The 107,923-nt window shown below is 45.1% G+C and overlaps 6 protein-coding genes across 8 annotated transcripts; all 6 read right to left on the reverse strand.

Moving 5' to 3' along the window:
* Nucleotides 1-1,446: 1,446 nt before the first annotated feature.
* Nucleotides 1,447-6,691, reverse strand: crybb3 (crystallin, beta B3). The gene is made up of 6 exons (XM_061263507.1): nt 6,482-6,691; nt 4,041-4,131; nt 3,257-3,375; nt 2,692-2,824; nt 2,040-2,182; nt 1,447-1,672 (listed from the first exon to the last, which is right to left on the reverse strand). The coding sequence occupies exons 2-6, from the start codon at nt 4,113-4,115 to the stop codon at nt 1,447-1,449; spliced, it is 696 nt and encodes a 231-aa protein (XP_061119491.1). The 5' UTR covers nt 4,116-4,131; nt 6,482-6,691.
* A 775-nt stretch (nt 6,692-7,466) lies between these two features.
* Nucleotides 7,467-36,959, reverse strand: tnks1bp1 (tankyrase 1 binding protein 1). Its single transcript, XM_061263766.1, has 11 exons — nt 36,350-36,959; nt 21,860-23,343; nt 21,045-21,147; nt 18,247-20,673; nt 15,354-15,412; nt 14,253-14,451; nt 13,715-13,853; nt 12,848-12,963; nt 10,709-10,896; nt 9,588-9,679; nt 7,467-8,567 (listed from the first exon to the last, which is right to left on the reverse strand). The coding sequence occupies exons 2-10, from the start codon at nt 23,320-23,322 to the stop codon at nt 9,604-9,606; spliced, it is 4,770 nt and encodes a 1,589-aa protein (XP_061119750.1). The 5' UTR covers nt 23,323-23,343; nt 36,350-36,959; the 3' UTR covers nt 7,467-8,567; nt 9,588-9,603.
* Nucleotides 36,960-40,002: 3,043 nt separating this feature from the next.
* Nucleotides 40,003-44,192, reverse strand: LOC133141544 (phospholipase A2-like). Its single transcript, XM_061262113.1, has 4 exons — nt 44,144-44,192; nt 41,636-41,786; nt 40,819-40,952; nt 40,003-40,121 (listed from the first exon to the last, which is right to left on the reverse strand). The coding sequence occupies exons 1-4, from the start codon at nt 44,190-44,192 to the stop codon at nt 40,003-40,005; spliced, it is 453 nt and encodes a 150-aa protein (XP_061118097.1).
* Nucleotides 44,193-51,037: 6,845 nt separating this feature from the next.
* Nucleotides 51,038-57,111, reverse strand: LOC133141961 (5'-AMP-activated protein kinase subunit beta-1-like). Of its 3 annotated transcripts, none has more exons than XM_061262811.1 (8): nt 56,988-57,111; nt 55,893-56,071; nt 55,196-55,362; nt 54,639-54,732; nt 54,000-54,114; nt 53,431-53,564; nt 53,046-53,114; nt 51,038-52,915 (listed from the first exon to the last, which is right to left on the reverse strand). In XM_061262811.1, exons 2-8 carry the CDS (start codon nt 56,040-56,042, stop codon nt 52,838-52,840), a joined length of 807 nt encoding a protein of 268 aa, XP_061118795.1. In that variant the 5' UTR covers nt 56,043-56,071; nt 56,988-57,111; the 3' UTR covers nt 51,038-52,837. The 3 variants fall into 3 exon arrangements, with proteins under 3 accessions (XP_061118795.1, XP_061118794.1, XP_061118797.1); XM_061262810.1 differs by having other exon boundaries at nt 56,879-57,008; XM_061262813.1 differs by lacking the exon at nt 56,988-57,111 and adding an exon at nt 56,528-56,812.
* Nucleotides 57,112-60,389: 3,278 nt separating this feature from the next.
* LOC133105628 (transmembrane protein 233) lies at nt 60,390-73,530 on the reverse strand. Its single transcript, XM_061215844.1, has 3 exons — nt 73,135-73,530; nt 64,630-64,764; nt 60,390-63,152 (listed from the first exon to the last, which is right to left on the reverse strand). The coding sequence occupies exons 1-3, from the start codon at nt 73,333-73,335 to the stop codon at nt 63,141-63,143; spliced, it is 348 nt and encodes a 115-aa protein (XP_061071828.1). The 5' UTR covers nt 73,336-73,530; the 3' UTR covers nt 60,390-63,140.
* A 2,875-nt stretch (nt 73,531-76,405) lies between these two features.
* LOC133141887 (RNA-binding protein Musashi homolog 1) lies at nt 76,406-101,792 on the reverse strand. The gene is made up of 15 exons (XM_061262696.1): nt 101,665-101,792; nt 101,146-101,186; nt 100,007-100,088; nt 99,756-99,840; nt 91,456-91,497; nt 90,716-90,808; nt 84,079-84,127; nt 82,685-82,767; nt 82,449-82,566; nt 81,753-81,833; nt 81,612-81,668; nt 79,892-79,954; nt 79,185-79,339; nt 78,541-78,586; nt 76,406-78,165 (listed from the first exon to the last, which is right to left on the reverse strand). Exons 1-14 carry the CDS (start codon nt 101,721-101,723, stop codon nt 78,545-78,547), a joined length of 1,050 nt encoding a protein of 349 aa, XP_061118680.1. The 5' UTR covers nt 101,724-101,792; the 3' UTR covers nt 76,406-78,165; nt 78,541-78,544.
* Nucleotides 101,793-107,923: the final 6,131 nt, after the last annotated feature.

The raw sequence follows: 107,923 nt of genomic DNA on the forward strand, positions 1-107,923 counted from the left end.
TAAATCACAGTGTGCATTCCCCCACTGGAAACGGCGTCGCCGTTAGTGATTTATTGGGTGAAACGATATGTAAGACCCTAGAATTAGTTACGTCCTGAAAATAGAAACAGACGTATGTACCATCGCCACTTAGCCTACAGAAAAAGAACGCGTCACGTATCGACCCTTTAAACGAGAGAACATATTGTTGCTGAACCATTTAATGTATATATGGGCTAACCATTATTGTAATGCACATTTGTGTGTGCGTATGGAGTAAACAAATAGACTATACGAATAGGTAGGGTATAGAAGTAGGGTGTCTTAACATCATATTGCGTGCGGCTGTTTCTTCCGTGCGTGTGTCTACAAGTCTACAGTCCCTAGGGCCAGCATATGCCAAGTTCATTTCGGTTCCAACTATATGTCAGAGCTGTTAATTAATAATTTTCACCATCGCTTACGTATGGCGACTACATTGTATTCTCGGCTATAGTTGCAGTGTGATGGGAGAAACAACCATTACGCGCGCACACGGACGTCTACAAATCTTTGATATGACCACCTTGTATGATGGGCCTGTGTATGTGTTCGTGCGTGCGTGTGTGGGTGCTTCATGCATTCCTATCACAGTAGCTGTCTTTTATCATGTATATGCAATATTGCAGATTTCCTGGAAACAGCAGTCTGCCTTAACAAGCGTTTATGATCTTTTCTAGCCTAAAGGTCATACGTAACTCCATTCCCTTTGTATACAGCCCATGGCTGGGGTTATTTCAGACAGGACACCACATAGAAAAAAAAAATCTTATATATAGACAGACTGACTGACAAACAGCCAGGCAGCCAGGCGGATCGGAATAGTGGTAATGAGACCTCCAGACCAGACTCATGTTCCATAGGAAGTCACAGATAGGGATGAGGCAACAGAGACTTGACTACAGTTGGGGGAACCTATAGGAGTTTGTGGCGGTTATCGAGACAGGAAGACATGCAAAGTATTATGCGGTATTTCTGGGCGAAAGCAGGTGTAAAAATGTTTTCGCCCGACCCACATGCCTAAAGGGCTTTTTATGGCAGGGTGAGAGGTGCCAATGTCTTGGATCTCTCAGTCCCCCGGACGTGTTAAAAAAAAAACAGATTTAAAAAAAGGAGCTGCAGGAGAGGTCCTCGAGTTCATGGGGTGAAAGAGGAGTGTGCGGTCTCATTGTCAGGCCCCCGACCTCACCCGACCCAAACCCCACCTCAACCCTGCCAAAACCGACCCGAACCCTATTCAACCCAGCACAAACCCTCTCATTCCAATCCCAGACTCAAAAACCAACAGCCGTTTGACTCAGAGCCAGATCTTTATTGCCAGCGGAGACACAGATAGCACCGATCTCACTTTCTAACCCGCCGCTTCTTCACTCCCCTGGGAGAGGCGTGGCGGGGCGTGGCCCTGGGGGCGGGGCCGGCTGTCCTCCTTCAGCTGGAGCCGGTGGCGGTGGCCGGGGCGGGCGGTGGGGGTGTGGGGGTGGGTGCGGGGGCGGCGGCCTGAAAGCAGCCCTTCGTGTGCCACTGCATGTCCCGGATGCGACGCACGGACTGGATCTCCGGCCGCGCCGAGCCCCAGTCGTTGCAGTGCTTGAAGTCTCCCTTCTCAAACACGAACTGGTGCCCCCTATAGCCGGGGTACACATATCCCACCCACCTAAACGGGAGGGAGAGAGAGAGGGAGAGAGAGAGAGGGACGGGAGAGAGAGAGGGAGGGAGAGAGAGAGAGAGAAGGAGAGGGAGAGAGCAAATACATAAGTATATACAGTAGGCTCCAGAACTATTGGATAAAATAACAAGGGTGCAAGCAATAACAGATGCAAGGGTACAGATACAAGTTTTAAGCTCTTCTTCTAGCACAGCATTTTCAATTTCTATAATTTGTACCAGTACTCTGTATCATATTTTACTGAGTATTATATTTTGTTCCATTTTCGTTCTTATTTGTATTCTATGTTATTGAAAGGTGTCGAAAGTTCTGTCTCCCAACACTGAAGCTAGAATATTCAAATTTGGGGACTCACGTTCCGCTGAGTGACTTCACGCTGCCGACACGGTCCTGGAAGCCGTGGGCCCAGAGGCTGGGCACATCGTCGTCCACAATCTCCATCTTCCTTCCCGCGAATCCCTCTGCCTCAAACAAGTGCAGCTTGTGTTCCGCACTGTCCTGCAGGGGGCGACAAACTCACGTGAACGTCACAAACGCATTTCTGTCCAAGGAGGCTTATTTAGACGATCCAAAAAATCCTCTCAGCTTTTCGAAGCTAGTGAATTATGACTGGGAAATGTACTGATTTATAAGAAAATTAACAGCGGAAAGAGCCATGTTTTTTCACTATAAACCCAGTTGTAGTGCTTGCTTTATGTGCAGATGTCAGCATTCCCCATACCTCTCCTAGGAAACCTGCTCTGAACATATCACTTTGCTTTACGCCATTCGGTTAGGCCAAGCTTGTTTGTGAAGAATGTTTGCACAGAGCCCTTTTGTTGTTTATTAAAAAATGAGAAATATCTCATTTTAAAAACCACTTTAAAAGGGGCCTGCTTGGGTGTGAGGGAATCAGTCAGTGCTGTGGTCAGACTGTCTGTAAGTGACTGCCCCAGTTGAGTCCAGGGACCCGTTAGGTTCTGGGTAATGCAGTCTGCGTGTGCACCAGTGGGCCGGTCAGTGCATACCACTTTGAGTGGACGTAGAGACATCAGGCTGTAGTTGTTCTGGCTGTTGGTCCAGGTGGCCCAGCGTGGATATTCGCCCTTCTCCAGAACAAACTGTTCCCCTTTGAAGGCCTGCTGGGCAAACCCAACCCATCTGGGGGCAAGAAGGGGGTGGTGGGGGGGTGGTGGGGTAATTAACTCTTCACATCACTGACCCATTTACCCATTTCATTCGCATTTCATTATTCCATTCATACATTCAGCCATTGACATGTTCATTACTTTCATCTTTGCTGATTTATTTGTGATTCGTTCATTAAGGCGTTACTTCATTCAATCACGCATTCCTTCCCAGAAAATATGAACTATTTTCTTTATAATTCAAACAGGAACGGGGAAGACAGAAAGGCAAGCGTGGCACGACTCAACTTTTGTCCAGGAGGTGGAAGAAAAGGGGAGACAGAGAGAAGTAAAGATGGACGGAAGAGGAGGAGGAGGAAGAAGAGGGGGAGGAGGAGGAAGAGGGGGAGGAGGAGGAAGAGATGGAGGGAAGAGGAGCTCAGGAGAAAGAGAGAGCAGTACTCACGGCCCACACTCCACCAGCACAGAGGCGACTTTCTCCAGACCTTTCTCCGTCACATCCTTGGATGCTGCAGAGAGCTCCACCTTTCTGCCCTGGAAATTCTCAAACTCGAACAGCACCACCTGCAAGGAGACCACTGCTAAATCTGTGCCAATGCCAAAATCACTGGTGGAGAGAGCAGCTAATGTGATCAATCTTCAATGGGGAGGATAGGGATGACTATTTCATTGGTCAGGAGGATGACTTGTGTGACATCATAACTGGGGAGGATGGCTAGAAGGTACGTCCAGAGGGTCTGCAGCTTCTATCTCTATTTTAGGGTTTGAAAACAAGGCGTGAGGATATGTTGGCTAGTCATTCATGCTGAAACACATGTTAAACCAGCTGACAGTGTGGGACTCTGAACTGGAATCTCTGACTGGTATCTGAAAGCGTGTGCAGAATATTAACATGCATCTGCGCTCCACAGACTCAGGGTCGATGGCGAAGAGGAAACCATGCTTTTATAGAGAGGCCATTGAATCAGTCCTGTATTTCAGAAGAATTCTGTAAATGTATGAAAACTGAAAACTGAAGCTGATTCTGTGTTGTCATCTACTAAAGGTGATGGTCTATGGGACTGATAAAGCAAACCTGTCCTTGAGCTGTGGCTTAGTGTATACCTTTTGGAATAACATTTTTGGGAGAGGATGGCTTGTGTGATATGATTGGAGGAGAAGATAGCTTGTGTGATATGATTGGTGGAGAGGATAGCTTGTGTGATATGATTGGAGGAGAAGATAGTTACCTTGTAAGTGCCACCCACCCCTCCCTGGCCTTTTCCTGCTGCCAGCTGCTCTGGTGCCCCCTGCTGTTCTGACATTGCCCTTGCGTTTGTCCTGGGGAGGGTGACATGGTGCCTCTGCTTGAATATTTGACGTTGGGATCATTAGCGTATTCACTATTCTAATGGTCAAGAGAGGAATTGCAGCAACAAACACGCTCAAACCACAATACTGTTCATCCCATCCCTTCTCTGTGAATGCGCTGACGCTGAAATACAATTGGCTGCGGCAATTAGAACTAATTTTCAACCAATGAGCTTGAATTTTTGTACAGCTATAAAACGTTTTGGTATAGAGAGCCAGCCCATCAACTGCAAATTTTGAAACCCAAATTTAAGGACTATAAACACAGGCAGAGGGTGAGTCAATATGTTAGTGAGACCTTTTCAATGATAGGAAGGGATTTACAATGGTCTTGTAACAACATTTTAACCTAAACATTTACCTATTGTACCTTTAAAATAGGGGTGGGCAATTCCAGTCCTGGCTGGTGTGTATGCAGGTTTTTGTTTCCACCAATTACCCTGGCTAAATGAGCTAGAATTGGCTGTAACACCAACACTGGTTGACTCGTAGATTAGATCATAATAAAACATTTTAATGTTGGGACACAAGAAAAAATTTTGGCTGTCATTCATGCGCTTTTCATTAAATGTAGCTAAAATTTGAGATGGCATAAGGTTAGGGCTAATTAAGTAATTAAAGCCGGCAGTTGGTATGAAAAGCAGAAGCAGACACCACCCTCATTGCCATAGACCGTAAACCTCTGGTCTAAATAATTGAGACATCGCTGAAACTGGCCACAGTTCAGTATTCTTCAGCAACACCGAAAAGATGGGAAACTTTGTTATTATTTGATATTAGATTGTATGATTAGATATCCAAAAAGCATTTTGAATTTGAACTTCAGCTGTAGGCCTTTGCATTCTAGACTGCAGGCCTGATGAACCTGCAGAATAACATGACTCCAACACATAAATAGGCCTCACAACAGTCTCTTAAAGGTTGCCATGTTATATTGCTTTTGACAGCACGTAAATATAACATCATGGCCCGGAGAAGATTCATCTGCGGGAGATCTCCTAGAAAGCTGTTTTGGCAGTAACTTGGAGCAGGGGGTTCTTCACTCTCCTGGCTCTCCTATAGGCCTGCACTGAACCCTGACTGGATCTCTGATCCAACTGATCCCAATCTCTGTCAATCAGCAGATCTAGGATCAGCCAATGCAGTATGTGCACCAGTGGCACACATTTCAGCAGCCCTTCCTCATTAATGGCCCCCTTGTCATGCCTCCTCTGCCCTAATTAAATATTGGCTGCATCTGAAATCGCATACTACATACTACTGTATATATGTATACTCATTCAGCATACTTAATTATCTTAGTAAAACGTAGGATAGCTTTTTGCACATGCTACTTCCTCATTGAAATGTGGCACTTTGTTTCAGTATTTTTTGCGCTGACGACAGCTATGGTGATGAGATATAAGGAAAATAAGGAAAACATAAAACTATTTAAAAGGCTAAAAGTGTCCATAATTTGCACATTTCACTGAATGCAGTCATTTACACCTGAGCAGAGGCTCTTTAGAATAACAGCTTTTTAAACATGTTTCAGTTGTGCCTGAACAATCCTGGGCATCTTTCATATACCATTTGATGTAAATGGTAAATGGCAGGCATTTATATAGCGCCTTTATCCAAAGTGCTGTACAATTGATGCTTCTCCATTCACCCATTTATACACACACTCACACGCCGACGGCGATTGGCTGCCATGCAAGGCGCCGACCAGCTCGTCAGGAGCATTTGGGGGTTAGGTGTCTTGCTCAGGGACACTTCGACACTGCCCGGGCGGGGGATCGAACCAGCAACCCTCCGACTGCTAGACGACTGCTCTTACTGCCTGAGCCATGTCGCCCCCATGTTGATGTATACTATGGTTTGTTCACATACTATTTTGGCATACTTACTGTACTAGCATGTGATTTCTGATGCAAGAGGCTCACAAGTAGTGCAATGCCAATATTCTTCCCCACTCATTTTAATCTTACTTTGTGCTCGCCAGGCAAAGAGCACCTCTTCACTGGGCGATACACCACAAAAACCAAACCAAAATAAACTGTGGCAAGCATGAGAAACCATGGCAACCACAAGAAATGGGACAGGCAGGCAATAGCATTGCAGTGCCATTCACACACAACGACACAGGACAGACAGGAGGGCATGGGGTGGGGCAGAGTTTAGCAATGAACAGCTGGAGAAAGAGGAGGAGGTGCAAGGAGCAGCCACAGAGGAGGTAGAATCAGCCATAGAGAGGAGCAGATGGAAAGAGCAATCACATACAGCAGATAGAGAGAGCACCCATAGGAACAGGAAGGCTGGGATGTTACCTGGTCCTTACCTGGCTTTGGTGGGTGTATCTGGGGTGTATTGGTGCAGGCAGAGTGTGTGTGGGTCTTGTGGCGGTGGTAGTCTGGGGCTCAGGGGGGTATTTATGGTTTATTTCTGGCGAGGGCAGCAGAAAACGGCGAGCTGTTGATACAGCAGGTCTGTCGCTCGCATTGTGTCCGTCACACTGCCTCTCAATAGAGCCCTGGAGCTGGCACGCCAAGCCCCGCCAAGCTCGGCTGCCAGCCCACACTGCCAGAGCGCAGTCTGGGCACGAGCCCACCATCGCCCAGGGGGGTTCAGCAGTCTGCCGGACTCAGCACAAAATGGCACCCTGACCCCCCCTCTCTGACCACACCCCATCCGCCCAAACGCACAATGCGCCCACGAAGGATCGAGGACTCTACCCTGGGGTCTGTCATATTTAGGTTCCTCCCGTGCAGATTGGCGAGACATCAGGAACGGTTAAAAAGGGCTGTTGTGTCCCTTGATGTTACATGGCACACAGAGAACATCTTAATGTCAGTTCTCCGTTTTCTCCTTCACAGGATTTATTCTTCTTGACAGTGAAACAGGCTGGAGGAATTGAATGCTGGGAATTTGGCTCACGTAGCAGTGCACAACCAGCCAGCAGTGAGCTCATTTCTCAACCTCAAATCCGCCATAAAACGTCAGCTGCAAAGTAACATAGCAAAAGTCTAAACGCACGTTTTTCACCTTTGATTGGCTGGTGATGAACTATTTCAGGGGGAACTCCTAAATGCTGAGGGAAATATTGCATTGAAATATAAAAGAATCTAGTGGCATGTTTTTTTTCTGAATGTAACCAGTCTTTATCCTAAGTGTAGAGGGATACTGCAGTGAGGTCATATACAGAAATTCAAGAATTTCAACATACACAAATACAAAAATCATCCCATATCTTTTTTTTTGTTGTTGCAGTGAATCTACTTTTGTGCCGTTGAACCCACTCGAGATAAGACACAAAAGGCCATCCATCCATTTCATAGCAAATTTTATTTCCACTTTGACAGTGGCCTCATACAAGCCTGCAGCCTTCTCGTTGAAATTAAGAAAGAAACAAAACAAAAAAAGCCCTGATAAAATAATTATTTCACAGAAGACATCATTCAAACACACATGCTCACACCCACAAATATACAGGTAACAGCCTGATGACTCCAGACACAGATCAAACAAAACATTCCCTTTCATTCACCTACAGGAGGAATCACTACGAAGCAGGATGAAGATTCAGAGTCTGCTATCGGGGGCAGTCACTGTTCACACATTGCGTGCTGGACGGTTCCAGCCATGAGACCAACTGAAGATAGCATGTCCTGGGTGGAGTCAGAGGGCATCTGGGCCAATCAGAATCACAATCTCGGAATATTAGATTAATTAATTAAAAAAACTTTGATTCCAAAGGACCCAGCCATACAAAAACAGATAACTGTGTGCAATATGCAGTTTCATAGCACCTCGTACTCCCAACAATACACAGGGCAGGAGCGATTCAGACCTGGGAGGGGCAGCGTGGGACAAAGGCAAAGGCTCTGGGTGCATTGATTGTATTGTCCTCGAGAGGGTTGATGCCGTAAACTCGTTGCTGGGCTAAGAGCCAGTTCAACAAAGAAAACATAATAAGACAAAATACAAGGAAAAGGGAGAAACTGATTTTTGGAAACAGCGAACAGGCAGACAGAGACAAACTGCATCAATTGCTTTAAAAAATTACAAGTAAAAAAAAAGCATTAAAAAAATAACTTCCTCCCCTGAGCGTGTTGTGCAACAGGCTGAGAAGGGCTTGTTCCGGCAGGCTAACCTTCTGCTTGCGCTACAAGTGCAGGGACAGCATTAGGCTTCCGTCCCCTCTGTGCAGATAGAGAGCAAAGTGACTGTATGCAAAGACTCGTTTGGCAGAAAAGACTCTTTTCTCCACTCTTTCTGGATTAGAAGATTATATCTAATCTTACTGCAGCCGTGAGATTCACAAGCAAGATTCATGGAAAAAATATGGAATTAGAGAGAAAAAGACGATTTTCTGAAGCGTTTTTCTGTTCATTTCAATGCTTCTGCCATTTCCTCCTCTTGTACACCTGTAAGATGACATAAAAGTGAGTGACAACACAAAAAAAAACGATGGCAGCTGAAAATAACCAGTTTACTAACCATTCATTCATTGAATTGATTTAAAAAGTACACATCTAGCACACATCTAAATTGGGTGTGAGACAGAAATCTTAAGAGTTAAGAAATGATAGCAAATGAACAGGCAATAGCCCTCCACCAAGAAAAACTAAATTAACCCCTAAAATAAGCTATGGTTATTCGAGGGCTGAGTCAAATGGGCTCCAATCTGCCCTTAAAGGCACAATAGGTAATATTTTTGCGTTAAAACATTGTTAGAAGACCATTGTAAATCCCTTCCTTATCATTCCTCTGCTGGTGTTTATAGTCCTGAAATTCATGTTTCAAAATATACAGTTGATGACCCGACACTCTGTACCAAAAGACTGTATAATTCGCATTGGTTGAAAATTGGTTCTAAATGCCACAGCCAATGGCATTTAAACAGGCATGTCAGCCTGTTTACAGAGAAAGGGGAGGGATAAACAGTGTTGTGGTTTGAAGGTGTTTGTTGCTACAATTCCTCTCTTGACCGTTAGAAGTCCAAAATTACCTATTGTACCTTTAAGGGCATTTTCTTTTTTTTCTTTTTTCTGTAGAAAAAGCACATTCTACAAAAAGGAGCTCACGGTGAACAAACCAACAAGATCATATCAGAGGTGAGATGATATCAGAGGTGAGGTGATATCAGAGGTGAGATGATGTCAGAGGTGAGATGATATCAGAGGTGAGGTGATATCAGAGGTGAGGTGATATCAGAGGTGAGATGATGTCAGAGGTGAGGTGATATCAGAGGTGAGATGATGTCAGAGGTGAGATGATATCAGAGGTGAGGGATGGAAATGGGCAAAAGAGTAGCAGAGGGGAGAGAAACGGGGAGAGAGAGAGAGAAAAGGCAAGATATTGAGAAAGAGAAGAGTAAAAGAAGAAACTGAGACAGAGAGAAGAGGAGCGATGGCCAAGAAGAGAAAGGAGAGCAGTGCACTCACCCCTTTCCCTTGGGGTCTATGTGTCCGCTCCAGGCTGAGTGAACCGCTTCTTAGACTTCAGCTCCTGAAGCCAGGAAGGCACAGACTCCCCCCTAAAAGGAGTAAATAATTACACCATTATGATAGTAGTAGTGATTGTGTTAGTATATTACATTACATAAATGGCATTTGGCAGATGCTGTTATCGAGAGTGATGTACAGTTGATTAGACTAAGCAGGAGACAATCCTCCCCTGGAGTAATGGAGGGTTTAGGGCCTTGCTCAAGGGCCGAACAGCTGTGCATCTTATTGTGGCTACACTGGGGATCGAAAGTGTCTCAGTCATGTACCTTAACCACTACGCTACAGGCCGCCTGTAATTGTAATTGCCTTTCAGGGTGTTAATAATTATGTAATTACCATAAAGGGTATCAATAACTACGTAGTTGCCCTAAATGGTGTTAATAACCATGTAATTACCTGAAGGGGGGTGAGTAACTACACTGCGAACAGTTCAGTAATATTAATAACATGAAATGGCCATGAAGAAAATAAATATATTTGTCAAGAAAAAGAAAAATGGTCGTTGTCAGTTTTTGAAAGTCTTGTCATGTGGACTGGTTTCATGATCATGTACTACCTGCGGTGAAGCGGGTACACGTGATGCATGTGGTATTGTGTGTTTTACTGATGTGTGGTAATGTGTGTATTGTGTGTTTTAGTAATGTGTGGTATTGTGTGTTTTAGTGATGTGTGGTATTGTGTGTTTTAGTGATGTGTGGTATTGTGTGTTTTAGTGATGTGTGGTGATGTGCGGTGATGTGTGGTGATGTGTGGTGATGTGTGGTGATGTGTTGTGATGTGTGGTGATGTGTTGTGATGTGTGGTGATGTGTGGTGATGTGTGGTGATGTGTGGTGATGTGTTGTGATGTGTGGTGATGTGTTGTGATGTGTGGTGATGTGTGGTGATGTGTGGTGATGTGTTGTGATGTGTGGTGATGTGTGGTGATGTGTTGTGATGTGTGGTGATGTGTTGTGATGTGTGGTGATGTGTGGTGATGTGTGGTGATGTGTTGTGATGTGCGGAGATGTGTGGTGATGTGTGGTAATGTGTTGTGATGTGCTGTCAGCCTTTACTTGCCTGTCCTCTGCCCCAGCAGCAGGGGGCAGCACCCTGGATGCTCCTGGAAGGGGTGATTTGGCAGGGCGGGAGCGCTGAGGGGAGGGAGGCTGGGGCAGCTGTGGAGCGCGACGCAAAACATCCAGTGGAGACGCACCGGGGCTGCTCGCCCGTCCATCAGAATCCCCCCCTCGCTTCTGCAGTACGGCCTGTTAGAGGGAGAGAGGGAGGGAGAGAGAGGGAGGGAGGGAGAGAGGGACGGAGAGAGGGAGGGAGGGAGGGAGGGAGAGAGAGAGGGACGGAGAGAGGGAGGGAGGGAGGGAGGGAGAGAGAGAGAGAGAGGGAGAGAGAGGGAGACAGAGAGAGAGAGAGGGAGGGAGGGAGAGAGAGAGAGAGAGGGAGGGAGGGAGGGAGAGAGAGAGAGAGAGAGAGAGAGGGAGAGAGGGAGAGAGAGGGAGAGAGAGGGAGAGAGTGGGAGAGAGTGAGAGATAGTGGGAGAGAAGGAGATGGAGAGAGAGATGGAGAGAGAAGGAGAGAGAGATAGGGGAGGGGGAGGGAGAGGGGGAAGAGAGATAGGGAGAGAGATAGGGAGTGAGGGAAAGAGAGAGGGAGAGATATGGAGAGAGAGACATTGGGAGAGAGATAGGGAGTGAGGAAGAGAGAGAGGGAGAAAGGGAGAGATATGGAGAGAGATAGATTGGGAGAGAGATAGGGAGGGAGAGAGAGAGGGCGAGAGGGAGATATATGGAGAGAGAGAGAGAGAGATTGGGAGAGAGATAGGGAAGGAGAGAGAGAGGGAGAGATATGGAGAGAGAGACATTGGGAGAGAGATAGGGAGTGAGGGAGAGAGAGGGAGAAAGGGAGAGATATGGAGAGAGAGATTGGGAGAGAGATAGGGAGGGAGAGAGAGGGAGAGAGGGAGTGATATGGAGAGAGAGAGATTGGGAGAGATAGGGAGTGAGGGAGAGAGAGAGAGGGAGATTGGGAAAGAGAGGTATGAGGTCAAGTATTTGGCATCATGAAATCTGTGCATACAGGAAATGAATGTTTTCTACATTGCCAAGAACATAACATCTCTCATGGGCTCAGAGTGAAGCAGTACTCTAGTTTGGGTCCAGCTCCAACACTTACATCAGTGACCTGGCAACAGTAGGTATGTTACATGGAGCGTCATAATAATCAGAATAATAGCATAATTGTAATATAAATGTCTTACGTAAACACTCAGAATAAACTGCTCCATTCCAACTGAAATTTCCTTCGGGTTGAAAGGGGAGGTGCAAGTCATTGATAATCTGTGAGATATGATGGCCATATAACATTCTGTTTGGATTCATTTCGGATTTTCAATTCTGCACGTGTTCTCCCGTGGGGTAAGTGACGTGTTTGAGTTTACAGGGGATTTGGGAGATTGCTCTGATCTGTATCTGATTCAGTAAAAATCCATCTTTGAAAAAGGTGGAAAAGTGGAAAACCTACTCAGCATTCATGTAAACAGTCCATTTGGAATCATTCATTGGAATAATTACAATTACAAATAGGAAAAATATGCATGAAAACACAGAAATTGCTGCAACAGTCTGAAGCCACTGGTATTACTCTGAACAATACAAAGTTCAAGATGGCTGATTGGTTTGGTTCAATTGAAGCACAGGACTTTGATCTGCTACATCAGTACTGCCAAACATGGGCCCCCGGCAGTTAAGCAAGAAAAAGCCGTATTTCATTAGGCACTTCCTTCTGATTGCATTCTATTACGCTTTCTCCCTTTTGAGTTTGGAGTGGTCAATCATGCTTATCAATGCTCACTGCTGCAACCTCCCCTAGTGATAACAGGGCACACAGGCATGGTGCCCAACTGCCCAGCAGAGGGTGCTCCTGAGCACTATAACACTGTAACACTGTGCTGCCTTGTGGGGTCGCCAGTCACTCTGCATTGACACGGCCCAGATTCAATACAAAATAGTGTGGGGCCTTTAACAAGACGGCACACCCAGCAGCCGTGCCTAAATACTTTTTTTAGGAAAGCTGATATAACATGTTATATAAATTCATCTGTAAGACACGGAAACAGCCAATGAGGAGACGAGTGGGCAGAAGGGTCTGCACTGCCATTGGCTGGAATGGACTCTCCTCAGACGGCAGTGGGAGGTTCCTCACCTTGAGGGCAGAATGGTCCATTCCAGGGAACATGGCGACTCTCTGCGGTTGGCTGGGGAGTGGGCCAGGCTCGGCCTCAGATGGTGAATCATCTCCACAAGAGGGCTCAGCCATGACTTGGGTGGAGAGAGACACAGACTTAAGCCCTGTTTACACTCACAGACAAAACCGATCTCATATACAGTATATATATAATGCAGTCCGTAAGTATTTGGACAGTGCGACAATCCCTGTTCTTTTGTTGGCTCTGTACACAGGGCGGCCTGTAGAGTAGTGGTTAAGGTACATGACTGGGACCCGCAAGGTCGGTGGTTCGATCCCTGGTGTAGCCACTATAAGATCCACACAGCTGTTGGGCCCATGAGCAAGGCCCTTAACCCTGCATTGCTCCAGGGGAGGATTGTCTCCTGCTTAGTCTAATCAACTGTAAGTCGCTTTGGATAAAAGCGTCACCAAGACTCATTCTGGACTCATATGTACTCTGTTAGAGCTGAATTAACACTGGACATTTCACTGTGCACTCATAACATCACTAGAAGAAGATACCACAGATTACACAAACACACAACCCAGATACTTCCACATTCCTTACATCCTATCTGCTTCGTTCAGGCCAGTAACAGGAAGGGCTGGCAGGACAGCACCCTAAAGAATGCCCATTGCCACAGCACCACACTTTGCCTTACCCTTTAGGGTATTTTCACAAAATTAATCAAACTGGAATTTTGTGCAATAGCAGAGAGACTAGAACTCTGAGTATGGAGTCACTACTGATCTTGGATCTCTGCGGTCCATATCCGCGGGCACACCTGTGCAGGAGCTGAACAGAGCTTGGGCACCAGGTGAGTGTCCGGGGGGCAGGGATACCTGTGGAATCGCTGAACATCCAGACATTTGGCTCCTCTGCGGCAGACCTCAAATTCATTGGCAGTCGTTTCCGATTCCGGCCCCGGCCGAGCTGGGCCTTCGAGAGCTGAGCGGCGGAGTCCAGCAGCGATGTGGAGAACTGCCAAACATACACACCATACACACACACACACATACACATACACACACACACACACATACACATACACATACCACACACACATACACATACCGTACACACACACATACACATACCGTACACACACGCACACGCACACACACACACACACATACACATACACATACCACACACACACACATACACATACCGTACACACATGCACACACACACCGTACACACACACACACACACACATACACACACACATACCGTACACACACGCACACACACACACACACACACAAACATACATGCATACAAACATAGTTATAAAAAATGTATTTGTTGTCACATTGCACTTAAGTGTGTACAAAGCATGTTTTGAAACCCAGCAGAGGGTTGGAGTCCATGACTGACCTCAGGAAGGGGTTCTGGCTCAGGTTCTGGCTCAGGTTCTGGCTCAGGTTCTGGCTCAGGTTCTGGCTCAGGTTCCATGTAGGGAGTGGAGTGGTTAGTGTCATCATCCAGGCCACTAGGGGTGCCAGGCTCTTCTGGCAGAGGTTCATCTTGGAAAAAGCTTATGAGGTCATCTAGTCTTGGGCCGACAGGAGTCAGGCTGGGCACAGGGTTCACAGTAAATATTAGAATACAGATCTCATTATTCACTATTCCACCAAACTACAGTGTGTCGATGGGGACGCACTGTGACTGTAACTCTTGGGTTTGACTGGGATTGTACAGTGTACTATATTTCAGCCAGGACCACTCTCGTCTGGTACAATAGCAATTTATTGAGTAGGTTACTCAACAATTATCTTTGGCGAAATGGCTTAGTTCTTGGGGCTACATCTCGACATACTGGTAAGTATGAGTATATCAAACAACAAAGAAAAGGCCAGCAGCAGGCATGACATTTTTACAGCAATCACATGGTAGCAAATTAGACATGAAATACATGTAGATATGTATAAAAACATACACAACTTAAATTCCATGAAATGTACACATAATACGTTCATGTAATACGCTTAGATATTACTAACTATAACTACTGACTTTATCAAACATGTAAAATAAAATAAAATAAAAACATGTATCACAAGCAAAGAGAAAAGAAGCGGTAGAGCTAGGGAGGTGGTGGGTGTTCTACAGCGAACTCAGCAGCGTGGAAGAAAGGCGGGGGAACTGCTGAAAAGAACCTCCTTCAATCAGAGAGCAAATGTGGTTGGTGTTGGTGAATCAGCTGATGGCTGAGAAGTGAGCGGACTACCGTGGCCTGCCTGAACTAATGCTACGCTTAATACATGTACAGTGCGGGTATATACTGTCAGGGACGTTAGAATCATCTTGACCTCCGTCCTCCCCCATACTGCACTTCTGTGTATATGTGTGTGTGTGTGTGTGTGTGTGTGTGTGTGTGTGTGTGTGTATGTGTGTGTGTATGTGATGTGTGCGTGTGTGTGTGTGTGTGTGTGTGCGTGTGTGTGTGTGTGTGTGTGTGTGTGTGTGTGAACTCACCGGCCATCTACCAGTGCTTCTGGGTCTGTCTCCACAAGCAGCTCAGCCACATCCTCCTCCTGAGAGAGTGGAAACAGAAGAGACTTATGGAGAGAAGTGCTTGTGTATTCTGATATTACCAGGACTAAATATTTGAGAAACATAATAGAATAACTGGTTGAATATTCAGAAAACTATAGTTCTATGTACATCCATACATTTCACAGAAGAATCCTCAGCGAACTAACCACAGTTCCAGATTCAGAGCAAACAAATAAAACCCAGCTTTCAGCACCGCCTGTTGGTCAAATACAGTAACAGCATAACTTTGTGCAGTGATGCGGGCACTGTAGAAGGTCCTCTTTGGGTGAGATGTTCTGACCCACTGTGGTCACTAAAGATCTCATGCCACTTATCACAAATAGTAAGGGGTTTCCCCAGTGTGCTGGCACATTTCCCACACTGGCTTAATCATCCCTCAGTTTAACTGGCTCAATAATTTCCTCTCCCCTCTCAAGGCCCTTTTCCACACTGCAGGGACATTTTGCGGAATTCAGGAAGTAAAAGGAAGTAAAAGGAAGTAAAACTTCTCCACAAGGCCGATTTTGGGCTTCAATCACCATGGTACCTCTCTCCCCTTGTCTGAATAAAGTAAAATATATGAAAGGACAGTGGACAGTACGCTTGTAATTATTATTATCAATTGCAGGTCTCACTAGATCCAATAAAAACCTTTCCAAGTGCTCTCAATGACAATATACAGAATCCTGAGAGATGGTAAAGGGTACATTTAACTTGTGACTGACTGTTTAGTATGTTCTGTAGTAACACACATGCATCTTTCAGAAGAACAGGAAATGCGCTGCTCTGCATTGCACTTCATAGCGAATAGTGTGTGATGCTCATCACATTCCATATTATTTTAAGACACTTATAGCCAAAGTGACGCACAAAACAATACATAGCAAGATCATACAACAAACAATCGAACACGTCAGATCAGGTACCATTCATTTAGCATGATTGGTTGGAAGGCCATGAACATAGATACAGTACACAGTGTAGATAGGCCAAGTCTATAACTAACATGCCAAGACATCTACAACTTCAGGAACTACAGTAGAGAGACCAATACAAATTCAAGTCCAAGATTAAGGTATAAAACACCAGGGGGTAAAGATAGACAGGTGAAAAACAACTGGCAATAGATTAGGAGACTGTAACAAACCCTTGTCTACGTGCAGCACATTGCTCAATGTTAAACCACAACCAGTGTTCTCCCCTCTCTGAACCCAGAAGATGTACATAACGACCTCCTGATCCCAGTCCTTTCATTTCTATATAAAACTCTGAAGCATATAATCTGCAATACAGGCTCATTCTGGGGGGAAATAGACCCTTTTTATTCCTGATAAATCACACCCATAATGTACCCTTGCAGGAATGATCATTGGTTTTTGGTAAGGTTACATTATGGGTCTCAAATATCAGAAAGACTTGAGATGTTAAAAGGGCCCATTTCCCCCTGGCATGACCCTACTGAGTAGCCTTTCTGACCCCAACCAAACAAGTTTCAATGTGGTTCTTAAAGCTTTAAGGTGAAAGATCACAAATATGTGATTATAATTTTCTTAACTAAACATTTAATGTCAATGAAATTAGTATCTCCCCGGGCGCTGCACTGTGGCTGCCCACTGCTCCTAATAACTAGGATGGGTCAAATGCAGCGGACACATTACCCCACGGGGTTCAATAAAAGTACATAAAAAAATAAAAGAAAAAAAGGAAAGGAATGAAAAAAAAAAAACATTCCAAAAAAAGCCTACTCTTCATAACAGCTCCATCCATCTGGAGGTTACAGAACATGAATGTAAATCATCCTTCTTGACTCCTGATTGCGTAATGAATTTGGCCATTTCTGGAAGCGTCGTAATGAAGTGTCACTTCACTGGCTTCCAGAAACGGCCCACATTCAATTGAAATCACTAACAGAGGCATGGGAACGGCACTGCCCCAGACTGATCACACCATACACTCCAACCAGACCTCTTGGTTCAGCCTCCTCTCACCAACTGGCTGTTCCAGCTGTCTCCTCCAAATGTGGAGGCTACCTACAAACGCTGACATGGAACAATATCTTGCCAGCTGATTTCCCAGTGATTTCAACATAACATTCGTTGCAGACCCCTCTTGTCTGTGGATATTACCAAGGTTACCAAATATAAATACTATTAATCTACGTACATTTATAGCCAAGTTTAAGAGCCAACACCAGAGGCTGAGAGTTCAGTGCTTTAGTGAGGAGGCTGTCCTCTGGAATCAAAAGAAGAGCCTACATCAAAAACAGACACAGCTCTGCTCTCCTCAACAACAACAACATCTAGATAGTTAGCAGACACACTGCAGAATATGTAACTAATATAATTATTGCAAAGGCTGAACATGGCAGATATCACACAGGGATACTTCTCACAGTAGACATTAGGATAATTGATCCATCCTTAAAAGATCCACAACCACATTATGCTTTCCTAGGTACAAACCATTGTATGCATGGCAGCCAAATATGTGATAGGGATTCCGTAACTTGTTCATGACCAAGCTGCAAAAAGTAAGGTAGCTGAGAAACCAGATAGATTGAATAGTAGGACCTCAACAGTAGGACCTGCAATCCTGCTTTAACAGTGAGTCATAATATTTCTAAATTGCAGTACGGTTATATACATAATGTGATACAGAGTGTAAACCAGTCTACACAGACACCAGACCTGTGTCAATTCCTTTATTTTAGATTCAAATACTTTTGTAAACTTATTGAGCTTGTCATGTCTACTGGAACAGGAAAGCATTTGAATCTCGAAGAATGACGTAATTGACCCAGGTCTGACAGACATACACCGGCTCCTTCCCTCACCTCCATCTCTTTGGGGGCCTCTCTCAGTAGCTCCAGGCTGGGGGGAGATGGGGTCGGGGTCAGAGTTTGGGGAAGAGTCTGGTCGGGCTCCTCTTGGGCACTGACGCCATCATTGACAGAGGCTTGATGGGAGCTTGGTCCACCTCCCGACGCTGACCAATCACGAGGGGTCACCACGGCCTCCTCTCTCTCTGGCACACTCTCCTCCTCTGTCACCCGTGGCTCCTCCTCTCTCTCCTTACATGGCTCCTTCACTTTCTCCTGGTATGGCTCATCCCACAGGGTGGTCCCCCGTGAGGATCTCCCCTGGGTCCCCCATCTCCTGGGCTTCACCGAGAAGTCATCGAAGCGAATTTCCTCATTCTCAAGAACTCTCACAGCCTCCTCTTCTTTACTTTTACTCTCTCTTTCCATCATGTCTCTCCTCCTCTTGTCCTCCAACTCCTTCTCCACCCTTTCTTTTTCTCTCTTCTCTTCCAGCTCTCGCTCCACCCTTTCTTTTTCTCTCATTTCTGCCAACTCCCTCCTCACCCTTTCTTTTTCTCTCTTCTCCTCCAACTCTCTCTCCACCCTTTCTTTTTCTCTAATTTCTGCCAACTCCCTCCTCAACCTTTCTTTTTCTCTCTTCTCCTCCAACATCCTCTCCATCCTTTCTTTTTCTCTCATCTCTTCTAACTCTTTCTCCAGCCTTTCTTTTTCTCTCCTCACCTCCAACTCCCGCTCTACCCTTTCTCTTTCGCTCCTCTCCTCCAACATCCTCTCCATCCTCTCTTTTTCTTTCTTCTCCTCCACCTCCTTCTCCATCCTTTCTCGCTCTCTCTTCTTCTCCAACTCCCGCTCCACCCTTTCTCTCTCTCTCCTCTCCTCCAACATCCTCTCCATCCTCTCTTTTTCTTTCTTCTCCTCCACCTCCTTCTCCATCCTTTCTCTCTCTCTCCTCTCCTCTAACTCCCGCTCCACCCTTTCTCTCTCTCTCCTCTCCTCCAACTCCCTCTCCACCCTTTCTCTTTCTCTCCTCTCCTCCAACATCCTCTCCATCCTTTCTTTTTCTTTCTTCTCCTCCACCTCCTTCTCCATCCTTTCTCTCTCTCTCCTCTCCTCCAACTCCTGCTCCACCCTTTCTCTCTGTCTCCTCTCCTCCAACTCCCTCTCAACCCTTTCTCTCTCTCTCCTCTCCTCCAACATCCTCTCTTTTTCTTTTGTCTCCTCCACCTCCTTCTCTAATCTCTCTTTTTCTCTGATCTCTTCTAATTCCCTTTTTACCCTTTCTTGTTTTCTCTTCTCCTCCATCTCCTTCTCAACCCTTTCATTCTCTCTCCTCTCCTCCAACTCCTGCTCCACCCTTTCTCTCTGTCTCCTCTCCTCCAACTCCCTCTCAACCCTTTCTCTCTCTCTCCTCTCCTCCAACATCCTCTCTTTTTCTTTTGTCTCCTCCACCTCCTTCTCTAATCTCTCTTTTTCTCTGATCTCTTCTAATTCCCTTTTTACCCTTTCTTGTTTTCTCTTCTCCTCCATCTCCTTCTCGACCCTTTCATTCTCTCTCCTCTCCTCCAACTCTCTCTCTACCCTTTCTTTTTCTCTGTTCTCTAATTCCCTCTTCACCCTTTCTTTTTCCATCTCGTCCTCTGTCTCCTTCTCCAACCTCTCTTTTTCTCTCATCTCTTCAAACTCCCTCTTCACCCTTTCTCGTTTCCTCTTCTCCTCCATCTCCGTCTCCACCCTTTCATTCTCTCTCCTCTCCTCCGACTCTCTCTCTACCCTTTCTTTTTCTCTGTTCTCTAATTCCCTCTTCACCCTTTCTTTTTCCATCTCGTCCTCCGTCTCCTTCTCCAACCTCTCTTTTTCTCTCATCTCTTCAAACTCCCTCTTCACCCTTTCTCGTTTCCTCTTCTCCTCCATCTCCTTCTCCACCCTTTCATTCTCTCTCCTCACCTCCATCTCTCTCTCTATTCTTTCCTTTACATTTTTCACCTTTATCTCATTCCCCGTCTTTTCTTTCTCTTTCCCCTCCTCCATCTCTGTCTCCACCCACACCTTTTCCCTCCTCTTTTCAAACTTCCTCTCCAACCTCTCTTCCTCCTCCTTCTTCTTCTCCCTTTCTCTCGCCATCCTTTCTTCTATTTCCCGTTTCACTTGTTCAACCCGCTCCGTCTCCTTCAGGGCAGTGGGTATAAGCGTGTCCTCATTGGTCTGAGCTTTGGTGGGTGTGGCTTTCTCCACAGGAGCACTCTCTGTAGCCGGCGGTATGGGGGCGGAGCCTGGGCTACTCACCCCTCCTTCTCCCTCCCTGGGGGAGGAGCTCCTCACCTCCTCTCCTCTATCCCCTACACTGCCTCTCTCCACCTCAGATTGTACTTCCCGGTCAGGCTCCCCTTCCTCAATGTCCTCCTTTTCCTTCGGCTGTTCATGGACACTTGACACGGAGTCCTTCGGATTGCAGGTGAAAAGAAAAAGAAAAAGACAGTTTTTCTTATCATTATTATTATTCTTTTTTTAACCTTTCTCTCTCAAATAGCCCTTTTCCAGCACAGCAATGGCCTGGGTAAATTTGGGAGGGTACACAAAATCATACTTTTTAAACATTGATACAGCTACAGCTTTTTGGTGATGCTACACCTAATACCACACTGCCTTTGGAGGCTACCAGCCACAGCCAGCACTGGGGCAGCCTGGATTCTACACTAGATCATGTATCCACACACAGTGCCTTAACATGATGAGTCAGTCAAGCAGATCTCTGCTCTAAATGTAAGTTTAAAAACTCTTAATGCAGTTTTGAATATTTTGTGCAAACTTACCTTCCCATGAGCCTCTACAGTCTCCTCTGGATGTCCCCTAGTTTCCTCTTTCTCCAAAGCCCTGGGACTGCTTGGCAAGGCAGGCTCCTTTTCCACTGCAAAACTGGGACCCAAATGAGAGGGGGAAAAAGCTTGTATTCATACACATTACCATGTACACAAACACAGCTCCTGTATACAGCAAGACAGCTCCTGCATGCAAGTGCAGCACCTGTTGGCACAGGTCCCATTTTCCCAGAGCTGCACTTCACACAAAACCCCTCCTGTTTACACAAGTTTAACTACACAATTTTGGTAGAATTGAAACAATTATTTAAATTTCCAGCGAACCTCAATTGATCAAGAAAATGACAAAAACCAGTATACACAGTCCCCTCCCCTCTCATACACACAGAAATACCCCCACATAAAACAGACTTTACAAAGACCTTTGTCAAAGTTCTCAAGGGCCTTAGTCAAGGACAACAGAATGCTGATGTCACTTAATTCACAATGGTTTGGATTCTGCCAATTACCATACGTCACTACAAGCAGAAAGGATACCGGGAAATCATTTTAAAAACAACCAACAGTAAGTCAAGGACCTTCAAGCACTTTAGATAGATAGATAGATAGAAACTTTATTGTCTACAATGTGAAAACATATCTTTGGCTTCACCACAAGCAACAAGGATTACAAACATTTTAGATGTCATTTTCTTTCATTTTTAGATGTTTATTTCTCATCATCACTTTCTAGAAAGCATGGGAACTCCAAGCTATGATACAGATAACTTCTAAAAATTCAGAGGCAGAACTCAAGTGGCGGGTCTTACCATTTCCTGAAGTCTTGGGACAGTGGGCGGGGCTTGAAGGCTGGTTTCAGACTCTGGTTTTGAGTGGGCGGAGTCTCGGCCATCAGAGCTTTGATCCTCTGCTTCACGCCCATGGGCACCACCTCCTCTGCGATTGGCTGCACCGCCGGCTGAGGCTCCGCCTCCGGGGGAGGGGCCCTGGCACTAGCGGAGCCGGAAGAGTCAAACAGCTGACTGATCCGTTTTTTGATACTGCCTCCTCTGATCTCCTCCTCCTTCTCCTTCACCATCTCCTTCTCCTTCTCTTTCTCCATCTCCTCTTTCTCCGTCTCCTTCTCTTTCTCTGTCTCCTTCTTCTTCTCCTTCTCCTCCTTCTCCTTCTTTTTCTGGAATGTTTCCTCCGTAGCCACCAGGCAGCCCTTCTCTTCGGGGGGCGACGCCTCTGCCGCCCCCTTCTCCGCCTTCGCCGACGACACGAACGCCCGGCGGGGGAGCTCCGGTCGGCCTGTGGACTCGAACTTGGAGGTGAGGTCAGCAGAGAGGGGGCGCCTGCCCCAGCTGGGTACAAAATTGGGCCTGGCAGGCTCAGTGGAGGTCAGGCGGGGGGCTGAGCCTACGGGGGCTGTGGTCTCAGGGCCCTGCTTGTCTTGCGTCACCTGGTGGGGTACATCCACAGAGGCCACACCTTCTGCCCCATTCTCCTCCTGCTGTGGTCGGGTGGGGCTTTGGGGCAGGGTGGCTTTGGGGGTGACTACTGGGTCTGCTTCGGGGATTCTGGTGATGTCTGTTTTGGAGGTGATGGACTGGGTGCTGGGTTGTTCAGATTTGGAGGTGTCGGGTGCATTTGGTTTGGGAGTGCTTTCATTAACCTGTTTTAAAGCACTGACCAGATCTGTTTTGGGGGTGCTGGCCTGCTCTGGTTTCGGTTTTACGGGAGGAACTTCTTTAGAATCCTTTTCAAGTTTGGTTGGGGCAGTGATAGCGGTGCCAGCAGGATCTAGTTCACGGGTGCTAGCAGGATCCGGTGTGGGGGTGCTGGCCAGATCTGGTTTTGGGCTGCTAGCAGAATCCAGCTCAGGGGTTACAGAAGGTTCCGGTTTGGGGGTGCTAACAGGAACTGGACTGGCAGGGCCGGGAGAATCTGTTTTTGGGGTACCGGGTGGGTCAGTTCCAGGCGCGGGTGGCAGCTTGGGGGCAGAGGGGGACGGCTGCGTGGTTTGGAGGGCGGGCCTAGCGGTGCGCTTGGGGGCGGAAATGGAGCGGATGGAGGCGTTTCTCTGGACGATGAAGGGTTTGGCAGTGAGACGAGGTTTGGGCGGGGGAGCGGGTTTGGAGGGGTCGCAGGCCAGGATGAGGGGACCCTCGGTGGCCTGGGGGGGTTCCACGAGGACGCGGTTGCTGGAGTCGGCCAGGGGGCCGAGGTGCACACGCCCCCCCGAAACACCGCCAACACCAACCTCCCCCATCTTCACCTGGGCAGACATCTCCCTATCCTCACGGACACCCTGCAGGAGAGAGGGAGGAGGAAAGAGAGGAGGGAATAGTTAGTCAGAGGGAGAAGTGAAAGTTGAATAGTAAAGTGTGTCGTTTTTGGGTGCGTAAAACAAAGGCTTCAGTCAGTGAGTATCAGGTTTAGTCATTGAGACACAGGGAAGTACAGTATTGGCTAACTGTCACTTGATCATCCAAACCATCAGTTTAACTTTCTGGAATTCCACATGAAACTGGACCCAGAGGAAATGTACGTGGACACGATAAGAACATCGACGTGATTCGACTCCAGGACCTTCTTACTGTGAAGTGCTATCTACTGAACCAGTGTGCTGCCAGTTAGTACTAAATCTGTGCAACTTTACCAAAGCAAGCACATACCTTTACTGATTTCCTCACCCCAAACTAAAAGCACATCCAGACCACATCACCCCAAACTAAAAGCACATCCTGACTACACACACGCGCGCACACACACACACACACACACACACACACACACTGCAGTTGAGAAGCTGTGTGATGTAATCGCACCTGTAGGTGAGTCAAAGCAAAAACACAGCGGTCTCCTGGGAAAGGTGATTCCTGACAGAGTCAACGCTGTTTGGGTTTGGCACATTTCTGCCACCAAAGTGCCTCGAAAACATGACTCACTCCAGACTGCCCATGGGACACAGGAAGTGAGGTCTGGGGTAAACATCGCAATCGCTGATGAACACGGCTCAGGGAACAAAAACCAAAACATTTTCATGGAACAAGAACAAAAATGAAATCACACTCAATTTTTCAGGAGAGAAAACAGTACTATACTGTAGATTAAGCAGGGTTAATAACATTATATTGTGTTCCAGATTTCTTTGTTCCTCCAGGCAAACCCCAGGCTCCAGTCTGTGCCCTTGGGCACTGTAACTGGAAACTTCACTAGGGAGAATCGCTTTAGAAACTATAAGATATGCCTTTCCGCAGCCAAAGCCTCTCCCCTATCTTGCCAATCGGGCCCAGGAAGTATCTCCACCAAAGTAATTTTCCCATTATTCACAATTTACTATTTTTCTAATTGTGTTAAATATGAGAGATGAGAGTAAAAAGTTATTTTCAGTAGAGTAGAGCTACTTTTTGTGTGTGTTTACATCAAGGAATTAACGTCACTGTTACCACTGCCAGTAGATGCTACTCTGTCAAACTTAAACTTAAATAATACAAAAACAATAGTCGGCAAAGTTTTTGTAGCCTACATGAATATAGTTAAGCCAACTTTATTCCGTATATACTGTAACAGAGCATTACAAAAAGGAAATAACGTAGGGGTATCAAATTCGGTATCGCTAAAGGGAATCTAGAAATATGCGTAGTTCCTTCATGTTCCTTCCAGAAAAGGGAAATAAAAACATACAAAATCCGAAATTATATGAAATTGAAATAGTTCACTAAATGACTAGCAACAATAAGGTTGATAGAGAGGGCCTCAGCTTCAGGCCCGCTGTGTCCACAGAAAGCACTAATAATAATAATAATAATAATAATAATAATAATAATAATAATAATAATTATAATAATTATAAGTAGTAATTATAAGTTAATTTTGGGCTTGTTTACTGTTGCTACAATCTAAACTTCTTTGTTTAGATGCCACTGAACGCTGGAATACAAACATTATCCGTCCATATGGCCTTTTAGTTTACCCACTAGTTTAATACATTGTTGTTTAATTTTAATAAATAAAATTGAATTGATACCTTTTCTTGCAAAATTGAAACATCATTCATTCCTTATCCCTGCTCACATTTGGACAAATCGGACACACATCTCGACTGCTTGTGTTATGATGATCACTGAGTCGTGAACACAGGAGGAATTGGAAGTTGGAAGGAAATATTGACTGTGGTGAGAAATTTGCAGGGCACAAATAAAGCCTTCTACGAAGGATCTGTGCTCCAATCCACACAGAACTGTTGCTTAGCAATGGCAAGTGTTCACATCAAAACATTCACCTGGTTGCCCTCCGAAGGTTTTCTAGTGCGAACAGGAGTGTCTATGGGTGTGGTACTTTTCAATGGGCATCCAAAGGGAAACAAGCCAGAACAACCGAGAACAAGCTCGAACCCATTTTGGCTCGGATGATTCCTTCTGATTTTTTGCCACATTCCTGACTGCATTCAGATGCTGCGCACTCTGGAGATGTTCGTAATACCATTTTCACCATCCTGCACCATTCCTGAGCCCCACCCGATTCGCTCCTCCAAGCCACAGGCAACGCGGTCGAAAAACACGTTTTTCATGTCGGTAACTTTCCACGGCACTTCAATGCTGGAGCACTCACCGGGCAGACTGCACATGCTCATAAGCGACCACGTCCCTTCCTGGCAACGCCAAATATGACTGCTGGGTTCTGCACAGCACACATACTACGCTGGGGAGGGCAGGGTCACAGCTGCAGTCATTATGCAGGGTGGGCGGGGTGAGAGCTGCTGTCATGGAAACAGCTAGATACAGCCCTGTGCATGATGTTATTATTGCGCAATGGGTTGCTAACCATTTAGCCATCCACAATAATTTATTTATTTAATCCATTTTTTTTTTTTTATTATAAAAATTTGATTAAAGCATTTTTTTCATGTACAAACAAACATTCAAAAGTCTAATTATTTTAAAGGAATTTGGAAGATACCGTTCATTTCTCCCATAGACCCTCTATATTTTGGATGCAGGGCGGGATCAGGGTTGCTGTCATTACGCAAGGCTGGGCGGGGTTAGAGCTGCTATCAATATGCATTACTATACCTTACATTGTATTTGGCAAGACACTTTTATCCAAGGCGACGTACAATAAGTTCACACTAAAGGTCGTGGGAACAACTGCAGAACACAGGTCAGATAAGGTACAATTCTCAAAGTATCAGTTACCCACAGCCATAAACATCAAGTCTAGGTCACACTCTACACGTAGGCTAAATCAGTAAAGTCATGCACATTTTCCACACTGAATGGTTTCAGGTCTTTAGACAAAATGTAATATTAGACAAAGGGAACCTGAGTAAACACAAAACACATTTTCAAACATCTGGCAGATGCTCTTACCCAGAGCGTCGCAGTGCAAAGTGCAAAGTGCATACACATAAGCAGGGACCAGTGTGTGGATGGATCATAGAGGGAAGTACCGATTAAAGTGGCAAAAATACAACAAAGATAAGGACTTGGGCCTCGTAGATTAATCTGACAATGGATTATATCTATAAAACTGTTCTTATAGAACACAATGCGAAGGTTACCCCTGTGAAAAAGTAATCGCCCCCCTTAAATTCAATAACTGGTTTCACCAGCTTTAGCAGCAATAATTGCAACCATATACTTCCTATAATTTGAGATTAATTAGATGTGGATTAGCCTTTGTGTTTTGGATTGTTGTCTTGTTACACAACCCAAATTCTCCTAAAGAATGTCCTGGTTCAGAGCAGAATTCACAGTTCCTGCAGTAATGAGAATTTGTCCAGGACCCGAGGCAGCAAAGCATCCACATAGCATCACACTAACATCACCGCACTATGATGTTCTTACTGTGAAATGCTGTATTTGCTTTATGCCAGAGTTAATGGGACCCATATTGTTCAAAAAGACTTTTGACTCATCTGTCCATATAACATTTTCCCAAAAGGCTTGCGGATCATCCAGGAGCAATTTTGCAATTGTGAGCTTTGCTGTTTCTCTTGGTTAGCAGTGGTTTCCACCTTGTTACTCTCTCAATAATCTTTTCCCAGTCTCTTTCTTATTTTAGAGCCATTAACTCTGATATAGCTGAAGCTAGACAGGCCTGCAGGTCTTTGGGTGTTCTTCTGAGATTGAGTGTGACTTCCTGGATTAGTTGTCACTGTGCCCCTGGAGGAATTTTGTCAGGCCAGCCACTCCTGGGAATATTCAGCAGTGTTCCAATTGTTCTCCATATGGAGATAATGGCTCTCACTGTAAATGGTAAATGGTTGGCATACATATAGCGCCTTTATCCAAAGCGCTGTACAATTGATGCTTCTCATTCACCCATTCATACACACACTCACACATCAACGGCGATTGGCTGCCATGCAAGGCACCAACCAGCTAGTCAGGAGCATTTGGGGGTTAGGTGTCTTGCTCAGGGACACTTCGGCACAGCCCGGGTGGGGGATCAAACCGGCAACCCTCCGACTGTCAGACGACTGCTCTTACTGCCTGAGCCATGTCGCCCCCACTGTGGTTCAGTGGAGTCCCAGAGCCTTAGAAATGGCTTTGTAACCATTTCCTTAATTGTATATTTCAACAATTTTCCTTTCCTCATCTCATCTAGATTATCCTTTGTCGGCATACTAAACCTATGAATTTGTCTGAATTAAGCATGTCCACAAAGAAAAGTGGGGTGAAATCCTCCACAGCAATGTGAAAGACAAAAATGAAATTACAGGAAGTATTCGATTGCATTTATTGCTGCTAAAGGATGTGCAACCAGTTTTTAAGATTAAGGGGGCAATTACATTTTTACAGGGGTGGTTTCAGTGTTTGATGGATTTGAGTTGAAATATTTTTTTTCATGAATGCGCTCTCATGCCTGTTTCTGTGAATACAGCACTCAGGCATCACACTACCCACATCGTTCACACTTATTTCTTTCTGTCGCTTCCCTGCCCATTTTCTCTTTCACTATCACTCTGGTTCTTTATGTGTGTGAGCGTGTGCGCACACAGGGACTGTATACACAGACACGCACACCCAAGAGTACATGCACACGCAAGCAGAGGAGCTGGTTGGATTGGCTTTGTTTTGATGGGCCTCACTGGTTAGGCCAGTTTAAGTTGAACGAAAGAGAGAACGAAAGAGAGAGAGAGAGAGACCTAAATTCCTCTCTCCACCGATACTACAGGGCGGTAGGTGAACAGTGAAACTACTGTCAATCATGTTACTGTGATCTCCAGAACAATTGCAGACAGCAGACCCATGTTACTAGAACATCCCAGAACTGAATAATTACCGACAACTATGCTACTACAACCTCCAAAAACAAAAGATTACTTAAAACAGGCACATGCCACTGTAACAAACAGAGCCTAATAATTCCCTGCAGCAGACCCATGTTACTATAGCTTCCAGACCTGAATAATTACCTACAGCAGATCTGGGTCAAATAGATATTTAACATACTTGCCCACTAGATGCTGGGCGGGTTCTCAGAAGAAATACATTTTGAATGTTAGTGGAAACAGTCGTTAAAATTGAACAAACTCAGGAACACTGTGTGTCTTGCTAGTTTCACTTATTTTTTCAGTCAACAGACCTTGGTTAGAGCACCAGTATACAAATATTGACATCTTAGTACCGTCAGTACCACTATCTGTATTTTCAGATACTGCATGCGCCTACATACACATACAGTATATGCTCATGCACACAGATACACCCCGCACGCACACAGAGACAGAGACAGAGACACACACACACACACTCACACACACACACACACACACACACACACACACACACAGGGTTGTTCATTCAGACCCACCCAGGTCCTGTCCACTGTGCTACCCTGCTGCAGGTAGATATCACACATGCTGGATTTCTAAAAACAGCCGCAAACATGCCCTGTACCACCCCACAGAAGCAGGGCTTGGGATTAATCATTAGCAGAGGGCCGTGGATGCGCCCCATGAAGACAGGGCCTAGTTACTGCTTTCACAGTACACCACAGTTTAAAAAGGCCACACTACTGAAACCACTGACTGTTCCCTTCATACTGTTCCCACGGTATCACGTTTGTATTTGATGATTATGATGATGATAATGATGATTAATATTATTATTATGACTACTAGAACAGGGAATCCCAATTCCCATTGGGCTCATTATGCCCCTTTCCCACTGTAGAGCTGAACCAGGCTGGCTCATTATACCCCTTTCCCACTGTAGAGCTGAACCAAGCTGGCTCATTATGCCCCTTTCCCACTGTAGAGCTGAACCAGGCTGGTTCATTATGCCCCTTTCCCACTGTAGAGCTGAACCAGGCTGGCTCATTATGCCCCTTTCCCACTGTAGAGCTGAACCAGGCTGGCTCATTATGCCCCTTTCCCACTGTAGAGCGGAACCAGGCTGGCTCATTATACCCCTTTCCCACTGTAGAGCTGAACCAGGCTGGCTCATTATGCCCCTTTCCCACTGTAGAGCTGAACCAGGCTGGCTCATTATACCCCTTTCCCACTGTAGAGCTGAACCAGGCTGGCTCATTATACCCCTTTCCCACTGTAGAGCTGAACCAAGCTGGCTCATTATGCCCCTTTCCCACTGTAGAGCTGAACCAGGCTGGTTCATTATGCCCCTTTCCCACTGTAGAGCTGAACCAGGCTGGCTCATTATGCCCCTTTCCCACTGTAGAGCTGAACCAGGCTGGCTCATTATGCCCCTTTCCCACTGTAGAGCGGAACCAGGCTGGCTCATTATACCCCTTTCCCACTGTAGAGCTGAACCAGGCTGGCTCATTATGCCCCTTTCCCACTGTAGAGCTGAACCAGGCTGGCTCATTATACCCCTTTCCCACTGTAGAGCTGAACCAGGCTGGCTCATTATACCCCTTTCCCACTGTAGAGCTGAACCAAGCTGGCTCATTATGCCCCTTTCCCACTGTAGAGCTGAACCAGGCTGGTTCATTATGCCCCTTTCCCACTGTAGAGCTGAACCAGGCTGGCTCATTATGCCCCTTTCCCACTGTAGAGCTGAACCAGGCTGGCTCATTATGCCCCTTTCCCACTGTAGAGCGGAACCAGGCTGGCTCATTATACCCCTTTCCCACTGTAGAGCTGAACCAGGCTGGCTCATTATGCCCCTTTCCCACTGTAGAGCTGAACCAGGCTGGCTCATTATACCCCTTTCCCACTGTAGAGCTGAACCAGGCTGGCTCATTATACCCCTTTCCCACTGTAGAGCTGAACCAAGCTGGCTCATTATGCCCCTTTCCCACTGTAGAGCTGAACCAGGCTGGTTCATTATGCCCCTTTCCCACTGTAGAGCTGAACCAGGCTGGCTCATTATGCCCCTTTCCCACTGTAGAGCTGAACCAGGCTGGCTCATTATGCCCCTTTCCCACTGTAGAGCGGAACCAGGCTGGCTCATTATACCCCTTTCCCACTGTAGAGCTGAACCAGGCTGGCTCATTATACCCCTTTCCCACTGTAGAGCTGAACCAGGCTGGCTCATTATACCCCTTTCCCACTGTAGAGCTGAACCAGGCTGGCTCATTATACCCCTTTCCCACTGTAGAGCTGAACCAGGCTGGCTCATTATACCCCTTTCCCACTGTAGAGCTGAACCAGGCCTGCTCATACCCCCTACTTCTATGTTGAACCAGGGAGAAGGGAGTCAAAGGGACACCACAGCCTGCATTTGCAGTCATCATGGTTACAAGCCAAGTGAATGGACCTGCATGGTGACTGATGTTGCATCAGTTGTCTCTAGTCGTCGGACAGAAGGAAATGGCACTGTGGCATTTTTCCAGCATTCCCCAGATCAAAGTTATCACATAAACCATCAAAACACACAGTGCAAATCTCCAGATCATAGTGTTTTTTCGCCTGAAACATTTATCAAATGTTTATTCTAACAGTACGTCAATAGCGGTCTGTGACAAAGATAACCGCCGATAGCCACGCAAGCCTTAGATTGAGGCCTGCACAGAAAACGCCACTAGCTGAATACTACTCTCAGCGCTAGCCCTAGCAGCATTCAACATTATGAATAATATACAGTATATATTTGAATAATTAGGGGGCCCTGGGCAGTTGCGAGGCCCTGAGCAGCCACTTATGTCACTTATTGGGTCCGATTTTTAAAACCTCAACGCAGAAATCAACTGCACATCCCCCCTGTTTCACTTCAGTTTGGAATGAATAATCGTATGTCAACGCTCACTACGGGACCTGGGCAATCGATGTGGGAGACTACGGCCATGCAGGTGCTATCCTCACCTGCCAGTCGAATGACTGAGTGCTGAAGAGCAATGAGAACGAACCCGATCTACATTGGCAATGCTGCTGTCAACTATTTATTGACACTGGCACAGTCGGGATTCAATCCCAGGACGTGGGGCCCATCCGTGCACTAGGATGAGAATGGTGCCTTATCTGGATGAGCTACCCAGGAACTCTCTTTGTTTGTCTTTTAAAAAGCTCTATGAATGTACATAGCGTATGAATTTTGATCATAGCAGAGTGTGGGTGTGGGTGTGTGTGTGTACAGGTGTGTTCAGGATGTGTATGTGTAATGAATATAGTAGCCACCTGCATGTCGTTGCTGTTCTACCTATGCGCTATTTGGAAAGACGTGGCTTCTGAAAGAAATGCTGAAACAGAAACACAGTTCTTATCATAATTGTATCACCGTTTACTTTGTCAAGGCTGGAAAGAAAATCCTCTATCCTTCAGAACCGTTCAGCTTCGGTTCACTGCAAACTGAATAATTCCAGTCTCGCTTTAACACATTCCAACACTTTATTTATTTCTTTGGGCAGAAATTAAGTTCATAATAACTCTAATTTGTCATTTAGCTGATGCTTTTATCCAGAGCGATTTATAGTAGATTAGACTAAGCAGTAGACAATCCTCCTTGGAGCAATGCTGTGCGGATCTTATCGGGGCTACACCGGGGCTTGAACCACCAACCTTCTGGGTCCCAGCCATGTACCTTAACCACTAGGCTACAGAATGCCCACTGTCAAAACTGGGAGTTCCTCCAAAGCTCTGCCACTATTGGATCTCACACACATTCTGAGTTCTCTCCCATGCAGTCTCTTTAAATGTTCATCAAGTGTACACTCAGTGACCACTTTATTAGGTAGACCTGTACACCAGCTGCAAATATTTAATCAGCTAATCATGTGGCAGCAACTAAATGCATACAAGCATGTAGATGTGGTCAAGAGGTTCAGCCTTTTTGTCAGAATGGGGAAGAAATATGATCTAAGTGACTTTGACCGTGGAATGATTGTTGATTGTGGATTTGAGTATATCAGAAACTGCTGATCTCCTGTGATTTTCACGCACACTAGTCTCAAGGGTTTGCAGAGAATGGTGCGCAAAAACCCCCCAGAAATGCATTGTTAACGAGAGAGGTCAGTGGAGATGGGCCAGACTGGTCGACGCTGACAGGAAGGTGACAGTAACACAAATAACCACACATTACAACAGTGGTCTGCAGAAGAACCGCCGACCTTGCGGGTCCCAGTGATAAAGTAGTCACTGAGTGTGTGTATATATATATCAGGGTCAGACATCTCCATGTCTGAAAGCCCCATTCTGAAGCAGAGTCTCTGTTCACTCACCCCGCTCGTTCCCAGGCTCGGTCATGAGTCACACACCGCCGCTCATGTGACAGACACACGCACACGCACACACACGCATGCACACACGCACACATACATACACACTAACATGCACACACACATACATATACACACACACAAACACACAAACATGTACACACACATACACACGCGCAAACACACACACACACACACACACACACAAACACATGTACACACACACACACGGACACGCACACACATGCACACACACACACACACGTACACACACACACAAACATGTACACACACATACACACGCGCAAACACACACACACACACACACACAAACACATGTACACACACACACACGGACACGCACACACATGCACACACACACACGTACACACACACACATACATACACACTAACATGCACACACACACATACATATACACACACACAAACACACAAACATGTACACACACATACACACGCGCAAACACACACACACACACACACGCGCACACACATGTACACACACACACACATATACATACACACTAACATGCACACACACACAAACGCACACACACACATGTACACACACACACACACACATACATACATACACACTAACATGCACACACACACACACACATACACATACATACACACACACACACACACACAAACACGCGCACACACGCGCACACAGGAGCGGCTTCCTTTCCTCACAGCGCAGTGCACCCCGCTCATCCCGCTCGCCGACAAGCAGCGCAACCGGTCAGACTGCACACACACACACACACACACACACACCAGCCAGGCAAGGAGCCACACGGTGGAGGGACACGCCCCCTCCCTCTGAACACTGAGCGTGCGTCTGACAGCCCCCTGTTTTGTGCGCCACACTAGCACGGGGGGGTCGGGTGTCGATGCGGACTGGGCCACGGGTTCCAATCCAGTGTGAATGATGCGGTAATCCGTATGACATGAACGTGCTTTACACTGTGCCAGAGTAAGTCTGTGTTACCGTTTGTTTGTGGGTAAGTCTGTGTTCTGTGTTACTGTTTGTTTATGAACGGCCCTTTGTATATCACTGTTACACTGTCTCACCCTTGTGCCTTGTCAGCACTCTGTTTCCCTGCCCAAGGATGGCAGACTTTCAAATATGTGCTGCAACACATGAAATAAAGCATGTTAAACATGGGGGGTGGGGGTGGGGATGGGGGGGGGTCTGCAGTGTTTGACAGGCTGCAACAATGTGACCCTGATCCCGCTACAGCTGTACAATGCCAGTGCGCGGCAGTGTCAGTGCTGAGTTGTGTCAGTGCTGAGTTGTCTCAGTGCGGGGCTGTGTCAGTGCTGAGTTGTGTCAGTGCGGGGCTGTGTCAGTGCTGAGTTGTGTCAGTGCTGAGTTGTGTCAGTGCTGAGTTGTGTCAGTGCTGAGTTGTGTCAGTGCGGGGTTGTGTCAGTGCGGGGCTGGGTTGCATCAGTGCTGGGTTGCATTAGTGCGCGTTGCATTAGTGCGGGATTGCGTCAGTGCTGGGTTGCGTCAGAGCTGGGCTGTGTCAGTGCTGGGTTGTAAATGGTAAATGGTTGGCATTTATATAGCGCCTTTATCCAAAGCGCTGTACAATTGATGCTTCTCATTCACCCATTCATACACACACTCTCACGCCCACGGCGATTGACTGCCATGCAAGGCATTAACCAGCTCGTCAGGAGCATTTGGGGGTTAGGTGTCTTGCTCAGGGACACTTCGACACAGCCTGGGCGGGGGATCGAACCGGCAACCCTCCGACTGCCAGACGACTGCTCGTACTGCCTGAGCCATGTCGCCCTTTGTTGTGTCAGTGCTGGGTTGCGTCAGTGCTGGCCTGGGTCGGGGCTGTGTCAGTGCTGGGCTGTGTCAGTGTTGGGCTGCATCAGTGCTGGGTTGTGTCAGAGCTGGGCTGGGTTGAGTCAGAGCTGGGTCAGAGCAGGGCTGTGTCAGTGCTGGGCTGTGTCAGTGTAGGGCTGTGTCAGTACGGGGCTGTGTCAGTGCGGGGCTGGGTCGGGGCTGTGTCAGTGCTGGGCTGTGTCTGTAAGGGGTCGTGTCAGTGCTGGGCTGTGTCAGTGATGGGCTGGGTCAGTGTTGGGCTGCATCAGTGCTGGGCTGCGTGGGGGCTGTGTCAGTGCTGGGCTGGGTCGGGGCTGTGTCAGTGCTGGGCTGTGTCAGTACGGGGCTGTGTCAGTGCCAGTGCTGGGCTGGGTCAGGGCTGTGTCAGTGCGGAGCTGTGTCTGTACGGGGCTGTGTCAGTTCTGGGCTGTGTCAGTGCTGGGCTGGGTCTGTATGGGACTGTGTCAGTGCTGAGCTGTGTCAGTGCGGAGCTGGGTCTGTACAGGGCTGTGTCAGTGCTGGGCTCTGTCAGTACGGAGCTATGTCAGTACGGGGCTGTGTCTGTGCGGGGCTGTGTCTGTGCAGGGCTGTCAGTGCCGGGCTGGGTCAGTGTTGGGTGGTGTCAGTGCTGGGCTGTGTCAGTACTGATCTACAGGGCTGCCTTGGCAGGGCAGTCTTGGCAGCCCAGGCACCCATATTTTACAGCGCCCTATCCTCAAAAATCTAGGAAAGAAATGCTTCTTAAAAGAGTCATTTAACTGGCTACAAACTTGATGCCTCTCCACAGGGGCTTTACAAACATCATGCCTGTACAGGGCTGCATCATTCCAGTTCATGGATGACCCCCCCCCCCCCCCTTTCTTAAGACAACTCAGTTACTCATGATTTAAAACAGCCTCCCCCTCAGACAAGTCCACCCTAAATTTTGGATGTTTTGCAGACAGTGGATCATCAGTCTTGGCAGTCAAACTGGATTTTTTTTCTCTCTATAATAACACAATAACAGGAAACAAACTTTAAATCACACTCTCCCCATTCAAACTGATTCAAACTGTGACTAGAGAGCAGGGAAAGTGCACTGGGCTGTTACTATAATCTTTTATGTTATCCATCTATGACTGATTCAGACAAATAAACATCAGTACAACCTTCAACACAGGACCAAATAGGGCACGGAGGCACCTATGAAAATGGCACACTTACTGGCATAATTATGTCTATATGTCATACCCACACACACACACACACACACACACACACACACACAGGGACTTTGACTTTCCTCAGATAACTCTGTGACAAAGCAGTTCCACACCCTTGTCACCACAAGCCACAGCCTTTTATTTAAGGCCAAAGATCTTTTTAGTCTCGCACGGGTCCTGCTCAAACACGTTCATGTCGAAATAGGCACGGTGCTGCCTGCTAAACTCAGCAGCGATAACAAGCCCAATAAACGAGTCTGCTTGCCAACTCTTAAAAATACTCTGCAGTGCACGATACCTGTTTATTTCGCATTGCCATTCGCAACAGCGCAATTATTACGCAGACGTAAATTAGAAATACGTAAAGCGGAAATGAATGTCATTTGTGTTAAATTAGTATTAGCGAAATGGTTATTTGGGTAGATTAAGTTAGCTAGCGAGTTACACAAGAGGTTTCGATATAGTCAACTTCAACAGACCACGCTACTGAAAAGCAAAAGTAAACAACACACAGCTAAGTTCTATTGTCATTGGTTAAGACAACATTTGTTAAAGACAGACCCCCATTCCCCACATATCAATACATTGTGTGAATATCTAAGGCTCGTTATTAGCTTGGATACCTTGTAGTCCCGAGCAGGTTTTCTTCCGTTGATAAGAGAAAGCTGTTGCCGTTTTTTCTCAACTTTTTGTTTCCGAACTGTATGAAGTATTGCACTCCTGCTTTAAAGACACATACCCCGACCAGGGTACTACTTGCCCACGCTCACCTGCACTGTGGCGTGAAACGCGAGTAGTCGTACAAGACGATTGCAACTCTACAAACTTGGCTCAAGCAGGACCACCCCACGAGTCTGTCAGAGAGAGGTCCCACCCACAGCCAACAGTGTGACAGTCGTATCATTAGCTACTTCCTACCCATCATTTTCAACTTCTTTGAGAGCTGATCGGGCGCTAAGGGGTGGAGTGGTCTCGTTACTTCCTGAAAGGCACCTTATTCCAATGCGGCGATGTTGCCTACTGGCGTTCCGTTCGAAGGGAGTGTTTGTTTTAAAAGTTAATGTTTTACTCTGACCGGAGTCTGATAAGGCTTGTATGGCCCTACTGATTTGTCATCGTAGCCCTGAGCACTGTTTGATTACAGCTTAATTTTCTTACTTGCTGTAGGCAACCCAACTGTAGTGGACTTAATGTAGTATTTTGTATCTTGATATCATATATGCATTCACTAGTCACTGACTCGGATATTTGGTTTGTTTTAATTTGTTTTATCTTGTCCTCTTGAGTCCCGACTGGATGCACGTACGTTGATCTCTGGACTATAGGTGTAGGCTACCTGTTCTGCTACGCGGGTTTCGCCAGTTACAGTATATGAAGAAACGTACAATTGTTTCCGAGTCGTTCTACCAGATCTTACCAGCTTCAGAAATATGACGTTATTTCTGAAGACCGACAAATATGTGCGTGCGCCGGTTCCCCCAGTTTGCAGTCAGAAAATTAACTAATTGCAGGCTACTTTTCACGAGTCATCAGTCCTGACCTGCAGATGGCTTTGCCTGACAAGCCGCAAAAATACGAGGTTTGAAATTGGAAATGGCTGAAGACAGATATTAGATTTGCGTTAAAAAGTAGAATAACGCTATAGTGCCATATTTTAATGCGTTTGTAGATTATTTAATTAAGGTAAAGAAGTAATATTTCTGATTTCTGATTAGAGTAATCGTAGAATAGTAAACTATTCGACAGGAATATGCTTCAATAAAACGTATACTCAGAGATACATGCACAGTGGATACATTTTTGTTCTTTAAGGACCACATTTACCAAGTGGTCCCTGAAGGGCACAATGTATGTTTTATTCATTAAAGATCCCCTCCAGACATGATTTAGGAGATATAAAAATACTTTTTAAATAATTGTTCTAATGTTTCTTCCACAAAAAAAAGTTACATTCATATTTCAGTTCATATTTCTTTAAATTACATCTACTCCTTGTCCCTCATTGAAAAATCCAGAATGCTATGCATATGCTAATATTTTTCATTTCAAAAATGTAACTGTTGGATGCAGTATGTCTCCTACTTCACTGAAAAGCCCATTCTCAGCATATGTAATCTGGCAGCTTCAAGTTTCCACATCGCACTTGATGAATGTGAAAACAGCCTTCTAGTGTCAAACTCTGCACATACTGTACATCATCAAACATTTCAACTTGTATGACGCACTCATTACATTTTTTTACATTAATGGCATTTGGCAGACGCTCTTATCCGGAGCGTACAGGACTTAGACTAAGCAGGAGACAATCCTCCCCTGGAGCAATGAAGGGTTAAGGGCCTTGCTCAGGGGCCCAACGGCTGTGCAGATCTTATTGTGGCTACACCGGGGATCGAACCACTGACCTTGCGGGTCCCAGTCATTCACCTTAACCACTACGCTACAGGCCGCCCACTCCTGCTTTAAAGAGACATCCCCCTATTAGGCTACTACTTGCACTGTACAGTGCACAGCGGGACCAAGTGTACCCTGAATGGCACAATAGAGTATTTTTTCATACCACCTTTGTAGCTTTTTTTCTAAGAGCCTGTGCGATTCCCAGGCTAGTATGAAGCACCTGGCATGCTACCTCATCCTATACTTGGCTGCTGCAAGGAAATTTGACAGGGTAGCAGAATGTGACACTGTACTGGATTAACAGGTTCTGTTAGAATTCTGCTAACAATCACTTGAGAGTTCAGTCAGGGAGAGATCAGAGAAAGCTACCGGGGGGGGGGGGTAGCTAGTAAAACCTGGAACACTTCCAAAGCTGGAACATGGACTGAAGTAAAAACAGCTGTTCCAGGTTTTACTCCAGCCTACTCGGTAATCCTACTTGGTCATATACCCCCCTCCCCCACATAACAATGTAGATGACACCATGTGAAACAGAGAAAACAGAAGGAAAACTGAGGCTCTAAGTGTAATCATAAACTCCATAATATGAGCTTCAATTAGTTCTCAGCGATAGACTAGTCTGAACCAATACAAAACTCTCTCCACAGCAAACAGTCTCCTCCCATTTTTGGTTCTATGAAACTTCAGAAACTCCCATTGTTGCAACTAGGCTTTAGATAGGCTAGCATCTGAGATGGAAATGTAAAAATACATATCAATGTCTGAAACAGGAGAGCTAGACATACAATGAAGAAGAAGCTATATAAGAGGATCGGATCAATCCTCTTCTGCAGTAAACATTAGCACTGTGAAAAAGGTTCATTTCGTACTTGAGGTCTCCCAAAATCTTTCCTGGATTAATTTTAGATTGAACTGTCCCTGTTAACGTTCAACCAATCATAGTGTACCTTTCGCATTCTTCACATCCGAAGTTCTGTTAATGGAAGAGTGGAATTGAGTGGAGAAGACATACACACAGCATCCTCTTGTTTTACCGTGGGGATTCTTTCTTAATTGTTGTTAGTGCGTGCATCTAATTGTAAGTATATTGTTATGTATGCTATACATGCATAAACGGAGATATGCCTATGTTATAAATTTAATTATGTTGTGGCTACACAGTGGAGCACTGCGGCTCGTAGTCCTAGTCATGTACCTTAACCACTACACTACAGGCCACCCCACCTTAGACCCTTCTCTGCCGTCTGTTCTTTTCCATTTCCGGGAACATTCCATCTCGGTAAGTAGTGACATCTGTGGCATGTTCCACGACCACTGCCTACACTACTAGAGCCAAAGTGTTGATGCAGCGTTTGTGGGAAAAGAAGAGGGAATGGGATGATCCACAACTTCCAAGAGATCTAGTTAGCTTATGGTCCGCATGGGAGAGCGAACTTGATGATGTCTTTCCCCAGGTGTTACTCCAGCCAGGAACTGGATCACCCAAGTAGAGTAAGAGACAATAATATTTTATGCCTCAAAGGAAGCCTACAGTCAAGTGGCTTATTTAAGAACTGACAAAGTGCCAAAGTGACTAGTAAGTGACAGAGTTACACGCCACTGCCAAATTCTACCTGCATTTGGTGGGTCGCAGGTGCTAATGTCATGTGCTGGTTGTCATAGAGAAGTGACGAGACATATTTATGCATGATTTATGAGTGAGACAGAAGCGTATCTATGCATGACTTATATAACTTTAATAACTGCATTCCTTATTGCAGAGAGTACAGGTTGGTGTCTGGTTGGGGCAGGAAACCTGACGTGTTTGGTCCAGGTTTGAATGCAGGTATCAGTGTTTATGATGGGGCACGGCAGGTGGCTGGCGGGACCCTTAAGTGGCCGGTTACTGGCAGAAGCGGCTGGGGAGGTGCTCGTTCTCTTCGTTGTAGCCAGCTCCAGCGAAACAGATGGCCGCCTGCCTGTCACACTCACAGATGAACTTCTCACAGGTGTCGTTCCTGTCTGAGAGCCGGAGAGGAAGAGCAGGGGAGAGATGAGAGGAGTTCAGTAGCGTGGGTCACTGCTCTGGTCTTGTGTGTATATGTTTGTGTGTTTGCGCTTGTGTGCGCATGATTACATACATACGTGTGTGAGTGTGCGTGCACATGAGGTGGTGTGCCTACATTCAGTACTGCATAAGTCTTAGGCACCCTAGACTTTATTATATATATGTTTATTTTTTGTGTGTGTTAGTATAAAAGAAAACATTTGAGATTTCCAAATATTCATTTTCACATTCATTTTACAGAGACATTTTTATATTTAATTTTAAAAAGTTACATATTACTGTAAGCAATTGATTACTTTTTACATAAAAACTTGATCAAGGCTGTCTGAGATCAGAAGCAAGGAGCCAACCAAAGTCTGCAGAGGAACTGTGGCACATTCTCCAACATGCTTGGAACAAGCTCCCTGCAGATTGTCTTATAGAACTGCAGGACAGCGTTGGCTATCTCAGAGAAATTATGCAGTCTGTGGTGGTCCCAAATGACTAAAATGTAATGTAAAATGTATAGTACGTTTAATTAAGACCTTTCTTTGAATTATTTTTTAAAGAATCTTATCTGTGCAGAATGTTATACAGGTGCTAAGACTTTTGCACAGTACTGTATGTGTGTGTGTGTATGTGTGTGTGTGTGTGTGTTTTGTGGGGACTTACCACTGCAGGTCACAGTCTTGTTACGTTTGTCACACTTGTATGAGTACATCTCAGTATAGGGGTTATCCAAGATGGGCCAGCACTCGTCCATTTGCATGGACTTATTGTAGCACATATCATGGACATAGCAGCACCTGTTTTAACAAATTCATGCACACAAAAGACATGCACAAATACACACAGACATACGGGACACAAATGCATATAATTCAGAATTAACAGATGATATTTGCTGTTATTGTGTTATGGTACAGATGGGTGACAAATTAAAGTAAAACCGAAATAAATGAGTGGAGAAATATAATGAAAGCAGATGCAGTTGCACTGCATGATAAAATTAAGCAATAAACATCATAGTGTGTACAGTGCAAGTTACTTAAAGGAATACACCAACATTTTGTGAAATATACCTTTTTTCCCAACTTGCCCAGACTTATACTTGGCGAGATGTTCGATTTCATTTTTGTTTTTGTGCATTCACTGACTCGGTTTCCATGTTAGCATAACGTGTTAGCTTAGCATAAAGACTTGAGTCCTATATGGGTCAGTAGCCTACCTCTTTCAAAGTGAGGAAATACAGCTTACAGCAACTCCAAATTATTTACACAAGGCATCATGTGTATTTTAAATACACGTAGGAAAAAACGTCTTTACATGTGTAAAAACGAGAGACGTAAGTCGGAAAAAAGGTATAATGTTGTTGTATTCCTTTAAGTGTTCTCAGCAAGGAAGATTTGTCAACTGTACGTCATAAGACGGAACCCAATATCTGAGATAAGACCCTCCCCTGCTTGCCCTCTGACCCTTGACCTCTGACCTGTCCAGGTCGTCCACAGGGGTGCCGGACCCGCCCTTGCCGCAGTAGCAGCCGTAGTCAATGTAGTCCAGAAGGGGCCAGCTGTCTGGCATGGTGCACACCAGCATCTCCCTGAACTGCCAAAGAGCACGTGGGGCTGGACTCGACAGCACTGGGACAGAGGGGGAGATAAAGTTAGGCCCGGGCAGATTAAAATTGACCAGATTTTTTATTTAGAGTTTTTTACAATCGTTTTCACACTTGTCTCAATGCCATGTCCACTTTTTCAAAACTCTTCACACAGTGTGCTTTTGAAACACACACCTGAGCACATCAGTTAACCTTTGGTGCAAAATGCACTTCAACCACCAAAACACTTAATATTTCACCCAAAAGTGACTCATGCTGCCATAACTATAGCATATGCTTTCTCCCATAAGACTACTTTGTCACTCAATTTTCAATGAACTACAAAACACAAACAACTTGGAGCATTGCTAAATACATATATTATGTGTTTCCCTTTCCTCTATTTTTGCATCCACAAATATTTCAAGCCAGGCAGCTCAAGAAACTTTTGATCTGTTGGTTTGCCTCTCACAATAGACGTCATGACTGAGTGTGGAAAATGTACAGTAAACTGTAAATGAATGAATGTTTTACAATATTGGAAACCCAGAATAACTATTTTTACTGTGTAATGTAAAACAATATATGATAAAGAAACAAATCACAAAAGCAACAGTATTCTTCAGAGGGTTTACAGTATTTTGATGTTTGTTCTCACAGTGAAATATACTGTAATTAGAAAAATACAATACAATCAATTACTCAAAATACATTACAATCAATAACAAATACATACCAAAAAGCAATATTTTCACTATATACACTAATTCGCACATATATTGTCTGCCTATGAGTATCAGAAGTCTACTGTTGGCCTGGCCCATCCATCCTGCCCTCTGCATTTGGCCATAGATCATTCCGACATCATTCCGAATGTTACCCAGCAGCCATTGCATCTAGAAGTGACATCTGTTCATGTGGGTGGTGGTCCTTAGCCTTCACATATACCTTCATAAACTTCATATTGGTACCTGAGTTCCTTGACACCCTCAGAGTTCTTGTCAAAGGGGACAGTGTACAACTGTTTCATCCTGATCTGATGTTTGTGTAGCACTCTTGAAATGGTTGTAGTGCTTACACTGTCAATGTTTGGAAATATGTTGTTGCCTGCGATTATGTTGTTGCATATTTCTCTTAGCCTGATGCTGTTGTTGACAATGACCATCCCAACTATTGTATCCTCCTGTTGAGGCGTAAACATTATTCCCCTTCCCCCTGTGTGACTGTGTGAGGTAACCGCTGGGTCCTGTAGTGAGTCAAAGACAAATGTGCACTGATACATCTGCTTTTTCTGGAGACTTCTCAAATCACAGTATATAATATATATATATATATATATATAATATAATATATAATATATATGTAATATACACATGATCCTCACTATTGAAGCCACTGTGGATCTAGGCAAGTTTGGTTGAACCCTCAACCTGCTTCCCTCAGGGATAGACCATGATTTGCCACATGATCAATGACCGTGGCTCTGATTTCATCAGACGCAACTGTTCTTGCTCTTCCACGACGTCTTCTTCCTCTACCTCTGGCTGCATCCATTTTCCCCACCAAGGCTAAAGAATGCAAATGCAAATCCAAAGGTGGCCCCTTTTGTATATGTGGTAACGGGGCACAAACAACAAACACCTGGGTAGGTTATTCACTGAAATGACAGCCCGGTATTTCAACAGTACATATACAGCAGTAATAGTGGAAAAATCTCTTCAGTGACAACTACATCTATATTTACCCTATATACATGCACATTTCAATGCAAGTATGATCACTTTTGTATAGATGGTAACAAGGCTGCAAACAAAAAAAAGGAATAAAGTGAATAAACTTTCTGCTCAAATCAGAATAATCTGTCTTTAGTATTTCAAGCATATAGTTTCATTTTTCTGCCAAAATGCAGCATATTTCCTTCCACAATGATCAGAATTTTATAGGGTTTTGAACTGAAAGTTAACTGTTTTGAACAGAGTATCTAAATGTCTGCAAAATTTGCTGTATTTGTACAAACTTTTGCTGGTAGTGAACACTGACAGAGAGGTATTCATGAATTTTGGAAGAAGTGGTGATTGAATGCCTGTAGTATAAAAGCAGTTTAGTTCACATAGTCTAATGATATGGTGAATGTGTTAAGTGTTTTGAAAAAGTGGACATGGTATTGAGACAAGTGTGAAAACGATTGTAAAAAACTGTAATGTATTACTTAAACCAATTAAGGTTGTATTTTTCTGTTCACATAAACCGCTTTAAATCCTTGGCAAATTAAAATAAATCTTGAGTCCGGCTGTCTGTGAACCAGAATGCCACTTAAAATGTAAACAAATTTTGATCATCATCAATCATCAGTTCGCATCCCATTTCAAAATGAACTGAAGTGGACGTTTTGGAACTCACCGGCGGAGAGCCCTGCAGCCAGGAGGAGCACTGTGTGGAGACCAGTCATGGTGATTGCAGTCAGTAGGCGAGTGGATGCACTGCTGGAACATGGTCAGCACTCCATTTATACCCCCTGGTTAACCTTGGGTAGGAACCTTCATGACAAGCACAGAGAACAAAGACACACACACACACACATGGAAAAGCCATGTGCACAAGTGCACAGAAACTCCCACGCCAGATCTCCATTTTACCCGCTCTGCCTGTCATGTACCTACCCCCATCCTTCCCACCCTCCAACATACACTTTCCCCTCTCGACATCTATGAGTGAAGTTTCTGTAACCCTGAAGATTACAGTAATGTGCAAAAGTTTTAGGCAGGTGTGAAAAAGTAAGAATGCTTTCAAATATAGAAATGTTAATAGTTTATCTTCATCAATTAACAAAATGCATTGAGTGAGTGAGTGAACAGAAGATAAATTTAAATCAAATCAATATTTGGTGTGACCACCCTTTGCCTTCAAACCAGCATCAATTCTTCTAGGTACATTTGCACAAAGTCAGGGAATTTGTAGGCATATAGTCAGGTGTGTGATTAACCAATTATACCAAACAGGAGCTAATGATAATCAATTTAATATGTAGGTTGAAACACAATCATTAACTGAAACGGAAACAGCTATGTAGGAGGGTTAAAACCTGCTTCCACAGTGAGGTTGCTGAAGACAGTTTAATGTCAGTGGTCATACACCATGGCAAGACTGAGCACAGCAACAAGACACAAGTTAGTTATACTGCATCAGCAAGGTCTCTCCCAGGCAGAAATTTCAAGGCAGACAGGGGTGTGCTGTTCAAGCTCTGTTGAAGAAGCACAAAGAAACGGGCAACATTGAGGACCAAGGAAACTTAGTGCAGCAGATGAAAGACATGTTTACTTCCCTTTGCAAATGGACGATGTCCAGGAGTGCTATCAGCTCAGAATTGGCAGAAACCAGTGGGACCCAGGTACACCCATCTACTATGTGGAGAAGTCTGGTCAGAAGTGGTCTTCATGGAAGAATTGTGGCCAAAAACCATACTGCCAACGTGGTAGGCCAAGCAACTATGCATGAAAAAACAGGAACTGGGGTGCAGAAAAATGGCAGCAGGTTCTCTGGACTGATGAGTCAAAATGTGAAATATTTGGCTGTAGCAGAAGGCAGTTTGTTCGCTGAATGGCTGGAGAGCGGTACAAGAATGAGTGTTTGCAGGCAATAGTGAAGCATGGTGGAGGTTCCTTGCAAGTTTGGGGCTATATTTCTGCAAATGAGGATTTGGTCAGAATTAATGGTCTCCTCAATGCTGAGAAGTACAGGCAGATACTTATCCATCATGCAATACCATCAGGGAGGCATCTGATTGGCCTCAAATTTATTCTGCAGCAGGACAACAACCCCAAACATACAGCAAATGTCATTAAGAACTATCTTCAGCTTAAAGAAGAACAAGGAGTCCTGGAAGTGATGGCATGACCCCCACAGAGCCCTGATCTCAACATCATCGAGTCTGTCTGGGATTACATGAAGAGACAGAAGCATTTGAGGCTGCCTAAATCCGTAGAAGAACTGTGGCTAGTTCTCCAAGATGTTTGGAACAACCTACCTGCCGAGTTCCTTCAAAAACTGTATACAAGTATACCAAGAAGAATTGATGCTGTTTTCAAGGCCATTTAGATTTTTCTTCTGTTCATTCACTTCTTCTGTTCATGCATTTTGTAATTGATAAAAATAAACTATTAACGTTTCTATTTTTGAAAGCATTCTTATTTTACAGCATTTTTTCACACCTGCCTAAAACCTTTGCGCAGTACTGTATATTAGGAGAAATGTCAGTCTATTTTATTTTCATTCTTTGATGACACAGGCTTGTAACACAGCCCGCTGTGGAATTATGGAATTGCATTTTTAAAATACGTTTATACAGCTGCATATACAGTACTGTGCAGAAGTCTTAGGCACCCTTAGGCACTTTATTATATATATATATTTTTTGTGTGTGTGTTAGTATAAAAGAACACATTTGAGATTTCCAAATAATCATTTTACAAAAGATTTAATTTTACAGAGACATTTTAGCATTTAATTTTAAAAAGTAACATTACTGTAAGCAATTGACTACTTTTTACATAAAAACTTGATCAAGGCTGTCTGTAGAAGAACTGTGACAAATTATCCAACATGCTTGCAACAGCCTCCCTGCTGATTGTCTTCTAGAACTGCAGGGTAGCGCTGGCTATCTCAGAGAAATTATGCAGTCTGTGGCGGTCACAAAAAATAATGATTTGATTCAGTTTTTAACAATTCTGTAAAATTACTAAAATGTAAAATAAAATGTAGAGTACGTTTATTTATGACCTTTCGTTGAATTATTTTTTAAAGAATCTTATCTGTACAGAATGTTACACAGGTGCCTAAGACTTTTGCACGGTACTGTATATACTGAAGAAATTCAGGTTTAGCACCTTGTTCATGGGCCTCCAGTTAGCCTAACCTGGATTGTGGGAGGAAATGGGAGTACTGATACAGGAGGGGAACATGCAAACTTCACAAAAGTCCCTCTGCCAGGATTCAAACTTAGTACCTTCTCACTGCAAGGCGACAGCTACTCACTGCACTGTGCTGCTTGAGGTACTTCATTATATAGTGCGTTTTTAGAATTCCCAACCGAAATAATGTATATACTGAAACCAGACAGCCTCACAGCGAGACAATATTAAAGCATTTTCCCCATATCATGTCATCACTGTCAAGATAACCATCAAAACAAGGCTTTGTGCACAAGATGCAAGCTGAAGAGCTGCTCTGTGCATCAGGGGGTGGGAATTTTCCTGAATCAGATGTCGGAGCATTTGCAAATAAATATATTACCAACAACAATGTCTTTTTTGTCTTATAAAGTTTTTTTTTTTCAGTAAAGACTTTACTTCCTTGAAAAAGTATAACATTTGCATTTCACAAGTATCATATGAAATCATATGTAACCATAACCAAAAATAATAATAACGAAAGTGAAAAATGTGTAGATCATCTTGTCTTGATCTACACTTATTCTCCGGTTCACTGGGGTAATTTTAACTGGTAAAATATGTGAGTCACTACAATGTCTGTTACATAAATTATGTAATCAAAAGCAAACACTCTGGGGTGTTCCCACCTTGTAAGTCTGCTAACAGACAAGTTAAGGAACACACTGTCTCAAACATTTACAGTACTCAACAGCACATACAGTGCCCTCCATTATGTTTGAGACAAATGAATTGGGCTAGATATATTCCTGCACAACAGGAGCATTATTTCAGGAAACACTTGGGCAAAAAATGACTTCATGAATTTATGGTTAGTTAGCAGTGCATCACCGGTAATATTTCCAAACTCCAAATATTTCCAAGGCCTGACAAATGGTGATTGCATGCATCAATACCAAGATATGAAGCAAGAGGCTACTTGCTGAACAGATCATCCTGACTATAGGACACTACCTGGAGGAATGGCACGGAAAAACTGTTGCCTGCAACATGCCGCAATCATGTTAATTTGGCTACTCTGAATTTCTACGACCCCACTGCTGTAGTACACTGCTGTACAATTAGCGCAGCCGGGGCATGTTGATTATAAATGCATCAGCCACAATAACTTTTCATGTAAAGTTGTACATTCCGTGTGTACCATGCACTTATTCGGTCATATTTAGCCCATCCCTCCCTACCTCCCTGTGAACCTTAATTGTTGTCTTTGTGATTTACGTAGTGTTTCGGTATTTTTAGTTGGCTAGGTAAGCAGTATTTGGATAGTTAAGTTTGGTCACTTTTGCTTTGTTGTTTGTTTATTTGTTGATTTAAAAAAAATAATAATAATAAAATAAAATAGGCCCTGGTCCTTATCTTTGTTGTATGGGTAGCAATTGAAATTGTACTTCCCTCTAGGGTCTTTCAGCGCACTAACCCTGGTTATGGGTATGCACTTTGTTGTACGTCGCTCTGGATAAGAGCGTCTGCCAAATGCCAATAATGTAATGTAATGTAATGTCATCAATGTCTTTCCAGGCATCTCCCACTACTTTCGACTGAACTGTAATCACCAGGAATGTCCTAGAACTGTATCGATGGTCTATAGTCATAGCAAAGACATGCATCTTCTTACTAGATGAAAAAAAAAGCTGCAATATCTGTATATAGGATTATTATTATTTTCTTTTTTTTAAGCATTAACCGGTTAAGACGTTGCCCTTTTCTGTCAAGTGTCCATTTCGGTTAACCGATAAATCGATTAACCATTCCCATCCCTAATACTAAACATGACTACTTTCATTATTTCACTTCACAGACCAAGGTTGACTTGTATCAGAGTGATAGCAGGAGCAAAGTGTGAAGGGAACGGCAGCAGAATGAATTTTTAAACCATGATGCTTTTGTTCGATGTTCTTCATAATCTTCCTCACCATCCGTGGGGACAATGTGCATTTGAGTCCTCCTCCTGGCAAGTTTCCAACCATTCCATACGTTTTTAATTTTTTATTGCCATCATAGTGGTAAGTGGAATGTTTACCTATTTATGTATTTTTCTGTACTCATTACCAGACTTGTAAAGGTCAAGTACCACCAGTCTCTTGAATTGACAGTTCTTTGGCTTTTCCCATGCTGATGCATGACAAAGGGATTATGCTCATTTTTATAGTCTATTACAGCGTTACTCAACTCCATGTCCTGCGGGCTGCAGTGTCTGCAGGTATTTGGTCCTACCATGTGCTACACTACCTGATTTCACTAATTATTTTACCTGCTTGGTGTAGTAGAGTTGAACAGTGGTGCTCCAGTGTAATAGGATGGAATGACACAATATAGTTTATTTAGACTGGGATTAACTAAATTAAAATGTTGTAACTTTGTTTGATTTTTATTCACAATAATTGTTAGGGGTGGTGATAATCTTGACACCCATGGTTTTCAGAAAAAAAATAGATTATTTAATAATCAAATTGACTCCAAAGATAGCATGAGGGTTAACTTAAAACCTGCAAGCTATATCATAACTTTGTTATTATAAGGTTGGAGTACAGTTGGAATGTGGCACACAAACTCAATCACAGTCATGTGCACACCTGCGTGTACACACACACACACACACACATACACAGTGTGCAGATAGAGTGCAAAGTCCAGTTGCTGTGCAGTCCAGCTCTACAGCTCTGTGAGCTGCATGTCTGGAGACAGGATTAAGGGCAAGGCCACCTGTGACTGGGGAATGGAAATGTGTCTTTATCAGTCCAGGGACTCTCTGTCCCTCCTGTCAGAAATATGACAGGAATCTTCAGAAAAGCAAACTTTCCCCCAGAGTCACGCCATGGAGTCTACAGATACTGACCAGCCAATGTTCCTTTTGATCCACTCTGCTTGTTAACTGCAGGAGTTTGTAGGTGTATAGGCTGTAGTATTGCAGAAAGCATCCAGTGCTCGGACATGTTTTCAGGGTTGACCCTTTGTCACGCCCCTTTAATGAAATTTCAGAAGATGGAAGGTTTTCATTTCAGCTGCAGGGAGACGGAACTCTCAGATGGAACTGCCCGTTAAGAGTGCTTAGCCGAGTATAGAACGTACAGAATTTGTGTTCACAATGCTCCCTATTTTACTGTGCTCTGAATCTCCTGGACAATACCAGACACCTGCTCTTTGTTTTTGGGCGTATTTATTGAGAATACATGACAGGAAAAAAATTAATTCAGCACAGGTTCTTATCCACAGTGACAAGCTCTCATGCAGAGGTTCAAGCTATCATGCCCGTATACAGACAGTAGTGCAAGCTTGTTGTGCTTCTGCTTATATTTTCTTAAGAAATTCCCTTCTGTGAGGCACTTTCAGTACCCTGCTGTAAAAGTGGCATCTAAACAGTTCAATTACAGGACATATGGCAGTGGACGGTAAAAATATTATTCTTTATTGGGTTTCACAGAATCTACATCTACCTGCTCTTTATGGCCACCTCTAATCTAAGTCTTTGGGCCTACAACTCCCACAATCCACCCCACCAAACTCAGCTCAGGCAGGGATGTGCTGTGCCTGCTCTGCAAAGATCCTACATACCCTTTGCTGTAGTTTGAATGGGTACACACTCAAATCTTCTTACAGTAGCTATGTCTAGTTTTGCAGGGGTGTCAAAATGCCTAAATGCTAAATGAGTTGACCATCTTGGGGGTGGTCGTGAGAAGATCATTTCCATTGCCAACATAACATTTTAACAACAACAGCAGTTGTCTGGCAGTCGGAGGGTTGCCGGTTCGATCCCCCGCCCGGACTGTGTCGAAGTGTCCCTGAGCAAGACACCTAACCCCTAAATGCTCCTGACGAGCTGGTCGGTGCCTTGTATGGCAGCCAATCGCCATCGGTGTGCGAGTGTGTGAGTGTATGTATGAATGGGTGAATGAGAAGCATCAATTGTACAGCGCTTCGGATAAAGGCGCTATATAAATGCCAACCATTTACCATTCACAATAGGTCATTTTGGACTTCTAAATGTCAAGAGAGGAATAGCAGCAACAAACCCCTTTAAACCACAACACTGTGTATCCCTCCCACTTCTCTGTAAATGCGCTGATGTGAAAACGCCATTGGCTGTGGCCATTACAACCAATTTTCAACCAATGAGCTTGTTAAATGATTGTTTAGCAATACAATGTTTTGGCTCAGATTGTCAGGCTGTCAACTGCATAGGCAGTAGACACAGGCAGAGGGTGAGTCAACATGGTAGTGGACCTTTTTCAATGATAGGAAGGCATTTACAATGGTTTTGTAACAATGTTTTCACACAAAAATCTTACCCATTGTACCTTTAAGCAATCCAAAACAGTGTTTGTACATATTTCAGTGTCTCTCCCAGTGATGCGACTGATTTTTTTATTTCAATATACATTTAATTAAAAAATTATGTTTATTTTGTGTACAGAGCATAGAGTAGATACCTTTCCACAGAGTACCCCTACCACAACGGTCAGAATTGTATCATGTCACTATAAATGACTACCACCTCTTCAGAATATCAGACAGCAAAGAAATGAGACCACTAAATTCAGAAAAAAGATGCAAGAAGAGAGGATAAAATATTGAGTTTAACATTAAACAAGCTGGCTAAAATAGTGTTATTTACCCGCTGCTCTGTGACTGGGATATTTAGGAGTTTCATTATCTTATGGAGATAGTACATTTTAGTTTTTAATTACTTACTCACCTAGGCCTGTTTTATACAGACATGGTTTATGGCGAGGGTTCTCAAGCCAGGCCGGGGTCCACTCAGACTCTCTGTGTTTTGGCAGATTGGCTACACCTGTATCGTTTGTGATGGCTTCTGTATTATCAGTGATGTCACTGACGACAGGACAGCTCCCACTGTCACCACTCTCCGTAATCTCATTTGCATTTACAAGGCCGAAAGATTCGATCTTTTTCTGACGCTTTTAGGTGGTTAGCTCCTCTTATGTCTTATCTCTGAAGAGGACATTTAGCTAGGCTAGTCATTTGAGGTAAATCTCTGAATACATAAACAAATCCACTTGGCCAAGCAGCCAATCCTAGTGAGATCACGGCCGATCAAAACACGGTAATTTCATACCTGGAGTTGATTACTAGGCCAAGGGGAGTCCACGCACCTCACAAATGTATTGAATCATTGATGTTTGAAAATGGAGGGCATATGCAAACTAATTTTCCATTGATTTTTAAATCATAGTAAATATCATAGAAAAATATCATAGCGATATTATATTTCTGTATAGTTTTAGACGGGGCGGCTCGCCCCCTCTGATGTATTGAAGGGGAAACCCTGTAAGTATTATTCCAAACAATGTCTATCGCATATCATTCTGCTTCTTTTTTAATTATTTTTTTTATTTAGTCATGAAAAAAAACATGGAGGATACATGCTAATAACAAATATAAGTACCATTAGCAGTTCGGTCCCAAATATAAGTATTCTTTGCAGTTGGGTACCAAATATAGGTCCTCTTAACACTTAGGTACCAAATATAACTACTATTAGCAGGAGAGGTCCCAAATATAAGTACTCTTAGTTAGGTACCAAATATAAATACTAGCAGTTAGGAGTGTATTAAATCAATCACTGGTCCGGTTCCGGCTACAGAACTACTGGGTTCTGTGTAACTCCCACAATGCAGCCCAGGAACTGGTCCCATGGATCTGTCCATCTCCCAGTGGCGGGGGTTGCTGCAGGCTCTTCAATATAAATACTATCAATAAAAATTAAGCAGTTCATTCCTGCTGTATAAACACAATTAGAGTGAGTTAGTCTTCCAAAAAATGCAAACTGCTATAAATTAAAAGACCTAAAGGCCTCCCCTCGATGCGCCAGACCAATGGCGGCGAAACGTGACCTGTAGACCAACGGGGGTGGTCCGCCCACACCAAGGTGCTGCCTTCAGCCCCGCTCCTTTACCCTCGCCAGTCCCGTGGGGGCAACACACGGCAAGAACGGGTCACAGGCGACAGGAATTTGCCATGGAAACAAGAGGGAGAGGGGGGGAGGAGGTAATGCTGTGGGCAGGGTCCCCCTCCTGGCCCAACCGGCTCTCATTTCAGGATGAGGAAAAACCCGAAATAAATTAAACTACAGACAAATGGAGATCTGTGCGGGGTGGGGGCAGGACAGCGGGCGGGGCTGGGCTGTCAGTCATATGGGCTTGTACAGGAGGGTGGTGACGTACTTCTTCTTGTAGCGATGAGTGGCACTCAGGACCATAACCCCATCCTGCACAGGAAGGAATGCGAGAAACGGTGCGTCAAGGAAACGGCCCACTGCGGGGCCAATCAGAAACATTCCCTGGGGTGGTGTACGTCAATGTTCCCATGGTTCCCATCTGACCAGGGGCGTGTCTTACCTTGATGGACAGCGCGTACAGGTGATTAAGCATGACGTGGTTGGGTTCTGGAAGCAAGGCGGGATCACACTGTCCCGGGAAAAAAAAGCAGAAGACGAAACACTCATGTTTGCAAGCGTGTAGTCACAGTGTGCCAAAATGAAGCCTGCTTCATCTAATCATCAGGAACACATAAGAGGCTACGCTGCAATCATCACTCTGGGTAATGAGACTCGGGTCCAGTACAGAGGAGTGTGTGTGGGACTGACAGGGTGGCTGCACTCACAGAGGAGTGTGTGTGGGACTGACAGAGTGGCTGCACTCACAGAGGAGTGTGTGTGGGACTGACAGGGTGGCTGCACTCACAGAGGAGTGTGTGTGGGACTGACAGGGTGGCTGCACTCACAGAGATGCCCGTGTCTTTGTTGAGGATGACCTGCAGTAGGTGAGGGGGCAGGATAGGGGGGGACTTGAACCTCTCCTCCTGTTTGGGGATGTAGGCATCCTGATGGTAAGGACCTGGTGGAGAACTGGAGAGATCTGTACACACACACACACACACAGTTTTTGCTGCGTAAAACTGAGGGTAGAAACATATGACACAGTGTAAGGCAATTAACAGGTGGTTCATGAAGACCACTTAGGCACATTACTCTTTCCCTGTGCCATTCAGCGCAAAGAGAGGGTGCAGAGAGAGGGGGTGAGAGGGAGAGGAGGAGGGGGAGGGAAGGAGAGGGACAGAGGAGGCAGAGAGAGGGGGTGAGAGGGTGAGAGGGCACAGAGAGAGGAGGTGAGAGGGAGAGGAGGGGGAGAGAGGGTGAGAGGGCACAGAGAGAGAGGGAGAGAAGGAGGGGGTGAGAGGGAGAGAAACGGGGTGAGAGGGTGCAGGGAGAGAGGGAGAGAAGGAGAGAAGGAGGGGGAGAGAGGGAGAGAAGAGACGTGTGGAAGAGGAGAATTGAGAGCGCTCTGCAGTACCTGACATGTCTGAGCATTTCTGCGAATCCACCATGAGGGCGTCAAACACCTCGAAGTCGGTCTTCTTCACCTGGATGATGTTGTTGACTGTGCCCAGCTGACTGGTCACCACTGGCTGAAGGGAGGGGCAGAACCAAATGCATCACAAGCCTTCTATATTACAATGAACTACAAATCCCACAATGCCGAGGCCCGATTACAGACCCCAATGAGAGTGCGGCAGGAAGGGAGAACTGATAACAATAACAGGGAGTACTGTCACTATTGCGTCTATAGAAGTAAAGTTCTGGTCATGTTCTATAAACTATGCCTGTTACTAGACGGCTCGATGTCACTAGCCCTATTGGTGGAGATGTGATGTCACAGCGGCCTGTAGCGTAGTGGTTAAGGTACATGACTGGGCCCCGCTAGGTCGGTGGTTCGATCCCCGGTGTAGCCACAATAAGATCCGCACAGCCGTTGGGCCCTTGAGCAAGGCCCATAACCCTGCATTGCTCCGGGGAGGATTGTCTCCTGCTCAGTCTAAATCAACTGTAAGTTGCTTTGGATAAAAGCGTCAGCCAAATGGCATGTAATGTTAATAGCTCTGTCAGTGATGATGAGTCTGACAGTGATGATGATGATGTATTGGACACTCACCTCTGCAGGGTCATGGGTCCACTGCCCATCCACATAGAACTTGTACTGGTGTTCCCCTTCAGGCAGATCCACGATTGCTACAAAGGTGTTCTGACTGAGATACACACATACGCATATAACATATGTGTTAATCAGTTTTATTTTTCCTGCATAAGTAACACAATTATTGTGAAAAGCAATTATAAGTTAAAACGGCATTTAAGAACATCTTCTGCCTTTCTCCACTTAACTGTGTGCAGAAAGCCATAACAATAACCACTAGACTCACTCTTTGTATAACTACACACTTTCACTATCACCTAGCAACCATCTGTCTCCCCATTTCACTTCTGTTCAGCAGTTTGACTCTGCAAAAATACCAACTTGCACAGGTCTTGTTTTCCACTCACTCTTACTCTTGTCTCTACGGCTGACTCAGATTTGCTTATGGCATTCCATCTTATTGGTCAGTCACTTGTAAGTTACACTGTTTGCAAGTCGCTAAGGCTTCACCTCTGGATTCAAATGACTAAATAAATCCGGCATCGTGCTGCCCCCTGGTGGCGAAACGTACGCACCTCCGTATCAGAGGAATCTTGTTGGCCCAGTTGTTGAAAGACCCGGACACAAAGACGTCCTTGCCATCGCCTGTCCAGCGGAAAACGGTGGGTCGGTCCAGTGGGCCCTTATCCCCCGTCTCCAGCCCCTCCTGCCATGCCAGGTACTCCTCCTTCTCCAGAGGAGGCTGAGGAGAGACAGAGCCGCACATGTCAAAAGGAAATTAAAACAAAAACAAAACTGTTTCCCTGTCCCAAATACTTTTGCGCAGATAAAACTGATTCTTAATACATTTCCTGGACAACTACTGGCGAACGAATTAATGAATTAATGACTTCTTAGGTGCACCTCCATGGTTGCTGTTATGTGAGGTCGGATAACTGCTTCTCGTGAAGCCCGGGTAGATGGATTTGCCCTGAGTTTACAAGAAGGAACTCCGACTTCTGAGTACCGTTTACTTTTTCTAGTATTAGGTCGGAAAATCACGACTTCTCGGTTGTCTGGACCGCAGCATGTGTACTCTATACTATACACATGCAGATGCAGATGCGCACGCACCCACGCATACACAGGTGCGCATCTCCCCAAAGGCTACATGGTTATTCCCGGGAACTACAAATGGCACCACTCAGGTCCCACTGTCCAGAGCTCTAAACTTAGAGCTCGACACAATCCTGCGCTACTGATAGCCTAACACCAGAAGCGCGCGTGCCTTACCTTCAGGTCCTCCCCGTGGAAGATGTCCGCGTCCTCAGGACTGTCCATGAGAATTTTGGGCCGGTCCCCTTCCTTGGCCCCGCGGCTGTCTCTCCGGTGAGTCTTCTCGCCCTGACCCATGCCGCCCCGCTCGCTGTTGGTGTTCCCCATGGTCCCGTGTGTGTTGACGACGGCTTGTACTGCCGAAAACCATCAGTGTGCATTTCTTCAGCACTGACATGCACAAACTCACGAGAGAGATCTCTTTGAAAATCTAAAAACGATACTAACGATAACTTTGGCTAATTCCTGATATACAAAAGTTACCCATTGTACTGGGTGAAGAACACGCAGTCCCACTCACTGCATTGTAAATATGGCAACCTGTCTTTGACACAGACGCGCAATGCCTGTCAACATCTGCAGTAATTATTATTTACATATTGCACTTCAATGTGGCAAACAATGGCAGTTTGTTGCTGTTAATGCTGTATGTGTGTATATGTGTATATTAGTTACAAGGTTGTACAGTTTGTACAACTGCTGTTGTTGTTCTTTGTAACAGTCGCCTTGGCAACACAGTTAATGCCATGCCATTAAAGCGCCTTGAAATTAAAGAGAGAGAGAGAGAGAGAGAGAACGCTAGATAGATCTACCTAAACAGCGCTCCAGCAGTCGCAAATCATGTGCATGTGTTATACATGCACAGCAAACATTTCGCAGTTCCTCTCCGCAACACGGCTATTGAAGCTAGCCACCAATTAAATCTGAGGCGCAGCTTTCATATAGCGGGCTGATTGGAGCTCCAGACGTGTGCTATTTAAGAAAATTCAGCGATACGATACAACCGCCGTTTTCCTACGATTCATTATAACACGGCACCACTGCACAGAACATGCATATGTACAGGCAATAAATGTTCCCACGTCGTTGCTCCTGTCCCGCTGCACACATACACCTTCTACCGCGAAGAATATCTGCACACTGCACAATTCCTGCGATCTGACCTGCAACCCCGAGACATAACAAACGCATCCAAGGGCTGAATTTATTCCACCCAGCATTCGCCGTAAACATCAAACATTCTGTGTCAGAAACAATTAATTTGTAACATACCTACGATGTGATGTAGCTACGTTTTCACAACATATGACGGAGATGATATTATTTCGCCATCTTTGGAGTGTCCGATTAAAAATAACCTTCGTCGTCATTGCTACGTAGCGGTAGCCAATCCCCCTTTCGGGCACTTCCGGCTCACGGATAGAGATGTTTTATTGATAGCAAGATAGCTCACTCTACCGTTAACTATGTACAGAAGGTGAGACTAAACCACATGCATTGTTCACATCGAAATAATGATGTAATGAATAATAAAAAAAACGAATTATTTAACCATTCATAAGGTTCCTAGTTGGATGCCTCTTGGGAACAGCAATATTTTTTTTCCAGGAAAATAGATCATCATCTAGTCACCAAAATTGAAGAGAGAAAAAACATAATAAGCAGGGATTTTCTCAGGTTAAGAATGAAAGCATGACCAGACTTATTAGCCTATCTCATATTGATTATTTTTGAGTGCCTCTGATTCTGACAATGTGAATCTGATTTGTATTTAAGCCCAGTCTAAAAGAAACAGTCAACTTGAGACGAGACTTTACATAGCCAGCTTTGGAAACGCTAGCTGACGAGCGCAGACGTTCTAAAACCGGACAGTGCTTTCTTCAAAAACGTTGTAAAGCTTTCCCACCTCGTCTTAAGTCGGCTGTTTGGTGTAGACTGCGCTTTACGCTTTAATGGAATTAAAAAATACAGTCAATTAGATTCAAATACAGTCAATTAGATACAAATACAGTCAATTTGATACAAAGCAAAGTCATAAACACCGAGTAGCTGAAGTTTTCCTTCAGCTTATCTCCAGCGTCTGTTGCCCTTCTTTTGATATCTGAATGTGTTGTGACGTTTCTTCTCATTGATTACACCGATAAAAAAAAAAAATCGAAATAAAATAGGACTGATTTTAATGACGTCCCCTAGAAGGTGACAGAGGAGCATCAATGATATTAAACATAGGCAATGATTCTGATTGGTCGGTGTCAGTTTAGGCCTTATGACATGACTGTAGAGAAGGACCTGCTCGGAGTCACAGGGAATTGTATTTATGTACACATAATATGCACTTCTGTATATGCAAGATATAATCTGTGCTGTTTTGTAATTCAAGTATATAAGCCTGAGTTCTGTACACTGTCTATAAAACAATAAAAAAAAGTATTAAAAACAAGGCTGCCAGACATGGGAACTCTAACCAAAATCCTGGGGGCTAGTGAAATATCCCCCACGATATCCCTTATGCCCCAGTATCAGTGCACACACTTCTGCTCTGATCAGTGTGTTCTCAGGGCTATACTATTCTTTCTGAGACAGCCGGCTCGACGACACAGAGGACAGTTATGCTGCAAATGTACAGACGCTTGCTCAAGCATAAACTCGCGGCAACAGCTGTGCTGGCCGGACGGTGAGTCGTCTGAGCATAAACACGTTTCTCCTCTGCGCCCGAGGTCAGATACGGGGATGGGGATGGGGATGGGGATGGGGGGCAGGGGGGGTCAGCTTGGAATGACACCAAATGTCTCGGTTTCTGAAACTTGTCACTCCAGGCCACAGGCCTGTCTCACGTGGCTGCCAACCACACGTGTACCCTGAAGTGCGTAAGATGGGCCTGATTTTCACACCACACACCGGCAGCACCGTGGAAAGTGGCGTGGTTGTGGTTCTGCAGGCTTGTCTATGAGTAAAGACTGATTTAAGGATGGGCTTGAGTGTGGGAGGCATCAGAGGGACAGATTACAACTCAAATAAACAGGGATGGAAATCATCGTCCTCATTATTTAGGACAAAAAAAGTTCCCAGGATGTTGATATCTGATCAGGTCTGTAACCCGAGTTCTGAAGAGCTGCAGTGTGTGCAGCCTTTCATTGTTACTCAGCACGTGAGCTTCACATGTGCTTACATTTACAAAGTAATAATAAACAAATGAAACAGAGAAAAGAGATAACATACATTTACATCTGTGAAAAGTGTGCTGGTCCACTGTAGGTTAGTTTAGAAGTGTCACTCAGCCCTTTCCTTTGCAGAGAGCGTTCCCAGAAATCTGTAATCCTTCTAATTCCACACATTATCCACTCCCAGATGTCCACTGCACTCTAGGAACTGATCTACAAGAAGCCTTCTCACCCAATTTCATTTCTCATAAATCACTGTTAAAATTGCAGAAATGTTCAAGAGACAATTTCTCGTTTTAACAGTTTTAATAGTTTCAGTACAATACTGCACTAATAGATGTCAGTGGTGCACAGGCAACACGGACAGTAAATCAACTTTGGAATCAAATTAGTAACCGATTTAAGTTTACCCCAAAACAAAGTGACACAATCACTAAAATCACATTTCATGCACCTCTTGCTCATCAGAACTGTAACGTTTACACTTTGAATTCTGCAGATAGAGTGTACAGACAAGTAGCCTACTTTGCTGATCTCATCACTGTTTGAAAAGTTTAAATTTCCGGCACTGTAGTATAACCGGACTTGCATCCTGCCAGGTCCGTCCACCCAGGTGCCAGCCTAGGGGACTATCTGTCCTATATTTAACTAGGGGCCGGCGATAAAATTACAATATCGGGATACACAATCTTCCGGACTCGGCAAATTGCAGTTGATGTGAGTGTGAAGAGACGGAGAGAAGAAGCAGTAGATGTAACGGCAGTCCAGGCCACACTGCCTGCATCTGCGCCTGCCAGTAACTCGCTGCTAACGAGATCCCAGTTTGCGGTGAATTTTAATCTGGCACAGATAAGAAACATCGGGTAAACGAAAACAAATACAGCCTGGTGGTTCGTAACCGTGGCCTATCCGCTTCTGCGGAGTGCGCAGCTCAGATCTGATAAATAAATACACTTCAGTTGTTGCGACTCGCCACAGACCGCTCAGTTCTTACAGTAGCCTAAAACTGACAAAATACGAATGCATCGACAAATCATCCTCACTGAGTTCAGTGTCTTATAAAGAAAACATGAAGCCACTGTAAAGCGCTGCACCCACTGATGAAATCTAAGCTAACAGAGAGCAGCACAATCGTTTTGGATCGCGCAGTGATGAGTCTCTCGTCGTCCAATGGCAGCTGTCGTTTTTTAATTCACAGGAAAATACCCAGGAGATAAACTTAATCTTACGGATTTGCCTTTAAATACAGGCTTCATACACAGTTATCTTTATGCGTTCACGGTTCTTCAAAATCGAAAAGCCATGTATTTATCTTAAGATAAATCATTAAATACACTGATTCAAAAGCAGTTGGACATGTGACATGTCCAACTAAGCCAAAACATTCACACCAGAGACTGTTAAGGCTGGGTCTTAAACCTGCCTATTACGCACGGAGTCTGGTGACAGCTGTGCACTCCATCGGACCAACAGCAGTACCCAAATTAAATCAACCGACGCCATCAGACCTATAGTCAATTCTTGTCAATTCACAAATACTATTTTAATAAACACACATTTTCAAGTGACAATGGCATCATTTAAATTTTAACATTTTAAAATGTTATAAGGAACACATAACTTAAAAATAAGATATATACACCAATCTACATAATTTACCAGTTTCATAATTTATGTACATACATTGTCATTTGTATTTTCTTGATAGTTTTACAATATTTAAAATACATTACATGTAAAACTAGCAACCGCTTTTAAACATCAGAAAAGAAAAACACAAAACACAAATACACATGTAAAATGTTGGTGTTGGTGTTAGTATCCCTAAACATATTTTAATTTGTCTTATAAAAGAAACACCCTGATTCCAGAATATTAAAGAAGTGCAAATCAACTAAAATATACTGCAATCACAAAAGCAGATTTGACATAAGAACATAGGCTAGAGATAAAGAAAAAAAATCTTATTTTGTAATCATAAGAATGTTTAATGATGAGAACAGGTCATTCAGCCCATCTGAGTTTGTTAATGCACCTGCTGTCTGTGCTTTCAGTACACATGGCCTTGATTTGAACCTGGACCATGCCAATGCCAACTGTGGCAGGCAGCTCCAGAAGGTGATGAGCATTTGGTGGTTGCTTTGCCTAGGCCCTAGGGTATGGGAGTGTACAATAATTTAGTCCACAATTCACAATCCACATCTAGTGACCACCGCTGGTTGATTGGGTGCCCCATGTTAAAGCCACAAATTAAAGGTCCTTCGCCAAATGTATATAAAAGATAATGCAGCATATACAATTTCTATTTATGAAGTTATTAATATGGACACTATATATCCTTGAGAGTATGTGTAAAATTACAAGCCAAGTCAGCTTAAACACCTGTTTTTGCTCAAAGCTCCATGTTGTCATACTGTATGGGTATGATGCGTTAGACTCAAAGTTCACTCAAAATAGTTTATATTTTACCGTTTGTGCTTTGCACGTGAGTCCATGCGCATGTCTGTATTTTATAAGGATATCGTTTTATATTTTACATTCTGTACATTATTTCACTTTTTTATGATAGGCATTTCAGAACAAATCATTTTCAGCACAATGCATGAAATGAGACGAACACAGTGAAGGAAAAGGAATAACTACTTTCATGAATATGAGTTAAATACATTTGAAAACAAAAATATATTTGAAAATCATTTCATAGATTGAATGAAGTGGTGACAAAAACAGTGGGCTGAACATGCAGTGTTGCCAAAAGTTGATTTGACAAGGAATACCAAAACCTTAGTGCTTACACCTTAGTGGTTTAATATGTATGATGCCAAAATGACTTCTCTGACATCATATCCTTCGGTTAAAATGCTCAGCTCCATAAAGGTTCTCGAGGTCAGCTGACACACAGATGCCCAATTTAATAACTGTACTACCGAACACCCGCACATCTGCAGGGAAAGGAAATCCAAGAACCTGCCACTCTGTTTGCCCCAGAATATTGATTGACAAGAAAAAAAAAAAAGCTTAAACATTCCCGTTTAAAAACCTGATTAATCCATGTGTCAGTTCCTGTGTGTAGCCTACTGTGCATCTTCAGGCATTCTTGTTGAGTTCTGTTGTATGTAATGGTAGGCTTCACACATTATACTGAACCGTCCGGCATCCGGTTTCCCGCTGAACTTACTGGTAAATTGAAAACTCCCAAGTTTACTACGAAGTCTTAACATTTGCAAAGGGACCTAGTCGCTGGATGTTGTCCGTTTGGCCAGCATCGTTCAGTTGAAATTGGGTGCATCCTTCAACATGCAAATTCTTTTCTGACAGAATCACCCGTACCTGTTACTTGAGCATGAGGGGAAAAAACAGACTACACTCAAGTCCTTCTCTCCACGGCATTCCAGCAGCCCTCTGCTGCAGATTCAGACCGGGCTAAAACAATAAACTAGAAAGAATGCACTCAGCAGAGTGCAGAAGACCTCTGTCAAGGCACACAAACCTTCCCTGATATGAATGTGCACAGCTAATGCCTTGACAATTGAGTCCTTAGCATTTCAAGATATGTTTGGCCTGATGGTGGCACTACAAAATAAACCTATAGATTTCGGTGAGGTCACCAAAATCCATATGTTTATTCCACCTGGGAACATGAATGGGCACGACAAATTTCATGCCAATCCATCCATCACTTTTCCCGATATGTCTGTCAGACTGACATCATTACATTGCATCATTACATTATTACCTTGGCAGAGGTAATAAATGCCATTGGAGTTTTTTTTTTTATCACAGCTCATTTGAAAAGAACATGTCTTAAGCAAATGGAAGTGCCTTTAAACATACACTTATAGCAAACTACAGTTGCAGCAGTTATGACACACTGCATTTTTTTTGTATTACCTACGTATGTTCATATATAAGAAATAGATATACAAGTCTTAAGAAATTATGTTACATTTTCATATTAAATGAAAAGCAGTGTTATATTTTCTCGTTTCATTTTTTTCTGCTGTACCAATAATCTATTGGTTGTAGATTGATGTAGAACGGGTTCAACAGAAATGACCTCATGAGCTCTCTGGGGGTGGCAGAGTGGACATTTAACTGACACTAAAGGAGGATGGTTTGAAGAGTGCTGACAGTTCTTGCCCTCTTCTGGGGGGACAGTTATGAAGGCGAGGGTGAAGTGGGGAGATTTCAACACAAAGTTCCAAACCCCAGCATCCTCCAGTTCAACCCCTGCCACTTCAATGTCTCAGTGTTGCCCCGTTATCTACTGGTTCTTCTGAAAAACAGACGCACGGAAGGACAGGAACACCATTAAGCAGTTTTCTGTTTATTGAATGCTCCTAATGAGCGCAAACGTTAGTTAATGTGCACTTGTTTTATATATTATATATACATTTATATTATATTCAGTATATTATATACAGTAAACTCCATAATGATCTGGGCAAAGACATATTTTTATGTAAAATTGGTGTAGAAATGAGAGTAATTTTTATACATACCCCCCCCCCCCCCCCATTTCAGGGCACCATCATTTTTTGGACAAGTGGCTTCACAGGCGTTTCTGGTTTGCCCAGGTGTGTTCAATTGCTTCCTTGCATTTTGCAATTTTGATTCTAGGCTTTTGGAGTCTGTTATTGGCGTTTCTTAACAAGAGGTTGTGCCAATAAAAGTAAAGGAAGCCATTAGGAAGCTGAGAAATAAGAAATAAAGGCCAAACTGGAGACCTAGCAAAATTAATCATTGAGTCATAAGGAAGAGTCTGGTGAGCTCAGGGCTCACAAAAGATTTTGTAGGTCAATGAAGTCCTCTACAGCTGATGATCAAATAATTCTCAAAACAATGAAGAAAAAGCCCCAAGCACCCGTCCGACAGATCAGAAACACTCTTCTTGAAGTCAGTCATGGATATCTTGACGAGCAGAACAACAGAGGCAACACAGCAGGATGCAAACCAGTCGTTAACCAGAAAAACAAGATGGCCAGATTAACTGAGTTTTGCTGAGAAGTACCTATAAGAGCCTGCAGAACTCTGGAAAAAGGTCTTGTTGACAGATGGGACCAGGACTCAGTGGTGGTGAGCCAAAAGTGTGGAGGGCAAAAGGAACTGCGCAAGATCACAAGACCCCCCCCCCCCCCCCCAATCTAAAATTGTGGAGTACAGGGCCAGAGAAAGAAAAAAATCCTTTGTCCCAAACATTATAGAGCTGTACTTATAGCGAAGCATGTATCTGTAAAAAATTGATTCCTTTTATTTTTGCCCCCAATTGTGATGCCAAGTTGATGCCAAATGGCACACACGCACGCATGCACGCACACACACACACACACACACGCGCATGCAATCCTACTACATGCATGGTGGCTCAGATGGTAAGAGCAGTCGTGTGGCAGTCGGAGGGTTGCCAGTTCGATCCTGCCCTGGGGGTGTCGAAGTGTCTCTGAGCAAGACACTTAACCCCCAAATTGCTCCTGACAAGCTGATTGGTGCTTTGCATGGCAGCCAATCGCAGTTGGTGTGTGAGTTAGGGGTGTGCATTCTGAATAATTTTGGTATTCGGTTAATCGGGGATATAATTACCATTGGTGTGTGAGTGTGTGTATGAACAGGTGAATGAGAAGAATCAATTGTACCGTGATTTGGATAAAGGGCGCTATATATAACTGGCAACAATTTACCATTTTACCATTTACATCCACAAGTGTGCAATCACACAAACGCAGACATGCTCCATTCCCGGGCTGTGCTCCTACCTTGGTCAAATGCACGGTGCAGAAGATCAAGATGATCAGGATCCCGATTATAATGGAGGCTATGGCCACTTGCAGAGCCTTTCGGCCTAGCCTATGAGAGCCTTCATAATCCCCTTCATAATAACTGTTTCTGGACTGAGAGAGAGAGAGAGAGAGAGAGAGAGAGAGAGAGAACATTTTTTTGTATTACCTGAAAATATGTTCATATTTAAGAAATAGATATGCATGTGTTAAGAAATTATGGACTTATTGCCACCGTTTACATTTTCATATTAAATGAAATCCAGTGTTGCATGGTTTTCAGAAATGCGTGCTCAATTGGACTGGGGTCAGGTGATTGACTCCACTTTTTGCCCCCAAAAAACTCCTTGGTTCTATGTTTTGGATCATTGTCCTGCTATATAATGAAGCGTCGTCCAATCAGTTTTGATGCATTTGCTCGGATCTGAGCAGACAAGATGTTTCTGTATACTTTGGCATTCATCCTGCTGCTGCCGTCAGCAGTGACATCATCAATGAACACAAGTGAGCCAGTTCCAGTGGCAACCATACATAGGCACAAACATTCTTCACACATTCCTCTTTCCATCATTACATAACGTTACATTACATGGCATTTAGTAGATGCTCTTATCCAGAGCGATGTACAAAAATGTGCAAATCAAACACAAGAACAAGTGCAAAGAGGACCTGAGAGGACAGTACAGTTCTGAGTCCTAGTGTAAACATACAGAAAATCAGAACCCTTCAAGAGTACAATCAACTTTCAAACTAGCATACCACAGTTGGCAGCTAGAATACAACAATACAACAGCCAATAAAAACAATAATACCTATACCTGTGTTATAAGTGTTGGTAACACAAAGTTTTACCAAATAATTAAAGTGACCGTTTTCTCAGGAAGCAGCAAATCCGATGTTTGTGTCTTGAGTCAGGAAAGTATTTATTGCAGGAAGCCAGCATGAAGGATTCACACAAAAGTATCCATCGAACCATTGGAGTTCGGGGACTTTATACAAGTACATTTGCAAGTATTCAAATTTGGGTGCTAAATACAGTGTGACCTTTGATTGGTCATTCGTTATACAGGGTTGCCCTATAGGCTGCAATTTCTACCGCTGTGTTTTATTGGTTGTCTGTAAAACAATGGAAGCTTCCTGCGGACATTAACATGCATATGTGAAGTTTTTGTAATACACAAATCTGTCTGTCTCCCAACACAAGTAACAATATCTATACATAAGTGCCATTACAGTCTAAGGCTAATCATGGTGGTGAGTTGGGGAGGGAAAGGTGTAGCCTGAAGAGATGGGTCTTCAGTCTGCGCTTGAAGGAGGTCAGAGACTCTGCCGTTCTGACATCCACCGCAGTCGTGAGCGTGAAGTGCAGGTGTGGCGAGGGGGAGGCGCCAGACGGCAGGAAGTGGCAGAACGGAGGGGTGTTGTTGGTGTATAGGTCTTGATAATGGATTGAATATATACAGGGGCTCATCCTTTAACTGCCTGGTATGCGAGCACCAAAGTTTTAAATTTGATGCGAGCCATAACAGGCAGCCAGTGGAGGTTGCTGAGCAGGGGGGTGACATGTGAATGTCTGGGAACATTGAATACCAGATGGGCTGCAGCATTCTGGATCAGTTGTAGAGGTCTGATGGCAGATGCTGGAAGGCCAGCCAGCAGAGAATTGCAATAGTCCAGGCGGGACAGGACCATTGCTTGTACAAGGAGCTGAGTGGAGTAGGTGGTGAGGGTCGGATTCTCCGGATGTTGTACAGGAAGAACCTGCACGCCCGGGTCACCGTAGTGATGTTCTCGGAGAAGGATAGCCTGTTCATCACCACTCCAAGGTTTCTTGCACTAGGGGATGAGGTCACTGTGGTATCCCCTAGTGAGATTGAGAAATCAGAGAAGGGAGAGGTTAAAGCAGGGATGAAGATTATCTCCATCTTACCTGGGTTGAGCTTTAGATGGTGGTTGCCCATCCAGCTCTGGATGTCTCTCAGGCAGGCGGAGATACGGGTAGAGACCTGTGTGTCTAATGGGGGGAAGGAGAGAAAGAGTTGGGATAACAATGATAGGAGATGCCATGAGCAGAGATAACGGGGCCAAGGGATCTCGTGTAGATGGAGAAGAGGAGGGGTCCGAGGACTGAGCCCTGGGGAACTCCTGTAACAAGGGGGCGAGGGGTTGACACTCCTCCAGCCCAGAACACCTGGGAGGACCGGCCAGAGAGATAAGATTTAATCCACTCTAAGGCTGTGCCACAGATCCCTGTAGATGCCCGGGAGGCTAAGAGGATGGAATGGTTGACCGTGTCAAATGCCGCAGAGAGGTCAAGAAGGATCAGGACAGAGGAGAGAGAGGTTGCTCGTGCAGCCTGAAGGGACTCATTGACAGAGAGGAGTGCAGTCTCCGTTGAGTGGCCAGGTCTGAAGCCGGACTGGTGGGGGTCCAGCAGGTTATTCTGTGAGAGGAAGGAAGAGAGTTGGTCGGAGGTGGCTCGTTCAATGGATTTGGATAGAAAAGGAAGGAGAGATACCGGACGGTAGTTTTGAATGCAGGAGGCAGGCATAGAAGTGGTGGTGGATATCTGCGGATATCTGCAACCTTCTAGTCAAAAAATACCGCAAAGTCATCAGCAGTGAGCGAGGACTGAGATTGTGGGGGAGGTGTGTTCAGGAGAGAGGAGAAAATGGAGAACAGTTGACGAGGGTTAGAAGTGGAATTCTGGATTTTTGTTTGGAAGTAATTTCTTTTGGCAGTGGTGATAGCGGAGGAGAATTCCGCCAGGAGAGACTGGTAGGAAGACAGGTCCGATGGGTCTTTTGATTTCCTCCACTTCCTCTCAGCTGCATGTAGGCTGGGCCTGGAGGAAGGATCGAGCAGGCCGGGAGACAAGAGGAGTCAAGGGACTGAGGAGAGAGAGGAAAGCAGCGCGGAAGATGCGGAATCAGTGGGTAGTTTGGAGAAGGATTCAAGAGGAGGGAGGGAAGTGGTGACTCTGGGGGCAAGGGAGGAGGGTGATAGAGAGTGGAGGTTACATCGGACAGAAACAGTGGGGGTGAGAGAAGGGGAGGGAGGCAGAGGGGCTAGGGGGATGGAGAAGGAAATTAAGTGGTGATCGGACTTGTGTAAAGGGGTAACAGTGGGGTTAGAAGAGGAGCAGTTCCTCAGAAAGATCAGGTCAAGAAGGTTTCCAGCCTTGTGAGTTGGGGGAGAGCGCTGCAGAGAGAGGTCAAAGGAGTGAAGTAGTGGTAAGAAGGCAGCAGATTGGGAGGCTTCCAGGTGGATGTTTAAATCTCCTAGGAGGATAAGTGGGGTGCCATCCTCAGGGAATGAGCTGAGTAGAGTGTCAAGCTCATCAAGGAACAGGTTGATCAGGTTCATCTCAGCTCTGGAACAGGTTGATCCTCATCTCAGCTTTCCATAAGACTTTGTTCCAGAACACTACAGGTGTTAAAAGTGGTGTAAAGTGTAAAGTACGTCTCTGCAAACTGTAACCTCGGCATTGAGGCTTGCAGAGGTCTGCATCTTGTGATGAGCCCTCTGAGGTTATGCTGGTGTAGTCTTCTCTTGATGGCCGTCTCCAACACATCTATGCCTACTTCCTGGAGTGTTCTTGATCTGCTGAGTAGTTACAAAGGGACTTTTCTTTACCATTCAAAGGATTCTTCTGTCATCAACTACACCGGTCTTCTGTGGTCTAGCTGGTCTTTGGCATTGCTGAGCTCACCATTGTGTTCTTGTTTCTTACCAATGTAAGAACCAAATAGCTGTAGTTGATTTATTCTTCAGCCTAATCATGGCCTTCTTTACTAACATTGACACTTATTTGGTCCTCTTGTTGAGTGACAACAAAATAGACTCCAATGGCACTCCTAGAATCAACTTGAAACCTTTTGGTGGCTCTTTTATGCATGAACTAGCTATTAAACACACCTGTCCATGAAAAAATTGAGCTGCAAATTTTCCAATTACTCTTGGTTCCCTAAGGGGGGGGGAGGGGGACTATGTATAAACACGGCTAGAATTCCTACACTGTTCACCCAATATGGATGTAAAAACCCTCAAATTAAACCAACAAGTCTGCACTTAATAGTCATTGTTTTATTTAAAATGTGCAACTCAGTGGAGTACAGAGCCAAAACAACAAGAAATGTGTCACTGTAAAAATATTTGCGGACTGCACTGCATCTGACTCTGATTCAGAAGGGCACAGATTAGTCAAATCATCTTCATATTGTGTGTTATGTAAAATATTGGAATTTATCCACGTCTTAACTGAGCACCGCCCTCCTTTAACTGCAGGAGCTGGGGTTATATTAAGTACGTTAGAGGTCACAGGAGATCTTGTTTCTCCGTGATGGGCGCGTGAGTCAGCATAACTTTGGCCAAGAGACAGGGGCGCCTCCTTGTACAAAAACATGCTTCAGCAACACGCATTTTATGACATCCTCATCTGCTTTCGATATTCGCCCATTCCACCATCCCACAGTTTTATTTTCCCCTCTCACTTTACATCCATTCCACAAACAGCAAAGTCCGTTCAAATATGGACAAGTGATTATTGGCATAGGCATGACAGTCCAATGCAAAAGCACTCCAGTTACCATTCACAATCAATGCTGAACATGATCTGAAGGGATACAAAATGTAAAAAAATTCTGTCAAATATGTATATATTATAATATTATATGTGTTATATAATGTAACTACAAACTGGAACTGGAAACCCCCAGATGTTCAATCCCCAGATGTCAGATTGTAATTTAGCATGGTGGCTTGTTAGCCATAGTTTTAAACTGCTTTCATATGAATTTTTGCTCATATTGATTACTGATGCTCGCTAGTCACCTGAGAAATCCAGATTCAGATTCTTTTCAATTTTATGTTACCTCGGGGACAGCTTGCTGCCTAGCACTAGCTGAGCTCGGTTTGCTAGCTAGCACTAGCAGGTTAACTCGCTAGTTAGCACTGTTAGCAGTGGACTTCAAGCAGCCAGATGCATAACAAGGGCTAAATGCTTACTTATACAGGTATAGGCCTACGGGAGGTAAGCGCTAACCACAATGGGCCTCATACAAGAACCTTTTTTTATATTCTTATCATAAATGTCTCTTAATTAATACGAAGAGCTCATATGCTCGGATTCAACACACACCTATCTTCAGACAACTGTCAAAAATGAATATGTCCATTATAATACAGTGAATATGGTATTGTAGGTGGGTTCCATCAGATAGATGGCCAATGGGATTAACAGAAACAAGGGACGTCACATGTAGTCAGTACCTGATTGGGTAGACGGCGGTTCATTTGTTCTGACAAAACATAATATGGGGAACCTCCACACAGATCATGTTGTCATAAACTTCCTGTGTTAAGTCAATTAGGGCATCTACTCCCATTAGAACATCTATTTTCATTAGAGGTCCTTTCAAAATAATACATAAGGAACAGATTTACAGTGCCCTCCATAATGTTTGGGACATTATTTATTTGCCTCTGTACTCCACAATTTGAGATTTGTAATAACAAAAAAATGTAAGTGCACATTGTCAGATTTTAATAAAGGGAATATTTCTAGATTTTGTTTGCACCATGTAGAAATTACAGCAGTGTTTATATATAGTCCCCCAATTTCAGGGCACCATAATTACATTACATTACATTATATGGCATTTAGCAGACGCTCTTATCCAGAGGGACGTACAACGAAGTGCAAATCAAACACAAGCATAAGTGCGAAGAGGACCTGAGAGGACAGTACAGTTCCGAGTCCTAGTGTAAACATACAGATAATCAGAACCCTTGAAGAGTAAATAATGTTTAGGACACAGCAATGTTATGTAAATGAACATAGTCATGTTTAGTATTTTGTTGCATATCCTTAGCATACAATGACTGCTTGAAGTCTGCAATTCATGGACGTCAGTAGTTGCTGGGTGGCTTCTCTGGTGATGCTCTGCCAGGTCTGTATTGCAGCCATCTTCAGGTTGGCTACTTTGCTCTTGCCATCACTCTGATGTAAATTAATCTTCGTCTCATCTATCCACAAGACCCTTTTTCCGGAACTGTGGTTGCTCTTTCAAGTACTTCTTGGAAAAACTGTAACTTGGCCATCCTGTTTTCGCGGCTAACCAGTGGTTTGCATCTTACAGTGTAGCCTTGTTACTGTTCCGTGGACAGTGGTCACTGACAAATCCACATCTGACTTGTGAAGAGTGTTTCTGATCTGTGGGACAGGTGTTTGGGGTTGTGGAGGTCTTCCTTGGCCTGTCAGTCCCTTTGCGATTAGTGAGCTCACCAGTCCTCTCTTTATTCTTAATCATGTTCCACTTGATTTTGAAGGCTATAAGGTTTGGCCGATATCTCTAACCATTTTATTCTTGTTTATCAGTCTTATAATGGCTCCTTTGAGTCCTCATGTTGATAAACAGTTTCCAAAGGTGATCGAAAGGGGGGGCGGCCTGTAGTGTAGTGGTTAAGGTGCATGACTGGGACCCGCAAGGTCGGTGTAGCCACAATAAGATCCGCACAGCCGTTGGGCCCTTGAGAAAGGCCCTTAACCCTGCATTGCTCCAGGGGAGGATTGACTCCTGCTTAGTCTAATCAACTGTACGTCGCTCTGGATAAGAGCGTCTGCCAAATGCCAATAATGTAATAATGTAATGTAATGAAAGACTAGAGGAAAGATTAGGTGCTGAGAGCTCTCTTATACCTGCATTAAGGAGGCAATTAAACACACCTGAACAATTACAAACACCTGTGATGTGTCCCAAGCATCATGGTGCTCTGAAAAGGGGGGTAGGGGGCTAGGGGGTATGTATAAACACCACTGTAATGTCTACATAGTGAAACCAAAATGTATAAAAATACCCTTCAATAAAATCTGAGAATGTGCACTTTAACCACATTGTGTTGTTCCAAATTGTGTGATTCCAAATCTAAAATTTTGGCAAATCAGAGGGAGATCAAGATATAATGGGTCTTCATTGTGGACATTATGGAGGCTTTTATTTACTATATCAGATTTGCAGTGGGTCAAGTTTGAATGCACTTAGTACTTGGTAGCATTGCCTTTTCATTTCTTAATTTGAATCAAACACTTAGGGTACACTTCCACATGCTTCAGGGCTGTGTGATGGAGATTGTAAATAAAAATTTAAATAGATCTTAAATAATACCTCAACACTAAACCCAGCACACACACACACCCACAACTGATGTTCAGTAGTACAGGCCATAAAAACAACATAAATGAGGTCAAATTGAATTTGTTCGCATCACTTCATGTCGTGTACTTGGGCATGTGTGCAATGTATTGACGGATAGGACTGTGTGTAAGAGAAAGAATGTGTGCGTGTGTTTGTGCTCATAAGACTGAATGTGTATGTGTGTGTCAATATGCACACTCAGTCTGTGTCAGAGTGTATGTGGGTTTAGCATATTTGTGTCTGCATGCGCATAAGGACAAGCTGTGATAGGTCACTGTGCACTGTGATATGCGTCAGCATGTCTTGCGTGGCTGTTTTTTTTTTGGGGGGGGGCGGGGTAGGGGCAGCTGCTTAGTTCATCAGGACACCCAGCACAACTCACACCCCCAAACTGAGAGGAGTCCGAATTCAGACTCCTTCCTCACAACACATTCCTTTACATGCAGGACTGCACTTTCTCTCCCTTCATTCCCTCTCTCTCCTCTGTGGGGAGGGCTTTAGGAGGTCAGACCCATGTTCCTGACGTGTCCTAGTCAGTGTCGCTGTGGACTTTTCTCCCTCTGTCGCTGTGTTAAATTGACTCGCGACTTCACCACAACATTGTTCCAAAAGCGTGACATCACAGCTGTAATAAAAATGCCTCACAATTCACGGTTGTTCCCCGGAAATTACTCAACACTTGTAAACGATGAGGCAATACGCACTTCTTACAAAGGTTACCACATGTACTTGCAACCGCAGTGAGGTTGTTCGGTATAAATACTTTTGCTTGCAACTCTTGCCAGAAATGAATTAATACCTCCCTGAAGAAATACCTCCAGCTTCAATGCGAGGGCAGGCTGCACGCAGAAACCTAAGAGTGAGCCTTATCCTCCTGAGAACGTCCGTGGAGCTCCTGCCCAGCACCAGCCCTCCCACACGTTTTTAACAAACATCATCCACCGCCTGGAATAACACACGCACACGCGCTCGCTCACATGCACACGCGAACACGCAATGCTGTACACTCGGTCGTACACAACCTGCTGAAGAAAACAGCTCAAGCTAAGCTTTGAAATAGCTAGTAGCTGGTCGACCAGTTCAGACCAGCTCAAACTATGTTTTTAAACAGCCGGTAGCTGGGTGACCTGTTCATACCCAGTTAGAACCGCATTATGACCAGCTTTGGCCATGCTGGTTGACCAGTTCATACCCAGCTCAATTTTGAAGCAGGTCAAGCTGGCATAGATGGACTTCATAGCAGGGCACATGCACGCACACACACACACACACACACTCACACACTCACCAGCACGGAGAACACCAGGGCCACGATGTTGATGGGATAGGCGGGGCAGAAGCAGGTGAGGATGGTGAGGAACAGGTAACTCCGCAGTGGGGGGACTTCGTGGGTCTCGCCCTCCAGACTGTGGTCCAAACTGCGGCTCCACGAGTGCTTCATGTCTCCTCGTACGTTCCCCAGAGACGTGGGACCATGCATGTGCGCCATGCCGAGCCAACGGGGGAGGAGATCAGTGTCAGAGCTTCAGGACCAGGAGGGCAGCCGTGGCACCAGCGATGGAGTGAGTTCGAGGTGATTAAAATAAAAAAATAAAATAAAAAAACTTAATGAGTTTAAAAAAAAGAGCTGAGGAGTCCTGAGGGGTCTGGAGAGCTGGAGGACAGGAGAGGTGACTGAGGGAGAGAGGGGCGCTGACGTAATTATTTTAGGGGTAAATATTATCCCTAACCACCCCCCCACCACCATTCCAGTCACCTCAGAGAGAGGGAGGGGGAGCGCAAGAGAAGAAGGAGAGAGGAGACTGAGAGCAAGAAAGAAGACTTCTGTTACTCTAATACGACCAGTTTGGGCCAGGAGGGATGTTTTTATTTTATTTATTTACTTGAAGGGACAGTTCATCCAAAAATGTTTTCACTTACCCAGAGTAGACTACTATTTTACCATCCAGATAGTTTAGCTGAGATTTGACAAATATTTCAATAGAGTTCACCATGATATAATGGACCTCATCGGGTCTGATCTTTCATGCTCATTAATGCAGTGAAAATTTACATTAGAAAAACTCAACAGGGAGGTCTCCAAATATACCGAGTTATTCGTGGACATCAACGAACCAAAAGGAAATTTAATTGAGAACTAGTTAACTGTCCACACAAGCACACCAGTGTTCTGGGTGAAGTGTTTTGATCAGTGACTTCCCAAACTGTGCATCATCAGTGCAAACTTGTGTGTGCTTGCATGGACAGCCAAATAGTTCTCGAATAAACGTGCATTTTTAAAGCTCTGTGGGTATCAGAGTATCAGTATATTTGGAAAGAGATTGGTCTGAGTTTTTGTTAACGTAACAAATACAGTATTTTTGTAAAGAATTGGCTTGCTAGTGGTAGTTTCTTACAAGCATGTGTGTGCAATAATTCACATTTCAATGGTTTTCTGCAAATATTATAAAAACCTGAACAAAGCAAAATTGATATTGCGCACCCCCCTTCCCTCCCTCTCGCCCCGTTAATTATCCTGGCAATCAAAGACACAGACCAACACACACAGACGTCAGTGGAATGTTTTAAAATAATTTATTAGGAATTTTAAAACTTAAATTTTCAGGAGAAAACAAGAAGAAAACAAAACAAAAAAGGAAGACGATATTAGGAGCTCAGGGTTGGTGAAGACCTTTGTGTGAATCAATCACACCTGTCAATCACAGAGACCACCCCTCCCCCTGTAGCCCCACCCACCCTTCCCTCACAATCCCCCTCAGTCCCCCCCCCCCCCCTCCACCCCCCCACCCCCAACCCCACATCAGAGACAAAATTGACAAGAGACATTTTCTTTACAACAAACAAAAAATCCCCCCAAAATAAGATCTGTTACAAAGAAAAATGTACAGCTTTTCCTGAAAAATGTACAGCTTTTCCTGAAAATAAACTCATAATGCCCTCGCTGTTTCGGTCCTTATTACTTCGTTAAGAGTTGATTTTCACCTGGGTTAAAAAGCTACAGTGTTTGTGTCAAGCAGTAGTTTAACAGGGGCTCCCTTATTGCTGGTCAATGTAAGAGAACAGATTTATGTTCTGCGGATGGGCAGTGGGGGTACATTTTAAAAAGGGTCATGTACAAAAGTCAGTGGAGGCAGGGGCCTCCTCGTAAAAGTAAATGGTAGCACTTCTGATCAAGTGTCTTCCATCGGAGCTCCACAACACCTTCATAAGCACTATATAGACCTCCGTGACCATTTCTGCCACTTCAGGACTTCAGAACGCTGGCTCAAATACGCACCTGTTTTAGATGCTCGGACGATCTTGCATTTAAGCCAACAAAGAGGACCAGAAGGTTTGCACTTTTTCCGTAATTGGAGCAGTATTTGCATCCAAAACGATAACACATTTGACCCAGGCCTGCCAACAAAGAAACTTAGTGATACATACATGCATTGAACCTGACCGAGTCTATGACAATGACATTGCTTGTGAGTGGTTGGTATGTACAGCTTATGAAGGCGTTGTGCAGCACTATCTAGAGAAAGTGGAAGACAGTGTATTTGCCTACAGTAGTTATGGACTCAGGAGCCCTTCTATTGCTCAGCGTCTGTGTGAGACAGAGTGTATACGGACAGACATCGGTAATGAGCTGCACACCGTCTGTCTGACTGAAATCTGCCATCAGCTCGTCGAACAAAAGTACGGCCTGTAAATGAAGCCTTTTACAGCAGGGTATCCTTTACAACAGGGAGCCCAGCACACTGGGGGAACCATTTACAACGGGAGTCCCTGTACCCTGGGGGACCTTTTCAGTGTGGGGACCCTTTACAACGGGGGTCCCTGTACACTGGAGAACCCTTTAAAGTGGGACCCCGTACAGCTGGGGACACTTTACAGCAGGGGACCTGCGACAGCGGGGGACCCTTTAAACGGCCGGACAAAGCCATACGTAGTGTACTCTACGGCACTGTGGAACTTCCTGTATATGTGCCGTTCACACACAGCCTGTCCCTGTATCACACATGTACCGCTCATTTCAGTAGCCATCTCAGCCCCACCCTACCCTCACACCCCACACCGAAAAACAGGAGGTTCTGAAAAAAGGATGGCAGCTGTGATCCTTGTAAAGGAACCACAACCATTCCCTCAATACAATTACACGGATACAATGGGGGGGGGGGGGGCATTACGGTTTGAGGGGAATTGCTTGCAAGTCTGAGGTCTGGTTCAGTTCCCAGGTCACACCCTTGAGCAAGGTACTTAACCTGACTGCCTTCAGTAATTATCCAACTGTTTAAATGGACTGAATATAAGCTGTGCACGTCGCTCTGGATAAGAGCATCTGCTAAGTGGCTCAAATGTAACAGAATATGCAAACGAACCTCCTAAATGTGAGTGCGCATATGAATACCCCCAACACACGTGCGCACACACATATATACGCGCACGCACACATATATACGCGCACACACACATATATATGTGCACACACACATATATACGTGCACACACACATATATATGTGCGCACACACACATATATATGTGCGCACACACACATATATATGTGCGCACACACATATATATGTGTGCACACACATATATATGTGTGCACACACATATATATGTGTGCACACACATATATATGTGTGCACACGCACCACGACCCCAGCCTCACAGAGTTAAAGAGGAGGGACGCAGCCGGTTTAGAACAGTGGCGAGACAGCCCCCAGAATCCCCTGCTGTGCGAGTTTGTCCTTCATTAGTCAGTGATTGTTACTGTAAACGGAACGGCACAAAAAAATATCAACAACAAAATAAAATCAACAGAAAGAGAAACATCCAGAAAAATATACACACACAAACCCCCTGTCCCCACAAAAAAAAAGTACTAATGTAAGAGCGCTTCCCTCTTCCTTCATCCTGAATCCCGTAAAGATAGGAATCCGTCACTTCCAAAATGATGGAAGCACCAGCGCCAAGCCCCCTGCACCCCTCACCCTCACCCCTCCCACTGTCCCAATATCACTCTGATATTAAAAACACCCCTGCACCATCCCACCATTCAAAAGAATCCCCTCTACTTTCTGTCAGAACAGCAGGGGCAGGTCTTCTGAGAGAGAGAATGTGGGAGGTGGGAGGTGGGAGGTGGGGGGGGGGGGGTCAGGAGATTAACACAAGCACACCTTCACTGAAGGCGACCTGCGGCTGTTCTCTGAAAAACACACGAAAGGAAACGGTCCCTACGCTTACGCGTCGCCCCACCTCACGCGTCCGGGTCAAGGACTGCCAAAGAGAAACGTGAAATTGACTCTCCTTATTCGGGTTTGCTGACCGTGTTACCGCCTGTACAGAAATAACAGCAGATAAACATGCTGATCATCAGACTGCTTTTCAGCGAACAGCCCCACTTGCCTCCACACGGCCTCGCACCTGTGTGAGAGCACACCGGGTTCTCAGAATTCAGGGTGTTTTATGCAAAGCAGGCATTTCCAGTTTAAATAAACTCACCCTCTCCCACCCCGCCGGTCAGCTAAATTCAAAACACTAAGTCTTATGTACAATATCTTACAGGAAGAAATAAAACATTGTTCAAAACCAGTTACTGAAAAATACCTTCTTGATTATTATTAATATTATTATTACAAATGCTTTATGTTTAAAAACTACCAAAATATACATTTTATTTTATCCTTTTTCATCTTTTTTTTTGTTAAACAAAGATTGTGATTTTAAATCAAATTTTCTTTTGTGTTAAAATTCATTAAGAACCCAACAGTGTGACACAAACAGCAAATCGCACAAATGAGCTGTTTCTGTAACTGGAGAAACGCATTAAAAATAGTAATCGCAATAGGGTCCGCTCCTCCTCTTTGTGACCGTGTGACAATGGTTTTACTATCAGACAAATATGTATACTTAACCAAAAATAAGACATCGAAAAGGATCAAAAACAAATAAAATTGTAAAACAAGAAAAAAAAAAACCACCCCCCCACCCCCCAAATACAATAAAATCCTTTTATAAAAGATTTTTGTTTCTTGTTCATATGAAAGAGAAGCTGTACAACAGCCCCACTGCAGGAAAAAACAAAACAATCTTACAGGAGGAACAGGACAAGAAAAAAAAAGTCAAACAGGAAGTGATATTAGTACAGGAAGTGATGTTAGTACAGGAAGTGGGAAACAGGGGGTGGGGCATTGGATCTTCCATCCAGATGGGAAAAGCCAAGGGTCAAGTTAAGAGCTGCTGCAGCCAATTGGTTCGTGCCAGAGACACGCAGCAATTTGATTGGCTTACTGCAGTTGGCTCCTCCCCCTCCTATATCCGGCTCTCACAGTCTTGAAAAAAAACGAGAGAAAAAAGAAAATCAGGTCTCAGAAAGTTCCAATATTGATCATTCAAAATTAGATCGTCTGTCAGGAGACAGTAAAATGCCACAGCAATTTGCTATTTTTCATCACCAATTTGGAATGACCAACTGCTCTGAAGTCACCGCTTCTTCATAGGGTACCTAGACGGCAGGTCCCCTAACGACCAGAGGTGCCGCTCTTGCAGGATGAAGGGTGAGATTCTCACCCTCCCTCCCTAATTTGACACCACAGTCAGAAAGAAAGAAGTCCTGCCCACACATGGCTCAGCGTGGTCAGGGCTATGGCACTGGACTAGGCACTGTCAGTGCCCCCCTAGTGAGGACGCAGGGAACTGAGACTCACCTCCTCAGTGGTAGCCATTAGTGAACGCTGTGGCAATGAGGGGACCCTGTGGGGGGGGGGCAGAGGAGACTCACATCAACACACTGCCCTCTACAGGCGAAACACTGCGTTACATACATTCAGCACAGCGGTAACCAACCCCGTTTTCACTCAAACCCAAACAAAGCACCCCGTATTCAACAGCGAATGGTCTTGTCGAGCGGCCAATTGGTAGAATCAGGTGTACCAAATTAGGGTGGAAATGAAAATGCTAGATCTCCATAAACAGGGTTTGTTACCACTGATTTATCTTGATTCACCTAGACCGACTTACAAAGTGAAGTGCATCTGCAGTACTAAGAGTAGCTACAGAAGTAGTGCCTTTATCAAAAGCCCTGCACAATTGATGCTTCTCATTCACCCATTTACACACCAACGGCGATTGGCTGCCATGCAAGGAGCAATTTGGGGGTTAGGTCTCTTGCTCAGGGACACTTCGACACACCCAGGGCGGGATCGAACCGGCAACCCTCCGACTGCCAAAGTCGCCCTATATGTGCTAACATGCCAAGACCCTGCACCTCTGCAGAATGAGCCTCCATCTTACGCTTTTCGGTCACGAATGTGGGGATTGTAGTCGCACGTGTACTTGCACGGAGTCTTACCCCAAGGCCATGCCCGAATCCAGCATTGGGGGCGGGGCTAGCTGCGCTGATGTAACTACTGACTGCAGACTCCTGGTTGGCTGCTGCATACAGGTCTGCCATTGGTCCAGGGCTGCTAGTGCCCAAGAAGCCTGCCGCACGAGAGGGCCCACCGCCTGAAAGAGAGGAACAGCAGAACAACGGCAGCTCAGAAACGCCTTAAAACCAGCAGGGTCTGACAGGGTTTAGACAGCGACACACATTCATCTGCAAAACCGCAGACACAATTTCACTGTGAAACATTCACAAAGTTGCAGGGAAAGACATTGGCAGAGTAGTAATTACAACTAAGTGTTATACTATTACTTTTACATTACATTACATGAATGGCATTTGGCAGATGCTCTTATCCAGAGCAATGTAGAGTTGATTAGACTAAGCAGGAGACAATCCTCCCCTGGAGCAATGCAGGGTTAAGGGCCTTGCTCAAGGGCCCAACGGCTGTGCGGATCTTATTGTGGCTACACCGGGGATCGAACCACCGACCTTGCGTGTCCCAGTCATGCACCTTAACAATGCTACAGGTCGCCCCATTACTTAGCACGTAACATTTAACAAATTCAAATTTAACACTGCGACACCTGAGAAACGCACACAGGTAGCCGGGGCACACAGACACTGTCACACAGGGAGGAGTGTAATGGAGGGACAGCGCCCCCTATCTGTACCTCTGACCACTGCAGCCGCTGCAGCAGCCGCTGCCATTGGTCCGTAGGCCGTCAGTGGAATGGCTGTGGGAGGCAGTAAGAGAGAGACAGGTGAGGTTTTTACCAGCACACACCTGCAGGTAACACCATGGCAGGCATTTCAGAATCAACCCTAACCCAAACCCAAGTTCTCCTGAAATGGAAGGAAACAAAGTTCTGTTGGTAAACTCAGCTCTAGTCTTCACGGAGAACCACTTCAACAAGGATCACACAATCTAGGAATTAGGGGAGTGCAGAGACAACACTATCAGTGTCTGTCCAACGGACAAAAAATCGTAAATGCATCTGTCCGTGTCTAGAGAAAGGAACTGAAACAGGTGGTCACTGCGGCAGCTAATTACCATCATTTAATTTCCCTTCTAATGCCCTCTTTTCCCACCAATCTCGTCTTACAAATCATTGAACAAACTTCAGGAAGAACAAGAAGATGCAGAAAGTGCATGATCAATGCCTTTATGAAAAACAGCATTTTGATTCAGATACAGCCCGTGCAGGGACGTTTGCAGCGCTTCAGCTGGGCGCCCACAACGTTGTCAGAATGTTTTTGGTGCTTAAGGAGGATTGGCACAACGTTGTGTCAATGTTTGTAGCGGCAGATTAGCTCAGCTCAGTCAGTAGATCATCCCCTGCTGTGCCCCACTCACAGAGGAGTTCAACATCCATCTTCATCCAGAACAGAAACCCCCTGAAATCAGGCATGATAACTGTGTGTGTTCTGGCTTGTTGCAACCACTGATTCTTGTTTGCTTTTCAAAACCGCTTAGCACCAGTGTTGGTTCACCGTTACATCTGACCACAGTCAAGGATAAACGAGCAGTCTGCCGTTTTTGACAAAAATTTAGGCTAATGAAATTACAAAAAGGATTGGCACTCCTGGTGCACTTCTTCTTAGGCCACTGAGGGTCGGTGGTACCAGCCCATTATTGCCAGCACTTGATAAAAGAAGCAACCTTTAAATAAACAAAAGTATGCCAAGGCAGAGAAGCATGCAGTGCCAAATGGACAGTCGTATGGCCTAGAATGAGAGCTATAAATTTGTTGTTTGAAAAACTTGTTCTAACTGAAGTGGACACGGAGGACACTATACTATAACTATACTATAACGACAAAGACAGTGACGAATATTATCATTGACATCACTATCAGCCCCTCACTCTATCGAAATCCATCCGAATTTACAGGGCGTCACGTTCAAAATTGCAGATGACATAGCCGAGGGACTATTTACAGTATGTTATCGTTCCTCTGGGTGGATGCTCACATCGTTATCGTCACAGTTAGAGCTCTTGGTGTGGATCAGCCTTTAGCCTGAGTTGTAATGGGGGTAGCTGCTAGCGATGTATCAGAATTTGATACCCACTTTTGCAATGGCAAAGATAAGGAATTGTACACCACGTCATCTTTCCAACATTATCCATGTCAGTGATGACCATAAAAACTGTGATTAATGAAACACCATTGCTACATCACAACTTTTGTGCGCTCTAACATTTTTTCAGGTCTACACATTAAGCCCGGACCAACTTCCAGCTTTCTCTCCAAATACACAAACGGGTCATTTTGTTGGTTGAATGGAGATAATGAATACAACTGGCATCCTCTCCGCACTCCCCAGTGGATACCAGAGACAGACACACAGACAGAGACAGTCTTGTAAAGTATAGACAGTAGAGAGACTGACCTGTGATCTCGGGGTGGTGGGATGCTGGGAGTAGGGGGGTCCTCTCCAAGTGGAATTCTAGTAAAGAGAGAGAGAGAGAGAGCGCTTCAGCACACTGCACGTACACTGTCACTCACAACCGCAGCGGAGGGGGCAGCTCACCGGGGAACTGGTAGGTGTATCCAGGGGCGATGCCCGTGTACCCACGGCTGGTGTAGGTGGCCGCCTGGAACCCTGGGTAACCTGCGGGAAGGGAGGAAGGATCGGTACGAGTGTCAAACGCCTGCCGCACACCTGGGTGGCACTGACTACCCCACACAGTGGCCAGGTAATCTGAAGAAAGCCCCATCGGGACAGAGCTATGCGTTTTATTTACCTACATAACCAATGGATGAGGACCTGACCTGGCTCAAATAAAACGTAAACTCTTTGGACACCAATAAAGCACTTGTATAGTTCTAACAATTTAAAGACAAATATAATTTTTTTTACCAGTATTCAGAACAGAAGAAATTGTACGTTCAATGATTTGTACATTTTGTTTTTCAGGACAATTCTTAAAGATCTGCATGTATGTTCGCTATTTTACCAGCACCTAAAGTGTTAAAATATCTCAGATATATAGATACTTAAAGGAACATGCTCCTTTATGAGAAAACTTGACAGCCCTTGCGTATTTATCTCAGTTGATGACACATTCTTCACCACAGTAACGCCCTCTGAATCAGGCTGGGGTGAGTGAGTTAACGTAAGGTGCAGTTACACGGCTTGGCCAACAGATGGAGGCAGAGTTCCGCAGCAGGTCACCTGTACAAACTGCCCAGCTTCAGTGGGTTTACTCAGGCTGCACTCTCTTACCCAGCATGCCGATCCCCAACATGAAAGCGTCCATCCCATAAGGCATGACCCGGGCCCGCCCCCTAGCTGTGCCAGTCGGTGACATCACTTCCTTGGGCTGGGCCTTCTTACACTCCACCTTCACCAAAAACACAGTGAGCTCATCAGAGACACACACACACAGGAGGGCCAGAAGGGTGGGTCATTAATAGGAGGAACATAAAATGTTGTGGGAGAATCATGGTGGCCCATCTTACCATTTTATTGTTGATCTCGTGGAAGTGGATCTCACACACCTTCTCCACTACATCTTCATTCTCAAACGTCACAAACCCAAAACCTGGAGCACAGAAATACACACTGTACTGACTCTCAGTGTCACACAAACATGTGCTACAGTGAGAAGCATGTTCTGTTTCTCACACACACAGCAGAACCTTCTAGATACTGTTCTGCTGTACAGAATAAATGATGTCTATTCATCGCTAGTGATTTTAGAAGAATATCCACAGATTTTAGTCAATGGAGTATCTGCTCTGATTTTGTGAAGTAGAGTATCTGTGCTGATCTCAGTCGATAGAACATCTGTGCTCACAGACGCTGAGTGATTGCAGCGGATTTCCTCATGTTCCCCTGGAGCCTTTAAGATTCTAAACGGCTGGCCCCTCCCACCTCAGACATGGCCCCTCCCCCTGCAGCAGCCTGTGGGATTTGGCCAATCCGCCGGCCGTCACAATCGATCTGTCAGGGGGAGGGCTTTGAGACGGCTTATTCTGAGCCCTGATTAACCAGCCTGTTAATTAGCACGCCCTCCCCCTCACCTCCAGGAGAGAGGAGAGAAGAGAGGAGGAGGGGACAAGAGAGGGGAGGGCCAGACACAAGAGAAGAGAGACGGGAATAGAGGAGAGGAAAAGCAAAAGAGAAGTAAAGGCCATTTTATAGTCCAGTGACAGAGCGTCGCTACGACTGTTGATGTGCAACGGACATCATTCTGTGCCTTTATACTTCTCCCTATGGACAACGACCACAGTATACATCTGGGGGGGCAATATATGTTGTGTGTTTCAGGCAAGCGACTCTGTGGCTGGACTATAACCTGGCCTTAGAGGGGTGGATGGGCAGGGCAGGGCTGGCTGAAAGGCCCAGGAGATGAGGTGAAAGTGCTGCTGTCCTGCAGTCCAACAAAGGACCACACTGAGAGCCAATCAGGAGCTGAGAAGGCTGACAACAGTGGAACACCGAATCTGGGCATGTCACCTAACGACAAGAGCAGGAAAATACCCTCAAACCTTCCCCTATGCTACAGCCAATCACATGCCACACTGCTGGCTGAAATCCTTGGTCTATAGGTGACACTACGGCCTAGACGCCTGGATTCTATACCACACCACGGAGGACTAAGAACAAAGTTGTTAACCACCCAACATCCTCCAATTATGAATCTGGATGTGACTATTAAAATTATATACATTTTTAATCTGTTCACCAGATCCCCCTTGTACAGGGCAAAACTCGTATTCACATATTTTTGCATATTAACCATTTCAATGAGTATGACCGTGAATGTGCACTGCAGGGGGTCCAGCTTAATAAGGGGATTTTCCATAGCTCTTGTAGTCATTTCAGCGCGCAGGGCCAGATGGAAGCTCACCTCGATGCCGGTTGGTCGTTTTGTCGAACATGAGCATGGCGTCATCGACCTGCAGGAGGGACACAGGAGGTTAGAGAGGGGGACAGACGGACAGCGAGGCTCCGTCGCACCACATGGGGCTTTAAAATGGCCCCCCAGCCCTGTAACACCGGAGCAGGGGCCCAGTGACAGATGGAGGGGGGTGGTGACAAAGGAGAGAGGGAGAGCGGAGGGAGGGAGGGAGGGCACACGCAACAGCAGGATATAGTTTACCCACCGGAAAGTTAGAACTGAAAGTCTCTCCTCTCAGTTTCTTTCTGTCGCTTATAAACTCTCACACATACACTTACTGCTTTGTCTCGCATTCTCTCCCCCTCTCTCTCTCTCTCCCTCACACACACACTCACACACACACACACACACACATTCTCTCTCTCCCTCTCTCTGAGTGGAGTGATGGGGGGGGGGGGGGGGGGGGGGGGCAGGGGGAATAATCTTTTCACAATCTCTGCCCCCCTTCTCCTTGTTCTTCCACAAAGTTTACCCGTTCCCAGGCAGTATGCAAAGAATTTCAATTAGAGCCACCCCCCCCCCCTCCATTGAAGAGAGAGAGAGAGAGAGAGAGAGAGAGAGAGAGGGGGGGGGGAAAGAAAAGTGGAACAACAAGGGAAAAAAGTGAAATAGTGCGGGATAACTGAGCAGGTACTGGAGCACTGGGAGAGGGAAAAACCCGACAAAAACAAAAACAGAAAGCAGAAAATAAAAAGCATTTAATGAGGAGGAAGAAAATGAAGCGATTAAAAATAAAGGAAAGGAAAGAAGGAGAAGAGAGCCGGAGAGAGGGGGGGAGAGAGTGACTGTAGGAGGACTGCGTGTTTGGGGCGAGGGCGCTGAAAGAGAGTGGTCAGACGACCAGAGGAACAGAGGAGGGGAGAGGAAGAGCGAGGGAACAGAGACAAAGGAGCAGAGGGGGAAAAAGGGGTCAGGGGCCCGTCACCCCCTCCTCTCCTCCTCTCCTCTCTCACCCCCTCCTCTCCTCCTGTCCTCTCCTCTCTCACCCCCTCATCTCCTTCTCCTCTCTTCTCCTCTCTGTGAGGGCAAACAAGCTCCCTCAGAAACAGAAACATCTGCCATTTAAAACAGACATTATACATCACTGTAGTTTCCATTCATCTCCATCGCACCACTGTACCCTGACCAAAGCTTTACACAACTGTGCACTGACCACAACTGTGCACTGACCACAACTTTACACAACTGACCCTAATCATAACTGTGCCCTGACCACAACTTTACACAACTGTGCCTTGACCACAACTTTACACAACTGTGCCCTGACCACAACTTTACACAACTGTGCCCTGACCACAACTTTACACAACTGTGCCTTGACCACAACTTTACACAACTGTGCCCTGACCACAACTTTACACAACTGTGCCCTGACCACAACTTTACACAACTGTGCCCGGACCACAACTTTCCACAACTGTGCCCTGACCACAACTTTACACAACTGTGCCCTAATCATAACTGTGCCCTGACCACAACTTTACACAACTGTGCTCTAATCATAACTGTGCCCTGACCACAACTTTACAGGCAGCTTTACACAATTGCGCCCGACCGGGTCAGATTTCCAACGAGGACTGCTGGAGCACTATATTGTACTCAAATACATTTACTTGTAAACAAATACGAGTTAACGGTTTTTGTTTCATCAATTATTTTTACACCGCAGCTTTAGCAGTTTGCCGTCTATGGGTAAAAATGTTAGCTCCTAGAATCCGCGCTCTGCAGGTCACATCTCAGTAGCAGTTGTGACGCTAAAGTTGAGGAGTTTTCAACATTGTTGTCATCGTCAATGATACAGGCAATAGTGTGCAAGTTAAGTCCAACTCAATTCTAGGGTGCAGTCAGTCAGAATGTGAATCAATACGGTGCCGGTGTGAAAAGGATCTATAATGAAATGTAATGGCTTTTTATTAAATACAGAATCTTGAATTCTTAAAGGAATTACAGGTCTGACTGCACTCTACTGCATGCTGTTAAATACAAATTACTCGGACAGTGAGACAATTTGTGTTGATCTGGCTCTATACTGCAGCGCACTGGATTTGAACGCTTTCGACTGTGAAGAAAAAAAAGAAAAAGTTTAAACTCCTTTTCAACTGTAGAACAAACCAAGAGTACTGCCCAGGATGTAGACATAGGTATGAAGAGTAGACTACACCAGCATAACCTCAATGGGTTCACCACAATATACAAACCACTGTTAAGAACAGAATGACCAGGTAAATGTTTGCTAAAAAAAAAACACACAAAAAAACTGTAGAGTTCTGTAACAAAGCACTATGTACAGAGAAACAAGAACTAACAGGTAACAAAGTGATGGAAAGAGGAAAGTGTGGAGAAAGAGAAGAATTGCTCATGACAAAACCCCCCCCACCAGAGGAGAAGAGCTGAAGGCAGCTGCAGGATGGCCCTGGTGAAGTCTACGGGGTCACAGCCAGTCACAGAAAACAAAGGATCCGCGATCGAGTGCTAAATATGACGGCCATTTCAGACTGTTCATTCGCACCATTAATATTTGCTCACCCAGAAATGGGGAGCTCTGTACAAAAAGAGCAGTAATTCCAACAAGGATCACCCAATATGATTGTCAATACCCTCAAACTAAAGCAGACTGCCTGCCCTCCAGTGCGCTGACATACAGTGCCAAAACAACAACAGAAAATCCACTGTCCCAACACTTTTGCATTTTAACCGTATATAAGCTCAGTCTGATAGTTTCTCCCCTATAAGGTATATGTTTCGTGAGGCCATTCAAGTTGAAACGCTCTACGACCAAGTCTCTTGAATAGAATTAAAAACACTTCTGTTTGGACATGTTAATCTGTTCCGATTTCGGTTTCTGTTCCAAAACTGAATGGAAGTTTTGTGAAGATGGTCATATTATTCATATTCATTCATAATCACAAGAATATTTATTTTCAAAATTGAAAGGAAGCAAAACTGTCACATTAATATTGCCAAAACATTTCTACCTTTGTGCCTGATATCAGCCCATCTCACATTTTTTTTGTTCTTCCAAAAATGTAGAGACGAGTGGAAAAGTAAGCAAAAGTAAGCATTAAACGGGAAACGTAAAAACAACAAAATACCAGTTTAAAGTACCATATGCACTTCTGGGCACAATGATGCAGTAATGAAATAAGTCCATCTAATCTGCCTGCTGCCCTTTCCCCAGGCTCTGCCTTGTCTGTGTGTGTGTGTGTGTGTTTATGTGTGTGTGTGTGTGTGTGTGTGTGTGTGTGTGTGTGTGTGTGTGTGTGTGTGTGTGTGTGTGTGTGCACAAGGGCTTTCGTTCCAAAATCTTAGATAAAAAATAAAAAAAACTGAACAGGGTTTATGGTATCCCCAGTCTCCCTGTTCACAGTTGGGAGTTTTTTTAATTTTTTTATTATTATTTGGCTTACAGAGCTGGTCTGGGCTCTGACAACCATTCACATGGATCACCTCACATCTGACCTTTTATTCAACAATCATTATTTTTTTCTCTCTCTCTCTCTCTGTCTGTCTGTCAGTCTCTCTCTCTCGGTCTCTTTCTCTCTCTCTCACACACACACGTATGCAGTCTCTATTCCTCTCTCTCCCTTTTTTCCCTATCCATCTCCATCTGCCCCTCCTCCTCCCCTCCATCCTTCCTCTTTTCTTGTCCCTCTCTCCATCCCCTGCCCCCCTCCCTCTCTTCCTTTGTCTCCCTCTCTCTCAGTAAATAGGACAGCGGACAATAAGGCCAGTCAGCCCCACTAATCGAGCCTCGTATGGCTGGATGGAGACAAACTTTTTTTCTCCGCCTTCAGCTCTCTGGTTTCACTCATCCCTCTATTCTGTGACCGGGGGTGGGGGGGGGTGGTGACGTTTTGGGCGTCCCTCTCTTCCCTGTTCTCGTTGCGTTATTCCGGTAAGCGCAGAGTTACTGGGGTGTGACAGTGAGAGAGCGGACTGGCCCTCGGTGACCAAATAACTCATTACCGCGCCACACACTGACGTGACCACACCGGAGTCTAGGGCCAGCGTTTGGGGGGCTGCGTGGCACCCTGGGGAGCGATACTAATAGGCAATGTTTGTGCAGCGCTGCAGAAATTATAACAAATAAATACATAAATAAATACAAATCAATCCTTTTAAAAGATGAAAAAGGCACATGCTGGAAGCCCCACCCCCGGTGCTAAAGTGGGTGTGTCAGCCCCACCCCCCGGTGCCAAAGTGGGTGTGTCAGCCCCACCCCCGGTGCCAAAGTGGGTGTGTCAGCCCCACCCCCGGTGCCAAAGTGGGTGTGTCAGCCCCACCCCCGGTGCCAAAGTGGGTGTGTCAGCCCCACCCCCGGTGCCAAAGTGGGTGTGTCAGCCCCACCCCCGGTGCCAAAGTGGGTGTGTCAGCCCCACCCCCGGTGCCAAAGTGGGTGTGTCAGCCCCACCCCCGGTGCCAAAGTGGGTGTGTCAGCCCCACCCCCGGTGCCAAAGTGGGTGTGTCAGCCCCACCCCCGGTGCCAAAGTGGGTGTGTCAGCCCCACCCCCGGTGCCAAAGTGGGTGTGTCAGCCCCACCCCCGGTGCCAAAGTGGGTGTGTCAGCCCCACCCCCCTGTGCTAGTGTGGGTGAGTGAGTGAGTGAGTGAATGAGTGACTCGGTGAATAAGTGAGCGATTATGTAAATTGCTTGAGTGGGTGAGGAGCCCCATAGATGGGGCTGTCGTTGGACTACTGAGTGAGTGACTGAGTTAAGGAGTTAGCGAATGACACCGTGATTGAGTCACTCAAACATCTGTACAGATGCCAGCCACCAGGCTGCAGCAAAACATTCTCCATGTGGTACTGATCATACAAGCCCTGATACAAGACGCATTGTACACGCGTACACGAACAGGATGACTAATTCCATCACTGAAGCTATTACTCCCATCAGACATTGCAACTGGAGGGAGGTACAAAATATTCAGTGTTAAACCAACACAGACAAAGTGCATGTAATCCATACTGGAGTCATGCAACTGAAACAGAATATTTGTGTGACTAATATGTGTACTGATACTGCACGGTGAAGATACAGGCCTAGTCACAATTATTTATCTATTGGAATAATTTATCTTTAGCTTGCACTAATAAAACGACAGAGGGGCCCACATTTGACCCCTATGTTGACAGGTGAACTGGCTGCACAAGGCACCAGATGTTCTTCAGGAGGAAGAAGGAAACTGGCTTCTCTGCCGGGTTGAGTGAGGCGCATTTCACAGATAAACCGTACCTTGCTGTGAAACCACAGCCAGGATGCAAGTGCCAACAGGCAGAAACCAGCCGACAGGCTTTCGGCCTGGTATCAGTGAAGAGACAGAGACACAGAGCCTACTCCCTGGCAGCCAGGAAACCACACGCTCCCGCAGGCCGAGAGCCATAACCACGCCACACTGCCACCTGCAGGGCGGGCTGACCCACAGCAACCACCCGACTGCGCCGGGTGACTCAAGGGGAAAGTTTACAAGCTGTTACTGCATGAAATTACACAGGCCGCCGTACAAAAACATTTAACAATGACTAAAAATCCTGGCCACCCTAATACCTTGTGCAACTACCATGGCAACGGAAAGAACCTTCCAATAGATCAATGAAAACGTTCATTAAAATGAATCTCCTACAAACCTCCTACAAAACCCAAAAACCACAAGGGCAAGACAATGACTCAACATAGAGCAATCTCACAGAATCAAACACTGCAATACAAACCCTCTGTCCTGTGTGTGTGTGTGTGTGTGTGTGTGTGTGTGTGTGTGTGTGCCTTTATCAGCCTCACAAAAACAGGCTACTCCCCCTTTCTCTACTGGTTTGATCTGTCTCCACATCTCCTCACATCTGGTCTTATTTTCCAGGATAATTACTTTTTTCTTTTCCTCCCTCATCTTTCTTTTTTCTCTCTTTCCGGTCTTAAACAAGCTTCCAGTCTTTGCTTCCTTTTCTCTCCCTCCCCCTCTCACATACAAACTCACAGATGCCAGTGACACTGCTAGAGGTTAAAACTAAGATTTTAAAATATAATCCTGTCTCGAATTCCTCTCCATCAAAATATATACTCACTGTTCTGACATCTTTCATCTCACACCCCCCTTCGCTACCTGTGAGCCAGGTGACCGAAGCACTCTAGACAGTTGGGTCCAACATGACCCACCCCTCCCTCTGTTGCATCATGGGTGGTGAATGTGTGCAGCTACCATGGGTGCCTGCCAACCATGGACCAGTACGAGGTTACTGCCAAGCTCATTTTAGAGAGCTGTCCACGGCACTCTGCTAATCCCGGGACCCATGAAGCCTCCCTCTGTCAGTATGTGTTGTAAATGGTAAACGGTTGGAATTTATATAGCGCCTTTATCCAAAGCATACAATTGATGCTTCTTGTTCACCCATTCATACACTCACACACCAACGGCAATTGCCTGCCATACAAGGCACCAAACCAGCTCGTCAGGAGCATTTCGGGGTTAGGCGTCTTGCTCAGGGACACTTCGACACAGCACTTCGGGGGATCGATCCAGCAACCCTCCAACTGCCAGACAACTGCTCTTCCTGCCTGAGCCAATGTTGCCCAACAATGTTGTCACGGTTACCTTGCCGAACTGGTCGAAGTACTGCTTCACGTCCTCGATGGTGGTGTTCACGGACAGACCCCCGACAAAGATCTTCTTCGTCCGGGTCACCAACTGCGGAGACGAGTCACAGGGTTTAACAGATTCAAAATAACACATGAACAATGCACATCCCACTACTTCCCCTGGTGGACCGCCTTCAGCATTTAGGAGTTCAATGATTACAGCTATAGTTTCATAAAATGAATCAATGAAACAGCTTAACATTAATCATTTGCCACAGCATATATAATGAAACCATGAGTTGTCTGAGAGCTGATCCAATTGATTAAAAGTCTTTGTATTAACATGGAATACTGATTCACTGTAACATGAATATCTGCTTCTGGAATAGTGAGACATTTAGAGAATACATCGTTCATCATTAGACATTAAAAGAGCCCAATTTAAAACAACGAGCAGCTTCAGTGGGAATTGCAAATATGGCCAGAACTTAAACCAGGAGATACAGGAAGGCTCCCAGATACACACGGTCCTGCCAGTGTGTGTGTATGCTAGTGTCTGTCTCAAGAGTGTGCATTTCTCTGTGTGCCTATATGCAGGTTTCTTTGCTCTGCCCTCTGGCCATGTGACAGGAAGTTACAATCCCACAGAACAAAAAACTACAATCCGACACAACAAAAAACTACAATCCCACTCTAGAGGTCCCATTACACAGGGGCAAGGAGATGGTGGGACAGGTCACATGACCTATGACTCACCTTTGGCTGAGCTCTGCGAGGGAATGCCACCTTTGGGTCAATCTGAGGGAGGGAAGAGGAAACCAAGTCATGACTCATGAGATGCACTGATAAGTAGCAGAGCTTCTGTCGAAGGTGTGGTCAGTTCCTGCTGAAGGAGTCATCCTCTAATTACAATCAAATTTATCCTCCATCCCGTTTGCTGAACAATGGCTGCACTCACACCTCCATTTTAAGCGAAGTAGCCGTCACTGCATTTGAACAAACAAGGAATTAAGGTGCGTGCGCTGCGTCACACAAGTTGTCCAGCGTGGCTTTGGTACACACTACAGAGACTAACCGCATGCGTGCTCAAATTTGGGAGTGAATTTCTGAATTATTCAGGTAGTGAGAAGTAGAATGTGATTGTTGAATGTGGATATTTAACAACTGATCTGTGTATGAACTGAACAGGATTAAGCTCTCCGATGAGGGTTACAACCGAACACTACACCCTCAATCTCCCTCTTTCACCCAAAACATAATTTAACATAGGCTTGTAAGGTTTGTAAAGTATTAACAGCTACAAACAATAGTGATCTTGATGGCTTGGTAACAGCTCTGCTAAAGGCCTAAACTGATATACATTTATGTAATCACTCTGGAAAAGAGTTTGTGCCAAGTGTTCACTTCTTTCTTAGTTTCCTAAATTCCATCAACATCGATTATATTGTAGCGTCGCCCACAGCAGTATGAAAACTATATGGTTTGGCAGAGTGGCAGAGCTAAAGCTAGCGGACGAGGGCATGTTAAGCATGTTTTAGCAAAAATAGTTATTATTGGTACAAATATAGCGCAGTGCAAGTGTAAAAGGAAAAAGAGGAAGATCAAGGCAAGCACAAAGACTCACTCTGACGATTAGGACAGATCTTACTGTGGCTGTGGGATGTAATGAAAGAGGCTTGACCCTCTGCAATCTGAGCTCCCACATTGTTCAGCTCGGTCTGCACACTCAATAACGAACAAGGTGAGGTCCAGCACAGCTTTCACGGTCTCACAACGTTTTTCACCAAGCTCTGGATCACGCCCAATAGTGTATTCTCTTGCAGATGCAGCGTCCTTTAAATCCGTCATTGCTATTGACGGAAGACAGATCCGGAGTTTAGAAGAAGAGTTGGAAAGGATACGGAGAAGCACACGGCCATATGAATGGGGCATCAGAAAAGTAAGGACCCCAGACCGAGACTACGACTATATTAGCCTATGTTACTGTGCAGGAAACGACTGCCAGACACCTCCTGTAGGACACAGAGACGTTGCACACTCTGTATGAGTCTCGGCTTAGGCAGGACATAACTACACAAATAACCTGAAGGCCGAGATCCCAGACAACGCGGGCTATCCCAAGCTAGCCAAACAGCAAGGACATTCCTGTCCGTTTCCAAAAAGCAGGCCTCTGCCGGTGACAGCAGTGACGCCCAGCACTCAGAACCGGCTCACCGCCGCTGCACACTCGCTAGGCCCCGCTCGGGGCCCTCGCCATTCTGCCGTCGAGCCAACTGTCCCGCACCTGTTCCGACACGGACAGAGACTCGCACTGTGCACGGCAACACGCGGACAAACGCACGCCTCCTTCAGACAGACCGTTTTATTGAGCAGACCTGGAAGACTTCATATGTCAACAAGTTCGACAAGAGGAGTTGCGGGCGCTCAATCAAGAAGTGCGTAATGAGATGCACTCATCCCGGCCAATTGAATCGCTCCCTTCCCTGGATAAGGATCGAGCCGGCCTATGGGGCTCGTACATTTTTAAGGAAAAATGTAATGTTCTGCCCATTTCGCATTCGATATGTCTGTACATTCTCAGTGTGCTCCCTCCCAGACAGGTGTGAGACCTCCGTGTGTGTGTGTGACTGATGAGTGTGTGTGTGTGTGTGTGTGAGTGAGTTTCTTGTATAAGCCCCCGGAGTCACCCAGTGTGCAGAGTCACTGCCTCTGATCATGAATAAGACCCATTAACAGATGGGCTCTGACCACCACTGACCCAATGGCAGAGCCTGACCTGCCCCTCAGCAAATGCAATCCCACCCAAATCCAATACACAACACGTGCACGACACGCAAAGTGATTAGACAAAAGGGAGAGCCAATCACAACCATGTACGGGACAGCATGGGCCAATCACAGCCATGCCGTGGAAAAGCAGCACAAATTACAGCCAATGCATGAAGAAACCTGCAGAGAGGAGTCTTTGGACCTTAGCTGTAGAGTCACTTCACTCAAAAACATGACCAACCAGCTAACGAGTGCTGCCAACGAGCTTCGACACGCACGCATGCACGCACACACACACCTAGGCAGTGTAATCCTGTTGGTTTCCTCCAATCCTATTAGTATCTTGGAGATACTAATCACAGATGGGGTTACACCCCCCTGACCCAGTCAGAGTAATCTCCACAGACCAGCAGCTAGCCACCTGAACACCTAGCACCAAAATACCTGAACACATATCACCAAACAACTGAACCCCTAGCACCAAAACACCTGAACACATATCACCAAAAACACCTGTACATCTAGCACCAAAACACCTGAAAACATTCACTCTTTACCACCTCACACCCATCACAAAAGCAACTGTACTCCTAGCTCCAAAACCACTGGGACACCTAGCACAAAAACACTACAGTAATACACATGAATATACAACTAAAAACTAAAATGGAACACCAAGCACCAAAATGAAACACCAACAACAATCACTAAAACACCTGAATACCGACCACATCCAAATAATCCTCAAATACACAAAACACATTCATTAAACATTTTACAGTAGAATAGCAATTTAAATGTGGAATTCTATACAGTTCCCCCTTATAGTCCTTTCAGAAAGTCAACTTTTCCATGAAATGGATTGCGTTTGCCATGTCTATACCACCTGCGGTTACTGGTGCCTGCTCTAAAACCTGACATTTCAGCCGACGTGCAACAGCTCATAAATCAGAAGAAAAGGAAGTCACACACTCCACATGCTCCCTTTATTTATTCACGATGTGGTTAAAAAAAACCAACGTTTTCGGCAAACTGTACCATCTCCAGGGTTACTGAAATGAGGTAAACCCGACAATTTAAAGACATTTGTGAAACTGAATGAACTGGAATGAACAGCAGGTGTGTGCACACGTCTATTCATACCTTAATATCGCCTTCCATTTTTTTCCAAATGTACGAGTTCCCAGTTGGTCTGTGCCTCATTTAAATTTCTGGCTATGTGACTCCAGCCACTACATTTTAGAAGGCTGTTCAACAGCTACAAATTACACAAAATATCTCCATTTCATTACATTACATTAATGGCATTTGGCAGACACGCTTATCCAGAGCGACGTACAGTTGATTAGACTAAGCAGGAGACAATCCTCCCCTGGAGCAATGCAGGGTTAAGGGCCTTGCTCAAGGGCCCAATGGCTGTGCGAATCTTGTTGTGGCTACACCGGGGATCGAACCACCGACCTTGCGGGTCCCAGGCATGTACCTTAACCACTGCACTATAGGCCGCCTGTTTCCTATTACAATCGCAGAGTTACACGGTAAAGGTAACAGACCATAGTTCAATCAAATCAAACTAACTTATTATCATTATTATTATATTTGCATAAAGTAAGTAACTTTCACAGCCACACTACAGTGACGAGGCCCAGACAGACAGACAGACAGACGATGCAGAGCAGAAAGTGAACAGAGCTGTTGTCGGGGTACAAGTGCAGTCAAACGCTGGCGACGGGCTACACACAGCCAGAATAAAGAAGAGAGAACCACCGACTCCTTTACTATAAATGTAGAGTTACATTTTTTTACTATTAATGCTCTGAAAATTGTGTTATAGGCGTTTAGACCTGTAAAGCAGGCAGGTTGTGAGATTTATTCCAGATTACATGGATGAATTATGACTGCAGCCATGTACCCTCACCAACAGGAAAACTCAGAGGACCAATTGGTGATTTTTTTGCAGCATGTCTCACATTGCCCAACTGGCTTCCTGCAACACTGCAACTCAGTTCAGCAATTTTGACACTCAACAATCAACACCACAACATGGACCAAAAATCTTCTGCCATCATGCGATTCTAGCAGGGACACACTAAGCGTACTTCTGGTGTGAGATCCATGTGAGCCTGCCATGTGAGATCAGAAGTCTCCTGTCATGTGGGGGGGGGGGGGGGGGGTTCCATCAAGCATTGCACATCAGAAAACATAGATTTAATTTTACACGCACAAAAGGTACAAGCGGAACAAGCGAAAGCATTCAATCTTATGTTATTGTGTAGTACAAAATGAATACCAGTGTCATCGAATCAACTTCAACGTGATTTTTACTTAACCTGTTTAAAGTATGAGGCTTTGCGTGTTGTCCTACGCAACCTTAAAGACGTGTTCTGCTCAAGTTTAGATCATACAATGACATGTCATACAACTTGCACTTAAGCATATCGGCAAATTTCGCATTTAAGCCCATATCTACACAAAGTCACCAAGGATCAACCAAGGTCACTCAGCCATTGTCCTAACTTACCATAGATCTATTCTACACAAGTTCACCGAGACAACTCATAACTTCGTATAGATCTACACAGGGCTACTCAGAAAACTCCAGCCTAACTCTTTTACATTACATGTCATTTGGCTGATACTTTTATCCAAAGCGACTTACAGTTGACTTAGACTAAGCAGGAGACAATCCTCCCCTGGAGCAATGCAGGGTTAAGGGCCTTGCTCAAGGGCCCGACGGATTGTGGAACCGGGGATTGAACCGGCGACCTTGCGGGTCCCAGTCATTTACCTTAACCACTACCATGCAGTCAGCACAGTGTGCACCTCCTGTGGAGGTGAAACAGGGGGTGGAGCCAGAGGACACACCCTCACCCAGAGCAGACTGCAGCAGACTGGTGGGACATCAGTCTGCTCTGACTCCGTCTGTGTAGTTCTGCTTCCATCATTAATAACTGACCTCACTGCCGTTTATTTATTTATTCAGCATCTGCCTCCACTTAGTTTCTGGGTCTGTAGATTCTTAATTTAACCAAAACGGACAAAGTAGATAAATATTTAAATAAAGATAAATGGTCATTTTAATAATAATAAAAGTAATAATAATAATAATAATAAAAATTGTATTGGAAATGTTCCTTACTCTGAGATGTACAGATAGGCATTTATACAATTCCCACTCAAAATATATTTATATATTTTTTTATCCCTTTCCAATGGCAACGTAAGAATACATTTATGATTTTCAAAAGATTTACTTTTGGCACAATATTCGGGGACTTTGAACTAAAGTGCAAATTTTAATAACGAGGCTTTACTTTTAAACATAAAAGTAAAAGGCTAAACATTACTTAGTTTCTGGGTCTCTAGATTCTTAATTTAACCAAAACGGACAAAGTAGATAAATATTTAAATAAAGATAAATGGTAATTTTAATAATAATAAAAGTAATAATAAAAGTAATAATAATAATAATAATAATAATAATAATAATAATAATAATAATAATAAAAATTGTATTGGCAATGTCCCTTACGCTGAGATGTACAGATAGGCATTTACACAATTCCCACTTTCCAATGGCAACGTAAGAATACATTTATGATTTTCAAAAGATTTACTTTTGGCACAATATTCAGGGACTTTGAACTGAAGTGCAAATTTTAAGATTGAGACTCTACTTGAAAACATAAAAGTAAAAGACTAAACATTACTTTAAAAATGTGTCTACAAAGGCACAGGATTCACTCTCCAGTGACCAATGACTTGTAATACTCAGACCAGTGAGCTGTCCAATTAGCAAACACCATCTGATTACACTGATATTGCAGGACACAAGAGTAGGTCACATCCAGTGAATTTGAAAAGAATTCAGCTTTTTTTCCCCTTTTCTTTTTTTTTTTAATGTAGGCAAATGTTCATCTCCATGACTTTGCAGATTTTGAGGACCCTGTTTTGACTGCACTCACTAGAGATCAGTTGATAGACACATAGATCATTACATTTATATAGCGCTTTTCTAGACACTCAAAGCGCTTTCCAATGATGAGGGGGAAACTTGCCTCAACCACCACCAATGTGCAGCACCCACCTGGCAGCCATTTTGCACGAGAACGTTCACCACACATTAACGTAGGTGGACAGGAACATTTACACTTAGTAGACACCGACTTCCAAAGAGATTTCCAAAGGTCATACATAAAGGTTTAGGCAGATGTGATGTGATCAGTGTCACATCTTTAGTAGTTAACACATCATAAGACGACAACAACAAACAAAAGGGTGGTATTAACATTAAGCATGCAGTACTTTAAGCAACAAATGGGTTTGAATGTAAAGTGTTAGAAGTAATTCATGTAGAGCTAGAAAAATCCTAAATAAAAACCAAGAGTAGAGCAGTCTACACAGGTGTGTTTTCGGCCTGTGGTTTGGGGCTCAGTGTTCAGTCATCTATCATAACTCTGACGCTGTCCCCGGAGGGAGGGCCTCAACAGTCCCAAAATCCTGAGATTTTGTCCTACTGTCTCCTCTCCCCCTCTCCCGCTGCCTGTAATCCCTGCCTTTTACTCTGCTCCCTGCACGCGAGCTGGGCTCGGAGCATTCGATCCAGAACACCAGGCATGCGTTTGTGTTCCGTTCCGCTTTAAGGGTCACTATGGAGACAGAGCATCCCAAGAGGGTGACAAACCACCCCCGGTGACTGACATCACCATGACGATCTTCATGGCAACCCCTCCAGGCTAAGCCTCTTCACCCAGGGAACTATTGCTGCCTTTTTTTTTTTCCCTTCTTTTTTCTCTCTCAATCACTCTTCCTGTACTGGTCATTAACCTCCCTGTTTCTCCTGTTTCTCCTCTTTCACCCCCCTCCCCCTCCCTCTCATTTTGTCACAAAAAACACATTCAAACAAAAATGCAGTCACATCCTCAAAAATATAACTGAGCTCGTTCTCACTCTCACTCACACATACACATACACATACCACTCCCTCTCTTTGACCCACCTCCCCCGGGGTTGGGGAGGTGGGTATTCCCTCATCCCCATGGTGACGAACTGGCTGTATTGTCCCCTGACACGGTTGCATTCATAACCAACAAAGACATATGCATAGCACACACACAGAGTTACGCACACTTTCACTGGCTTTACGCAGATCTAAAGGCAAGTTTTATACTTTGTTGTTTCAGGAAATTAATACTGCACATGTAAAAATACAATACCCTCACTATGAGTCGATCATGGTGACATCATGAGTCGGTCATGGTGACCTCACCTTGTTAAAATACCGTTTGTGCGCTGGGTTCTTGGGCGAGTAACTGCCGCCCCGGTCACGTGTTCCTGTACACGCAGTAATATTAGGCCAGCCATGAGAAATCCGCACTTGACCAAAAAATAAAATGAAATAAAAACCGCACTTGACGCGTCTGCCTGACTAGCGATTTAAATTGCATAGTTTAAACGGCGCATGAGGTATTAAAGTCTACATACGTTTGGTGTGTGCAATAGGGCTAAACCTACATTTAAAGGTAACTTTTCCTCCTGAAAACGTCAGGTGAACACGACCATGGAGGGAAAACCTCAATGGCAGTCCATCCGGAGTTATCATGGCGATGCTACGGCTTTTATATCCCACGCTCGCGACATTCACGCGGGAAGGGGAATCTAAGAGTAGGATGTTTTGTTTTTTTATTCATAAATATCTTACACACTCTCCATAAGCTTAGCAACGGGATGGCCGAGCAAACACAAAAGCGTTACACTCGTTTTTAAAAGCCCATGTATTTCGCACACGATGTTCAGTCAGCTGGAAGTCTGTTGGGCTTACCTCGAACTTTAAGCCAACTAGCCTATGTCGGGCTTCATGCTTTGAAGAGTAGGCGTTTTGGAATTATTATTATTATTATTATTATTATTATTATTTTCATTTTTAATAATGTACGTGAACTCCAATACTTCCCAATACCAGTATGATTGTTACATCAGCATGAGGATGTTAAGTTAAGAATACTATAATCACATTTGTTATCTGTTAAATTATTAATTCTAGTTGAGGGGGGGGATTTCCCTTTTTCGTACTTGGTATAGACAGGCCTATTACTTCACAATGCGAGGGCTAAACCGACAAAAAGCAAACCTAAAATTGGTCCTTATGGTGTTTCCCTGAGCTGGTATCCAATTCACCTCTTAGGATACTCATAGGTAGCCAGCATGGGCCTACAGTTCACAGGCGTTGCGATGGTTTTATTCACATCGAAAAAGAAAAAAATAACGGTGAAATAAAATTATACTCACCGTTTTTGAATCCAGTTCATGTCTGGTTTGCGCCAAAACTTTATCCACTCCAGCCTGGTCTACGTATGTGACAAACCCGAAGCCTCTGCGAATTAATGACACAATTATTGGCCTAGAACAAATGTTAATTCAAGTGTGTGCGAGTGACACTTTCCAAAATAGCTCATACGAATACGCCCCCTAAGGGAATTAAAAACATAAACAAATGTCAGTTCGGTGCTGAGTCGCCGCAGAGCAAACGGATCACTCACCTTGATCGTTTTGTAACTGGATCTCGCATCACCATACACTCCTTCACCTCCCCGAACTTACAAAAGTACTCCTTCAAACCCTCTGGGGAAAGACAATGACATAAGGAGTTGGTCACACGCATCAAAATTAAATAACATGCATGGACGGCGCAGGAATAAGTCCGTCGTCACTTTATGCTTTTCATTGATAGCCTGAGCTAGAGGCTAAACGACGTTTCTGCAACCGATGCGGCTATAAAAATGTTTTATGGACTTCTAGCTGGGCTGTACCGTGAACAAATGAGCATCCACAATCCAGAAATACCAACTTAGCACTCAAACAGCATGTTAGTAAGAAACAACACTTCGTAACAGCATATTATTTTGCTAAAGGGTAATTTTCGTCGATTCAGCCCATCGGATAACACCATCAACAACAACATAAGACAACATCAAGAGCACATTTAGATATGTGCAATAATTCACTTTTATTAAAGGAAAAATAATGTTCAATAAAATATGCTGTGTGATTACGGTTGGTGGGGTGGAGAAATGGCACAATGCTGACGCACAGAAGCTGCACTCGGTAGCTAAGCACACAAGCTTGCTAACAATAAGCTCCAGTTTCCTAACAAAACAAATTCCCAAAGCGTCTGCTTGACGAAAACTTCTCCCCCAGGCGAGGTACAAGGACAAAACGTAAACCAGAGGAAGCCAGCAGCGGTTTCACGGAAGATACCTGTAGGATAATGTATCTATCCATCTATTCGTGCATTTGTTTATTTGGAACGCGTTAGTATCGCAGACAGGGTTTATACGTTGTGCTAAATCAATATACGCGTAATCCCCATCCCATCCCTCCGACCTTGCCATTTGTTTCAGCTCGACTCTTAAATCCCTACTCATGGATCCGCACTGAATTAGCGCTTTGATTTCGGCAGCACTGAACCAACTCTTTACTTTCTTTTTGCATCGTGTGAGTGCTTTAAAAGCAGGAGATCCCCAAAAAAGTAAACACAACATTCGCACTAAACTCCTTTACCGTCGATCCGGGGTCGAAAATGACTGATCATCGAAACACTGAAAAAAGCACGCCAACGTCACTTCTCTGTGGTTACCTCAGTACTTGAGAAAGTCGCTAGCTGGGCTACATGGCTCACCTTGCGTCGTCTGCCAACTGAGGCCGCCGATGAACATTTTGCTAAATGGGAGAAAAGAAAGAACGGCGTGTTAAGCAACGCGATCGAGTGATTTAATCAAGACAAAAGGCAACATCTATCAAGCTAACACATAATACACAAAAACAAAGATTGAAGTAGCTAAAGAAAAATATCGGCCATGTTGGTAGCGCAGGTCTACTTTCTGCACAGTCAGGCCGTTATCCCAGCAATAAGCCGCGAGCTTCTCTCAACGCAGAAAGAGAAAGTTGCCATCAATTACGGCCATCCCCCGTCTCTCGCTCTCTCTCTTTGTGCACGGCGAAAACATGGTGAGAAAGCGGTGCTCGGAGCGCAGGATGCGCGGCAGAGCCACGGTCCAGCGCGGCACATTAAGATCACAACAGTACAGCATGCTTCCTTTTGTCTTAGAGCTTCGGTAGTCTGCCCACCAACTCCTGGATCTCTTCAGCGGGACAGCAGCCGAGTTGCAAGGCCGGCGAGAGACGAGGAGAGCTTTACCAGGGGTCGTGGGGGGAGTCCACGGACGATAGGCTGCTCTGGCTCCCTTCGGTCTCCATGCCTTCCCTCTGGTCCCGACTGCACGGTGTGAGAGAGCGGGGAGAGTCAGGGGCGGGTGGCCGAGGGGGGTGGGGTGGCTGGGGGCGTCTCGGGGAGGCGGGACGAGAGCGCTTTACACACACAAAAGCGGAGACTCCACCTCTCGCTCTGTCTCACTCCCCGTCCCTCCTCGCCTCCTATGCCCCACTCCGCCTCTTTACCGTTGCCTCTCCTGCACTAGTAGTATTTCCCAGGGTATTTTTTCGTTCCCGCCCCCTCCCGCGTCTCTTTCTGTGGCTCCCCTGATCACTCCAGCCTCCGGCTCTCCAAGAAAGAAACGTTAAATCTTTTCTGTACAAGATTCAGTTTAAACCACAGTAGCCTATGTAAGTCAGCGGCTTGGCGGCTTCGTAACAACTTCACCACACCTGCTGTACACTAAAACCGAGACTGCGTGGGGAGTGACTGTACAGGATAGACCGACAATGCAAGATGAGCGGAAAAAGCACAAAAGCTTCTCGTGTATGTACGCACATAACTACATGTTGGCGTACCAAACGCGTTCTGAGTCCAAAAATGTATTTAAGCTCTCGCTGGCAATCGGTTAAGCCCAGGAACCGTCTATGCTGCCACCTCGCAAACACCAGACCTCCCATCCAGCTTTCACTGTTTGCAACAATAGTAGCCTATTTTTTCACTCAGAAATGGAGTTTGTCATCCGGTTTGCATTACCTCCACCTTCCCACTCACCAACGAGGGAAAGTTGAGTGTGCACAGGTCAATGGCATACTAGATTGGAGTCAAATAAACTGGTCTTGTGAGGGTCAGTGCTCCCAGCTTCTTGCTACTGGAAGTGTGTCAATGGTCTGTTATGGCGGTCAGTTCACTTGTGCAATCAACACATTGTAATTGTAATTCAACCGTAGCCTGGTTTGACCATTGGGTGTGAAAGGTACAGTGACACATTTAGGTGGAGTGAGATGCTGGATTTGGTAAGGAGGTGCAGTGAGATGCTGAGTTTGGTGAGGAGGTGCAGTGAGATGCTGGGTTTGGTAAGGAGGTGCAGTGAGATGCTGGGTTTGTTGAGGAGGTGCTGGATTTGGTAAGGAGGTGCAGTGAGATGCTGAGTTTGGTGAGGAGGTGCAGTGAGATGCTGGGTTTGGTAAGGAGGTGCAGTGAGATGCTGGGTTTGGTGAGGAGGTGCTGGATTTGGTAAGGAGGTGCAGTGAGGTGCTGGATTTGGTAAGGAGGTGCAGTGAGATGCTGGGTTTGGTAAGGAGGTGCAGTGAGATGCTGGGTTTGGTGAGGAGATGCTGGGTTTGGTAAGGAGGTGCAGTGAGATGCTGGGTTTGGTAAGGAGGTGCAGTGAGATGCTGGGTTTGGGGAGGAGGTGCTGGATTTGGTAAGGAGGTGCAGTGACGTGCTGGGTTTGGTGAGGAGATGCTGGGTTTGGTAAGGAGGTGCAGTGAGGTGCTGGATTTGGTAAGGAGGTGCAGTGAGATGCTGGGTTTGGTGAGGAGATGCTGGGTTTGGTAAGGAGGTACAGTGAGATGCTGGGTTTGGTGAGGAGGTGCAGTGAGATGCTGGGTTTGGTGAGAAGGTGCTGGGTTTGGTAAGGAGGTACAGTGAGATGCTGGGTTTGGTGAGGAGGTGCAGTGAGATGCTGGGTTTGGTAAGGAGGTGCAGTGAGATGCTGGGTTTGGTAAGGAGGTACAGTGAGATGCTGGGTTTGGTGAGGAGGTGCAGTGAGATGCTGGGTTTGTTGAGGAGGTGCTGGATTTGGTAAGGAGGTGCAGTGAGATGCTGGGTTTGGTGAGGAGGTGCAGTGAGTTGCTGGGTTTGGTGAAGAGTTGTTTGTGTTCCTTCTGGTCAAACTGCATTCTGTGGTCCTGTACATCAGTGCTGCTCGTGTTGACTCTGCGTTTTTTTTGTTTGCTTTGCTGAGCATCTGGTTTCGATTGCTTGAGCCAAGCTGTGTTGCACCTGGCTGTGCATTCAGTAAAGGTCTCTCTCTCTCTCTCTGCCTCTCTCACTTCCTGAGTGAGAGCTCTGCACCTCCGCTCTGCTCAAACTCTTCCGCCACTTCTATAGCCCTGCTTTCCAGAAGAATCACAGTTCTGCTGGGTGAAAGAAAGACTAACGTCACTGAAACAAGTTAGCATTAGCCCCTTAGCTGGTGATATAGCAGTGGTCATACGTTAGTACACATACATGTCAGTAGCAGTACTGTAGGTGTCAGTGGCAGTGGTGCAGGTGTCAGTGGCATTAGTCAGTAGCTAAGACAGGCTGGCGAACGGCGCGGCCCGTCTGTGCTTTTACGGGTCTGTGTAAGAGGGAGTAGCAGTAGCAGGTTTCAGGAGAACACACACTGCTGGGTTTTAAGTATATAATTAGAGCCAAGCCAGCCCAGGACTATCCCCACCCCCCACTCCCACCTCCTCGCTGCTCGGCCATGTGACCCACTAACCGTCTAAGTGGCAGATTACCAGCTTTTCATAAAAGCTGCCTAACGCCGCGCTGGGAGTCACCTCAACGCCAGCTGCTGCCGGGGCCTGTGCTGCGGCCGGGCGCGTTTGGCGGCGGAGGGTCCCCCGTTTCGTTCGTCTCCCCCGTTTCGTTCGTCTCCCCCGTTTCGTTCGTCTCCCCCGTTTCGTTCGTCTCCCCCGTTTCGTTCATCTCCCCTTTCCCCACCGCTTCCCGCCGACCCCGCTTCCCACGGCCGGGCTCCCTCCGCTCGTGTCTGCATTAACGACGCCCTTCCCCGTGAGAACGACAGATCTGAAGCACGGGAAGGTCACGGCTTCCCCGGTGTGAACCTTCATCGGCTGAGAGCCGAACCGGCGTCTTCAGCAGTAACGGGCAAACTGCTGAGTGCGCTTATTACACACACGCATCGCACGGAGGATCACAAAGCCTCTTCTACAAAAGAAACACAAGAATAAACAACAAAAAAACACTGAGGAGGAGGGGGATTACGGAAACCATTATTCAGCGCTTTATTTACATGACCAACTTTGGAATGGCGGGGGAAAATTGATGTGTGCGTTCGTGTGGTGCATGCGTGTGTGCGTGCATGTGTGTGTGTGTGTGTGTGTGTGTGTGTGGTGCACGGGAGGGTGTGGGGAGTGGCGTGGTGTGGGGGATTGAGCGAGAGAACTGTACCGTATGTAGGACAGGGGCTATTCTATTCTGACACGAATTATGGGCGTGTCCAATTTCTGCATGCTTGATCAATGGGGTTGAATAGAGAGAGAAAGAGGGAGAGAGGGAGGAAATGAATGAGACCGAGAGGGGTAGGAAAGAGAAGGGGAGTAGTAAAATCAGGGAAAGAGAGAAGAGAAAGCAGATATGCTGTATAAGTGTATTATCATACTCTCTATAACTTCTAGAGAGAGAGAGTGAGAGAGAGTTTTTTCTTTTTCTCTCTCATTGTTCTTGTGCATGTGTGTGTTGGTGTGCGTGCATGTGTGTGTATTAATTAGCCATCACTTAGCTTCGTTTAGCTGAACTGAACTCATTTCTCTTTTTCAGCGATGACCTTCAGATATGGTGGGGAGGGAATCCAAGGGACTGAGCAGCCAATCAGATGTAAGGGGATGATCAGGAGGCAGGATGTAGAGAGTCAGTTTGGAAATGTTACCGGGACACACACACACACGCCTGTACACACACACTCAAACACACACGCATGCACGCATGCACGCACACATGCACACACACACACACACACACACACACACGCATTTGCACACACACATGCACGCACACATACGGACCCACACATTCATGCACGCACACACACATATGCACCCTCACACGTACGCACACACACGCGTACGCACACACGCACACACACACGCACGCACCCACAGACACACACACACACACACACACACACAGTTTGTTCACTCAGCCTCTTCACTGACCTCTGCGGGCGAAGCTATTGTTCACCCCTGACCTCTGACCTGAAGGCCCTGGGACCTGCTCTGGGAGAGCAGGGGTGTCAGGGGAGGGGCGCTGAGAATAGAGTATAAGCTCCTCTGCTTTTCTTCAACTACATAAATCACCTTGATAAGGGCATAATTAACATAGTCACATTTGAATTTTCACTGAAGTATGGGGGATACAAGTACAAGAACACAAAAAAGATTTAAATAGGCAGAATTGGAAAATGTAGTTGAACATTTGCAAATATAAAAACATACAAATATAAAATGTGTTCACTTTGCCCTGGGAGTAGTTGTTGATCACAGCCTATCTGATCAAAGAATTGTGCTGTAGCAGTTAAAGGCCAACAGGATGTTGGCATATACTGCAAAATCATTGTTTAGAAATTAAAGGAAGTTATATGTTTTACAATGCCTTTGTCACACCACACTTAGAGCACTGTCTACATGTCTGGGCACTATCTATGGACCCAACAAAGAGACTTTGTTTGTAAAATCATCAACAGGATTAGCAAAGTGAGTGAACTAAAATATACTGTCTGATCTGTCAGCAGAACAAGGTGACATAGGTGAAAATGAGTTAAAGCTAATTTTATAGAAGTTTCAATGTGTGGAACAACTTGCCAGGACATGTTATCGAGGCAAAGAACCATGGGATACTCAAGCTAGGCTGGGCGCAGTGCTGGAAGCTCTCTTAACTGGAGGATGACGAGCTTAGATGAGCTGGATGCTCTGTTCTCATCATCAAACATCCGGATTGTTCTCATCTCCTAAAACTGAAAACAGAGAAGTCTGTAGACTCAAGAGGGAGGCAGAAAGATGAAGGGGGGGGATATATAGATAGTCTACACTGTATACACTATACTGTATACACTATACACACAGTGGCAACTTTAGTAGATACACCTGTTCATTAAGGCAAATACACTCCAAGCAACTAATCATGTGGCTGCAACTCATTATACGTATGAAGCATGTAGACATGGTGCAGAGCTTGAATTGTTGTTCGAACAAACATTAGAATGGACAAGACACACAATCTAAGCGACTTTAAAGGAGCACTGTCACGCCTTTTTAAGTTGTGCTTATTTGGATGAAATGCTTAAATTATGCGTGTAGGCATCTAAGTGTGGAATGATTATTGGTGCCAGATGAGGTGGTCTCGGCTGCCCTCCTGGGATTTTCACACACTGCAGTCTCTGGGGTTTGCAGAGAATGGTGGACAAAACTCATCCAGTGAGCAGCATTACATTACATTACATTAAATTACATTAATGGCATTTGGTAGGCGCTCTTATCCAGAGCAACGTACAGTTGATTAGACTAAGCAGGAGACAATCTTGCCTGGAGCAATGCAGGGTTAAGGGCCTTGCTCAAGGGTCCAACGGCTGTGCGGATTTTATTGTGGCTACACCGGGGATCGAACCGTTAACCTTGCGGGTCCCAGTCATGTCCCTTAACCCTTAACCACTACTCTGCAAGCCACCCCACAACAACACCATGTTAATAAGAGAGGTCAGAGGAGAATGGGTAGATTCATTCAAGCTAACAGAAAGGCCGCAAATGTTGAAATAACAGCTGTTGACAACAGCGGTGTGCAGAAGGGCATCTCCGAACGGACAAAGTGTGAAAGCTTGAAGTGGATGTCTTGCCACAGAGGCACATGCTGGGCTCCACTCTGATAAGAAGGGAAGACGAGGCTACAGACATAAAAGAGAAACTAATGCCTTGTCTGGGTGTTAGCCGTTGTTTTCATCTGTGGAGATTGCATTTGAAGTCAGAAGGCATGCACCATCATGTAGGCCAGAGAATGAACTATGGCTAAAACCCACTCATCTGTAAGCTGGGAGAGCTGAAGCATTCATTAAGGATGGCACAGGGCACCGGGTATTATCAAGTACAGTGGTTTGGAAAGTTTTTGGTCAGTCGTCTCCAGAGCGGGCAGGGATGAAAGTATGACGAGCCACCGCACGCAGAAGTCTACGAGAGCAGAATTATCGAGGCTACGCTGCAAGATGCAACCTTCTTCTCCGCAGATTAGAATTCGTCAAAAAACGAGAGATTAGCCAGAAGAGTTTAATGGACAGAAGAGACCAAAATAAGCCTTGACCAAAGCGATGGAAAACAGCCCATAATCCAAGGCATACCCCCTTACGTATCTGTGAAATATGGAGGAAGCAGTATCTGAAGAGAGAGAGAGAGAGAGAGAGAGAGCAAAATGATCCAGATCTCAGGGAAATTAACACAATTTCACATAATGCGCATACTGTATC

The sequence above is a fragment of the Conger conger genome, chromosome 12, assembly GCF_963514075.1.
Source record: "Conger conger chromosome 12, fConCon1.1, whole genome shotgun sequence".
In the NCBI taxonomy this organism is placed as follows: domain Eukaryota; kingdom Metazoa; phylum Chordata; class Actinopteri; order Anguilliformes; family Congridae; genus Conger; species Conger conger.

What these genes read in the sequence shown, in the direction of transcription:
- LOC133105628 (XM_061215844.1), bottom strand. Translation starts at nt 73,335, where the DNA reads ATGGCGCACATGCATGGTCCCACGTCTCTGGGGAACGTACGAGGAGAC. An exon ending in CCCTGGTGTTCTCCGTGCTG is followed by an intron (nt 64,765 to 73,134) that starts GTGAGTGTGTGA and finishes TCTCTCTCTCAG; the next exon opens with TCCAGAAACAGTTATTATGA.
- LOC133141961 (XM_061262810.1), bottom strand. Translation starts at nt 56,948, where the DNA reads ATGTTTACGGCGAATGCTGGGTGGAATAAATTCAGCCCTTGGATGCGT. An exon ending in AAGATTCCTCTGATACGGAG is followed by an intron (nt 54,733 to 55,195) that starts GTGCGTACGTTT and finishes TGTGTATCTCAG; the next exon opens with TCAGAACACCTTTGTAGCAA. An exon ending in ACAAAGACACGGGCATCTCT is followed by an intron (nt 53,115 to 53,430) that starts GTGAGTGCAGCC and finishes TTCCCGGGACAG; the next exon opens with TGTGATCCCGCCTTGCTTCC.
- LOC133141544 (XM_061262113.1), bottom strand. Translation starts at nt 44,192, where the DNA reads ATGACTGGTCTCCACACAGTGCTCCTCCTGGCTGCAGGGCTCTCCGCC. An exon ending in GGCTGCAGGGCTCTCCGCCG is followed by an intron (nt 41,787 to 44,143) that starts GTGAGTTCCAAA and finishes CCTCTGTCCCAG; the next exon opens with TGCTGTCGAGTCCAGCCCCA. An exon ending in CCTGTGGACGACCTGGACAG is followed by an intron (nt 40,953 to 41,635) that starts GTCAGAGGTCAA and finishes TTGTTAAAACAG; the next exon opens with GTGCTGCTATGTCCATGATA.
- LOC133141887 (XM_061262696.1), bottom strand. Translation starts at nt 101,723, where the DNA reads ATGGAGACCGAAGGGAGCCAGAGCAGCCTATCGTCCGTGGACTCCCCC. An exon ending in CCAGTTACAAAACGATCAAG is followed by an intron (nt 99,841 to 100,006) that starts GTGAGTGATCCG and finishes ATTAATTCGCAG; the next exon opens with AGGCTTCGGGTTTGTCACAT. An exon ending in AGCGGCTGCAGTGGTCAGAG is followed by an intron (nt 79,340 to 79,891) that starts GTACAGATAGGG and finishes CCTCTCTTTCAG; the next exon opens with GCGGTGGGCCCTCTCGTGCG.
- crybb3 (XM_061263507.1), bottom strand. Translation starts at nt 4,115, where the DNA reads ATGTCAGAACAGCAGGGGGCACCAGAGCAGCTGGCAGCAGGAAAAGGC. An exon ending in GGGTGGGTGGCACTTACAAG is followed by an intron (nt 3,376 to 4,040) that starts GTAACTATCTTC and finishes GTCTCCTTGCAG; the next exon opens with GTGGTGCTGTTCGAGTTTGA. An exon ending in GTGAAGTCACTCAGCGGAAC is followed by an intron (nt 1,673 to 2,039) that starts GTGAGTCCCCAA and finishes CCTCCCGTTTAG; the next exon opens with GTGGGTGGGATATGTGTACC.
- tnks1bp1 (XM_061263766.1), bottom strand. Translation starts at nt 23,322, where the DNA reads ATGTCTGCCCAGGTGAAGATGGGGGAGGTTGGTGTTGGCGGTGTTTCG. An exon ending in AGGCCCCCAAAGAGATGGAG is followed by an intron (nt 15,413 to 18,246) that starts GTGAGGGAAGGA and finishes CCACTCTCTCAG; the next exon opens with GAGGAGGATGTGGCTGAGCT. An exon ending in GATGTTCAGCGATTCCACAG is followed by an intron (nt 12,964 to 13,714) that starts GTATCCCTGCCC and finishes TCTCCACCCAAG; the next exon opens with TCATGGCTGAGCCCTCTTGT.